The sequence below is a fragment of the Neoarius graeffei genome, chromosome 18 (assembly GCF_027579695.1).
Source record: "Neoarius graeffei isolate fNeoGra1 chromosome 18, fNeoGra1.pri, whole genome shotgun sequence".
In the NCBI taxonomy this organism is placed as follows: Eukaryota; Metazoa; Chordata; class Actinopteri; order Siluriformes; family Ariidae; genus Neoarius; species Neoarius graeffei.
Window position 1 is genome coordinate 62,689,286 of NC_083586.1, and position 144,179 is coordinate 62,833,464.

Genomic DNA, 144,179 nt, shown 5'->3' on the forward strand with positions numbered 1-144,179 from the left:
AAGCTGTCGCCATTCCAGTGCCAATTCGGGTTCCAGCCACCTCTGTTCCCGGACCAGGAGGAGGACGCGGGGGTGCCCTCGGTCAACCAATATGTGAGACGGTGTCGCAAGACCTGGAGCATGGTCAGGAAGACCCTCATACAGACCTCCAGAACCAACCAGACTCAGGCCAACCGCCATAGGAGACCTGCACACGCTTTCCGCCCTGGGCAGCGTGTTTGGCTGTCCACTAAGGACCTTCCACTGCGGGTGGAGAACCGCAAGCTTGCTCCTCGCTACATTGGCCCCTTCAAGGTGGTGCGCAGGGTGAACCCTGTCTCCTACCGGCTCCAGTTGCCCCGGACTCTGAGGATCAACCCCACTTTCCATGTTTCCCTGTTACGGCCCGTACTGACGTCTACGTATGCCCCTGCCCCTAGGAACCCCCCACCCCCCCGCATCTTCCAGGGGCAGACTGTGTTCACTGTGAATCGCCTGCTTGACTCCCGCCGGGTCCGCGGCGGGTTGCAATATCTGGTGGACTGGGAGGGCTATGGTCCTGAGGAGCGCTGCTGGGTTCCTGCTCGGGATGTCCTTGATAAAGAACTATGTCGGGACTTCCATTCGGCCCATCCGGATCGCCCTGGGAACGTCAGGAGACGCTCCTAGAGGGGGGGGTCCTGTTAGGACTAGGACTGTTTTGGCCTCTAGAGGCCGCTGTTATTTCCTTTTCATGTCGTGTTTATTTTGGCCTCTAGAGGCCGCCACTGTTCCTGTGTTTTGTGTTTGTGTTAATTGCCTAATTATCTTCACCTGTGTCCTTAATTAGTTTGTCTATTTATACCCCTGAGTTCAGTCCTCTTGTCACGGAGTCTTTGTGCTGTTATGTTTATCTCCAGTTTCCTTTGTACTGTGTTTTTGATCTTCTTAGCTTTTGAATTTTTGCACTTTGCTTTTCTTTTGGATTTACTCTTTGGTTTTTTTTGTCTTTTGTTTTGCCCTGTATATAGTGTATATAGTTTAAATAAACCATTTGATTCTTTTTCTACTTCCGCCTCACGCCTCTGCATTTGAGTCATCCCCCTGGTGGCCTAGTGGGGGTTTGCTGGATTATCACACCAACGAACCAGGTTCGAATCCCAGCAAAACCCTAACAATGCCCTTATTGTAGGTTATATCTAAAGTTTCTGTACACGCACACATACGCGGTTTCATAGAAAACTCATAGTGACGATCAACCATTGTTATTCAATGTTTATAGCGACGCAAACACCATCTGTTGGTAAAATAATAAGATGCAATGCTGTGATTTGACGCATGCGTTATAGGTCTGTACAAAATGGCGCCACCTGCAAACATCATGCGTTAGCTCATAAGCGATCAGCTTTCGGTAGTTTTAGTGTAGTTTTTTTTTTTAGTTATATATTTATTAATTGTGATGCCTGGAAATTGTTCGTTTACTGATCAATGGCTACAAAAGCCAGAATACGGGAAGTGGCTGCGGCGAGTGCCGGGAGACAGACACAAGGCACAGTGCACATTATGCGTGAAGACATTTGACATATCTAACATGGGCGAGGCTGCTATCACAAGCCACCAAAAGGGAAAGAAACACCAAGAACAGGTGGCCATGATAGCGAACTGCATGGGAATCACGGATATATGCCCGTCGGTAAACACAACCTCATCAGCGTCGCCATCGGTCGTCACTAACTTGACTAAGCCACCTGATGCAGTGCCGCAGCCAAGTACATCTGCCACGAGTACCGACAGTGACAACAGAACATGCAAAGGTAGATTAGACAGTTATTTTTCGCGAAACGACACATTAAAATCAGAGATAATTTGGTGTCTGCATATCGTCACAACTCATTCATCATACAAGTCGTCTGAAGGCACAAATAAGCTTTTTTGTGATATGTTTCCTGATAGTGCCATAGCAAAGTCGTTTGGGTGTGGTGAATCAAAATGTGCTCGTCTTGCTAAATGGGGGAATCGCTCCTCATTTCAAGTCTCTCTTGATAAAAGCAGCGAATAGTCAGGGAAATTGTGCTTATGTTTGATGAGAGTTTGAACTTTGAAAACCAGAAGAAACAGCTTGATGTCATAAGCTATAAATACAGAAGATTAAGTGTTCATAATTATTGTATAATATTGCTTGATATGTTTTCATTTTCCAGTAGACAGTGGGTTGTTGCACATATTTATATTTTATTTTGTTTGTTCAATGATTCATATTCCTTAATTACAGTAGATTATTTTTATGTTTTGTTTGTTTAGTTTGATAATGTTTATGCAGATGTACAACTTTACCATTTATATTTTTATCATTTGATAACATTTATTTTTATGATTTTTTTATTTACAAATCTTATTTGTAGTACATGATATACAGATTGTTGGCTCACACACATGGATGGATATATACGTGTGTATTTTCACAAGAAATAGTATGAATCTTTAATTTCCATAATTCAAAGTTTTAATTGCATTTTGAATGATAATTATTGTTGATACACATGATCATTGTTGTTGATAAAGAAAATAGAAACATTTCTGTGTACATGTTTTTCTTGGCTGAGGTCCTGGAAAAATAAGATTGTAACCTGGAAAAGTCATGGAATTTCATTCCCTCTCAGGGGGAAGAACCCTGAAGCAAGAAGAAAAGATGTTATGTTCTGTATGAAGGAAAGGAAACGCAGGACCAAACTAATAAATATTGGCGCTCAGCGAGCACCTCGGTGTGATCAGCTGTTCGTTTAGCTACAGAATGATGGAACTGTCAGTGCACGCTCAAAGGGAAACCTGTAGATGGCAGTAATGCAACACTGTGGATGCCAGCTGCTGTAAAACCCAAAAGAAGAAGGTAAACTTGCGCATGTGCACACGGACTTCCTCTGTCTGCTTGACTGCGCAAAGCAAGTGATTTCATGCATGTTATTTGCTTTAATCCCCTCAAATTAAATAACTTCCCAGCCACAGAATGGCCTGTTTTTGTTTTTTGCGATATTACAGAAATAAACATATCACAATGGCCAAATTTTAGAGGGAACTAAATTTCACTGATTTTATGAAATCAAAAGGTCGTTGAGCTTTAAGAATTCCAGCATGACAATTCCCCTGTGCACAAAGCACAATAGCTTCCGGAAGACATAGTGTGTTAAGGTTGGAGTAGAAGAACTCGAGTGTCCTGCACAGAGCACTGACTGAACTCAAGCCCACTCAACACCTTTGGGATGAACTGGAACACCGACTGCACCCCAGGCCAACGTGTGACTTTCTTTTTATTATATCGACACGTTCACAAACAAAAAGTCCCCAAATTTATCAAAACATCAACTTCGATTTCCTCACGGGGGACATATAGAGAGAGATTTATGTCAGTTTTGGTTCTCCGTGTCCCGGATGAAGAATACGAGTGGCGTATTTCCCAATAAAACACTCGTGTCCATATAATTATATATAAAACCCACTGCAGAGGTTTCAGAGACTTTTCTTTTATATATTTGCCTGATCATAGAATCTGAATTTCCTAATAATGTGAATAGTGTGGGTGATTGTGTACTACTGTTACAAATTATAAAATAATAATTTAAGATCCAATAAATTCAACAAGCAAAAGATTTATTAAAGAATAAGAATACTTTAAAAAAGATGCAATCAAGTGGATGAAATCTTGCATTCTCTGAGATTTTTCTGAAATCCTCAAATTACATGCATGTAGAAAAAAATTAGTCTTTAAAATTCTTGATTGTGACATTTTAGTGTTTAGGAAATAGACACACAAGACAGTTTAAGAACTGTCTTGTATTTCACTCTAGTCTTAAGTATTTCTCACACACACACACACACTGCTAAAGAAGAAAAATCGACATTAAACCTTATTTTATTTCACACAGCTGATCTGAGGTAAATGGTTGCTTAGCAACAGTAGCTGACCGGCTAGCTAGCGATCGGCTTCGCTAACAACGCAAAAGCCTCAAAAATCACATCTATTTGACGTTAATGTTCCTTGCTAAGACCAATAACATGTCATTACGCTTTATATCAACATTCACAAGTTTTATTCAAAAATAATCTATTTTTCCCCTAAATTCCGAGTTCCTGTTGCTTTCGTCACTCCGCCGTCCGTTGAAACGGATGTAACGAACCAATCAAAAGTCTCAAACAGCATTATTTGAAATTGGCCGACCAATCAAATCACGCCTCAGGTCTCCACGCGGCCTGACAGCGTTGCTACGTGAGTCGAAGCTGTTTATTGAATCACTGGTTCAAAACCCTGGAGCGCCTCACAGGCTCCATCTGCCGGTCACATGCGTGTACTGCAGCTCCAAAACCCCAAAGCAAAACACTTTCAGATGATTCAGAAAGCCATCTTTTAAAGTTAGGCCCACTTTACACGGGGACGGTCTGAAACAAAAACGCAAAAGTCCGTTTTCGTTCTCACTTTTTTCCGCGTCTACACGACCGTTTTCAAGGAGGAAATCTATAAATGTGTGGAATTAAATTGGATGTTGTAATAGAGTGTGCCGAGCGGATGGAGTAGTCAGTCAGAATGATGAGCAAAACGAGGACAATTCTTGTACAAAAATAGTTTTCTTTTTATTCTTAAGCCGACAGTTAACACAAACAGGACAAACAAAACAACAAAAAAACACTGATGACAAAACCAACCAACCAAACAAAAAAATTCTGGGACAAAATGCCCACGCAAGCTAGGCTACTCTGGCATTACTCACACAGAGCTCAAGTCATGCGTCCTCTCCCTGCAGAGGCCATCTCCCCAATGAACAGTGCAGCGCATATTTAAAAGACCACGGCACAGTCTTAACACAATTAAAATCAATCAACACATCTAGACAGATTTTAACAGTTCTAAACATTTCCACTGCATGCATTACACTCCTACAACAATGTGCAGACCTTAAATATTACAACAAACACTTGCGTAAGATTTTTAGACCATTTCTCTCCGCTCTAATGAGCTGCTTTCCCGCGCATCGCGGAAGAAACCTGGAAAAGCGCTTTCAGACCTGCACTCTGGTTTGGTCCCGCCCCCGGAAGACTACAGCAGGTAAATGGCTACAAACATTTCTGGCTGATGTTAGATAAACTCTAGCAGAAAAGGATTCAGATGTTAAACGTGCGCACTTAATGAATCTTTACACGCTATTGTTTATAGTGAAAACTAATAAATGCTTGCGCTGTTTAAACCTGTGTTGCGTCTTTTATTATGAACACATGCACCAAACATTTCAGGTTTACATATCTAAAAGTTGTAACAAATGTACCTGTAACAAAACATACTTGTAAAGCCCCCATTACCAAACCCACAACAGACATACAACACAGATTGTATTTGGAATGTCTTTGCAACTGTGGTTTAGTCCATTGCACTTGACCATTGAAACATGACCAGCGGGAGGAACCGCTGTTTAGTGACAGACACATTGCGCTCTGTCACAGATGTGCATGCCAGGCGGTGCTGTGAAAGACCTCCGCTATGTCTGCACCAGTGATGGGAATAACGGCGTTAGAATAAACGGCGTTACTTTTTTTAGTAACGAGTAATCTAACTAATTACTTTTTACATCGTTATAACGCCGTTCCCGTTACTTACAATAAAATACTATGCGTTACTTTATTAAAGCTGTTCTCATCTGGCACGCTGCTCGTTCAGCCTTTCTTTCCTCTGCTTTAGTGTGGGGCGGGGAGACACGAGACAACGGCACAGTAAGCCAATCAGAGTAGATTTGGACAACATATGTAGGTAGGCTCCGCCTACTGCACTACTGCGTGGTCTTTCAATCGGAAGACCCAGCGATGGCGAGCGGTCAGCCCAGCACTGCGCTTTCACACTGGAAATACAGCCAGGACTTTTCATTACTTTAAATAAAAGGCAAGAGTGTTTACATGCAATGCACATTATGTCGAGGAACAAAGGGTTTGTCCTCGTCAGTGGCCAGTAATTAGTAACAATTTTAATAACTGCAAAAATATATTACATTTGATAGATGTCTTATCTCACATTGTCCCACAAAAATATTAATATAGTGTAGATAACATTACTAATTGGTTCTGTTAAGTGTCCATTTCAGTCATTAAACACATTTAACATTCACTTTTATTATGATTACACTAATTGAATTTGATTTTTTTTGAGGGGGAACAAAATGTAACGGAATAATTACTTTCCCTGGTAATTAGTTACTTTTATGACAAAGTAACTCCGTTACTAACTCAGTTACTTTTTGGTAAAAGTAACTAGTAACTATAACTAATTACTTTTTGAAAGTAACGTGCCCAACACTGGTCTGCACGCATGCGCAACGGCTTCCGTCTTGTCTGATCTGCACATCTGCGCCGCGAAAACTGACTACTCTGACTATGGTAAGTAAGAAAGAAAGAAAGTAAGAGCGTACTATAGACCCTTTTCAGTCACGTGACCTTCGTAAACGCGACCGCCATTTTGGACATGTAGTGGACTTCGGCTCGAATCAGTTTGAATGGGAGGAAGGCGACAAACGAAAAACAAAAGAAAAAGGAGCGAGATGCAGAAAACACCTTCACTATCCAGCGACGTAGGGCATTTACAGGGCAAGCAGAGGGAGAGGTATTTGCAAAAATTGAGGTTAGCAGGCTTAGAGAACGACGTTTACCTGCTTCCACCAGGATTGTTCACTGACGTACGGAAGTACACGAAGCCCTCGTCTTTACCTGATGATCTGTATACCTATGTCATTAAAAACCCATCACCATACACATACACGCCAACGTCCGAGGTTCCGGAGCGCGCTCTGGCTTGCTCCAGGAGTGCTCCGGCCAAGGTTCCGGAGCGCGCTCTGGCTTGCTCCAGGAGTGCTCCGGCCGAGGTTACGGAGCGCGCTCTGGCTTGCTCCAGGAGTGCTCCGGCCGAGGTTACGGAGCGCGCTCCGGCTTGCTCCAGAGCAAGCCGGCGCGCGCTGCTTAATTTGAGGGCAACCTCGGCCGGAGCACTCCGGAGCAAGCCGGCGCGCGCTGCTTAGTTTGAGGGGAACCTCAGCCGGAGCACTCCGGGAGCAAGCCGGCGCGCGCTGCTTAATTTGAGGGCGAGCAAGCCAGCGCGCGCTCCGGAACCTCGGACGTTGGCTCTGGCAGCTATTTACACTGGATCCGGTGTAAATAGCTGCCGGATCATAATTACAGTAAACTAGTAAATCCAGTAAAGGAAAAACTTGAGACTGAAAGGTTTTAACAGTCATCCAAATGACTGAACGTAAACATTGCTACAGTAACATACTAGCTACTATGTTGTTGACATTAGCTAGTCAACAATAGCTACTACAGAAGAACAAAGAGGTTACAATGCATGGGTTATTTTAACCTATTTGGTTACACACTCGCCGCCACAGAATGTTAACAGCAATGTAATGCCTTTTCTGGCTAATTTTATTCGTCTTACCTCCAACAAAGTGGTCACTACACAAGCGTTGGTATGCCGAGGGCTGCCAATCTGTTAATGGCTGCTATCCATCTTCTCCGTCGGGATCCGATAAAATGATAACCCTTGCCTTGTTTGTTGATGGTTACTACATCCAGGTGCACAACAATATAGTGGCATGATGGAAGTCTTGCTGAAAGTAAAAACTTTCTTTGCTGCCGTTCCTCAATGCTGGCTGTGGTAAACTACTGGTAGTACACGTCCAAAATGGCGGCCACATTTGTCGTGACGTCACGTGAAAAGGGTCCATACCCGCCTCTGTTCATTAACGGTATATGTGCAGATTCGGTATAGATGTTCGAAGGACTCCTGGACGTTTATTAAAGCTGCCAGAGCAGCTTGAAGGTCCGTTGGATTGATGTAATCAGACATGCTCTTACTTTTTTACTTACTTTCTTACTTCCCGGGCTGGCATGTACAGTATATGACATATGTATGACGTAAACGCGTACCCGACGTGAGCAGATCCGAGCAGAGTTTCGTGTATTGGGTAGTTTAGACGGATATGCAACGGGGGCTGTTTTTAACTTATCCACTCTGGAAGGCGTTTTCAATTTTTTCAGTTTTTCAGCCTCGGAAACACCGTCCCCGTATAGACGAAAGGCACTTCCGATAAAATATTTAGTCGTTTTAACCCGACAGCGTCCTCGTGTAAACGGGCCCTTAATCTGTAAATGTGGCGCTTTATATGGTCATATTTTAATATTTGTATGATATAAAGTATGTTCTCTACCCAATATAGTTGTGAAATAAACATTTTTTTTGTGATGGCTAAGTTGGGAAAGATTTTGTGATAAAAGTGCTCATTTTATAAATACTGCCAGAAAAGATGGCGTAATGGTTCGCACTGTCGCCTCACAGCAAGAACGTTCTGGGTTCGAGCCCAGTGGCTGACGGGGGCCTTTCTGTGTGGAGTTTGCATGTTCTCCCCATATCTGTGTGGGTTTCCTCTGGGTGCTCTGGTTTCCACCACAGTCGAAAGACATGTAGGTTAGGCTAACTGGCTACTCTAAATTGTCCATAGGTGTGAATGTGTGTGAGTGCACAGAAAGGAATCGGCCACCCAAGTAAACCAAACATGGTTTGCCTCAAGCCTGGATCAGCTTCAGCAGTAACGATGACACCAGAAAAGATAGCAGTTTATAACTCGGGTTCACTAAAGAATATAATAGAATTTAGGTTTGCACCTTCTATCGAGTACAGTGGTGCTTGAAAGTTTGTGAACCCTTTAGAATTTTATGACCTAAAACATCAAATTTTCACACAAGTCCTAAAAGTAGATAAAGAGAACCCAGTTAAACAAATGAGACAAAAATATTATACTTGATCATTTATTTATTGAGGAAAATGATCCAATATTACATATCTGTGAGTGGCAAAAGTATGTGAACCTTTGCTTTCAGTATCTGGTGTGACCCCCTTGGGCATCAGTAACTGCAACTAAACGTTTGCGGTAACTGTTGATCAGTCCTGCACACCGGCTTGGAGGAATTTTAGCCCGTTCCTCCGTACAGAACAGCTTCAACTCTGGGATGTTGGTGGGTTTCCTCCCATGAACTGCTTGCTTCAGGTCCTTCCATAACATTTAGGCTACGTTTACATTAGACCGTATCTGTCTCGTTTTCTTCACGGATGCACTGTCCGTTTACATTAAACCGCCTGGAAACGCCGGGAAACGGGAATCCGCCAGCGTCCACGTATTCAATCCAGATCGTGTCAGCTCCGGTGCTGTGTAAACATTCAGAATACGCAGATACGCTGTGCTGAACTCTAGCTGGCGTCTCATTGGACAACGTCACTGTGACATCCACCTTCCTGATTCGCTGGCGTTGGTCATGTGACGCGACTGCTGAAAAACGGCGCGGACTTCCGCCTTGTATCACCTTTCATTAAAGAGTATAAAAGTATGAAAATACTGCAAATACTGATGCAAATACTGCCCATTGTGTAGTTATGATTGTCTTTAGGCTTGCCATCCTTCCACTTGCAAGTAGTAAGTGATGTGCGCTGGGATCTCACACACACCGGCTCAGTCCCAAATCGTGGCTTGTGTACTTCACTCGCGCACTGTGTGAGCTGCGCAGGGCCGGAGTGCGCACCCTCCAGAGGGCACTCGCTGTTCAGGGCGGAGTGATTTGGAGCGCAGGATGCCTGCGGAGCCGAGCGTATCCGTGTATTGGCGTTGCTATGTGCACGCAAATCGTGTATTGGTGTTGCTGTGTGCACACTAATCGTTTTAAAAACGTTAATCTGATGATCCGCTGATACGGTCTAATGTAAACATGGGCTTAGATTGGATTAAGGTCAGGACTTTGACTTGGCCATTCCAAAACATTCACTTTATTCTTCTTGAACCATTCTTTGGTAGAACGACTTGTGTGCTTAGGGTCGTTGTCTTGCTGCATGACCCACCTTCTCTCAAGATTCAGTTCATGGACAGATGTCCTGATACTTTTCTTTAGAATTTGCTGGTATAATTCAAAATTCATTGTTCCATCAATGATGGCAAGTCGTCCTGGCCCAGATGCAGCAAAACAGGCCATGATACTACCACCACCATGTTTCACAGATGGGATAAGGTTCTTATGCTGGAATGCAGTGTTTTCCTTTCTCCAAACATAGCACTTCTCATTTAAACCAAAAAGTTCTATTTTGGTCTCATCCATCCACAAAACACTTTTCCAATAGCCTTCTGGCTTGTCCATGTGATCTTTAGCAAACTGCAGACGAGCAGCAATGTTCTTTTTGAAGAGCAGTGGCTTTCTCCTTGCAACCCTGCCACGCACACCATTGTTGTTCAGTGTTAGCCTGGGCCCGCCCATCCTAAGTGTGACGCAACATGGGGGGCTGTTGCGAACTTAGTCTGGCAAGGCAAGCTATCTCCAGCTCTTCCAAGCTCCCGACAAATCGGGAGCCAATCAACTTTGAGCATCTCCAATGGCCCTGGGTAGAGGCGTGTTCAAGGCAGTGACGTAGTAGAACTGCAAGCGGAAGCCATAGATTGTTTACAGAATCTATGCCGGAAGTGCTTCATTCACTAGAAACATTACGAACATGGAGCAGCGGCAAGCCTTTGACACAGCGGTAGATGCTGTATTGAAAGCATTCAACGGGAAGTTCTCATTGAAAACGGAGCAAAGAGCAGCTCTGGAGGTATTTATTGAAAGGAAGGATGTTTTCGCCTTGCTCTCGTCCTCTTCCTCTTCAGCTCCTCCTTCTTCTTGCTGTTACTCAAGCAGTTTCCGTTGCGTCACATACGTCAGAGGAAAGAGTGATGTGATTGGTTTAAGCTTCGTCACAGCCTTTTCTGGCTTCGACCAGTAGCAAACTGAGGCATTTCAGGGAGGCAGGTCAACCATGCGCTTTGGGAAACGGTTGGGCTTAATATCTATGCCAGACCAATGCTCGCAGAGCTTTGAAGTTGCGTTAGCCAGACTAGTTCAGTGTTGTCCTGATGGTGGACTCATGAACATTAATATTAGCCAATGTGAGAGAGGCCTTCAGTTGCTTAGAAGTTACCCCAGGGTCCTTTGTGACCTCGCCAATTATTACACGCCTTGCTCTTGGAGTGATCTTTGTTGGTCGACCACTCCTGGGGAGGGTAACAATGGTCTTGAATTTCCTCCATTTGTACACAATCTGTCTGACTGTGGATTGGTGGAGTCCAAACTCTTTAGAGATGGTTTTGCAACCTTTTCCAGCCTGATGCGCATCAACAATGCTTTTTCTGAGGTCCCCAGAAATCTCCTTTGTTCGTGCCATGATACACTTCCACAAACATGTGTTGTGAAGATCAGACTTTGATAGATCCCTGTTCTTTAAATAAAACAGGGTGCCCACTCACACCTGATTGTCATCCCATTGATTGAAAACACCTGACTCTAATTTCACCTTCAAATTAACTGCTAATCCTAGAGGTTCACATACTTTTGCCACTCACAGATATGTAATATTGGATCATTTTCCTCAATAAATAAATGACCAAGTATAATATTTTTGTCTCATTTGTTTAACTGGGTTCTCTTTATCTACTTTTAGGACTTGTGTGAAAAGCTGATGTTGTTTTAGGTCACATTTATGCAGAAATATAGACAATTCTAAAGGGTTCACAAACTTTCAAGCACCACTGTATTCACATATTACAACAGTACAGAGAATTTACCATTATAAATAAAATGAAAATAAACATATATTAAAAAAAGACTACTGCCTAAGAGTGCAGTGTGTTAGTGCAGTGGGGTGTAAACATTTGTACAGACCTGTTTCCAAAAAATCTGGGACACTCTGGGGCTGGCGTAGCTCGAGGTCAAGTATCCTTTCCAAGATTAAGGTGCAGGGTGCTTGAGAAGGAAGAAGCACATGGTCTATGACCTTGGAGCCTTTTGCTAGAAATTTGTGTAAAGTGGTACACTGCAAAAAAACAACAACTGAAAACTGAATTTGAGGAGAAAATTCCTTAATACTAGTGAAATTATCTTGCTCCATGGACAGATAATTTTACTTGAAAAGACATCTTGGAATAAGTTGGCTACAATCTAGAACTAGTTTTAATAATCTCAGAGTTGGTGTCTTGTTTTTTTCTAATAGGAAATACTAGGTCGTTTCAATGATATTCAAGATATTCTAACTTGTTAAGATATCATTTTTGCAGTGTAGAAGAATACAAGACACCAACTCTGAGATTGTTAAAACTACTACTAGATTGTAACCAACTTATTCCAAGATGTCTTGTCAAGTAAAATTATCTGTCCATGGAGCAAGATAATTTCACTAGTATAAAGGAACTTTCTCCTCAAATTCAGTTTTCAGTTTTTTGCAGTGTAATCAGTTCGCGACACTGATCCACATTGCTGGGCCTGGGAGGATCTTGTTCCATGGCAACACAAGAGAGTGAAGACGATGGGACCCTCCACGGGTTGTATCCTGTATGATGGTTTCCCAGGGAGAGGGAAGTGGACTGCCCACTTGCTAGGCATTTGTGAGCCAGGACTGTGTGGGATTTATATAACCGCCAGCCACAGTCCTGTCAGGTGTCAGCCAGCTCCGTGATGTTGCCCAGGTTGCTCCAGCTCCACAGGGTGAAGCCTGGTTGATTCCGTGTAGAGGAGCCTGTACGGAGTTTGCATTGCATACAAGGATCTGTGTCACTTTGGCTCTGCACCTTTCCCCTGTTGAGGCAAGATGCCTGTGTAAACTGTAAATAAAAACATAATGTGATGGGTTGCAAATCATGGAAAAACTATAGTTAATTGATAATAGTACAAAGACAACATATCGAATGTTGAAACTGAGGAATTGTATTGTTTTTTTTTTAAATATATGCTCATTTTGAAGTTGGTCAGCAACACGTTTCAGAAAAGTTGGGACGGGCAAGAAAATACTGGAAAAGTTGTCTCATCTCATCTCATTATCTGTAGCCGCTTTATCCTGTTCTACAGGGTCGCAGGCAAGCTGGAGCCTATCCCAGCTGACTACGGGCGAAAGGCGGGGTACACCCTGGACAAGTCGCCAGGTCATCACAGGGCTGACACATAGACACAGACAACCATTCACACTCACATTCACACCTACGCTCAATTTAGAGTCACCAGTTAACCTAACCTGCATGTCTTTGGACTGTGGGGGAAACCGGAGCACCCGGAGGAAACCCACGCGGACACGGGGAGAACATGCAAACTCCACACAGAAAGGCCCTCGCCGGCCCCGGGGCTCGAACCCAGGACCTTCTTGCTGTGAGGCGACAGCGCTAACCACTACACCACCGTGCCGCCTGGAAAAGTTGTGTAATGCTAAAAACAAACCAACAAACAAATTGGGTTAATTGGCAACAGGTCAGTAACATGACTACCTTTACCATGGGTCATTAATGTTAACGATAGATCTCTAGGCACAATACTAATCTTTATAAATCACTCTCACAGGTTGGTACATTCCAGTTTGTGTATGCGGCTTGCTGATTATTCTGGTTCTGTCTCTGGCACTGCGCTACAATCAAGTAAAAACTTGCCATGTTCTGACAGGTAACACACACACAAATCAGACATCACAGAGGCAGTCACGTTAGGTGTGATCTGATTTAAGCACACAAGCCTTGCATTACTGTTCGTATGCTTTACCTTTATGTACACTTTGGCATTTATTCTTTCAAAAGAAAGCTGCATGTTCGCTAAATGATGCAGAATTTTGAGGAAGCCTTTTGGACGAGAGGTGAAACGTTTTCAAGAATCTTCAAGCAAGTCCAGTTGCCCATTTCTACCACCCACAGTTTACTATGACCTGGATGATTGAGAATCTTCACAGACAACCCCTTCCTATCTTTCTTTGAGGAACATTGTTTTTAAACATTTCAATAATTTTCTCACACATTTGTTGATAAACTGGAGATCCTTAGTCCATCTTTACTCCTCAAAGACTCTGCCTTTCCTGGATACTGATTTTGTACCAAATCATGATTACAGTCACCTGTTGACATCACATCATTTCATTTCTTTACCTCATTACTCACCCCAAATTCCCCCCCCCCGTCATCCCAACTTTTTTGGAATGTGTTGCAGATGGATGGATATTAACAAAGGAAATGAAGTTGACCAACAAAACATGAAATGTCTTGGGTTCATTCTGTCTCAACTTCTTTGGGGTCGTAGATTTTATTTATTTTTTTTATTGTACGTAACGTGTTTACTCTTTACAAATAACTGCATAATAATGCTCAAGTTGGTGAGGTAAATAAAAGGTTCAAACTGCAGATAGTTAACTATAAATGCTCCTGTAAAACACCTCAGAGATGGACATACTACAAAAGGGTTAACTAGAAAAATGATTACATCACTTCTTGTATTTAATCGAAAATCACCTACTAGTTTTGCATATTCTGCTGTTTAACAAAAAAAGTACTCTACTTAGCTTTGTAGTGAATAGATTTCATAAATTGCTTATAATAAACCTCAATAAAAGCACATGAAACTCAGTTACAAATGTTAAAACACCAATTCCTTTATTCCCCCCAACATAAATGAGGCAGTTATACAGCAATGCTCAAGCCAGATTTTGCTTTTGGCGGTGCAGGGCACATTATACAGTTGTGGCAACTTTATACTAAAAGCCAAAGTTCAAGAAAACAAAATGGAAAAAAATAAAAACAGAAATGATCACACTTTTAAAACCAATATACACTGAAATTTACTCAGGAGATTGCATGTCTCTTTTCCTGGTTTTCAGATATCCGAATTCTAGGTATGTTATGAACACAGGTGCTTTTAAACACAAGCTGTGATCATACGGTCATTTAATCATCCAATTCCTTCAAGCAGAGCTGTATTCTCTATAGCACCTAGAGTCACGGACATATTACAAGCATCATTTAAAAAAAAAAAAAAATTCAGTTCAAAGGGTTGATCAAAACAGGAATCTCACACAAAACTCATCCAACAATATTCACTTTCAGGCACTTTTTTTTCTCCTCAATAAAGGGAAATAAACCCTTCCTGAATGAGCACAGATTAGCCCATTGAGAAACATTTTTTTTTTTTTTTTAAACCAAATCAACACTAATCTGGATGATCTTACACACAGCACAACCCGTTTGTGTATCTGGAGTGATAGTGAAGAATTTCACTCAACATTTCAGCTCAAAACTGAATTATAAGTTCATCAAATCTGAATCTGTTAGATTAGTCAAGATAAACAGTATTGAGAAAAATAAGTGTAACACCACTAGCCAAACAAGTTTATACACCCAACAGGTTGAGTAATTTCTCTGACACAATAGATCATTGTGAATCATAAGCATCATGGGTGGATGCATGATAAACCATGCTCAGGTGCTGAGAAGAAAAAAAAAATCCATTATTTTTGCTCGAGCTTCATTATGATCCACTTGGGATGAATCAGACACCCATAGGGTTAATGCTTCATTCACTCACTCGTACAGCAAAAGCTGAAAGATTCAACTGGGTGGAGACTTGCTGAACCTAAAGCTAGTGTTTTAGACCAAACACACTCACAGCTCTCCAATATACAAGTTTATTAAAAAAAAAACCCACACACCTTTGTCCCAACATCTCTGGATATAAAAAAAAAGTCCATAAGCACAAATGGACAAATATTTTCCCCCTATATGGTTTGGTGCCTTCCAAGGCTTGGTGGTGCTGTGGCTCAAACCCTTAACTATCCAATCAGTAACCTAGAGCCTTAACCTGTTGAACCATCACCACTACATTATACCAGAGTTTTAACATACATTAGCTACAGTATAATCAAATCATCCTTGGGAAGACCAATGGTGTGGACCATTACAGAGTGCAAGATGTTCCTCTACACACCTGCACATGTGACTATGACAATCAAATAGAGCATGTTTCAGACTTGGACCTGATATCCACCTGTTTTACCATGTAACCAGATTTGGCATTGAACAGTTTTGCTCAAGAGCACCAGATATACATTGTAAACAAATGCTGCCTTTCATGTCCATTACGTTTTGTGTAACTTGAAGCTCACACTCACTCAGATCGGTCACTATGAGGATCTCTGTGCAAGGTCGAGTGCTGATTTGATACAGCACTAAACAAGAAAATGAGTTCAGGGCATCTGTACTAATCAAAAAAACCTTAAGCTCATCAGCGAATATACAAAAATTATTTACAAACTGCAGAGAACGGGTTCTGTGTGAACCAAGAATCTATAATAATCCTTTCTGCTACTCAACACCAGGAGGTTATTCCACAAAACCTTGACTTGATTAACCAGAGAACTGACTCCAGGTTGAGGGAGTTACATGAACAAAATCCAGGTGAAACATGTAGAGCTTCTTTGGAATGAGTTTAAATATTACAAATCATAGCTACATGTGATACTTGGGCTGCCCTGATCATCTACAAAAATCAGAAATGACAAAAGTGGAAGTTAAAAACAGCAAAGAAAGAGCAACCTTTTCACCCCATACAGCAAAAGATTGTTTATTAAACTCCACATGATCAAGGACATTCCAGAAGCTGCCTGGTAGAAAACAGCCAACAGAATATGCTAATCAAATCGGTTTCGTTAAAAATACCAAAATTCAAGGCAACGTCATCATTCATCAAACTCTGCTAAACGTTCGCCTGAGCAGCCTTATGCAAAAGCACACGCTGCCACAGTAACTGAGTGAATGTTATGGACATGAACTTGAGAGAAACTAGCTGGGGCTGTTGAAATAAGCCCAGCTCCTCAGGCTCACTCAGTTTGTGGAATAACCTCCAGGAGTACATGCAGTTTTACTCACTGAACATTTAAAAGAGAATTTCAAAACAAGCTCATTTACAAAAAACAGTCTTTTCAGTTTAGGAAAAGATGAAAGTGCAGAAAAGAAAGATTTGTCATCCAGAGAGACTCAGCAGATTGCAGTTCAGAGTTACTGAGTTCAGAGTTTCATGTGGCACAGGTTTTAGTCGGTGGACACAACGTTGTCCTGTGCAAACATTACGATGGTAAAACCTGTGCAACAGTGTCCTTGGCGTCCCGACTCAATCTCTCTGGAAATTTCACCTCAAACTCAACGATTAAATCGCCACGGCGATCAGGGCTCTTCGGCAAAGGAAGGCCTTCGCCTGTGATGCGCCGCTTCATTCCAGGGCGGATGATGACGTCCTGAAGCGGTAGGGACACGGTGCGTTTGTCCAACGTAGGGGCCTTTACTGTACAACCACAGAGAGCCTAAGAAAGACACAAAGAAAGTGTTAAACAGCTAGAACACAACACGTACTGACGTCCAGTTTATTTTCTGTTTAAACACTACTTTTGCAATTTATTTTCTGGGAATTGTTTTAAAAGCAGGATTTTAAACTTGGACAAATTAAATCTGATTGGACAGTTTGGTTCAAGTGTAGTCTAAAATACTATGTACACAATTCTAATACAGTAATATTTTGTTAAATTTTGAAGGAAATCCCTTATTTATACTTCAACGTTTTCACATGATTCAACCAAATTGTAATTTAGTTTGTTTGGCAACACTGAGACTTGGTCTCAATTTTTATCTGAATCCAGATTATGCATTCACACTGAAATGAAGCAATAGGCCCTGAAACACCACATTACAGTTTATTAAAAATAAATAAATAAAAACCTTTAACTTGGGTCATATGCACTACAGGCTCCACCCACCTCTTTGAGTGAGATTTTGGCTGGATAGATGATGTCTGATCCGTCCCTCTTAAACACCGGATGCGGTTTGTCCTTCACAATGAATACGATGTCAGCAGGGACGTTATTTGGTGTCTGGTCGCCCTCTTTAGGGAAAGTAATCTTGGTTCCCTCCTTCCAGCCCTTCTTCACCTCCACCATGAGGATCTTTTCCTCTGCGCGTGTGCTGCGGCCATCTGGGTTCAGTCTGCGCCGGGAGATTTTCATTTTCTTGGTGCAACCACTGAACACCTCCTCCAGGCTGACGCGGAGCTCATGGGTCACCGGTGGGTCCTGCTTTTTCTGCATCCTCCCACCAAATTGGTGCCCAGCACCCAGGCCAAAGCTCGCAAATGGCTCGTCCACATCCATATCTTCGTCACCACCCATGCCACGACCAAAGAAGTGTTCAAAGGGGCTCCGCCCACCAAAGAACTCAGCGAACATGGCATGCGGGTCACCCTGGAAGCTGTATGTGAAGCCAGGGCCATTTGGCCCCCCACCGCCTCCACCAGCACCACCCTTCAGTCCTGCAAAGAGAATATTTATTTTCATTTTAGGTCTTCACTGAAATTTATTTAACTCCAGTTGTGAAGTGCTATTAATCAGTTTAAAGCAATGCAGGCGTTGCATTAGAGACCGGTTTTAATAATCTTAAATTCTGCAACATGAAGAATTTACATGAAGATGCACATGAATTACTTAATAACCATTATGTTAGGACTGGTATTTGTAGTCACCGTGTTAATAAACTGTCATGTAATACAATATGAGGTCAGGTCAGCATTGCTTACTTTTAATAGCAATGGATTGCAACTGTTCACCCAGGAATGTTCTGGATCGCATTTCATGACTAGCTTCATTCAGAAAGCCATCTGGCACTGATTTTTTTTTTTTTTTTTTTAAAATCACTGGGTTCACTTATTTCTGGAGGTTTAGAGTCTGGGTTTGTGCAGGTTAATGGTGCATGGTATTGGCAGTTAAGAAAAAAAAAAAAAGGTTTTCTATTGCAGGGTCATGGTTTATTGGGGTCACGGTGTAAAATCAGACTGTTACTTCACTGCTCATTAGATTCTTTTGTTGCCTCAGCGTGCAGCCTCCTCACAGCAACCCATCCATCAAATCATCTGTAGCCTCTTATTCTATACAAGTAAGCTGGAGCCTAGCCCAGCTGACTATAGGCAAGAGGCAGGGTACACCCTGAACAAGTCGCCAGATCATCACAGGGCTGACACATAGACAACCATTCACATGCACACCTACAGTCAATTTAGAGTCACCAGTTAACCTAACCTGCAGGTCTTTGGACTGTGGGGGAAACCGGAGCACCCGGAGGAAACCCACACAGATACAGGGAGAACATGCAAACTCCACACAGAAAGGCTCACATTGGCCACTGGGCTCAAACCCAGAACCTTCTTGCTGTGAGGTGACCGTGCTAACCACTACACCACCCTCACAGCTTATAATGACAATATGATCAATACGTGTTAGGTTTTGATCTGTCTGTACCGAAGAAGGTCAAATTGACAAAGTATGATTGAGGAATGTAGACCCTCTGCCACCTAAGAGATTCTGCCTCACGGATCGATCCGGGAGCAAACAGTCACCTACAGACAGCTGCTCAGAGATGTTTTAGTTTCTTGGTAGGACAAACAATATATTCACATTCAAGAGTGTGTTGGAACTATGCAATTGGATGATGTGATTAACAAAGCCAAGTTATCTATGTATAATGGAAATGGGTGATGAAGCATTACCCCACCCATCGGGATTATAGTCTTTTGAGAGAAGTTGACCAGTAAGGTCTTCCATCACCTTCATTAAGCAGAGAGCAGAATGTGCAAGTACAAGATACATCAAGGCTTTAACCAACCAAAACAAGTAGCAAATCAGGACAGCCTGTTCCAGTTTCAAGCATGCCAAACATGCTTGAAACATGGCGATGTTGTGGTTAGCACAGTCACCTCACAGCAAGAAGGTTCTGGGTTTGAGCCCAGTGGCCGACAGGGCCTTTCTGTGTGGAGTTTGCATGTTCTCCCTCTGGGTGCTCCCCCACAGTTCAAAGACCAGCAGTTAGGCAGCCATATGGGGCAGCCATGGCCTGAAGTTCCCTTGAGCAAAGGCACGTAACCCACCCCAGGTGCTCAGCATCATTGCTCACTTTTCGCGCGTTCTCCCCGTGTCTGCATGGGTTTCCACCAGGTGCTCCAGTTTCCCCCACAGTTCAAAGACACAGTTAGGTTAACATGGGGTGGTCTTGGGCCAAAGTGCCCTTGAGCAAGGTACCGAACCCCTAACTGTGCCGTGGGCGCTGTAGCGTGGCTGCCCACTGCTCTGCCTGTGTGTGTTCACTGCTTCAGATGGGTTACAGTGATGCTTGAAAGTTTGTGAACCCTTTAGAATTTATATTTCTGCATACATATGACCTAAAACATCAGATTTTCACACAAGTCCTAAAAGTAGATAAAGAGAACCCAGTTAAACAAATGAGACAAATATTATACTTGGTCATTTATTTATTGAGGAAAATGATCCAATATTACATATCTTGAGTGGCAAAAGTATGTGAACCTCTAGGATTGGCAGTTACTTTGAAGGTGAAATTAGAGTCAGGTCTTTCCAATCAATGGGATGACAATCAGGTGTGAGTGGGCACCCTGTTTTATTTAAAGAACAGGGATCTATCAAAGTCTGATATTCACACATTTGTGGAAGTGTATCATGGCACGAACAAAGATTTCTGAGGACCTCAGAAAAAGCGTTGTTGCTCATCAGGCTGGAAAAGGCTACAAAACCATCTCTAAAAAGGAGTTTGGACTCCACCCATCCACAGTCAGACAGATTGTGTACAAATGGAGGAAATTCAAGACCATCGTTACCCTCCCCAGGAGTGGTCAACCAACAAGGATCACTCCAAGAGCAAGGCGTGCAATAGTCGGCGAGGTCACAAAGGACTCCAGGGTAACTTCTAAGCAACTGAAGGCCTCTCTCACATTGGCTGATGTTAAAATGTTCAAGAGTCCACCATCAGGAGAACACAGAACAATGGTGTGCATGGCAGGGTTGCAAGGAGAAAGTCACAGCTCTCCAAAAAGAACATTGCTGCTCGTCTGCAGTTTGCTAAAGATCATGTGGACAAGCCAGAAGGCTATTGGAAAAATGTTTTGTGGACGGATGAGACCAAAATACAACTTTTTGGTTTAAATGAGAAGTGTTATGTTTGGAGAAAGGAAACCACTGCATTCCAGCATAAGAACCTTATCCCATCTGTGAAACATGGTGGTGGTAGTATCATGGCTTGGTCCTGTTTTGCTGCATCTGGGCCAGGATGGCTTGCCATCATTGATGGAACAATAAATTCTGAATTATACCAGCAAATTCTAAAGGAAAATGTCAGGACATCTGTCCATATACTGAATCTCAAGAGAAGACAACGACGCAAAGCACACAAGTTGTTCTACCAAAGAATGGTTAAAGAAGAATAAAAAGTTAATGGTCTGGAATGGCCAAGTCAAAGTCCTGACCTTAATCCAATCAAAATGTTGCGGAAGGACCCGAAGCGAGCAGTTCATGTGAGGAAACCCAGCAACATCCCGGAGTTGAAGCTGTTCTGTACGGAGGAACGGGCTAAAATTCCCCCAAGCCGGTGTGCAGGACTGATTAAGTTACCGCAAACGTTTAGTTGCAGTTATTGCTGCACAAGGGGGTCACACCAGATACTGAAAGCAAAGGTTCACATACTTTTGCCACTCACAGATATGTAACATTGGATCATTTTCCTCAATACATAAATGACCAAGTATAATATTTGTCTCATTTGTTTAACTGGGTTCTCTTTATCTACTTTTAGGACTTGTGTGAAAATCTGATGATGTTTTAGGTCATATTTATGCAGAAATATAGAAAATTCTAAAGGGTTCACAAACTTAAGCACCACTGTAGATGCAGAGGATGAATCTCACTGTGCTTGTGTGCATGTGACAAATAAAAGCTTCTTTCTATCAATACTGATGGTGTATATATTTATTTTTTGCATTTTATCTTTGCCTTTTTTGCTATATAGGTGCACAACAATGTGCAAACAAACTTTTGCTTAAAAAAAGTCTAAGAAATTCTCCTCCACTGGTTTGTGTTAAAACCACCAACACCTCCAGAGAAAGTGAAAGGTAAGTAAACAAGACTAACGGCCTGTGTAGTGACTTAAGTTAATTTTTTTTTATTATTTCATTTTAATCTAATCTATGACGCGTGTTGGTGTAAATAATAAACTGGTTTCCGCCTCATGGAAAGAGACAATAGCGCGCGCGCGCTAGAACATTCCAGCAACTTTCCTGAGGAAGGCCAGTGACGTCAAATAACTGCGCCAAACACCAGGATTATTTTATTTACATTAAAACAGTTAGCTGGCGTTTAAACAGTTTTGAAACGACCCTCATTTTACATTCTTATTTAAAAAACAAACAACTTTCGCTTTGAATTCTGTGAGTTTACTTTCGTTTTGATAAGTGATAAAGCTTAGCGTCGAATGCGGCTAACAAATGCTAGCTAGCTAAGTTTAACAGGTTTGGATGTACATTTTTTCGGCTTAAACAAGTGAAGAAGGTCGCGTTTCATTAAAAGAAACACACTAAGCAAGACTCAAATAGTTTTAGAAACTGTTTAAGTGGAACATTTCACAGTTGGTCAGCAAGAAGAATAAATGTTACCGTGTAGTATCGCGAGATTTCAACAGTTTGCGGTTTTTAGTTGTAGAAGGAAAAAAGTAGCTCATGTTCAAGGTTGTGTTTTCTGGAAAGTGTGATTAAGAGCAGATTAGAGAGAGACTAGAGCTTGAGGGATTTCCTTCACTGTCCTGTCAACATGTTGAAGTATAATCCGCGTCACAAATGGTGGTGTTCTTATAGACTAGAGCACTAGGTAGGGTTTAGAGCTCTAGACTAGCCTCACAAAACCAAATTACATCATTGTACGTTTAATAACAGCTTGTCATTGGATCAGTATCCTCTGTGTATCACTTGTATACAGATTGGGAATATACCTTTTTGACCCTAAAAAGGCACACCTTGAAGTCCAAGAATAAACCCTGGAGTGTACATTAGTGTAGTGCAGATGGGGACTGGAATGGACTCCTACTGACAGTCTACATAGGCTTCGAGCTCAAAACAACACACCAACTTTCCATAACAGAAACTATTCCTAAAATAAACCGAGTTACTTAATAACCAAGCTGGAACAACTTCTACAAATAGCTCACCTTCTTCCCCGAACCGGTCATAGATGTCCTTCTTCTTCTCATCACTCAGGACATCATAGGCTTCAGCGATCTCCTTGAATTTCTCCTCAGCATTGGGTGACTTGTTTTTATCCGGATGATACTTTAAAGCTTGTTTGCGGTACGCTTTCTTGATCTCATCCTCAGACGCGCCTTTCTGAATCCCTAAAATACTGTAATAGTCCTTTCCCATGTTGAGATGATGATAAACTCGAGCAGAAGTTTGACAACTCGCCTGAAAACAATGTTAATCAACCCTCCAGGTGTGCTCAGGGTGATAGTGCTGCTCGATCAGATCGCAGTTCTGGAAGTGTAACTGTCCCTCAGGTCCATGGGATCTGCTTTTTTAAAGCATTTCCGAAAGTTCGAGAAAAGTCCAGAAACATCAAGAGCATTCCCGACGGCAACTTCCAGCCTCCATCCCAATCTGCCTTCTACTGAACATGTAGTGCACTAGGAAGTGTGTAGATTTCTACAGTGCCATACCCGACAGAGGGCCCCTGAGTAAGAGCATAGGATGGGGTTTCGAACACAGCCTGGGTGGAAAGAATGACGTCACAAGTCTTACAAAAAATTCGCTCGCTGATTGGATGACATTCAAAGTCATGTACTGTTGAAGTTGCTGAGCTGCCAGAAGGAGTGCCACACCCAATTACAGCCGTGGAGCTGTTAATGACGAATCAGAATAATAATCAGAATAATAATAAGAATAGTTGTTATACTACAGATACATTTTTGCTAAATCTGTGTGAAAAGCAGGGAGAACGATACAATTGTAAAACTTCTTACTAGCCCTTATTAAATAATCACAAACATTTCTATAATAAAAACAATAATAATAGGCAGTTAGGAAAGTATAAACATTCCCTCTAATAAATCATTATTTTGGTCAACAATTCAACATAACTCGGCGGCATGGTGGTGTAGTGGTTAGCACTGTTGCCTCGCAGCAAGAAGGTTCTGGGTTCAAGCCCAGCGCCCGGTGAGGGCCTTTCTGTGTGGAGTTTGCATGTTCTCCCCGTGTCTGTGTGGGTTTCCTCCGGGTACTCCATTTTCCCCCACAGTCCAAAGACATGCAGTTAGATTAGCGTGGGGCGGCCTTGGGCTGAAGTGCCCTTGAGCAAGGTACCGAACCCCTGACTGCTCCCCGGGCGCTCTAGTATGGCTGCCCCACTGCTCTGTGCGTGTGTTCACTGCTTCAGATGGGTTAAATGCAGAGGATGAATTTCACTGTGCTCATAGTTCGAATTACGGGGGGTACTGGGGGGTACTATACCCCCCAATGAAGACCCAGTACCCCCCAAAGAGACAAAAATATAAGTTGGGGGGGGGGGGGATATTTTTTCTGATATTGTGAAAAGGAATATATAATTCAAACCAACTCCCATTCGGACTCTTATTGTAGGAACATTTTAATGTAAATCGATTTCAGACAGACACCCCATTTTTAGTCACCGCAGCGCTAGAAGGCGCTAGAGCAGGGGGTTTCAAAGTGTAGGAGAGTCAGCCCCCTCCCCCCCCGCAGAGAGCAAATAAACAACAGCCCCCCCCCCCCCCCCCCCCCCCACACACACACACACACAATGTGTGTTGTTGCTATACTTAATGTTCCATTCCTATTTAAAAAAAAAAAATGGGTGTTGTACACATTATTTTTTTCTTTTACACATTTTAAACATCTGTGCTTTTTGAAGACATCTTTTTTTTTTTACACATTTAAAACATATGAGCTTTATTAAAATATCTTTTTTTTTTTTACACATTTTAAACATCTGTGCTTTTTTTAAACATCTTGTTTTACACGTTTTAAACATCTCATAGCATCGTTAGCGAGCACCTCTTGGCAGACAACACACTATTGCAGTGGAGCATCTTCAGATCCAGTCCATGAAAATCCAAACTTTAAATAATCGTGGTCATACTTCCTTCTTTTTTTGCTTGACCCAGACTCTGTCTCCTCACTCACTGTAGCTTTAGGTGCCAAAAATCGATCCATTTTGTCTCTGGCAAAGGCTAGCTGAAGTTCGCTAAATGTTCGCAATAGTAACTTATTCTGGTTTATTTTTCCTCACGTTGCGCCCCCCCGAAGAACTCTGGCGCCCCCTAGGGGAGACGCACCCCACACTTTGAAAAGCCCTGCGCTAGAAGCAACGGCTTCTAGTCCACACCGTATTCAGTTGATTCATCAGATACAGTCCATGGGTTTGCAGCAATTTATACAGTCTATGGTTTGCAGCAGAAGACGTGCATTGGTAATGTTAGTTGCTAACCAAGTTTTAGCCTGTTGAAAATGTGTTATTTTACAACTTTCATTTATTAAAGTTATTTGTTCTTTCAGCTCATGTCACGTCTTTATACGTTGAATTACTTACCCACTGAGGCCAGTAGGCTACAGTGGACGGACGTTAACGTTAGTTACCAACGTTAGTTAGCAAGATAAGCTAAGTCTCTATTTAAATCAAGCTTATTACAGTGTGGTATAGAAACGATTCTCATTTCAAAGGAGAAGGACTCCATATGTTTCCATTCTCATTTTATCATGAATAAATTGTGCCCTTCTGAAATTCATTTGGCACATAGGCCCATCCTGTGTGTGTGATTAGGCACAAGAAGTTCTGATGTAGGCCTAGCTAAGCCTATGCAAAATTACAATCAGAACCTCTGGGGGCAACATAAAAAGAGCCAGGTAGTAGGCTAGCCTAGGCAAAATAGCCTAGCACATGGATGTTTTCTATTGTTTTTACTTTCATTCCTTTTGTATTATTTTTAAGATAGTTATAGTTTCATCTGAGTACCCTGTTTGAGTTTATTCACAGAGACAGTAGGCCAAACATGAGGAAAAGAAAAGGGCCAGACATCAGGCATTTTTTTTGGTGCTAAAAGAGTAAGTAGTAAATATTAGCACTAAGATCTACAGACAATTACAGTACAAGTGTAGGTGCAGTTAGGTTTTATACACTGTTCATGTGAATAAAGAAAATGGGTTCCCAGCAGACAGGAGAGGCACAGCAGGACGAGAGAGAGCAAGACATTCAGCAGGACTGTTCTGCATGTGTGAATATACTGTATGTGACTCATTTGTAGTGTTGATACCCAGTTTGTTCTGATAAAGAAGGTTATCAGGTTGTACTGCTGTTTTTCTTCTGTGGTAGTACTGTATGGTTTGTCATGCTTCTTAATGACATTAAAAATTATTGTTCAGAGTTATTGTGTTGAGTTACTGACACCGACTTCCATAGACGAGACGGGACGGGACCGGGGGGGGGATTGATATGATAGTGGACCATGATGGTATGGTGGGGTAATTCGCACTCTGACTGTGCTTGAAGTGTGCATGTGACAAATAAAGGTTTCTTCTTCTTCTAACTGGACATAATGTTGTTTCAAATGGTTAAGACGACATTTTGAGAGTAAAACTCATTACTCTGAGATTTAAAAGAGTCAAGATTTCAAGACACAATTTTGATATCCATCCATCCAGTATCTGTGGCCACTTATCCTGTTCTACAGGGTCGCAGGCGAGCTGGAGCCTATCCCAGCTGACTACAGGCGAAAGGCGGGGTACACCCTGGACAAGTCGCCAGGTCATCACAGGGCTGACACATAGACACAGACAACCATTCACACTCACATTCACACCTACGCTCAATTTAGAGTCACCAGTTAACCTAACCTGCATGTCTTTGGACTATGGGGGAAACCGGAGCACCCGGAGGAAACCCATGCGGACACGGGGAGAACATGCAAACTCCACACAGAAAGGCCCTCGCCGGCCACGGGGCTCGAACCCGGACCTTCTTGCTGTGAGGCAACAGTGCTAACCACTACACCACCGTGCCGCCCAATTTTGACATCCATCTATCCATCCATTATCTGTAGTCGCTTATCCTGTCCTACAGGGTCGCAGGCAAGCTGGATCCTATCCCAGCTGACTATGGGAGAGAGGCGGGGTACACCCTGGACAAGTCACCAGGTCATCACAGGGCTGACACATAGACACAGACAACCATTCACACTCACATTCACACCTACGGTCAATTTAGAGTCACCAGTTAACCTAACCTGCATGTCTTTGGACTGTGGGGGAAACCAGAGCACCCGGAGGAAACCCACGCGGACACGGGGAGAACATGCAAACTCCACACAGAAAGGCCCTCGCCGGCCCCGGGGCTCGAACCTGGACCTTCTCGCTGTGAGGTGACAGCGCTAACCACTATATCACCGTGCCGCCGTATATTGTATTATGAATATTGTATATAATAGTTGTAATAGTTATTGTAGATTGCATATTTATTATATTGTGTAATGTCTATATTGTCCATATTGCACATAACATACACATTCTTTTTTCCTCCCCTTTTCTGTATCGCTCAAGAGACACCAACAGCTGAAATCAAATTCCTTGTGTGTGTCAACATATCTGGCCAATAAACATGATTCTGATTCTAAAAACAAGATAAGTCGTAAATACAGACACTGAATAACCAAGAATCATGAGATAATAAGTAAAAAAAATGTTTGCATGTTACATTGCAATTGGTGTTCAACATTTATTTTGAACTCACTTTAAAAATGTTTATTTCTAATGATTTGTGGTTCTGATTTCTCCACATGCCTTTCACACGGCTCTTATATGGTTCATGAATGGACTCCAAAAATATCCACAATTATTATCCACACAGGTCACTTTTTCAATGGAATAAAAACGTGTTCTATTCCCTTCTCGCAGGTTTCATTCGTTTGGTTTGATAGCATTGCAATATTGTTAGCATATCGCTTATCCTACGTGTATTACGTCACTCTACCCAATGGAGAATGAGTGTTGAATATGGTTTACAATATTGCACGGTTGTCAAGACAACATGACGTCATACATCGGAGACATAAAACTTCCATGCTAGCGAGCGACTGACTGTGATAATTTGTAAACAAACATGGCCGCCAGGCTTGCTTCATTAAATACGGTAGATTTTGAGAGAATTTTGAAAGAGAAAGACGCACTGAACACCTGAAAGGAATGTATAATAATAATAATAATAATGGCTGGCTTTTTTTTGTGGTCTGTCAGATATATTCCATTCAGCTAGCATGATATTGAACTTGTCTTTGACTTGTTATACCACTCAACGCCAGCCAATATTATTTAAGTATTTACAACTTCAAAAAACATCAACTGCATTGTAAATATGGCTGAGTACTTCCTCACACCATGCTGACTAAACCAGGATATATTTTTTTCTCTCCCAAGAAAAAAGACAATGAGGTACAGGAATATCCAAACATAATAAGACATATAATCCATCTATTTTTTTATACTGCTTATCCATTGTGGGTCAGGAGTGAGCTGGAGCCAATCCCAGCTGACTTCAGGTGAGAGGTGGGGTTCACCCTGGACAGGTCACCAATCCATTACAGGGCTACACAGAGACGAACAACCATCACACCTACATTCACACTTACTGGTGTAAGTGGTTAGCACGGTCCCCTCACAGCAAGAAGGTCCGGGTTCGAGCCCCGGGGCCGGCGAGGGCCTTTCTGTGCTGAGTTTGCATGTTCTCCCCGTGTCCGCGTGGGTTTCCTCCGGGTGCTCCGGTTTCCCCCACAGTCCAAAGACATGCAGGTTAGGTTAACTGGTGACTCTAAATTGACCGTAGGTGTGAATGTGAGTGTGAATGGTTGTCTGTGTCTATGTGTCAGCCCTGTGATGACCTGGCGACTTGACCAGGGTGAACCCCGCCTTTCACCCGTAGTCAGCTGGGATAGGCTCCAGCTTGCCTGCGACCCTGTAGAAGGATAAAGCGGCTACAGATAATGAGATGAGATGAGACTTTTAACAACAGACATTGTCACAAAGCAGCTTTACGGAAAATTAAAAACTTTAAACGTGAGCTAATTTTAGGCGGCACGGTGGTGTAGTGGTTAGCGCTGTCGCCTCACAGCAAGAAGGTCCGGGTTCGAGCCCCGTGGCCGGCGAGGGCCTTTCTGTGCGGAGTTTGCATGTTCTCCCCGTGTCCGCGTGGGTTTCCTCCAGGTGCTCCGGTTTCCCCCACAGTCCAAAGACATGCAGGTTAGGTTAACTGGTGACTCTAAATTGAGCGTAGGTGTGAATGTGAGTGTGAATGGTTGTCTGTGTCTATGTGTCAGCCCTGTGATGACCTGGCGACTTGTCCAGGGTGTACCCCGCCTTTCGCCCGTAGTCAGCTGGGATAGGCTCCAGCTCGCCTGCGACCCTGTAGAAGGATAAAGCGGCTACAGATAATGAGATGAGATGAATAATAATAATTTTAAAAACATTAAAGGTTGTCAGTATTGGAATGATTGCCATTTTATATTGCTAACAAACTGGAAAAAAAATACGTGTATTCATGTGATGAACTGGGGGGAATCAATCACATAACCCTTGTGTAGGGACACCAGGCCTGAACAGTGCATTGTGGAATTACAAACAAACAAACAAACAAAAGTAGGCTACACTTGATAAAGTGGAATTTCACTCAGGCAGGAGGATTAGAAGTGGGCGTGTCCAATCGCTTCTTTGTCCAACGGTCGACCTGTCTGTAATCCTACATAACTTCCGGTTTGAACAACCACAATCTCGCCGCTGATTGGACCACGCGTTGTGGGTGGAGTGTTCTGATTGAACGTTGGCTCTGTCAGTTATATCGGATGACAACGAGTTTAAACTGCAGGCAAAATGAAGCATTACGAGGTAAGATTATTCCTGCAGAAGTGATCAAACATTTTGGTTGATTTTTTTTATTATCGAAAAAAATGATGACTGTGTGTTTTGTTAATAGATGTGTTTTATCCTCCCTTTGAGTTAATTGTGCCATTTGGTAACGCAGGGCAGAAGCTGAAGAAGAGATTCGACCCCATGCAATTAATTGGATAACAATCGCACATGAATAAGTTATGATAGAAGGTTTAGAGAAGTCGATTATTCGATTAATCGCAGTGAATCGTGTGTTTCAGCCTCGTTATAATGTAACAGTTTGTTGTGTTGCTGTGAAACACCCACCCTGTGTTTATATAAAGCCCACACTTGTATTCGACTAAACACCATCCTGTTTATTTACAGCCTTAAACACGTGCTCTGGGTTTGGTGCAGGTTAGTAATTATACCATAGAAACCAGTGTCTAAGACCACAACAGCTCCTGAATGTCTGCTTTATGAACTCCTGCACCTAGTGACCATGCTGCTGATGTCACACTCCCGGAAGTTGGGCGTTATTTTTACAGGCATGACCCAAATAAACTTGTCACATCAAGCTAATTTAACGTTAAGCTACTGCTTCATAGACAAGACCTTGTAATCCCAGGAATCCCAGGGACACACATGAGCTAGAGATCAGCCATATTAACCCTTTACAAAAACGACACTTTTCTGAATGAAATGTTTCTATAGATGTTAATGTGAAGTAACCACTTGGTGGCGCCAAAGATTCAAACATACATCAACTGCAGATGAAGCTGAGCACGTTTTGAGCAAACAAACTGGTCTCATTCCTGGAGGGGTGTGGGGTTAATCCTGACCTAAGGGTGATTTTCAAGCACCTGAAACTCAACTCATCTCATCTCATTATCTCTAGCCGCTTTATCCTGTTCTACAGGGTCGCAGGCGAGCTGGATCCTATCCCAGCTGACTATGGGCGAAAGGCGGGGTACACCCTGGACAAGTCGCCAGGTCATCACAGGGCTGACACATAGACACAGACAACCATTCACACTCACATTCACACCTACGCTCAATTTAGAGTCACCAGTTAACCTAACCTGCATGTCTTTGGACTGTGGGGGAAACCGGAGCACCCGGAGGAAACCCACGTGGACACGGGGAGAACATGCAAACTCCACACAGAAAGGCCCTCGCCGGCCACGGGGCTCGAACCCGGACCTTCTTGCTGTGAGGCAACAGCGCTAACCACTACACCACCACCGCCGCCCACCTGAAACTCTAAAAGACAATATTGATGTCTCTAAGTTTACCAATATCACTTAGGTTTATTATTTAAAGAAAGAACAACTTTACTCATCACACACTTGTGAAAATTTCCTCTCTGCATTTAACCCATCTGAAGCAGTGAATACACACATGAGCAATGAGCAGCTATGCTAACAGTGCCCGGGGAGCAGTTGGGAGTTAGATGCCTCGCTCAAGGGCACCTCAGCCCAAGGCCGTCCCATATTAACCTAACCTGCATGTCTTTAGACTGTAGGGGAAACCGGAGCACCCTGAGGAAACCCATGCAGACACGGGGAGAACATGCAAACTCCGCACAGAAATGCTTCCACCGGCTGCTGGGTTCGAACCCAGAACCTTCTTGCTGTGAGGCGATCGTGCTAACCACTACACCACTGTGCCGCCCAAATATTTTTACCAAATATTGTGATCAAGATTAAAATCTGATGAATTGATTCGCCCCAGTTATGAGATCACGTGACCCACAAAATCAGAGATTCAAACTGAGGCTGGTATTTTATTCGAAACAGGTTTGTCTGTGCACTGAATGCTGTGTTTCATACAAATTCAGGGTGCGCATGAACGTTTGCGAATAATACGATACGAAACAAAACAGAAAAGTAGAATCTATAAAACAAATGGTAACTTATTCATGATATTTTTCTTCATTGTCAAAAAGAACTACTTTTAAGAAAAAGAGAAATGAGGAATAACTGGTATACTCAATTAGTGACTTATTCACACACACACGCACACACCAATGATACACACAATACTCTCAGAAAAGGTGTATTTTATTACAATATTCAAGATTCAAGGCAGCTTTACTGTCAATATGTCCATATACTGTACAAGTATACAGAGCATTTATATAATAAATAAAATAGATTACAAAATAAAGTATACACACTCACAGGACACTTTAATAAGAACTTGTTGTTGATTCTAAGATCCCTGTTCTTGGCTGCAGGAGCAGAACCCAAAGTGTTGTTCTGTTCTGCTGTTGCATGCTGAGATGCTTTTCTGCTCACCACAGTTGTAAAGAGTGATTATATGAGTTACTATAGCCTTCCTGGCCAAAAAGATTGAACCACCTCGAATCTGTCCATTTTCCTCTGGCCCTCGCTTAATCAACAAGGCGTTTGTTTCCGCCCACAGAACTGTCACTCACTTATGTTTTTGTTTTTTGCACCATTCTGTATAAACTCTAGAGACTGGTGTATGTGAACCCCAGGAGGAGATCAGCAATTTCTGAAATACTTAAACCACCATCTGCCTCAAACCAACACCCATACCACAGTGAAAGAAAGTCGCACTTCACTGTGAGATCGCAATTTTTCCCATTCTGATATGTGAACATTTAACTGAAGCTCTTGATTTGTATCTGCGTGACGTAATGCGTTGTGCTGCCGTGAAGGGATCAGCTAATTAGAGAACTGCAGAAAACAGCTACAGGTGGATGTACAGTATGGGTGTTCCTAATAAAGTGGCAGATGAGTGCATAGATTGTAAATAACTATCTAAGTGGATATTTAGCTATGTAAGTACAAGAAATAGCATAAATGACGAGATAAAGACGGGTGCAAAGTGACATTTGTGTGCAAATGTTCATCTTTGAGCAAGATGATCATTTTTGTCTTTGATCATTTCGTCAATCTTTCAATATCTATATCACTTCATCACAGGGCGAGCTCTAATCCAGACCCGGAAATGTAGAGCAGCTGATATCAGTGATTAGATGATACCGTGCTCATAATATTGTGGTAATGATTAACAAGCAGTATAACTGTAGAGCCCTGTTTAACACTTATTATGACTAATTTTAAAGCTGATCCCCTGTCTGCACTCTGTGTGTGTGTGTGTGTGTGTGTGTGTGTGTGTGTTTCATTGCCAGTAGGCAGGCTATAATTAGCACTGGTTGCATTTATAAAGGGAGGGGTGGTGGCGGGAGCAAAGGGGGTTTATATGAGCATCAAACACGGTAAACTTGTCTAGTGGAACAGAGCAACAGGCCTTAAACCTTTTGTGGCCAGGGACCCGATCAGTGTAACATTACAAATATCCACAGTGACTGATACGCAGGTTGATTACACGCATCAGATATAATCTGAAATATTCTATCCACATTCACTGGATATGAGCAATCATACGCTCTGATTGGCTACTCTACTACTAGGATATCAGCTCATATACTGTGAGTAGAGAAAAACAAAATGGCGGAGCGTGTTACTGAACCAACCGACGACGAAATAAAAACTACTCGAAAACAAAACCCCCAAAAAATAGCTGAAGTGTGTGTGTACGAGGGTAAGTCAAAAAGTTCTAAGACAGATGTTGTCATTTCAAAAGGTGTGAAGGACGTCCCCCAGAATTCTACAAAGAAGGAATTCTCCGATGGAAACACTGCTTGCAGAAGTGTTTAGACTTAAATGGAAGATGTGTAGAGAAATAGCTTTATTTTCATAAAGATTTTTTTTCAATTTGCCTTAGAACTTTTTAACTTCCCCTTGTATATGTCGTCTGCCCCCAAATATCACCTGTTCCACACTCCAGCCCAGCCAGTGGCGGCAATGCACCTTTAAGTGGGTTTGCCAACCGCCAAAAACCCTAAAGAATGAATATCTATCTATCTATCTATCTATCTATCTATCTATCTATCTATCTATCTATCTATCTATCTATCTATGTGTGTATTTTATTTTTGAAGAATTATCGCATTTTTCACAAATTGCTCGTCATTTCACCGGTTTGTTTACATTCTAAGTGGAAATGATTTTGTCTGATGTTTTGTATAAAGCTTTTTTTTTTTAATCGAATTTGCCAAAAATAAAAATGCTCTGTTTCTCAAAATCCAGTGAATGTGGATAAAGTTATTCCACTCAATCTTGTCGTACATGGATTATAGACAACTCTCAGCTCGTGTACGACTCGATTTCATGGAATAACTGTTAAATATAGTAAAACTAGTGGCTGAACTCCTGCGTTTTACAAAAAAAAAAACCCTGCAAATATGGAATTGATGACTTGCTAACAGACCACAATAAAACAAAGTGGTCTGTTATTGCAAAGACCAGTATGGAGATGTATCAAATCCCCTGAAAAAACCTCTTGGAGAAGCATACTGTGGTGTTATCTTTGGTGAAATTGAGATCATATCTGGGGCGGCATGGTGGTGTAGTGGTTAGCGCTGTCGCCTCACAGCAAGAAGGTCCGGGTTCGAGCCCCGTGGCCGGCGAGGGCCTTTCTGTGCGGAGTTTGCATGTTGTCCGCGTGGGTTTCCTCCGGGTGCTCCGGTTTCCCCCACAGTCCAAAGACATGCAGGTTAGGTTAACTGGTGACTCTAAATTGACCGTAGGTGTGAATGTGAGTGTGAATGGTTGTCTGTGTCTATGTGTCAGCCCTGTGATGACCTGGCGACTTGTCCAGGGTGTACCCCGCCTTTCACCCGTAGTCAGCTGGGATAGGCTCCAGCTCGCCTGCGACCCTGTAGAACAGGATAAAGCGGCTAGAGATAATGAGATGAGATCATATCTTCATATTAACCGGCCCTACTTTGCAGGGTGTGATTGGTTATGGGGTGTGTCCTGGAGGGGTTGGGGTAAAGCCAGTACCCTAATGAGGTCGGGGCAGGGAAAGACAGGAGGGTGGAGTTAGAGACATTTCCCCAACTGGCTGGCTGGCTTTCTTTTTTTGAGGGTAAGAGAGGGCAGGGTGGAGGAGGGATGGCATTGGGGGAGAGACGGAGAGATTTTCCCAACTTTCCTTTTAGAGGGTGTGTGTGAGAGAGAGAGAGAGAGAGGATGGCTGCTGGGGCGAGATAGAGACAGATTTCCTGTGGTAGAGAGATAGAAAACCCAGAGAGAGAATGGACACCTTGGCACTAGAAGCCGCTCAGCCCAAGCGGGCTATGAATGCCCCCATGCTCACGGGGCTCCCAGTGCCCATGCCAGCCAAACGCAAACCCACCAAAAAAACTAAAAAAGCCGTTGTCTTTTTCGAGGTGGAGATTTTGGACGCCAAGACCAAGGACAAGCTCTGCTTCTTGGACAAGGTAAGAGCAAGTTTTTATTTTTTTTAAATTCGAGAACACTAAAATGGTTTATGCTTATTCAGTTGTGCAGTGTTAACTCCGATCCATCGACCAGGCAGCTCTGTGTGCAGCAGTGCATGTTCTCTCAGTTAAATATAACACAGCTACTTTTGGGGCTCGGTGCTATCTATAGCTTGCTAACGCAGATTTTGAGGAACGTCTGGTGCTCTGCCTCATACAGTTCCTGTGGACACCGCAGTGTCCAGGAGACTTGAACGCTGTCAGGGTTAAGAAAGAAAGTTTAATCAAGGGTCATGAAGAGTGTCTGAGGAGTGTCTGAGCTGATGTCTATGATTTAGCCAGGAGAACTTCTCAACAGTGACACCAAACTTCATACTATTAAGCTCAGTCTCAACTCAATAGTCTATTTTTGTGACGCAGTGGGATATTGGGATCAGGTGCTCTTTGTCAGGGATCCCTCCAGGTGAAAGGTCATGTATCACACACAGCTCTAAGTTCAAAAAGGAGCAAGTCATAAATCCTAAACTTTGTTCGGTGCGTGGAGAACTTTGACGCAACAGAAGCTAGTTGCCTTGTTTGCGTCACTGCCGTAGCAGACAGGTGTCTCAGACGGCAGGACTTTCAACTGAAGACATCGTCTAAGGACGTTTCTCTCAAACAACCTTTTAGGATCATGTTTACTGTAACATGTGACAACAACATGTCATGTAACTAAACCAAAGAGTTAGCTAGTTGGCTCACACATGCCTCACAAATCATATCAAACACTTTTATTTGGTTACACCAGCTATTAGAGCTGGGACTGCTTGAGCTCAGCCAAAACTTCACCAGACACCAAAACAGCAACAGGGTAAAGGATTTTGTAAGGGATTAGCGTCAGGCTGCCAGGTCTCGCCGTTGTGTGTAGCTGACGATGTTGATTTTAAAAGTAACTCAGTAAATTACACAGGTAAATGAATCCTTAAGTCTGAGTGAAAAATACTGTAACGAATGTGCAGCGTGGAAGAAGAGTCTGGAGACACAAATCTTAGTTTCTCGGTTGTTAGCCTGTAGCTCTCGATAGCACTGGCTTGACTGCTTTATTAGCATTCGCGAACACTACTGATGAACACTACACTGGCTGGAAGGTGACTTCACTGCTGACTCGCAGTTAAGCTTGCGTTGGCCTTCGAGGAGGCTGAGAGTGATGCATTTTTGGTCCCTCCCACTATAAATCAAAATCTGATTGGTTAATTAATTAAGCTGTCACTTCCTACATAAACATACACTGCCATGACCTTCTATCCCGGCAATGAAGTCTTAACCAATGAGCGATCAGCTCGAAACTCTTCTCAGCCTAGAGACAAATAAAACAATCTCATTGGATAACTCGATTTTAATGTTTTCAGGACCGTAATTTCTGTCCCTTCATTTCTGAAGCACATTTGATAGAAAATGAGGCCGAATTAGAATTAAGAGGATAATTATCATGAAATTATGGAAGAAATTAAAGCATATAAGAAATTAAATCTAACATTTGAAATGCTGATATGTTTGAGCTTCTCTGAACACCTAGAAGGCCCTGATGGTTCTCCTCTGGGTTACTTGCTAACTTTTCACAACATCGACGTGAAAAAACAACGACAAAAAAGCGCCCAGAAACATTTGTATACAAAATCACTTTTCTGTCAAGTTCCATCCACCATCCTTCATTTATTTATTTATTTTTCTGTTGCTTGACGGAGCTGCTGCACAGATTTATGGGTAATAAGCAGCATTGAGGAGACCTCGATGTTGCCTTCAACTGGGGGCATCTGAGAAAACAGGAAATGAGAGTTCATCGGTTTCAAACGGTTCTTGATGCCTCGCTGTCTTGTTAGACAGCCTCCTGAGACAGCACTTTCCCCGATTAGAACGCACCCTTAGTGTAAAATAATAATACTTGGAATTAATCTCTATACCAGGGGTTTTCAAAGTGTGGGAGAGTCGGCCCCCCCCCAGAGAGCAAATAAACAACAGCGCCCCCCCCTTACAATTTTTGTTGTTGCTATACTTAATGTTCCATTTGATTTTTAAAAAATGGTTGGTGTACACATTTTTATTTTTTTCTTTTACATATTTTAAACATCTGTGCTTTTTGAAAACATGTATTTTTTTTACACATTTAAAACATATGCGCTTTTTTTAAAAAACATCTTGTTTTACACATTTTAAACATCTGCGCTTTTTTTAAAACATTTTACACATTTTAAACATCTGTGCTTTTTTAAAAAAACATCTTGTTTTACACATTTTAAACATCTGCTTTTTTAAAACCTCTTTTTTTTTACACATTTTAAACATCTGTGCTTTTTAAAACCTCTTTTGTACACATTTTAAACATCTGTGCTTTTTGAAAACATCTTTTTTTTACACATTTAAAACATCTGTGCTTTTTTTTTTTAACATCTTGTTTTACACATTTTAAACATCTCATAGCATCGTTAGCTAGCACCTCTTGGCAGACAACACACTGTGGCAGTGGAGCATCTTCAGATCCAGTCCATGAAAATCCAAACTTTAAATAATCGTGGTCAGACTTCCTTCTTGTTTTTTGCTTGGCCCAGACTCTGTCTCCTCACTCACTGTAGCTTTAGGTACTAAAAATCGATCCATTTTGTCTCTGGCAAAGGCTAGCTGAAGTTTGCTAAATGTCCACAATGGAGCACTTGCATGTGACGTCACAGCCGATCCAGATTGTGACAGACGCCATCTTGTTGGTCAAACGCCATATTCCGCCTTCTACTTCTGGTTCTACTTCTGCTTTTACTTCTACCTTTTCTTCTGGAAAACCCTACTATATACAATTCTACTACAACAGCTGCGGCTACAAGCTCTCCCTACCTGTGCACGTTTTTTATGTTTTTTGTGTATATTTTTGCGTGTTGTTCATCTGTACCGGACTTCAATATCCACTACAACCGTATGGACTTACTGGACATGGGTTTCCAGCAGAAAATGACGGTTTGTAGCGATTTCCATCGCATGCACAACATTCCGGACGAGATAGCGAGACCAGCGGGGTCTCCGTGGATTGTTATCGGAAGCAAAGTGAAGGAGGCGGCGCCGGGAGCGGAAGCAAAAGCGAGGCTGCAGAGCCGGCCTGTTGACTAAGCTCAGAAAACAGCCACTCAAACCTCCACTGCCAAGCCTCTACCTCTCCAACGCCAGATCCATGGTAAACAAGACAGACGATTTGGAATTACAGCTGGAATTACCTTATTCTATAATCGGCTGGTCAGTGCTATACTCAATACTTAAGTGACTTACCCATCCAATGAGGATTCTTGTTTACAAGATGCCACATCTGAGTCGCTGACAAATCCTGAATTTCTGTAAAGATAACTGTCCAGAGATTTATAGGCACGCAGTGCTTCACGACTGAACAGCGAGGGAAAGTTAATGAGGTAATTATACACGTCCGGGTATTCCGCTGGCAGTTCAAAATCCGGTCGTGAAAACTCCATCCGGTAAGCCATAAGGGTCATTAATCTGTAGATCGTTTATTTTAGACATATATCTAGTTATCTGTTCATTAGAAAAATGAGCCGTGTAGTCCATCGGTTGAAATTGATCCATTCTGTACACGAGTGCAGCAGTATTCAGCGGTGTTTTTGACCGACAAGATGGCGGTTGTGTACTTTCCGGTCACGTGACTGCAAGATCTCTATAGTAACTTATTCTGGTTTATTTTTCCTCACGTTGCGCCCCCCCTGAAGAACTCTGGCTCCCCCTAGGGGAGGCGCGCCCCACACTTTGAAAAGCCCTGCTCTATACTGTGTGTGTGTGTGTGTGTGTGTGTGTGTTTTAGCTGCTGTAGTAACACTATGGTGTCGCTAGCATGTGTTTACAGTGTACTTGAGTGAACAGGATCTATGGGATGGTGTTGATTGCAGCTCGAATGCCGTGATACGGATGTTACACTTTTAGGACATGTGCAGCGCCTGGTGTGTGTTGGGTCTAAGAATGTCAGCTGTTCCAAACACCCACCATCTTGGGAACACTAGGGATCGAGCCTAAATATACTGCTGATTTGTCATATGCGTGTACATACAGCAGACACACACACGCAGGGAGTGTGTAGAGAGTGAAGTGTTTGTGTGTGTTCATGATGAACAGGTGGAGCCGAATGCAACCATTGGAGAGATCAAGTCGATGTTCCACAAGAGCCGTGAGTAAACTATCAGACCTTCAACTTGCTAATAGCTTAATTCTGAGATAACGAACAACTTCGGTGTTGACTTTAGATTAAATAATCACTCAGTGATGACTGTTACAGTTTTATACATGATAGATTTTTTTTCTTTTACATTTTAATATTTAAGTTATTCCATGAAATCGAGTCGTAGACGAGCTCATAGTTGTCTATAATCCGTGTACGACGAGCTTGAGTGGAATAATTTTTATTCTATCCACATTCACTGGATTTTGAGAAACGGAGCATTTTTATTTTTTTGCAAATTCAGTAAATAAAAACTTTATACAAAACGTCCGACAAAATAATTTCCGCTTAGAATGTAAACAAACCAGCGAAATGACGAGCAATTTGTGAAAAATGCGATAATTTTTGAAAAATAAAAAAACATTCGTTCTTACCATCAAATACTTTTATTCCATATTTTGTTGCTTTTGTATTTTTTGGGGTTTTGTTTTCGAGTAGAGTTTTTTATTTCGTCCTTGGTTGGTTCAGCAACACGCTCAGCCATTTTGTTTTTCTCTACTCACGGTATATGAGCTGAAAGTTGTCCAGTCAAATTTTTACTTAAGTTAAAGTACTGAAGTAATTTCTTTTAAAAATACTTAAGTATTAAAAGTACATTTTCTGTCACCGCATTGTTGTATTATTGCCATAAAGCTTACAAAACCTAATGCCGTTACCAAAGACAGAAATGTGAATTCACAAAATGAACGCATGCTGTGCCATCATGGTGGTTTAACGTTAAGCTCGCTAGTCAGTGACGCACCACCTGACATGCTAGCAAACTCTTTTCAAACTCAAAATTATACTGGGTATCTAATGCTACCAGAAAAGAGAGATTTCTACATTCTGTTTATTTGGGAAGATTATGCTAAAACATATTTCTGAAAGCACTTCAGATAAGTTAACGTTATTCATGTTAGTGTAACTCCGTTTTTACATGCTAACGAACAGTGTCTAAATTAACTAGCTATGTGTTAACTAGCTGTGGACAAGGCTACGGCAACTTGGCGGGCAAATCCATAGAAAGTCATTTGACTAACCAGACTGCATAGCTATTGCAATGTTATCGCTAGTTCTAAAAGCACAGACAACTTCACTGCAAGCTTTCTCTTGGAATAAAACGTTTATCTCCCTCAATATGCTTCTGCAGGTCGGACGGCGAGTTTTTGTAGGCCATGGGCCATGAGTGCGTGCGTTCCTCAGAAGAACTGCCTCCTTCCATTCTGCCATTAACTGATCGTGTTCAAATGATGCTGCTGAAAAATCACTGAACTTAATTTTATCCAGTCTATGGATGAGACGTGACCCTAGTGATTACTGATCAGCTGTCTCAGTGTCACCTGCAAAAAAATCTCATCTCATTATCTCTAGCTGCTTTATCCTTCTACAGGGTCGCAGGCGAGCTGGAGCCTATCCCAGCTGACTACGGGCGAAAGGCGGGGTACACCCTGGACAAGTCGCCAGGTCATCACAGGGCTGACACATAGACACAGACAACCATTCACACTCACATTCACACCTACGCTCAATTTAGAGTCACCAGTTAACCTAACCTGCATGTCTTTGGACTGTGGGGGAAACCGGAGCACCCGGAGGAAACCCACGCGGACACGGGGAGAACATGCAAACTCCACACAGAAAGGCCCTCGCCGGCCACGGGGCTCGAACCCAGGACCTTCTTGCTGTGAGGCGACAGCGCTAACCACTACACCGCCTTGATAGAAATGTAGTGGAGTGAAAAGTACGATATTTTTCAAATGTAGTGAAGTTAAAGTCACACGTTTCCAAAAATAATACTCAAGTAAAGTACAGAAACTCAGTGTACTTAAGTACAGAACTCAAGTAAATGTACTTCGTTACTGTCCACCTCTGCTCATATCCAATGAATGTGGAGAGAGTAAATACATATTGCACAGTAAAATGTTAAAATAATAGTTTGAGGGAATCAGTTCGATGCAGTTTGTATCTGTATTTATTTATTTATTTTATTGGGTATTCATGGTACTGATTTGGAATGGTTAAAATCATATCTGGCTGACAGAAGCATGAGTGTAAGCCTTGGAAATTTGGAGTCCAGTTCTGCTCCACTGTTGTATGGGGTCCCACAGGGGTCCATTTTAGGGCCGCTGCTTTTTTCTTTGTATTTATTGCCCCTGGGCTCCATCCTGAGAAAGCATGGCATCTCCTTTCATTGTTACGCAGACGATAGTCAGATATATGTGCCACTGAAGAAAAAAAATGCTTTCTCCCTCACACCACTTCTGTCATGTCTCAAAGACATCAAGGCCTGGATGGCCTTGAGCTTTTTAAATTTTAATGAAAATAAAACAGAAGTGATGGTGTTTGGCCCCAGCGGCTCTTGTGAACCCTTGCCCGTTGATTTGGGCCCTTTGGCAGACTATGTAAAGCCAACAGTCACAAACTTGGGTTTTAAGATGGACAGTGATTTTAAATTGGATCGGCAAATTAGTTCCGTAGTGAAGTCCAGCTTCTTTCAAATTAGGCAGCTGGCAAAGGTGAAGCCTTTCCTTGCACAAACACACTTTGAGACAGTAATCCACGCCTTCATAACATCTCGGCTGGATTACTGTAATGCACTTTATTTTGGAGTTAGCCAGTCCTCCTTCGCACGTCTCCAGCTGGTGCAAAATGCAGCCGCTCGCCTCCTAACTGGAGCACGTAAGAGGGAGCACATAACTCCCATCCTGGCCTCCCTCCACTGGCTGCCTGTGCACTTTAGAGTCCATTTTAAGATTCTTTTTATTTGTTTTTAAGTCTTTAAATGGTCTCGCCCCCCCCCCCCCCTACCTCTCTGAGCTCCTTCAACCCTACGCTCCTGCTCGGTGCCTCAGGTCAGCTGACTTGCTGCTCCTGGAGGTACCGAGGTCCAAACGGAAGCTCAGAGGGGACAGAGCTTTCTCCACTGCTGCTCCAAAATTATGGAACAAACTACCATTGCACATTAGGCAAGCTTCCTCACTGTCCATTGTTAAAACTAGTCTTAAAACCCATTTTTACTCCTTGGCTTTTAACTCCGCATGAGACTCTGCTCTTGTTTTAGTGTTTTTATGGTTTGCTTTTATTTATTGTTTTATTGTTTCTAATTGCTTTTAAAAACAATGAAACAACTGTTTGTCTGTTTTTATTTATTTCATTGCTTTTAATTGTTTTATGTCTTTTATGTACAGCACTTTGTTTTCAACTACGGTTGTTTTAAAGTGCTATATAAATAAAGTTGAGTGAGTTTGAGTTATTCTTTTTTTTTTTTAATAAACTTGACAGTATTTCAAACTGTAGCTAGACTCATGAGATCAGTCTTGGTGCAGTGAAAAGACAGAACTTAACTGCTAAGATATGATAATATCCCAGTCAGTGTGCTTTATGTTTTTGCCTCGTAACTACAGTGTGAATCTAAAGATACAAAAGTTTAACAGCAAACACGTACTGCCTGATCGCTTACTGCATACAGTACTGTACACAAGTCTTAGGTCCATGTAAAGAAATGCTGTAGAGCAAAAATGGCTTAAAAATAAGGAAATTAAATGTTTCAGCATTTAAAAAAAAAAAAAAAAAAACGAACCAAAGTCAGTATTTGGTGTGAGACCAAATTCCCTTTGCTTACAAAAAAAAAAGAAATGTCTGTCTCCGGTCCAGTGAGGTCAGTTTTATGTGGAAATGATCTGTAGGTTTTACTGAACATCTTCCAGAACCAGCCGCAGCTCTTCTGGACACTTTGACTGTTGCACTCGCTTCTTCATTTTACACCAAAACCCAGCAGCCTTCATTATGTTTTTTCCTTTTTAATCTGAAAAGAGCTCTCTTATGGAATATGCTGCTCACGTACAAACTTTTTTTTTTTTATTTTTCTGTAACATTTAATTTTGTGCTAGAACCCCCCCTTCACCCCCCAAAAAAAACGACCGTTTGGAACTCCGTTTGGAAGATGTTTTTGTGATGATGTGACGCGATAATTTTGAAGTCATAAAATCGAAATCTATAACAAAGTTTGGATGGGGGGGGGAATAGGGAGGGGGGCTAAGACTTTTGCACAGCACTGTGTGTTTGGGGAGATTTTGTGTAAATCTGATGGTTAGGTGGTTTGTTTAAAGCAGTGTGTGAAGTTAAAGAAAGACTGGTGATGAGTTAGTGTCAGATCAACTGGTTGGTTGTTGGATATTATTATTATTATTATTATTATTATTATTATTTATTATGTTTGTTTGTTTGTTCCAGACCCACAGTTTTATCCTGCCCGACAGTCCATCCGTCTCGACCCCAGTGAGTACCGTCCTTTTATTACTGTCAGACACAGTTCTGTCCAGATCTCGGCTCTTTCTTCGTCCAGTGTTTTGTGTGGTTATATGAAAATGATCCATTTGGTACAAAGCTACACTTACCGTACAGCACCAGTCAAAAGTTACTCATTCATAGGTTCTTCTGTATTTTGATTGTTTTTTACATTGTAGAACAAGTGTTAAAAAAAAGCAAAGTTTGATATTTTTTTTATTCTTCAGAAGGGGTGTTCACACGGCAACTTTTGCTCCGGTGTAGCACCGGCGCTGCCCCGGTAGAGCGTTCACACGGTACAAAGTTATACCGGTGTCGCCCCTGAAAGCTGCTTAAACCGGTGCAAATCTAACCCTGCTCGGGAGGTGGTTTAAGAAATTTACTCCGGAGTAAATGCTAGTTTGCGGGGCAGCACCGATATAAAATGGGACGTCTGAACGCTACGGGGTAGACTCGCTACGCGTGAGAAGAGTTGATTTACGTACGGGCATTGCATAATTTGCATACTGGTATTTTGCGCTTCCAAAATGGTGAATATCAACAACAACAGAACTGCATGTCTTCCAGTGTTGCCAGATTGGGCGGTTTTAAGTGCATTTTGGCAGATTTGAACATATTTTGGGCTGGAAAACGTCAGCAGTATCTGGCAACACTGGTGTCTTCATCCACGTTGTTTTCCTGGCGCTTGGTGATGCCATGACAACCGGGAAAAGGAAGTACATTTTCACGCATGCGCATATTTCATTTCCGCATTATTACTATCGTATAGCACGGTCACAAAAACTGCCGTGTGAACGCAAGTGGGGCTGCACCGGTGCTAACACGCTTCTCTCTCGTAAGCAGGTTTGTGATGTGTGAACGCTCCACAAAATTTGCACCGGTGTAAGATATATTGCAACAAAATACAATGGTGCTTGAAAGTTTGTGAACCCTTTAGAATTTTCTATATTTCTGCATAAATATGACCTAAAACATCATCGGATTTTCACACAAGTCCTAAAAGTAGATAAAGAGAACCCAGTTAAACAAATGAGACAAAAATATTATACTTGGTCATTTATTTATTGAAGAAAATGATCCAATATTACATATCTGTGAGTGGCAAAAGTATGTGAACCTCTAGGATTAGCAGTTAATTTGAAGGTGAAATTAGTCAGGTGTTTTCAATCAATGGGATGACAATCAGGTGTGAGTGGGCACCCTGTTTTATTTAAAGAACAGGGATCTATCAAAGTCTGATCTTCATAACACATGTTTATGGAAGTGTATCATGGCACGAACAAAAGAGATTTCTGAGGACCTCAGAAAAAGTGTTGCTGATGCTCATCAGGCTGGAAAACATTACAAAACCATCTCTAAAGAGTTTGGACTCCACCAATCCACAGTCAGACAGATTGTGTACAAATGGAGGAAACTCAAGACCATTGTTACCCTCCCCAGGAGTGGGCGACCAACAAAGATCACTCCAAGAGCAAGGCGTGTAATAGTCGGCGAGGTCACAAAGGACCCAGGGTAACTTCTAAGCAACTGAAGGCCTCTCTCACATTGGCTAATGTTCATGTTCATGAGTCCACCATCAGGAAAACACTGAACAACAATGGTGTGCATGGCAGGGCTGCAAGGAGAAAGCCACTGCTCTCCAAAAAGAACATTGCTGCTTGTCTACAGTCTGCTAAAGATCACGTGGACAAGCCAGAAGGCTATTGGACAAATGTTTTGTGGAAGGATGAGACCAAAATAGAACTTTTTGGTTTAAATGAGAAGCGTTATGTTTGGAGAAAGGAAAACACTGCATTCCAGCATAAGAACCTTATCCCATCTGTGAAACATGGTGGTGGTAGGATCATGGTTTGGGCCTGTTTTGCTGCATCTGGGCCAGGATGGCTTGCCATCATTGATGGAACAATGAATTCTGAATTATACCAGCGAATTCTAAAGGAAAATGTCAGGACATCTGTCCATGAACTGAATCTCAAGAGAAGGTGGGCCATGCAGCAAGACAACGACCCTAAGCACACAAGTCGTTCTACCAAAGAATGGCTAAAGAAGAATAAAGTTAATGTTTTGGAATGGCCAAGTCAAAGTCCTGACTTTAATCCAATCAAAATGTTGTGGAAGGACCTGAAGCGAGCAGTTCATGTGAGGAAACCCACCAACATCCCAGAGTTGAAGCTGTTCTGTATGGAGGAACGGGCTAAAATTCCTCCAAGCCGGTGTGCAGGACTGATCAACAGTTACCGCAAACATTTAGTTGCAGTTATCGCTCACAAGGGGGTCACACCAGATACTGAAAGCAAAGGTTCACATACTTTTGCCACTCACAGATATGTAATATTGGATCATTTTCTTCAATAAATAAATGAGCAAGTATAATATTTTTGTCTCATTTGTTTAACTGGGTTCTCTTTCTCTACTTCTAGGACTTGTGTGAAAATCTGATGATGTTTTAGGTCATATTTATGCAGAAATATAGAAAATTCTAAAGGGTTCACAAACTTTCAAGCACCACTGTACATCGGTGCAGCATTGATGCAAATATGTGCCGTGTGAACACCCCTAGATTATCTGGCGTTTCCCTTGATGATGATTTCCATTAGCCTGGGCCCGCCCATCCTAAGCGTGACGCAACACGAGGGCCTGTTGCGAGCTTAGTCTGGCCAGGCAAGCTATCTACAGCTCTTCCAAGCTGCCGAAAAATGGGGAGCCAGTCAACTTTGAGTATCTCCAATGGCCCTGGGTAGAGGCGTGTTCAAGGCAGTGACGTAGTAGAACTGCGACCGGAAGCCATAGATTGTTTACAGAATCTATGCCAGAAGCGCTTCATTCACTAGAAACATTACGAACATGGAGCAAGTTCTCATTGAAAACGGAGCAAAGAGCAGCCCTGGAGGTATTTATTGAAAGGAAGGACGTTTTCGCCTTGCTCCCGACCGGCTTCGGTAAGAGTTTAATTTACCAGTTAGCCCCGTCGCGTCACATACGTCAGAGGAAAGAGTGATGTGATTGGTTTAAGCTTCGTCACAGCCTTTTCTGGCTTCGACCAGTAGCAAACTGAGGCATTTCAGGGAGGCGGGTCAACCACGCACTTTGGGAAACGGTTGGGCTTAATATCTTTGCCAGACCAAATGCTCGCAGAGCTTTGAAGTCGCGTTAGCCAGACTAGATTTCCATACTATTGTCATTATCTTGACCAGCTTCATGAGGGAGTCACCTGGAATACTTTTCAATTAATAGGTGTGTCTCGTTAAAAGGTAATTAGTGGACGAGTTTCTCGCCTTCTTAATGTGTGAGATCAAACAATAAATAGTAAACATACTATAAAAAATAAATGGCCCTATTCCACACAACAGCTGCAGTAATCCATACATATTATATCAAGAACCGAACAACTAAGTAAAGACAAAGACATCCATCATAAGTTTGACATGACGTGACTTTTTTAATTTAAAAAAACGTAAAGAAAAATTTAATTAGAAGGTGTGAACAAACTTCTGACTGCTGCTGTATGTTCATATAACTGCATCGTCGAGAAAGAAGTGTTCTTTCACTTATCACCAAGTCTTTTACCAAAGATTAGTGTTTATCTGCCAAATACCGTAAACGTAATTGATTTAAAGAATAACGCATCCTGTATTTTAGCAGTTTATACGGCAGTTAGATATGTTGTGGAACATCCTCGAGAAAGGTTACGCCCTGTTATGACAGTTTTTCCTCTCGCTATAAACACTGATTAAATCTTTAATTTTGGAAACATGGTACAGGTGAAACTGACCTGAAACTGTTGCTTATTTACTGATAAACTGTCAATGAGACAAATTTATGGTTCTTGATTTATGGAACCCAGATGCGACTGCAGGGTGAAAACAAGCTGCATATAGACAGGATTTAAATTAAAATATTTACAATCAGAGATGGAGAAAATGCGCATGCTTCAAAAAGTTCTCGGCCTCACCCAGAAACAAGGGGCGTAACTCGCATTGTGGGGCGTGACCGTATACGATTAAACAGCTATTCCACAAAATCGAGTCGTACATGAGCTGATGGCTGACGATGTGTGTAGCACTGAGATTGAGTGGAATAACTGTTTTTATTCAATCCACGTTCACTGGATTTTGAGAAATGGGGAATTTTTATTTTTTGCAAATTTGATAAATAAAAACTTTATACAAAACGTCTGAAAAAATAATTTCTGCTTAGAATGTAAACAAACCGGCGAAATGACAGGAGCAATTTGTGAAAAATGCTATGATGATAATTCTTGAAAAAAAACCATACTTTTATTCCAATTTTTTATTTTTTTTTTGGGTGGTCTTCTTTAGGGTTTTTGGCGGTTGGCAAACCCACTTAAAGGTGCATTGCTGCCATTGACTGGGCTGGAGTGTGGAACAGGCGATATTTGGGGGGGGGGACCCAAATCAGTATTCTTTTAGCTATTTCTATTTCTTTTAAAAACTTGCTAACAATTTTTGGGGTTTTGTTTTCAAGTAGAGTTTTTATTTTGTCCTTGGTTGGTTCAGTAACACACTCTGCCATTTTGCTTTTCTCTACTCACGGGATATGAGCTGATATATCCTAGTAGTAGAGTAGCCAATCAGAGCGTGCGATTTCTCATATCCAGTCAATGTGGATAGAATAGAATAAAAAGCCTCATCACGCTCCACAAAAACTCAACTGAAAGAGCAATCAAAGAAGAAAGGAGAGGAAAGAAACCTTCGCGCTGGTGTGCCGTTGCTCCAGGACAATGCGCCCGTCCACACAGAACAGGTGTCAGGGGCAGAAGCAGCCAAATGTGGCTTTGAACTGTTGCCCCATGCACCTTACTCACCTGACCTGGCACCGCCTGACTTCTGCCTGTTCCCCAAACTGAAATCCTACTCGCATGGTCGCCATTTTCAGAGTGATGATGAAGTCATCCGTCATCACCTCCAAAAAGCAGGATCTGGAGGTTCAAGATGTGTGACCATCCGTGAAGGGATCGCGAGGCTTGAACATCGGTGGACCGAGTGCATTGACGTTAAAGGAGACAATGGAGAAAAACAACCCTTGTAAATCTGATTACACCTGCGTTTCATGGATCAGTGATTACAGGCTGGTAATCGGCAGCTGTCAGTTCCTTTTGAAAGACGTGTGAGATATCAGACTTTCATTACTGCATGTAAAGAGGCTCTTTATTTTTGGGAGGAAAAGTAGCTGTTGAGCTTCACGTTCCTTATTTGGCTTTTGTACAACATGAAAGTGCTACAGTATTATTTGAATAAAATTAAAAAGTAATGACATTTAAATGACAACTAATTCTGAAGATTACATTATGAATACCCTGAATAGAGTGTTAGAATGTATTCAGGTAAAAATAGAATCTATTCAGGCAAAAATCCCATGCAAATCAGAAATAAAGTAGACAAAGAACAATTTTACAAACACATTCTTCATCACCTACCGAAAAAGAGAAAGCATCCTGTTCTACACCGTTGGATCTATAGAACTGCGGTGGGTTTCCCAAAAGCCTCTTAATGCTAAGAGCATCTTAACTAGGAGAGAGAGAGAGAGAGAGAGAGAGTGTGAGTGTTCATTGTGCTGCTTGCTCTACCATTTAACAGTTCTCTTGGTGCTGCAATACTTTTGGGAAACTCGGGCCTGGCCAGTCAGAGCTTTCAGACTGTAAAAAGCATTTGGCTCAGATTGCAAATTCGCTACCAACTTGGAGGCAGAAGAAGTCAAATACCCATTGAAGTGGTTGGCTACAGCCAGTGTTGTAGTCGAGTCACTAAACCTCGAGTCTGAGTCCAGTCTCGAGTCCCCAGTGTTCAAGTGTCTGTGAAGATTCTCAATCATCCAGGTCATAGTAAACTGTGGGTGGTAGAAAAGGGCAACTGGACTTGCTTGAAGATTCTTGAAAACGTTTCACCTCTCGTCCAAAAGGCTTCCTCAGTTCTGTCTGACTAATAGGGAGAATCAGATATTTATCCTCTCATGGATCAGAATCAGAATTCTGATGACAAGCTCATCTAAGGTGTTGTTGAGGCATCATGTTGGTGTGGGTCACTGGAGGCTGGGTGTGAACGGCGAGTCATTAGGGTGATCAAAGGATTGCCCGTTAGGGTGATCAATGGAAAGCTAACTCTCTCTGTCCTCCTGTGAGTCACCGAAAACAGCTGGGTCCTGGCGTACACCCAGCCATCTGGGAAGAGTGCCCAAGACCACATTGTAGATGGTTGATAAACAATGTCTTAGGCCAAGTTTACATTAGACCGTATCTGTCTCGTTTTCTTCGCGGATGCACTGTCCGTTTACATTAAAACGCCTGGAAACGCCGGGAAACGGGAATCCGCCAGGGTCCACGTATTCAATCCAGATCGTGTCAGCTCCGGTGCTGTGTAAACATTGAGAATACGCGGATACGCTGTGCTGAGCTCTAGCTGGCGTCGTCATTGGACAACGTCACTGTGACATCCACCTTCCTGATTCGCTGGCGTTGGTCATGTGACGCGACTGCTGAAAAACGGCGCGGACTTCCGCCTTGTATCACCTTTCATTAAAGAGTATAAAAGTATGAAAATACTGCAAATACTGATGCAAATACTGCCCATTGTGTAGTTATGATTGTCTTTAGGCTTGCCATCCTTCCACTTGCAAGTGGTAAGTGATATGCACTGGGATCACACACACAGCGGCTCAGTCCCGAATCAGTGCTCGTGCGCTTCACTCGCGCGCTCTGTGAGCTGCGCAGGGCCGGAGTGCGCACCCTCCAGAGGGCACTCGCTGTTCAGGGCGGAGTGATTTGGAGCGCAGGATGCCTGCGGAGCCGAGCGTATCCGTGTATTGGCATTGCTGTGTGCACGCTAATTGTTTTAAAAACGTTAATCTGATGATCCGCTGATACGGTCTAATGTAAACCCCACCTTAGACCCCCACCTCTGTTCAGTGATTGCCGTTCCAGGTTGACAAAAATGGCTTCTTTAACTCCTTGCTCATACCAACGATCCTCTCTGGCTAAAATGTGTACGTTACAATCCTGAAATGAGTGTCCTTTGTTGTTAAGATGAATGTAGACAGCCATTTTTGTCAACCTGGAACGGCCATCGCTGAACAGAGGTGGGGGTCTAAGACATCATTTATCAACCATCTACAATGCGGTCTTGGGCACTCTTCCCAGACGGCTGGGTGTACGCCAGGACCCAGCTGTTTTCGGTGACTCACAGGAGGACAGAGAGAGTTAGCTTTCCATTGATCACCCTAACGGGCAATCCTTTGATCACCCTAATGACTCGCCGTTTCACACCCAGCCTCCAGCGACCCACACCAACATGATGCCTCAACGACACCTTAGATGAGCTTGTCATCAGAATTCTGATTCTGATTCATGAGAGGATAAATATCTGATACTCCCTATTAGTCAGACAGAACTGAGGAAGCCTTTCAGATGAGAGGTGAAACGTTTTCAAGAATCTTCAAGCAAGTCCAGTTGCCCTTTTCTACCACCCAGTGTTCAAGTCCAAGTCATTGAAAGAAAAGTTAAATTCAAGTCAGAGTTGAGTCCGAGAACAAGACTCCAACTGTGTCATTTGACGGTGGCTGTTGCTGCCTTTATGTGAAAGCGTCTCTGCTACGGTGTTGGACTAACGTCACTGCTCGACTGCCCCATTTTAGTTAATAGGCTACAGATAAAAAGCTTGTTCATCACTCGGCCTACTATCAACAGGGCAATGAACATCGTGTCACTTCCTTCTCTGGGTGGAGTCTTACCAAATGACGATTGAAGTTCGAGGTTGTCCCTGTCGTCTCCTCGATAGTTCTTCTACATATGGAACACATAGCGGGGCATTTTTTTTTTTTCCCCACTCCACGAGAAGTCTGTAGAAGCAAAGTGGACAATCCTAGCGGCGTCTCTCCAGGCATTTTAGCGCCATTAACGTTAATTTGTTCCTGAACATGACGTATGAACAGGTGAATGTGCATTCTCTTGCACAAAATTAGTATAAAAATCAATGTAGATATAAATATCTTGTCAAATTATGGCATGTTACAAAAAATAAAGAAAAAATCCGAGTCCTCGTCTCCAATTTACAAGTCCGAATGCGGTTAATGCTCGAGTCCAGGTCCGAGTCATCAGTGCTCGAGTCCAAGCCAAGTCATGAGTCCTTAAAATTAGGGCACAAGTCGGACTCGAGTGCTACAAGCCTGGCTACAGCATCGTCATAAAAACAGATTTAATCTCCAATCTGCAAGCTAACAGTGTCGGATCATTTTTTTATTTGATTCAGCTCCAAGAGTTTTGAGAGTGTCCCATAATTCCTTTGGTGCGCTCTTGGTTTCTTCTATCTTGTCTTTGAAAAATGATTGTTTAGCCTTTGTCACCATTGACTGGACTTTGTTTCTCAATGAGCAAAAAGTCCTGTCGTTTTGTGGCTCTTTGAGTTTTCTATACCTGTAGAGTGACTGATCCTGTTCTCTAGTACAGTCCAAGAGTGTCTGATTTTTCATTCTGACAAAAAGTGGAAAATATGTGATTTATTCCTACGGTATGTTCTTGGATGCATCAATAGACACAATCATGCTAGGCTTTGAGGTGCACATTGTGTGTGTGTGTGTGTGTGTGTGTGTGTGTGTGTGTGAGACCGTGTACTGATGCATTGTGGGATTGTTGATGCAGAGGGAAAGTCTCTGAAGGATGAAGACGTGCTGCAGCACTTACCTGTGGGAACCACGGCAACCTTCTACTTTCGAGACCTGGGAGCCCAGATCAGCTGGGTCACGGTAACACACACACACACACTATCTCACCATACACGTATACTCTCATGAGGTAGATATGTAGAACTTTCTCCAGAGACTCTGCTACTTTTCTTCCCTCTTGATGTGACCAAGACCCGCCTACTTTTACAGGAAGAGACGGTTTGATTGACAACCAATCATGTTTACTCACTCCATCTTGCTCTGGAAAATTCATCGTGTCATTGTTCAGAAGTTTGGGTTTGCGTTCTATAGAAGTGCAGAATAGAAACTGCACCACAAATATCAAGATTCTGACTTGTGGGACCAGCCACGCGTCCAAAAACGCATTTACCAACACACACGATGCTCCATCGCTGAGAGAGTGTGAGGATTAGGTGGTGCTATATTGAGGGTGTTTATTAATACCAGTTCAAGACAGCTATGATGACACACTGACTCCTAATGAGTGTGTGTGGTGATTATTACTGACACACTCACACAACAGGCCATTTGCACATCCTGACTTCACTGAGTGACAGATGTCCATGCGGCAGTAAAGACGGAGCTTAAGTTGCATCTCCCATGCAGAAGTTTGCACAGTTTTGTGTTGAGTTTAGTTTCTATTGTTAAACGATTCACTCATATTTGACTTTTTTTTTATGCGATCACACGTTGTCCGTCCACAATTTACAAAAATCGCTGCTACTCCTACAGGATTGATCGGATTTCTATCAAACTCGCATACAATGTTCCCCAGGTGGGTGTGTATAAAAGTTGTCCAGATGGTGGCGCCACTGGTCATATTTACGCTTTTATGGGTGTCTGAAATTTTTAGGTGACTTGTCACATTAAACGCTACTCTTCGTAAACTGCTGGGATGTTTTCACTGAAACTCACCCAGAAGACTCTAAAGACATTCCAGCAAGAATTGTTGACCAGGTGACACCACGTGCCATGGATGTGGCTACACAGGGGTAACGTGCAATTTCTTAAAAATCGCTACTCCTCCTACAGGATTGATCAGATTTCAAACTCGCACACAACAACAGTGGCTGCTATGAGCTCCAGCCTCACTCAGGCTACTTTTTTATTTTTAACTTTTGGAATCCTGCAATTTTTTTTAGAGAAATTGTACAGTTTATTATTTCTTTCCAAACTATAGTGGATATGGACTCGGCTTTTGCACTCAACCGTTCCAGCCTGTTTCTTAAGTTAAAAGTCAGAAATACAGTCATTTAATAGGCTGATTTTACCTGTCTATCTCGCTAAACCTAGCACTGTGCTAATATTAGTCAGCTACCTAGTTAGTGACACTAACTATGCTAACGTGACCTACAGTTGCTATCTGAGGTTTAGTTCTTAGTTGCACATGTTATAGTAAATATTCTACAGTATAATTATTACCAATAGGCATGTATGCTATCAGGTTAGCTAACGTTAGGTGAAATATTATAGTGATTGTGACATGATTGGTTGATCAAACTGAACATAAGCTCCGCCCTTGTTCATTCAGGACTTAAAAAAAACCTTCAATTTTGTATTAATGTACTGAAAAGTACAATGTGCTATGTATCCATATGGACAACAGAGCAACTGGAAATTATTCTATCCACATTCACTGGATATGAGCAATGGCGCTCTCTGGCTACCCTACTACTAGGATATCAGCTCATATACCGTGAGTAGAGAGAAACAAAATGGCAGAGTGTGTTACTGAACCAACCGAGGACGAAATAAAAACTCTACTCGAAAACGAAATCCCAAAAAATACAAAAAAAGCAACAAAATATGGAATGAAAGTATTTGATGGTAAGAACATATCTTTTTTTTTCAAGAACTATTATCACATTTTTCACAAACTGCTCCTGTCATTTTACTTACTTCTACTGTGTTTACATTCTAAGTGGAAATGATTGTCAGATGTTTTGTATAAAGTTTTTATTTATCGAATTTGCAAAAAATTAAAATGCTCTGTTTCTCAAAATCCAGTGAATGTGGAGAGAATAAAACTGTTATTCCACTCAATCTCATCGTACATGGATTATAGCCAACTTGGTGCTACGTGCCTCCTTGGCTATCAGCTCATATACAGTGCCTTGCAAAAGTATTCTTGGTGTTTGTCCTGTTTTGTTGCATTACAAGCTGGAATTAAAGTGGATTTTTGGAGGGTTAGCACCATTTGATTTACACAACATACCGACCACTTTAAAAGGTGAAAATTGTTGTTTTATTGTGACACAAACAATAATTAAGATGAAAAACCAGAAAGCTGGAGTGTGCATAGGTATTCACCCCCCAAAGTCAATACTTTGTAGAGCCACCTTTTGCTGTAATTCCAGCTGCAAGTCTCTTGGGGTGTGTCTCTATTAGCTTAGCACATCTAGCCACTGGGATTTTTGCCCATTCCTCAAGGCAAAACTGCTCCAACTCCTTCAAGTTAGATGGGTTGTGTTGGTGTACAGCAATCTTCAAGTTATGCCACAGATTCTCAATTGGATTGAAGTCTGGGCTTTGATTAGGCCATTCCAAGACATTTAAATGTTTCCCTTTAAACCACTCCAGTGTAGCTTTAGCAGTATGTTTAGGGTCGTTGTCCTGCTGGAACGTGAACCTTCATCCCAGTCTCAAACCTCTGGCCGACTCAAACAGGTTTTCCTCCAGAATTGCCCTGTATTTAGTGCCATCCATCTTTCATTCAGTCCTGACCAGCTTTCCTGTCCCTGCAGATGAAAAACATCCCCACAGCATGATGCTGCCACCACCATGCTTCACTGTAGGAATGGTGTTCTCAGGATGTTTGGTTTACACCACACATGGCATTTCCCATGATGGCCAAAAAGATAACTTTTAGTCTCCTCTGACCAGGGAATCTTCTTCTTTGTGTTTAGGGAGTCTGCCACATGCTGTTGGGCAAACTCCAAAGGGTGTTTTGTTTTGTTTTTTTTTCCCCCTTTTTTCTGGGCACTCTTCCATAAAGCCCTGCCCACTCTGTGGAGTGTATGGCTTAAAATGGTCCTATGGACAGATACTCCCATCTCCACTCTGGATCTTTGCAGCTCCTTCAGTGTTATCTTTGGTGTCTTTGTTGCATCTCTGATTAATGCCCTCCTTGCCCGGTCTGTGAGTTTTGGTGGGCGGGGCCTTCTCTTGTCAGGTTTGTAGTGGTGCCATATTCTTTCCAGTTTGCTATAATGGATTTAATGGTGCTCCGTGGGATATTCAAAGTTTGGGATATTTTTTATAACCCAACCCTGATCTATACTTCTCCACAACTTTGTCTCTGACCTGTTTGGAGGCTCCTTGGTTTTCATGTTGCTTGCTTAGTAGTGTTGCAGAATCCGGGTCCTTCCAGAACAGGTTGATTTATACAGACATCATGTGACTCTTTGATTGCACACAGGTGGATCTTAATCAACTAATTGTGACTTATGAAGTGAATTGGTTGGGCCAGCTCTTATTTAGAGGTCTCATACTAAAGGGGGTGAATACTTATAAACACTCTCGATTTTCTGGGGGATTTTTTTCCCCCCTCTATCTTATTGTTTTGTGTCACAATAAAACAACAATTTTCCCTTTTAAAGTGGTCGGCATGTTGTGTAAATCAAATGGTGCTAACCCTCCAAAAATCCATTTTAATTCCAGCTTCTAATGCAACAAAACAGGACAAACACCAAGGGGGATGAATACTTTTGCAAGACATCGTATGACTCGATTTTGTGGAATAACTGTCGAATATTCCTGTAAAATATCGTCTCTACCAAACGTCATTTCCACAATGTCTGCTTTTCTTTATTTGTTTATTCCTCAGGTGTTTTTGACTGAATACGCTGGCCCACTGATCATCTACCTGATGTTTTACTTCCGTGTGCCGTTTATTTACCCGCCCAAATATGACTTCACCACGAGCAAGCACTGGGTCGTACAGTGAGTGAGACTTTTATAGATATTCTCTTAAACCCAGGGTTCCACAGAATCCTGATTCCCAGGCCACGGACGTTTTATTATAATAAGCATTCACATCTAATTAGCAGGATTATTATCCCGGAGTTTCAGTGACCTTGTATTGAAGAAAGCAGGTTTTAAACACTTTCATGTGTCTGCTTAAAGGCTACAGAGTTCACTCACTGGGTGTACTCCTTTAATATAGGATTCCCACACGCACGCGCGCGCACATGCGGCGTGTCGCCACAAAATGAGTCCAGTGTACCAAACCCCATTCTGAGAGATAAAGCGATTTCAAAAGATGATCTACAGAAAGGTTTTCTAATTACAACCCTGATTCCAAAAAAGTTGGGACAAAGTTCAAACTGTAAATAAAAACGGAATGCAATAATTTACAAATCTCAAAAACTGATATTGTATTCACAATAGAACATAGACAACATATCAAATGTCGAAAGTGAGACATTTTTGAAATTTCATGCCAAATATTGGCTCATTTGAAATTTCATGGCAGCAACACATCTCAAAAAAGTTGGGACAGGGGCAATAAGAGGCTGGAAAAGTTAAAGGTACAAAAAAGGAACAGCTGGAGGACCAAATTGCAGCTCATTAGGTCAATTGGCAATAGGTCATTAACATGACTGGGTATAAAAAGAGCATCTTGGAGTGGCAGCAGCTCTCGGAAGTAAAGATGGGAAGAGGATCACCAATCCCCCTAATTCTGCGCCGACAAATAGTGGAGCAATATCAGAAAGGAGTTCGACAGTGTAAAATTGCAAAGAGTTTGAACAGATCATCATCTACAGTGCATAATATCATCAAAAGATTCAGAGAATCTGGAAGAATCTCTGTGCGTAAGGGTCAAGGCCAGAAAACCATACTGGGTGCCCGTGATCTTCGGGCCCTTAGACGGCACTGCATCACACACAGGCATGCTTCTGTATTGGAAATCACAAAATGGGCTCAGGAATATTTCCAGAGAACATTATCTGTGAACACAATTCACCGTGCCATCCGCCGTTGTCAGCTAAAACTCTATAATTCAAAGAAGAAGCCGTATCTAAACATGATCCAGAAGTGCAGACGTCTTCTCTGGGCCAAGGCTCATTTAAAATGGACTGTGGCAAAGTGGAAAACTGTTCTGTGGTCAGACGAATCAAAATTTGAAGTTCTTTATGGAAATCAGGGACGCCGTGTCATTCGGACTAAAGAGGAGAAGGACGACCCAAGTTGTTATCAGCGCTCAGTTCAGAAGCCTGCATCTCTGATGGTATGGGGTTGCATTAGTGCGTGTGGCATGGGCAGCTTACACATCTGGAAAGACACCATCAATGCTGAAAGGTATATCCAGGTTCTAGAGCAACATATGCTCCCATCCAGACGACGTCTCTTTCAGGGAAGACCTTGCATTTTCCAACATGACAATGCCAAACCACATACTGCATCAATTACAGCATCATGGCTGCGTAGAAGAAGGGTCCGGGTACTGAACTGGCCAGCCTGCAGTCCAGATCTTTCACCCATAGAAAACATTTGGCGCATCATAAAACGGAAGATACGACAAAAAAGACCTAAGACGGTTGAGCAACTAGAATCCTACATTAGACAAGAATGGGTTAACATTCCTATCCCTAAACTTGAGCAACTTGTCTCCTCAGTCCCCAGACGTTTACAGACTGTTGTAAAGAGAAAAGGGGATGTCTCACAGTGGGAAACATGACCTTGTCCCAACTTTTTTGAGATGTGTTGTTGTCATGAAATTTAAAATCACCTAATTTTTCTCTTTAAATGATACATTTTCTCAGTTTAAACATTTGATATGTCATCTATGTTCTATTCTGAATAAAATATGGAATTTTGAAACTTCCATATCATTGCATTCCGTTTTTATTTACAATTTGTACTTTGTCCCAACTTTTTTGGAATTGGGGTTGTATGCACAAAAATATGTTCCTTAATCTGTAATATATATATATATATATATATATATATATATATAAGTATGTATGTGTGTGTGTATATGTATGTGTGTCAACAAAATATTATAGTGTAAAACGACCAGTAATTATGAGCTAGTAGGCCAAATAAATGTTAGTGTTCTGCATTAATTTCAGTTCACATGTCATAAAGTTTATAGCTGATTTTCTCCAAACTTGATTTTCTGATGATACTTTAAATATTTTCACTAATTTCTCTGGAGGGGCGGCACGGTGGTGTAGTGGTTAGCGCTGTCGCCTCACAGCAAGAAGGTCCGTGTTCGAGCCCCGTGGCCGGCGAGGGTCTTTCTGTGCGGAGTTTGCATGTTCTCCCTGTGTCCGCGTGGGTTTCCTCCGGGTGCTCCGGTTTCCCCCACAGTCCAAAGACATGCAGGTTAGGTTAACTGGTGACTCTAAATTGAGCGTAGGTGTGAATGTGAGTGTGAATGGTTGTCTGTGTCTATGTGTCAGCCCTGTGATGACCTGGCGACTTGTCCAGGGTGTACCCTGCCTTTCGCCCGTAGTCAGCTGGGATAGGCTCCAGCTCGCCTGCGACCCTGTAGAACAGGATAAAGCGGCTAGAGATGATGAGATGAGATGCACTCACTGGCCAGTTTATTCGGAACACACATCCATCCACCTGCTGTCCTGTTCTCTGAAGTTCTCTAATCAGCCGATTCCTCGATGCATCAAATCATACAGATACAAATCAAGAGCTTCAGTTAATGTTCACAATGTTTAAACATCAGAACGGGTAAAATTGTGATCTCAAAGTGTGACTGACTTTCACTGTGCCATGGGTGTTGGTTTGAGCCAGATGAGGGTGAGGTTTGAGTATTTCAGAAACTGCTGATCTCCTGGGGTTTTCACACACAACAGTTGCTAGAGTTTACACAGAATGGTGCGGAAAACAAAAAACAAACAGTGAGTAAGCGACAGTTCTGTGGGTGGAAACAAACGCCTTGTTGATAAGAGAGAGGGTCAGAGGGAAATGGACAGATTCAAGGTGGTTTGGGCTTTTTTGCCAGGAAGGATATAGTAACTCATATAATCACTCTTTACAACCGTGGTGAGCAGAAAAGCATCTCAGCATGCAACAGCAGGAAGAACAACACATTCAGTTCCACTCCTGCAGCCAAGAACGGGGATCTTAGAATCAGCAAGAAGTTCCTAATAAAGTGGCTGGGGAGTGTGTATAGATAATTAGAATATCCAATAAAACAACTTTTTTTTTTTTTTAAATTTATATATAGCCTAAAAATGCCTGCATTCACGTACTGTGTTCTACATTTTTAAATTTCATTTACGAAGTTCCACACTTAAGAGTATATGGAGATGCATCGATCTGATTTTTGATGGCGTTTGCGACTGTACGAATGGTGTACGTGTACCGCCACAGGGAACCTGATCATCAGGGTAGGGCAACGTGTATATGTTCAAAGTATATGGCCTAATGGTTAGAGAAGCAGCTTTTGGGACCAAAAGGTTGCCAGTTTGATTCCCTGGATCAGCAGGAAAAGCTGAAGTGCCCTTGAGCAAAACACCGAACCCCCAACTGCTCCTCAGGCTGCTCTGGGTGTGTTGTACGTCGCTCATAATATCGGTCTGTAGAATGAACCTCGTTGTCGTTGAAGGTAAAATGAAGTGACGTGACGTGATTCTTCTGCTTAGTGTTATTTTCTTTCCCCACTCGCACATCTATTAGAAATTTTGTGAGAAGATTAATGAAAGGAACAAGAAGTTTGCTTTGTAAACAGTCTATATTAAAGTGTAATTTTTTTTTTTTTTTACTGCGTCCAGATTGTGTAATAGCGACACCTTGTGTTCAAACTAGGAACTTCCTTTTCTAAACTTTATTTAACCCTGTTTAAAGGTAGACTGCCTTTCAGATTTTTCAAGTGTAGGTCATAAGAATTTTCCCTACACCCAGTTATTTTTGTTTAGTGACCGAAAGCTACTGAATTCGAATTACAGACTTCCAATTGTATTAGTTTTTTTTTTTGTTTGTTTGTTTTTAAAGCAGAACAATTAATGAATTTTGGGCCGCATGGCTCTAAATTCTCTATTTTTTCCTGCTTCACCATGACCCAATTCAAGATACTACGTCATGCATCACATGGTGGGCTTTCCCCGTTCGTGCAAGGCATTGTGGGATACAAATTTGAAACAGGAGAGAAAATGGAGGATGTGAGTGTGCGAATGAAACGTGAAAGAGCGACTACAGTAACGGGAAGAAAGTGAGAAGAAAAGACGTTATGTTCTATACGAAGGAAAGGAAACGCAGGACCAAACTAATAAATATGGGCGCTCAGCGAGCACCTCGGTGTGATCAGCTGTTCGTTTAGCGACAGAATGATGGAACTGTCAGTGCACGCTCAAAGGGAAACCTGTAGATGGCAGTAATGCAACACTGTGGATGCCAGCTGCCGTAAAACCCAAAAGAAGAAGAAGGTAAACCTGCACATGCGCACACGGACTTCCTCTCTCTGCTTGACTGTGGGAAGCGAGCGATTTCATGCACATTATTTGCTTTAATCCCCTCAAATTAAATAACTTCCCAGCCACAGAATGGCCTGATATTTTGTGAGATATTACAGAAATAAACAGATATCACAATCACCACATTTCAGACGGAACTAAATTTCACCGATTTTATGAAATCAAAAGGCCATCTCGCTTTAACCCTTATTTTTAGTTTAGGACTTTTTTGAGATTTTGTGTGTGTGTGTGCACTAAATTAGCCTTTTACTGTATTAAAAAAGTGAGAGGGCTGATGGGTAACGCAATTCTCCTGTGCTGTAGCTTGGCGTGTATGTGTCACTCCTTCCACTACGTCAAGAGACTCCTGGAGACACTGTTCGTCCACCGCTTTTCTCATGGAACCATGCCTCTACGCAATATCTTCAAGGTGAACACACACACACACACACACACACACAGAGAGAAAACAAAGCAATTAAAAGTCAATTAGTAACATTTTATTTCTATCCAACTAACTAACTTTACCATGATGATTATTTCCACCACAGCACTGTTGTTGTCTTGAATCTGGTTGCTCAGGTGGTGCTGAGGTGGCTTTTTTTTTTTTTTCTTTTTTCCCCCTGTGACAAATCATGATTGATTGATTGATTGATTATTAAAATTATTAACCAGTCCCTTTAAACTTGTTGCTGTTTTGTACAGAAAATGTATAATGATCGTTGAAAGTTTATTGTAAGATGATACGGTATTTTTTTTTAAAAATTATTATTTTATGTAAGGAGTCTCCAGTGTCAGGACTTTTGTAATAATGTTCACAGGATTTTTGACAAACTTCAGGAGTTTAATTTGGTAAGCTGTGTCTTTGACACTATGAATGGATAAAATGTATGACGTGCTCCAGTTTTCAGCTAACAGTTTATTTTTGAAATATTTTCAACACAAGAAGATAAACTTCATATCGTATCTTCGCGCCACCATGTAATATTCTTCATATTATATGGACACATCCACACCAAAAAAAAGCGTTAATGAAAAGAATTTTAATTTTGAACCGGTTCGCCGTTTTGACAACGCAGCGGGAAAACACTGGGAGTGACGTCATCGGAGTGAAATAACCGGAGATGATATCCATACAGGACACTTTTTCGATGGAATAAAAACGTGTTCTATTCCCTTCTAGCGGGTTTCATTCGTTTGGTTTGATGGCATGCAATATTGTTAGCATATCGCTTATCCTATGTGTATTACGACACTCTACCCAATGGAGAATGAGCGTTGAATATGGTTTACGATATTGCATGGTTGTCAAGACATGATGCCACACATCGGAGACGTAAAACATAGCGAGCTAGCGAGCGAGCGACTGGGACAATTTTGCCGCTTTTCCACTACCAGCGCGGCTGAGTCGGGCTGAGCCGTGCCGTGCTGAGTTGGGCTGAGTTGAGCTGAGTTGGGCTGTTGGAGTTGCATTTCGACTACAACCGCGCTGGCTGGAAGTGGGTGGACACATTGGGTGGAGTTAGCAAAAGTGGGTGGACGTCACGTAATGTCGTTAGGCGGCACAAACAGTGACATCAGTGATCTTTTAAGCGGTAGTCTCACAACCCGGATAGTAAACAATAAACATGGAGTCATTAGTGTTGCTGGTCTTGGTGCTGTGGCTTGTTGTCACCGACAACGCCAACAGACACTGGTAAGAGCTTATAGATGAGGCGAGGCGCATAAGGCTTCAGAAATTCTCGTAATTCGTAATTATTATTCTTCCGAGTTTACAGTGTTTACAGATCCCAGCGTGCTCGCGGGGCGTGTGTGGGCATGTGAGGACACTCCTCCTCACCAATCAGTGCACAGGGGAGTGTCTCCTCACGCCCCCAGCCTCACTCGGCTCGGTTTGGCTCGCTTCAGCCCCACTCCAAAACCGTGCAAGTTTTGGGTGCTAAGCAGGGCTGAAGCAAGCCGAGTCGTGCTGCTCTAAGGTAGTCGAAACGCGAGCCGTGTCGGGATGAAGCGAGCTGAAGTGAGCTGAAAAAGGGTAGTGGAAAAGGGCCATTTGTAAACCAACATGGCTGCCAGCTTTGCTTCGTTACAAAATACAGAAGATTTTGAGAGAATTTTGGAAGATGTGTTGAACACCTGAAAGGAATGTGTATTATAATAATAATATTGTCTGGCTTTTTTTCGTGGTCGATCAGATATATTCCATTCAGCTACTATTCTTCGACTCGTTCAGTATCGTTCTAGCTGAATGGAATATATCTGATATACCACTCAATATTATCCGGCCAATATTATTTAAATGTCCCTCAGATCCGCGATGTGTTTCGTATGAAAAATGCAAGTTTTTCAACACGAGATGATAAACTTCATCTCTTCAACCCAATGTGTGATTTTATTATATCGACACATTCACAGACAAAAAGCACCCAAATTTATCAAAACATCAATTTATTATCGATTTCCTCACGAGTGACCGAGATCGAGGTCACGGTTTTGGTTCTCCATGTCCCGGATGGAGCTCAGGTGAAAAATAAATGAGTGGTGTATTTCCCAATAAAACACTCGTCTCCATGTCCGTGAGCAGTTACTGGGGTTGTGTGATTTTTAGAGGAAACATTGTGCTAATATGATCGAGCTTATAACCTCAGTACAGTGGCCAGAACGCACATCTGGTGCAGCTGTTACTGACGACGAATGGAAAGTTATTTATTTATTATATCCTTCAGAAAAACACAGCATTTTTTCCCCCCTGTTAATCGACTGTTAATCACGTCATCTTTTTGTTCATGGGATTTTGTCTATCTGTACAAACTTAATTTTAATTGCTTCAGAAGGTAATTAATGTAATTTCTTCTTGTTGAGGATCTTTTCCTCTTCAGTAGAATGGGTTAGCCAAGTTTTGAAACTTTAACTTCAGATATATCATGTCATTGTAAAAAATAATAATAATAATAATAATGATAAATGGGTGTTTAATAACCTTCCTGAAGCTTGTCAGCATTATCAGTTACTTTTCTAATTTCACTTGCTCCCATTTTGATTATCAAGCATAAAAGGCAAGTTTTATCTCCCTGACGTTACCTTAAAGCAGTTTTTATCTATTTAGTTTAAAGAACAGCTTGTGTCTCTTTGTCCCTGGATCAGTGGAATGATTTACATTAAACTGCGTGTGTGTGTGTGTGTGTGTGTGTTTCTAGAACTGTACGTACTACTGGGGATTTGCAGCATGGATGGCTTACTACATCAACCACCCACTATACACACCACCTAGTGAGTACATGCTAACCACACACGCGCACACTTTACATTCTGAACAGCTTGTGTTTCCAAATGAAAATCCCAAGAGTTGGGTTTTGAGCTCTGATTTCCTTTGGTTCAGACAGGAAGTCTGTGGGTTGTAATCGGGCCGCCCACTAAATATTTCTCACTCTGATATTGTGTTCATGTTTCAGCCTACGGAGAGCAGCAGGTGAAAGTGGCCCTCATTATTTTCCTGGTAAGTCCCAGGATTTCTGAAACTCTCGCCGGATAATTAACAGGAAGTTATAAGTCGTATGTTACACTACTAGATGAAGGGAACCTAAATCACTCGCTGTGACCTACAGGAGTTCTGAGAGGAGTTACTCTGTGTTCATGAGCTAATCATCACCCAGTTAAAGAGCATGAGCGAACCTGCTGAGTGTTCTGACTCGTCTTTCACCTCGGCCTCTGTTTGTTAGTTAAACGCGAGGCTAATCTGAGGACCTGCACAGACCGCGCACGGATTTAACACTCATTGTTAAACGGAACTGGAGTCTGGACACCACCCTGATATTACTGACGTTTAAAAAAATATATATATAAACACTCTTCTTGTCTGTCTGTTCAGTTCTGCCAGATCGGAAACTTCTCGATCCATATCGCACTGAGAAATCTACGACCACCAGGTGAGGCTTCATTCACTCGAGGACACAAACGAGATCTGAGGTAACTTTTACTTTCTCTTTACTTCTGGGGTTTTATAATAAATAAATGCTGCATTTCTCAGGATCTAAAACGAGGAAGATCCCGTATCCGACAAAGAACCCCTTCACCTGGATCTTTCTGCTCGTTTCCTGCCCTAATTACACATATGAGGTCAGTGCTCTCTCTCTCTCTCTCTCTCTCTCTCTCTCCTTCTCTCGCCCCTTTATCTATCTCTTTATCTCTGTCTTGCCCCTTATCTGTTTTTCTCTCCCTTTATCTCACTCTGTCTATCTGACTCACTCTTGCCCCTCCTATCTATCTATCTATCTATCTATCTATCTATCTATCTATCTATCTATCTATCTATCTATCTATCTTTTTTCTCTCTCCCCCTTTATATCTGTCTCTTGCACCTTTAGCTACATCTCTCTCTCTCTCTCTCTCTCTCTCTCTCTCTCGCTCGCTCGCTCCTTTATCTCTCTCTCCCCTTTATATCTCTCTTGCAACTTTAGCTATATCTCTCGCTCCTTTATCTATCTCTTTATCTCTCTCCCCCTTTATATCTGTCTCTTGCACCTTTAGCTACATCTCTCTCGCTCCTTTATCCATTTCTTTATCTCACCCTTTATATCCATCTCTTGCCCCTTTATCTCTATCTATCTATCTATCTATCTATCTATCTATCTATCTATCTATCTATCTATCTATCTATCTATCTATCTTTTTCTCTCCCCCTTTATATCTATCTCTTGCACCTTTAGCTATCTCTCTCTCGCTCCTTTATCCATCTCTTTTTTCTCTCTCCCCCTTTATATCTATCTCTTGCACTTTTAGCTACACTATATATAATATATATATATCACCCTTTTATCTAATCGCTTAGTTTTTCTCTCCCTTTATTTCTCTCTCTGTCTATATCTGACTCTCCCTCTTTCTCTCTCACACTAAGTCCAGTGTGTATAGAGTTAATGTCCATGTGGAAGAAACGACCCCCATAAATCGCCAAGCATTTCAGAGCAGTAACACAGATCAGTGTTCGGTGTCTAAACCTGAGACCATAATTTCACAAAAACGGAAGAAATTCGATCCTCGTACAGCTGAACTGCGTTTACTCCATCGACTCTAAAAGGCATTAGCTCCATTTACACCCGGCGTAATAAGTCAGGAATAACAGACCTGGTGTGGTGGTGTGGAATTAGTTGCCACACTGAAGTTAATTTCCTCTAACACCATAACGGTACGATCCAAAGTGTTTTATTCCTCTTATTCCTGCACTCATTTGCTAACATTACATTTAAAAAAATTATTACTCAATGACACTTTTTAAATCCATTTGTAGCACGGGCGATTGCTCTAAGACAGCGAGGGAGGCTCAGCCTCCTCTAAAAATGACGAACATCATGTAGGATGAATTGCGCTAGGCTTATGTTATAGCCGACCTTATAACATTGCTATTTCAGATCCAGAATCATAGAAATATATGTGCTCAACTCACTACAGTGCGAAATCATTCCGTTATAACTTTCCCCAGTTCGCCTAATGTGTGCGTGAGTTTTTCCCCCTCGTGACAGCGCGATGCAGCCCAGCCTCAGTGCACTTCAATGGCATTTGGGAGCTATGCGCTTTTCAATCTCAAAATGCAAGATGATTATTGGACAAATACTGCGAAAATGCCCGCCCACGGACTCCCAGCCTCACAGTGGGAGGGACATGGCAGTTTCCGCGAGGAGACTGGTGATTGGTGAAAGCGGCCGGATATTTTCTTTGATTGACAGCTCGTTTCAACTATAGACAGGCAGCGGTGAATTTCAGTTCAGTCCCATGCGGCTTCGCAAGTGCTGTGGTGTATTGTAAGAGATCAGCTTACATTTCGATTTCATTCATTACATACGGTTTCTACCAGCTTTTTTAGTTTGTATATATTTTCATTGTAAATAAAGTGTAAATATAGTGTTGTCAAGTTTGCTATCTTAGTTCCAGAAATTTCGTTTATTTGAGTGACTGAACTTGAGGGGGCTAGTCAGCTAGCAAGAAAGCTGCACACGGATGCCAAGCATTGCTGATTTAATTTTGGCGAAGCCATTTGCCAGTCTTCCTTTCGAGGAAAAAATTAAAGAGCAGGGTAGAGCAACGCCTCAAATTGACTTGGTGAAAAAGGTAGGGAATAATACTCGTTCCTTTCAGCTCTCCTGGTACGAGAAAGTGAATTGGCTACGTAACAGCAAGTGACCCACATCAACAACAGTAAATGGGCTACTTTAGTAATATGTCATGGATGGGCCAAAAATATAGAATCTATTTAAAATGTTTATGCTGAGTATATTATATTGGAATATATATTTCTCTGGATATGAATTAAACACAGCTACAATTTGGAAAACATTTTTAAACAAAAACACAGCCGAGAACATTTCACACTACAGACCTGGATTAAAAGTGAAGGGTTATCAAAATTGTCAATAAAACATTTCTCAGTCAAAATAAGTAAAATATAGGGAAAGTGTCATTGAATGAAATGTGTGGCCCCCAGCTCTATGTTTGGCTCCCCAAGGTCAGTGCTTGTGCCTATTCCAGAACACTCTGCTGTTACTGCTGAGGTTCCTGACAAAGAGCTGCTTTCAATAATGATCAATTTTTAAACAACATGCCACAATTTTAAAATATAAAATGTTAAAATATACCCCTCCCCCCAACACCACCATCATGTATATTGGACAGTAGGCTAATGGGCCAAAAGAACCTGTTATTTCACAGTTTGTGACGCTGCCAACAATCAGCCAGATCAGAGGCAAGAGTATGGGCAAAATTGATGTTTTTTCTTTTAAAATCTGGAAATATCGTAACCGACCAGCCTCCCCTGTTTGAAAGACTACCAGCCGCCACTGATTTATAGTCACATTTAATGTCCTTAATGTTTATATTTTTTTTCCTGTTCTACAGTAAGTTGTATTATAGCTGTGACAGTCACTCCCTCTCGGTAATGAGATTAAACTACACACACAGTTTGTCTTGTTACCAAGAAACCCTAAAAGCGTAAACCCCTCTTTCCTGAAGCGGTCAGAAATCTTAGTTCCTCTGACTGATGCACATCACTGACACTGGAGACTCCTTCCAGGAACATCCCATAAACACATTTCTGCTTATAGAAAACTTCACCAAAGCAATAGTTCTCAGTGAGTGTGCCTTTTACTGTGTGTATTAGATGTTGCTTATTCACTGTACAATTCTGTGTTACGTTACCATAGAAATAACGTATCAGAACTCGTACACCGGTGATTCACTGTTACTGCGCTTGTTTGACACATTTGTGCTCATATTAAGTAAAATACATTTGATTTAATATTATAGATTTTTAAATATATCATGACTATCTGATTATTTATATATATATATATATATATATATAAAATGTGTGTGTGTGCGCGCGCAGTTGGGCTCATGGCTGGGCTTCACCCTGATGACTCAGTGTCTGCCGGTGGCCTTCTTCACACTGGTGGGCTTCATCCAGATGACCGTGTGGGCAAAAGGGAAACACCGCAGCTACCTGAAAGAGTTCCGTGACTACCCACCTCTGCGTTCTCCAATCCTGCCCTTCATCCTGTAAAAACCACACCCACTACCTGACATCACCTACAGAAGACCCTATGCCCTTCCTGGTTCCGTTCCATCTCGCCACGCTCCCTAAAGCCTTCACCAAGGGCTGCTTTCACAGCAATGACAATTTTATTAGCTTGATCTGATAACTGAATAAACGTGTCCAGGGGGTGGACGAGGGACGAGGTAAAGGGCTGCTGGTGAGATTCTGGACTTGACTGTTCCTAAACCACTGTTGTGTTTAACACCTGTAAACTAAAACATGCGTTGTGTGTGTTTTTTTTTTTTTTTTTCCCAGCTCAAATTATTCATGCAGTATTCATGGACGTGTAGTCTAATAAAGATTAATAAAACAAAACATTTTATGACATGGCCCAGATTTTGAATAGTGCCACTCTCGATGTTGATTTGTGTAAAAATTAGTCACGGTAAACAAACACCAAAGCAGAATTACGTAACATGCATTTTGAATGTAATTATTTATTTTAAAAGGTGCTTAAATCAGCGCTTGATCAGGCAAGAGACGTTTAGTGTCTTTAGTTTCACACTGGAGCGACGACTTACATTATCAAGCACTTTCTTTTTCAATAGAGATCTTGCAGTCACATGACCGGAAAGTACACAACCGCCATCTTGTCGGTAAAAAACACCGCTGAATACTGCTGCATTCGTGTACAGAATGGATCAATTTCAACTGACGGACTACACGGCTCATTTTTCTAATGAACAAATAACTAGATATGTCTAAAATAAACGATCTACAGATTTGTGACCCTTATGGCTTTCCGGACGGAATTTTCACGACCGGATTTTGAACTGCCAGCGGAATACCCGGACGTGTATAATGACCTCATTAACTTTCCCTCGCTGTTCAGTGGTGAAGCACTGCGTGCTTATAAATCTCTGGACAGTTATCTCTACAGAAATTCAGGATTTGTCAGCGACTCAGATGTGGCATCTTGTAAACAAGAATCCTCACTGGATGGGTAAGTCACTTAAGTATTGAGTATAGCACTGACCAGCCGATGAGAGAATAGAATAAGGTAATTCCAGTTGTAATTCCAAATCGTCCGTGGTGTTTACCATGGATCTGGCGTTGGAGAGGTAGAGGCTTAGCAGTGGAGATTTGAGTGGTTGTTTTCTGAGCTTAGTCAACAGGCCGGCTCTGCAGCCTCGCTTTTGCTTCCTCGCCCGGTGCCGCCTCCTTCGCTTTGCTTCTGATAACAATCCACGGAGACCCCGCTGTGCATGCGATGGAAATCGCTACAAACCATCATTTTCTGCTGGAAACCAATGTCCAGTAAGTCCATACGGTTGTAGTGGATGTTGAAGTCCGGTACAGACGAACAACACGCAAAAATACACACAAAAAACAAACGTGCACAGGTAGGGAGAGCTTGTAGCCGCAGCCATTGTAGTAGAATTGTATGTAGTAGAATTGTATATAGTAGGGTTTTCCAGAAGAAAAGGTAGAAGTAGAAGGTGGAAATATGGCGTTTGACCGACAAGATGGCGTCTGTCACAATCTGGATCGGCTGTGACGTCACATGCAAGTGCTCCATACCTAGTTTAAAGTTGGTCTGCATCAGCAGGATAAAGGAGGCATGGCCTAAAGATTTAAGGCGGAGCTTTATCTGATTAATTTCTAATGTAATCATTGTAGTTTGATTTATTCTGCAATTTAATGGAACTGTGAGGGGAGAGAGAGAAATGTAAATGTACAGGCTACAAGCTTCTTTTACTTTTAGCTAATTAGCATCATAACTCTGGGCTGCTTGATGTTTTGAATGTTTCAGTATAATATGATAAACTGGACCCACAGAGTACGAGAGTGGAGGCAGGATAAAGGTGCTCTTTATTATCGAGAGCAGTTTGGTATTTACAGACAGAGACCATGAACAAGAGGACAGTGGGACAGATGGGTGATCGGGACGACTATGCTGCCTGGGCTTCGATCCTCTTCTTCCTCAGGTTCAGCCGTCTCTCTCGCTCGTACTCCTTCATTCGCATCACGTAACTGCAGGCGGAGAGGAAAAGAGAGTCGAAGAAAATCAGTAAGCAGAGAAAGATAAATGGATTTTAAAAAAACCAAAACCACCACAGGTTACAGCAGGGCCTTGAGCTAGACTATAACTGGAATTTCCACTAATACATTTATCGACACTGGCAGGTTTAATAAAGACGCTCTGTAACCGCTTCCTGTTTGTACACAAGTCAGGGTTCTCGGGGATATTTTCAGATTAAAGCCCTGATAGGAGTACAGCAAGAAAAGCAGACTTCCCTGTGAAGCGCACTATACGGCTTTATTTCTAAATATTACTCAGTTTTAAAGAACAGGAATCCTGCAGTTAGACTTCTAAATCAGTGTTTAGCGTTGGGAAAGAATATTCAAATGTTCAGCTCATATTTGTACCACGGCATATGAAGGTTATTTTAGGTTTAAAAAAAAAAATTGAACTAGATAGACACTGAGACTAAAGTCACAGTAATTTGCACTAGCTGTTACAAACTGGGACATCTGGTCACCGTACGCTATAGATCCGGAACAGTGAGAGATAGAGAATGACGCTTGGTGAGGAAAAGTTGTGCCCTGCTGCCCCCCCCAAAAAAAAATCATTTTTCATGGATCATTCCAGATCAGTGATCCAGATCAGCACCAAAAGTCATAGGAATATAATTCAGCCCAGAGCTATTCTTCATGTGAAATTTGGTGATTGGTTGAAAACCGAGGGAGAAACAGCGTCCTAAAAACATTAGGATAATAATAAGAAAAAGTAGAAAGATCCTGAGTCAGAGTAACAATTTGCACCAGCACTGCTAGCACAAATAAAAATAAATAAATAAATAAAAACCCAGATCAGGTGGAGGCTGTAGTCTGAGAACAAAACTCAGAATTTGAGATTAAAGTTGTATATTTATGAGGAAAAATACCCCTAACATATCAGTGCTTGAAAAACCGCATGTCCGATTGTCTGAGACGACTAAAGTCTGTGCAAGGACGAGTAATCGGTCGAGAAAAGTTAGTGCTGGCAACCGCTCCGTGGTGCAGATCTGAACTGTCAGTCCAGCAGTAGCATATTTCAATTATTATTATTCTGCAAAGTGAATCACGCATTGTGACCTCTGACTCCTCATCAAAACAAAGTTCACCTGTGTCTATTGAAAATCTTGTTTTCCTGGACTGGTTCCTGAATAAAATTAATCCTACCAAGCGTCAGAGACATTGACTGTATGCTCACTCTGCGCCAAGAGAGCAGGGAACCGGTCTAAAGTAGCTCGTTTAGTTTCACGGGAAATGCATTAAAGTTTTATTCATCAACACAATATATAAAAGTACAAAAAAATATTTTGAGGAAATCAGTCAAAATTTCCTTGTTTTTGGTTATAATTCATCGAAGTATGCGTGTGTTCGAGTGTACTAGAAAAGCTCGGCTCAGAGACGTCCATGTAATGACGTAATTATACCAACTGGCTAAGGGCGACGAGGGTCAAGGACATCGTGTGCCAGCAGCGGGCAGGTCTCAAACTTTATCACGACTGGAATTAATAATAAACGATATCACTGAATAATGTTCCTTACCTCTAACCTGTGTGTGTGTGTATAAATAAGATTTTTTTAAATTGTTTTTGATAGTTTCATAGCCTAATAAACTAGACCCACCCGCCTAGCGGCCAAAAATATTTTTGCCTAGCGAGTGGGTCTAGCCTCGCAACATATAAACAAAAACACCCCGGGCATCAAATCGTGCCCGCCAATCACAACGCAAGGTTTTTGTTTGGATTCTTTGGGCGGGCTTTTGCAGGAGTGACGACAAAGCTGCGCGACGCTGGAGAAAGCACAGCAGGAAAGATGGCTACGGCTAGTGAACAGCGTGCGTTTGACTCCGCTTTGGAATCAGTTTTAGAAGAATTAGACTTGGAGTTTTCGTTGAAACATGAGCAGGAAGAGGCTCTCCACTCATTCCTTTTCAAGAAGGACGTTTTCGCTGTTTTGCCGACCGGCTATGGCAAAAGTCTGATCTACCAGCTGGCTCCGCTCGTAGCCAAAAGGATGGGGCTAGTTTGTGCAGTACGAAGAATTAATAAACAGCTTTGAAACATTACTTTTTGATTGTTTCTTATTTTCCCGTTATTTTAAATTTAAGGGAAATTATTTCACCAAACACCACTAAATAAAAACTCTCAAAAACAGTTTAAGCAAACCCTTGAAAAACACTTGAAAAAAATAAGTGTATGTTAAGTATGTGGTACAGACTCCAAACTTGTGGTCATTATCTCCAAACTTCTTAATATCTAGAACCTGTTTATTAATTAATACGCATTTTAAAAATTATTTATTTCAAGGCCTCCCCCACTGCTTTCTGTCGCTCTGACTACGTCACAGTCACTGTTGCGCTGATTGGTCAGAGCGTTGGCCTATACGCACAGAGACAGTTTGAAAGACAGCGGGTTGTTCCTTCCACACCCTTCGGAAATGTCTACGAGCGAGGCCAGACTAAATATTCACATTTAGTCTGGCTTGCCAGGCTAATAGTTTCATATATTTCGTAATATTTTTATTTTCTAAATATTTATCAACATACCGCCATTGTGACACGGGAGCCTGTGATTGGTGGACAGCTGACAAAGGGTGTCTCCTATTGGTTGTAAATTGTGACCTAAAAAAATCAAACACATACGGGACCCACTGATTGGCTGTTCACATACTGAAGCCAAGCGGAGACGTCCGGCATCTGTTGCTGTTGTCCGAATAAAACTACAGCTAAAAAAAGCTCTACTACTGGATTACTTGGACAGTCTTAGTCAGGAAGAAACGAAGAAGGGGGAGGAAAACCTGCATTCTGTCCTCTCCAAAATAAAATAAAAGTTCTGGGCAAGTGGAATTGTTCTTCGGGCAAGTACATTTTGGGTGCTGCTCGCCCATTGGGCAAGTAAAGCTGGGAGATTTTTTTTGAGGACTGTATATTCAAGATTATAAAGTCAGAAATTTGTGAAAGGGGGATAAAAAAACAACCCCAAAACATCAGAAATTTACAAGAAATCCTCTCGTGCTTCCTGGCTGCAGTGCATTCAGAGAAATGTAGTTGAAAATCTCTTCGTGCTTTATTCTTATATGACACAGTGTTTTACTGGGAAATACACCACTCGTATTTATTTTTCATCCGAGCTCCATCTGGGACACGGAGAACCAAAACCGGGACATGAATCTCTATCGGTCACTCGTGAGGAAATTGATGAATCGTTTTGATAAATTTGGGGACTTTTTTTGTTGATATAATAAAAAGAAAAATCACACACTGGCTTAAAGATATGAAGTTTATCTTCTCGTGTTGAAAATATTTTTTACTCGTTCACTTTGCTCACTCGTCATATATACGTTCACCACTCAAAGATCAACTTCGTATCTTTGCACAACTGTGTAATATCCTCTATATATTACACGTCTGTGGTATGATGACGATTCGACCCTGCAAAGTGAAGCGATCCGGTTCCTTGACAAAAAGCTTTTTTTCCCTCAAATTTGTGACTTTATAATCTATGAGAATATCTGAGTTTTCCTCTTGTAACTACCGTATTTTCTGGACTATAGAGCACACCTGTATATAAGCCGCATCCGCTCTATTTTTAAAAAAAAAAAAAAAAGATATACAAGCCGCACCGGGCTATAAGCCGCAGATATCTATGTTGAAAAATTAGATATTTACTGCATGTACAGAACGATTTTGTACTGTAAATGTACATGTATGTACCTGAACAGATTCTTTCCGAACAGTGCCTTTTAACACGGCAGCAACTTTGCTGATTAAAACGGAACAGAACCAAGAGAAAATAACCGGTATTTATTTACCTTCATTTCTCCTGTGTTTGAAATCACAAGTCACTTTAATCATCTTCGCTGGATTTGAAAATAATTACCAGTTAGTAATTTGTCGTGCGTGTTCTATCTGCTAAAGATCTGCTAATTCTTCTTTGCATTGATTTTTCGTCTATCTTATTTTTGATTCTACTTCCGGTTAGAGCGCCCCTAGCGGTAGAAGAAAAATCCACAGAATAGCCGCACCTTTGTATAAGCCGCATGGTTCAAAACCTAGGAAAAAAGTAGCGGCTTATAGTCCAGAAAATACGGTATATGGACTTATTTTCTAAACAGGTTCCCCCCCTCAGAATACTACCCCCCACCTCAACCTCCATATTTAAAAAAAAAAAAAAAAATTTAAACTACAAATAGCCCTAATACACTGTCGTATATCGGTCTCCTTTTATCAAACATAACATTTAGATAAATTTAAAAAATCCTCAGAACACGCATGACTGCAGTACGGAAAGCGACAGAGATATCAAAGGAGGTATGAAGAACAAGTTTTCCTGCAAATCTACTCGGAGATCTACCGCTCCGAGCAACGATGTACTGTAAGCCAGCGTGTAATGTGATACCTGAGCCAATCACATCCAGCGGGAGGTCTCTGAAGAAATGTCATACTGTCACTATTGTGCTCAGAAGTTGATTGAAGTACGCTGCTGTCTCAAGAGAGACGAGGATAGTTTTGAATCTCCGTCTGAAATATCATGCACCTTCACTTTCATCAGTCATGACATAAGGGGTGTTCACACGGCAACTTTTACTCCGGTGTAGCACCGGGGCTGCCCCAGTAGAGCGTTCACACGGTACAAAGTTATAGCGGTGTAGCCCCTGAAAGCTGCTTAAACCGGTGCAAATCTAACCCTGCTCGGGAGGTGGTTTAAGAAATTTACTCCGGAGTAAATGCTAGTTTGCGGGGCAGCACCGATATAAAATGGGACGTCTGAACGCTACAGGGGTAGACTCGCTACGCGTGAGGAGAGTTGATTACATACGGGCATTGCATAATTTGCATCCTGGTATTTTGCGCTTCCAAAATGGTGAATATCAACAACAGAACTGCGTGTCTTCCAGTGTTGCCAGATTTGGCGGTTTTAAGTGCATTTTGGCGGATTTGAACATATTTTGGGATGGACGTCAGCAATATCTGGCAACACTGGTGTCTTCATCCACGTTGTTTTCCCGGCGCTTGGTGATGCCATGACAACCGGGAAAAAGAAGTACATTTTCACGCATGCGCATATTTCATTTCCGCATTATTACTATCGGAAATGATAGTAATAATGATAGGAAATGATAGTAATAAAAGGAAATATCAAAACTTTATTACTATCAAAGGAAATGATAGTAATAAAGTTTTTGCTACTATAACACGGTTGCAGAAACTGCCGTGTGACCGCAAGTGGGGCTGCACCGGTGCTGACACGCTTCTCTCTAGTAAGCAGGGTTGTGACGTGTGAACGCTGCGCAAAATTTACACCAGTGTAAGATATATCGCAACAAAATACATCGGTGCAGCATCGATGCAAATATGTGCCGTGTGAACACCCTATTAGTATTCCGATTGTTCCACCCCCCTGCTGAGAGGCTTTATGGAAGGAATAAACCACTGTGTCATGCAGTTCTAGGAAAATAATCAACCAAACTCCAGTACTCACTCAGAATGATTTTTTTCCTTGAAGTGCTTGTTCCTGTTCTCATTCACAACTCACTGTTATAGCAGCTATAAACGGTCACTCCTTCACCAGCCTGCCCGCCCGCCCCCCCCCGCGTCAGCAAAACATTACGAAGAAACCTCAGAGAAGGATTTCAGTAGCAGCCACTGAGAGCTGTACAGAAGTAACGAATGATTTTTTTTTAAAAATAAATAAAAATACAGGTCTTACTCCTGGTGTTCGCAGTAATCCCAGTCGTGTCTCTCGTGCTTGCAGGCCAGGAAGTTGGGGAAGTTGTCTCTCTTACACTTCATCAGTTTCATCAGGTAGTGAGCGCAGTAATCACGCTGCTCCAGCGGCAACATGGCCAAGTTCATGTGCTCCTGAGTGGCCACGGGCTCTAAAAACCACAACACACATCCGGGGTTATATACAGAGTGGAGAAGGTGGTGTGTGACGGCCAGCATTGTTCCTCTGCTCCAACACACACACACACACACACACACACACACACACACGTAAAGAAATACTTAAAAATAAAATGAAATGTTTCAACATTAAAAAAAATAAATTAATACTATAATCAGTAAGCCATAATAAATGACAGTCACTATTGGGTGTGAGACAAAATTCCCTTTGCTTTAAAAAATAAATAAATGAAATGGTAGTCTGAGGTCCAGTGAGGTCAGTTTTATGCAGAAATGAGCTGTAGGTTTTCCTGAGCATCTTCCAGAACCAGCCCCAGTTCTTCTGGACACTTTGTCACACTCGCTTCTTCATTTTACACCAAAACCCAGCAGCCTTCTCTATGCTTTCTTTTTTAATCTGAAAAGTGCTCTCTTATGGAAAATGCTGCTCAGACATACCACAAATTTTTTTTCCTTTAACATTTAATTTAGGCAGCACGGTGGTGTAGTGGTTAGCGCTGTCGCCTCACAGCAAGAAGGTCCGGGTTCGAGCCCCGTGGCCGGCGAGGGCCTTTCTGTGCGGAGTTTGCATGTTCTCCCCATGTCCGCGTGGGTTTCCTCCGGGTGCTCCGGTTTCCCCCACAGTCCAAAGACATGCAGGTTAGGTTAACTGGCGACTCTAAATTGAGCGTAGGTGTGAATGTGAGTGTGAATGGTTGTCTGTGTCTATGTGTCAGCCCTGTGATGACCTGGCGACTTGTCCAGGGTGTACCCCGCCTTTCGCCCGTAGTCAGCTGGGATAGGCTCCAGCTTGCCTGCGACCCTGTAGAACAGGATAAAGCGGCTACAGATAATGAGATGAGATGTTTAATTTTGTGCTGGAAACAAACAAACAAAAGTTTGGAACTCAAATGTTTTTGTAATGTTGAGACTCGATAATGTAGAACTCATAAAATAGGAATCTATAACAAAGTTTGTATGGGGGGGGAAATAGGGTGTCTATGACTTTTGCACAGTACTGTGTGCGCGCACGCGCGTGTAGATATATAAAAACACACACGAAGGCAAGTCAAAAAGTTTGAAGACAAATTGAAAAAAAATCTTTATTTATGGAAATAAAGCTATTTCTCTACATATCCTCCATTTAAGTCTAAACACTTCTGCAAGTGGTGTTTCCATCAGAGATTTCCTTCCTTGTAGAATTCTGGAGGAAGTCTTTCAAACCTTTTGAAATTACAACATCTGTCTTCGAACTTATTGACTTACCCTCGTGTGTGGTTTGTTTATATATAATATTTCTATCCACATTCACTGGATATGAGCAATCGTGCGCTCTGATTGGCTACTCTACTACTAGGATATCAGCTCATACACGTACCGTGAGTAGAGAAAAACAATGGCGGAGCGTTACTGAACCAACCGAGGACGAAATAAAAACTCTACTCAAAAACAAAACCTCAAAAAAAAAAAAAAAAAACACAACAAAATAAGGAATGAAAGTATTTGGTGGTAAGAATGGAAATGATTTTGTCGGACATTTTGTATAAAAAGTTTTTATTGATCAAATTTGCAAAAAAATAAAAATGCTCTGTTTCTCAAAAGCCAGTGAATGTGGATAGAATAAAACCGTTATTCCACTCAATCTCGTCATACACGGATTATAGACAACTACGAGCTCACGTACGACTCAATTTAATGGAACAGCTTTAATATATAAGACTTTTATCTAAAATTATCTGTTTTGTCTGGAAATTTTTTTTGTAATGCCACACCCCTCCCTTCCCTTATGCTCGTCAAACGTTTTTGAGCATCCTATAGTTTCCAGGTTTTGGATAAAGAGGTCACTGGCTCACTTTTAATCTTCAAACCTGCTCTCTAAATCCTTTAAACCATAATCTATGGCGTATATCCAGGAGGCCCAGATTACAGATTATTATCTGTTTCTATTGTTCCTGTTTAACTGCCCGGTCACTTGAATCAGATTTAAAATGCTGTCAGTCTGAAAAATTGACAGTGACTTTAATAAAACTGCAAAGAAAGGCTGTTAATATAATTATGAAAGATTACAGTTTCACAGTGTGGTTTTGGGTTTCTGTGGTTCAGTGAAAAAAAGCTCATGGTGTTTATAAATATATAAAAAAAAACGGTACATATCTGGTTCAGTGTAACTAATACTTGAATAGCTAGATTATAATAAACATTTCTTCCCCTTCTCATTATTCTTTCTCCACAGTGGATAATGTCCCTCCATTTCCCCGTCCTCTGTATCTTCTTCTGTCCCACCAACCGTCCTCATGTCCTCCTTCACCAAATCCATCAATCTCATCTTAGCTCTTCTTTTCCTTCTACCCAGCAACTCCATCTCCAGCGTTCTTTTCCCAGTATTCCCAGGATCTCTCCTCTGCATGTGTCCAATCCAAACCATCTCAATCTCACCTCTCTCAGTTTGTCTCCAAGCTGTCCCTTGAATACAGTGGTGCTTGAAAGTTTGTGAACCCTTTAGAATTTTCTATATTTCTGCATAAATATGACCTAAAACACCATCAGATTTTCACACAAGTCCTAAGAGTAGATAAAGAGAAACCAGTTAAACAAATGAGACGAAATTATTATACTTGGTTATTTATTTATTGAGGAAAATGATCCAATATTACATATCTGTGAGTGGCAAAAGTATGTGAACCTTTGCTTTCAGTATCTGGTGTGACCCCCTTGTCCAGCGATAACTGCAACTAAATGTTTACGGTAACTGTTGATCAGTCCTGCACACCGGTTTGGAGGAATTTTAGCCCGTTCCTCCGTACAGAACAGCTTCAACTCTGGGATGTTGGTGGGTTTCCTCACATGAACTGCTCGCTTCAGGTCCTTCCACAACATTTCCATTGGATTAAGGTCAGGACTTTGACTTGGCCATTCCAAAACATTCACTTTATTCTTCTTTAACCATTCTTTGGTAGAACGACTTGTGTGCTTAGGGTCGTTGTCTTGCTGCATGACTCACCTTCTCTTGAGATTCAGTTCATGGACAGATATTCTGACATTTTCCTTTAGAATTCGCTGGTATAATTCAGAATTCATTGTTCCATCAATGATGGCAAGCCGTCCTGGCCCAGATGCAGCAAAACAGGCCCAAACCATGATACTACCACCACCATGTTTCACAGATGGGATAAGGTTCTTATGCTGCAATGCAGTGTTTTCCTTTCTCCAAACAACACTTCTCATTTAAACCAAAAAGTTCTATTTTGGCCTCATCCGTCCACAAAACATTTTTCCAATAGCCTTCTAGCTTGCCCACGTGACCTTTAGCAAACTGTAGATGAGCAGCAATGTTCTTTTTGGAGAGCAATTGCTTTCTCCTTGCAACTCTGCCATGCACACCATTGTTGTTCAGTGTTCTCCTGATGGTGGACTCATGAACATTAACATTAGCCAATGTGAGAGAGGCCTTCAGTTACCCTGGGGTTCTTTGTTACCTCACCGACTATTACATGCCTTACTCTTGGAGTGATCTTTGTTGGTCGACCACTCCTGGGGAGGGTAACAATGGCCTTGAATTTCCTCCATTTGTACACAATCTGTCTGACTGTGGATTGGTGGAGTCCAAACTCTTTAGAGCTGGTTTTGTAACCTTTTCCAGCCTGATGAGCATCAACAACGCTTTTTCTGAGGTCCTCAGAAATCTCCTTTGTTCGTGCCATGATACACTTCCACAAACATGTGTTGTGAAGATCAGACTTTGATAGATCCCTGTTCTTTAAATAAAACAGGGTGCCCACTCACACCTGATTGTCATCCCATTGATTGAAAACACCTGACTCTAATTTCACCTTCAAATTAACTGCTAATCCTAGAGGTTCACATACTTTTGCCACTCACAGATATGTAATATTGGATCATTTTCCTCAATAAATAAATGATCAAGTAGAATATTTGTGTCTCATTTGTTTAACTGGGTTCTCTTTATCTACTTTTAGGACTTGTGTGAAAATCTGATGATGTTTTAGGTCATATTTATGCAGAAATATAGAAAATTCTAAAGGGTTCACAAACTTTCAAGCACCACTGTATACTCCTCAATTCTAATCCTGTCCAGCTTTGTCACTCCTAATGAACATTTCAGCATCTTCAGCTCTACTAGCTCCAGTTCAGTTCAGCCTCCTGTCTCCAAAACAAACCAGAATCACAAAGTTCGAAAATAAAAGTGAATTTAAAAAAAACCTTGAGACTGCAAACATTTACGCTGGCTAAACGTTGGACTTCGACATTTCATAGCTCGTGGAGAATATTCAGTGTACTAATGTAATCCCACAGTGCGCCGCAAAAAGTTAACATTTGGGGTCTGTGTCTTACAGGTGCATTTACTTTTAATAATAAAGCAGCAAATGATTAAGGAATTAAATACGCATTCTGTATTTGGAGCTCGTGTTTGAACTATTTTTTAAAACTGTAATTTCGTAAGTTGCTTTTATTATTAATTTTGGTAGCGTAAATAAAAATATTCACAGAAATAAAGCATTTATGAGTCCAAAATTCAGCTACACGATATGACCAAAAGTATGTGTGCCCCTGACCATCACACCCATGTGTCCTTGTTGAACATCTCATTCCAGATTTATTCTCCTTTACTGTTATAATAAACTCCACTCTTTTCTTCTGGGAAGGCTTTCCACTAGATTTCGGGGTGTGGCTGTGGGGATGTGTTCATTCAGTCCAGCTATAACATTATATTACATTAATGGCATTTAGCAGATGCTCTTATCCAAAGCAATGTACAACCCCTGGCAAAAAGTATGGAGTCACCAGTCTTGAATGAGCACTCATTCACACATTTTATTCTGTCGAACAAACTCAGATCACAAACATGATACAATAATAAAGTCATTCCAAAGTGCAACTTCTTGGCCTTCAGAAACACTAAAAGAAATGAAGAAAAAGCATTGTGGAAGTCAGTAAATGTTACTTTTATAGACCAAGCACAGGGGAAAAAAAATATGGAATCACTCAATTCTGAGGAAAAAAAAAATGGAATCATGAAAAACAGACAAACAAAAGAACATTCAAAACACATCATTAGTACTTAGTTGCACCACCTCTGGCTTTTATAACGGCTTGCAGTCTCTTAGGCATGGACTTGATGAGTGACAAACAGTATTCTTCATCAATCTGGTGCCAACTCTCTTTGACTGCAGTTGCCAGATCAGCTTTGCAGGCCGGAGCCTTGTCGTCGACCATTTTTTTCAATTTCCACCACAAGTTTTCTATTGGGTTGAGATCTGGACTTGGCCTGGGCCCGCCCATCCTAAGCGTGACGCAACATGAGGGCCTGCTGCGAGCTTAGTCTGGCCAGGCAAGCTATCTACAGCTCCTCCAAGCTCCCGAAAAATTGGGAACCAATCAACTTTGAGCATCTCCAACGGCCCTGGGTAGAGGCGTGTTCAAGGCAGTGACGTAGTAGAACTGGGACCGGAAGCCATAGATTGTTTACAGAATCTATGCCGGAAGCGCTTCATTCACTAGAAACATTACGAACATGGAGCAAGTTCTCACTGAAAACGGAGCAAAGAGCAGCCCTGGAGGTATTTATTGAAAGGAAGGACGTTTTCGCCTTGCTCCCGACCGGCTTCGGTAAGAGTTTAATCTACCAGTTAGCCCCGTCGCGTCACATACGTCAGAGGAAAGAGTGATGTGATTGGTTTAAGCTTCGTCACAGCCTTTTCTGGCTTCGACCAGTAGCAAACAGGCATTTCAGGGAGGCGGGTCAACCACGGGCTCTGGGAAACGGTTGGGCTTAATATCTTGGCCAGACCAATAGCTCGTAGAGCTTTGCAGTCGCGTTAGCCAGACTAATCTGGACTATTTGCAGGCCATGACATTGACTGGATGTGTCTTTCACCAAGGAATGCTTTCACAGTTTTTGCTCTATGGCACGATGCATTGTCATCTTGGAAAATTATTTCATCATCCCCAAATAACTTTTCAATTGAAGGGATAAGAAAACTGTCCAAAATGTCAATGTAAGACTGTGCATTTATTGAAGAAGTAACCACAGCCGTCTCCCCAGTGCCTTTGCCTGACATGCAGCCCCATATCATCAAGGATTGTGGAAATTTGGATGTTTTCTTCAGGCAGTCCTCTTCATAAATCTCACTGGAACGGCACCAAACAAAAGTTCCAGCATCATCACCTTGTCCAATGCAGATTCGTGATTCATCACTGAAGATAACTTTCATCCAGTCATCCACAGTCCATGATTGCTTCTCCTTAGCCCATTGTAGTCTTGTTCTTTTCTGTTTAGGTGTCAATGATGGTTTTCTTTTAGCTTTCCTAGATGAAAATCCCATTTCCTTTAGGCGATTTCTCATGGTTCGGTCACATACTTGTACATCGACTCCAGCTTCCTCCCATTTATGCTTCATTTGTTTTGTTGTACTTTTTCAGTTTTCAAGACATATGGCCTTAAGTTTTTTGTCTTGACACTTTGATGTCTTCCTTGGTCTACCAGTACGCTTGGCTTTAAAAACCTTCCCATGCTGTTTGTACTTGGTCCATATCTTAGATACAGCTGACTGTGAACAGCCCACATCTTTGGCAACCATGCGTGAAGAGTTACCTTCTTTAAGAAGTTTGACGATCCTCTCTTTTGTTTCAAGAGACATCTCTCTTGTTGGAGCCATGATTCTTGCCAATCCACTTGGTCCAGCAGCCCTCCAAGGTGTGATAACTGAGACAGGCGTCAATTTAGGGAAAGGAAATTGACTGGGTGAGTCCTTATTTTCTACCTGAAAATTGAGTGATTCCATATTTTTTTCCTCAGAATTGAGTGATTCCATATTTTTTTTCCCTGTGCTTGGTCTATAAAAGTAACATTTGCTGACTATCACAATGTATTTTCTTCGTTTATTTTAGTGTTTCTGAAGGCCAAGAAGTTGCACTTTGGAATGACTTTATTATTGTATCATGTTTGTGATCTCAGTTTGTTCTACAGAATAAAACGTCTGAATGAGTGCTCATCCAAGACTGGTGATTCCATACTTTTTGCCAGGGGTTGTACAACATTCCCAGAGCAGCTGGAGGGGGCAGTTTGAGGTGAGGTGCCTTGCTCAAGGGCACTTCAGCCATTCCTGCTGATCCAGGAAATTGAACCAGAGATCTTTTGGTCCCAAAGTTGCTTTTCTAACCATTAGGCCAGTTAACAGCATTACTGAGATCAGACCCTGATGGTCAGATGTTTTTTTTTTTTTTTTTTATTTATTTCACCTTTATTTTACCAGGGATAAAATCACATTGAGATTAAAATCTCTTTTACAAGTAAGCCCTGGCCAAGAAGGCAGCACACAAAAACAGAAAATTTAAAAACAAGAACAGACTGACTGATACACTCGGTTAAGACAAGCTTTGAAGTCAACAAGTGAAATAAAAACCTCAAGTTTTAGTCGTCTCTGTAGCTCATTCCATGCTGTTGGAGCACTACAAGCAAAGGCAGTCTTACCAAACTCAGATTTTGCCTGCACAACATCATACAAGATATAGCTACTTGACCGTAGATTGTACTGAGACGTACTAGGTGTTAAAAGAACAGATATATAAGAAGGAAGTTGGCCAATTATTGCTTTGTACACAAAAATTAACCAATGTTTATGTCTTCTCATAAAGAGTGAGGACCAACCAACCATTTCATACAAGGCACAATGATGGGTGGAGTAACTTGCTTGAGTGATAAATCTTAATGCAGAATGATACACGGAGTCTAAGGACTGTAGCAGAGCTTTAAAGGTACGTCTATAAAATACGTCCCCATAATCCAAGACTGGCAGAAAAGTAGATTCAACCAATCTTTTCCTTGCTTGTTGAGTAAAGCAAGATTTGTTTCTAAAGAAAAAACCCAGCTTTAATTTCAGTCTACAAAGTAAATTCTCAACATGCAATTTAAAGGCTAGATCTTCCTCCAACATAAAACCCAGATATCTATATGAGGAGACGAGTTCAATCGATTTACCCTGCAAAGTGCATAGTTGAGGCAGGGAGGATCCCAGCTTATGGGTTCTAGAAAAGAACATGAACTTTGTTTTCTTCATCTCATCTCATTGTCTCTAGTCGCTTTATCCTGTTCTACAGGGTCGCAGGCGAGCTGGAGCCTATCCCAGCTGACTACGGGCGAAAGGCGGGGTACACCCTGGACAAGTCGCCAGGTCATCACAGGGCTGACACTATGGCTACGTTTACATTATGTCGAATCAGCGGATCATCAGATTAACATTCTTAAAACGATTCGCGTTTACACTAAAACCGTTAGCCGTGCACACAGCAACGCCAATACGCGGATACGCTCGGCTCCGCAGGCATCCTGCGCTCCAAATCACTCCGCCCTGAACAGCGAGTGCCCTCTGGAGGGTGCGCACTCTGGCCCTGCGCAGCTCACACAGCGCGCGAGTGAAGTGCGCAAGCCACGATTCGGGACTGAGCCGCTGTGTGTGAGATCCCAGCGCACATCACTTACTACTTGCAAGTGGAAGGATGGCAAGCCTAAAGACAATCATAACTACACAACGGGCAGTATTTGCATCAGTATTTGCAGTATTTTCATACTTTTATACTCTTTAATGAAAGGTGATACACGGCGGAAGTCCGAGCCGTTTTTCAGCATTCGCGTCACATGACCAACGCCAGCGAATCAGGAAGGTGGATGTCACAGTGACGTTGTCCAATGAGACGCCAGCTAGAGCTCAACACAGCGTATCCGCGTATTTTGAATGCTTACACAGCACCGGAGCTGACACGATCTGGATTGAATACGTGGACGCTGGCGGATTCCCGTTTCCAGGCGGTTTAATGTAAACGGACAGTGCATCCGCGAAGAAAACGAGACAAATACGGTCTAGTGTAAATGTAGCCATAGATACAGACAACCATTCACACTCACATTCACACCTACGGTCAATTTAGAGTCACCAGTTAACCTAACCTGCATGTCTTTGGATTGTGGGGGAAACCGGAGCACCCGGAGGAAACCCACACGGACACGGGGAGAACATGCAAACTCCGCACAGAAAGGCCCTCGCCGGCCACGGGGCTCGAACCCGGACCTTCTTGCTGTGAGGCGACAGCGCTAACCACTACACCACCGTGCCGCCCCGAATTGTTTATTCAATTATTCTATTATTTATTGCATTGCCTGTTTGCACCGTGGGTCAGAGAGGACTGTAATTTCATCTGTGCTGTATGTCGAGCATGTATAGCATATTTGACAATAAAGTTGACTTGACTTGATACAGATGCATATTTACATCCGTAAGATCTTTACTGAGACTGTTTTATATATATATATTGTGAACAACAATAATGTTGAGGTTGAGGAGGCTCCAGTTCATCCCAGAGGGGTTCAGTGGGGTTGAGTTCAGTCTGTGCAGGACACTCAAGTTCTTCACTCCAACCTTCACACACCGTGAGGTTTTGGGGTCTCAGTTCCACTGAAGGAAAAAAAAAAAGTGTGCTTCTGAATTTGGAGGAACAGCTTGGCAAAAAAACACTTTGGGTGTTCTGGTCGGGGTGCACAAACTTTTGGTCATAACGTGCAGGTAAGTAACACGACCTGCGTCTCAAACAGCAGCTTGCTGAGTGCACCAGGCAGGGTGGAGAACACTTCACTCCACACTCGGACACGGAACAGGGTGACATCTGGGTTTAGAACAGCAGCCTTCTTTCTGTCAACACTAAACATTCACACTGATTTATACACATGCTGCTGCTGTTTATCTAAAACCCACCTCTCTCCTTCCTCTCCTCGGGGAAGCCGAACTGCGGGTCGTGCTGTAACGGGCCTCTCGGGTCCGGTGTCGTGTCCCGCTCCGTGATGTAGCTCCGCACCAGATGAGAGCCCATTTCACCGCTGAACCGGAACCGCACGCCTGATCAAAACTCCAAACGCTTCTCGATCCTTTTCTTTATAAAGAAAACAGTGCCAGTCGGTCACCTCCAGGTCCGCTCCTCGGCTTACTTCCGGTCTGTGCAGGAAGCAAGCAAGTCGGCTCGCACGACGTGTAACACCTTCCGGAGTGAACGCGGGGCGTAAACATTAGTTCCGGACCGAGCGTTTAAACGCAAACTCCATCTCGCCCTTGTGCCATAATAATCTGTCATACACGAGATCTTCTCTCAGAATTATCACTTCTCATCATGATGGTTGTCAATTTATTGATAATGACAGTAGAAAGAAAGCACAAATTTATTCATCACACACTTGTGAAATTCCTCTCTGCATTTAACCCATCTGAAGCAGTGAACACACACACACACACACCCAGAGCAGTGGGCAGCCATGCTAACAGCGCCCGGGGAGCAGTTGGGAGTTCGGTGCCTCGCTCAAAGGCATCTCAGCCCAAGGCCGTCCCATATTAACCTAACCGCATGTCTTTGGACTGTGGGGGAAACCGGAGCACCCGGAGGAAACCCGGGAGAACATGCAAACTCCATACAGAAAGGCCCCCAGCGGCCGTGAACCCAGAACCTTCTTGCTGTGAGGCGACCGTGCTAACCACTTACACCACCGTGCCGCCCAAAAAAGTACAAAGTCATAATTCTAACATTAGTAGTAGACTGCTACACCCACGGTGTAAGAAGGAGAGATACCGCAGGTCATTCATACCGGCTGCTGTCAGACTGTATAACACCCACAACTTGTAACGTAGCAGCAATAACCTGTTTGTCGTTTAATTTGCACTACTTCACCACTACTGCCTCTGCCATCTCTCATCGATGCAATTATTATGTGCAATAATATAGGCCTTAAACTATTTTTATGCATACTGATACTCATCTCCTCTCATTATCTCTAGCCGCTTTATCCTTCTACAGGGTCGCAGGCAACCTGGAGCCTATCCCAGCTGACTATGGGCGAAAGGCGGGGTACACCCTGGACAAGTCGCCAGGTCATCACAGGGCTGACACATAGACACAGACAACCATTCACACTCACATTCACACCTACGGTCAATTTAGAGTCACCAGTTAACCTAACCTGCATGTCTTTGGACTGTGGGGGAAACCGGAGCACCCGGACTGGACTGGACTCCAACTCGAGGTTGAGTGACTCGACTACAACACTGGCTGTGGCCAATCACTTCAATGGGTATTTGACTCCCTTCCAAGTTGGTCGCGAATTTGCAATTGGAGCCAAATGCTTTTGACAGTCTGAATTACAGCCACCATCAGATGATGCAGTTGGAGTCTTGTTCTCGGACTCAACTCGGACTCTCCTCAAAATTTCCTTTAATGGCTTGGACTTGAACACTGGGGACTTGAGACTGGACTTGGACTCAAGGTTTAGTGATTCAACTACAACACTGGGTTACTCTGAGTAGCAACATCTAACTTCTGATGGGATCTAAAACTTGACTGGTTGAAATGAATTTATGGGAATCCAAACTGTCCCAAGTCTCCCCTATCATTATCTGTACCTAACACACACACACACACACACACACACACACACACACACACACAGAGAAATAAAATAAATTAATCCATCCATGATCTGTAGCCGCTTATCCTGTTCTACAGGGTCGCAGGCGAGCTGGAGCCTATCCCAGCTGACTATGGGTGAGAGGCGGGGTACAGCCTGGACAAGTCACCAGATCATCGCAGAGCTGACACATAGAGACAAATAACCATTCACACCTACAGTCAATTTAGAGCCACCAATTATCCTAATCTGCGTGCCTTTGGACTGTGGGGGAAACCGGAGCACCCGGAGGAAAACCACACAGACACAGGGAGAACATGCAAACTCCACACAGAAAGGCCCTCGCCGGCTGCTGGGCTCGAACCCAGAGCCTTCTTGCTGTGAGGCGACAGTGCTAACCACTACACCACCATGCCACCCATAATTATAACATATGTTCTCATTATTATGGCACACTGTGTTCATTTTTTTCCAAGTCTTTTTCTTTCTCTTTTTCTTTCTTTCTTCGCATCTCCTAATTATGTCTTCAGTTTCATAAAAATGACTGTCATAATGAGACATTAAATCATAATTGTGAGAAAATGTTATTATTATGAAATTGTAAGCGTTTATGACATATGTTTTATATCCCTCATCATCAGTCAAATCAATCAATCAATCAATCAATCAATCAATCAATCAATCAATCCTGTGCAGGGATTGGTCAAGGATGGCTCACGTAAAATAGTTCCACCATTGATTAAACAATGTATATCATGACATAAGGGGCGGCACGGTGGTGTAGTGGTTAGCGCTGTCGCCTCACAGCAAGAAGGTCCGGGTTCGAGCCCCGTGGCCGGCGAGGGCCTTTCTGTGCAAAGTTTGCATGTTCTCCCCGTGTCCACATGGGTTTCCTCCGGGTGCTCCGGTTTCCCCCACAGTCCAAAGACATGCAGGTTAGGTTAATTGGTGACTCTAAATTGACCGTAGGTGTGAATGTGAGTGTGAATGGTTGTCTGTGTCTATGTGTCAGCCCTGTGATGACCTGGCGACTTGTCCAGGGTGTACCCCGCCTTTCACCCGTAGTCAGCTGGGATAGGCTCCAGCTTGCCTGCGACCCTGTAGAACAGGATAAAGCGGCTACAGATAATGAGATGAGATGAGATCGTGACATAAAAAAAATGGATGTAGTGTGAGTCAGTCATGGTATATCCAGGATATACCATAAACTGACATTACAATTTTAAGCTATACGGCCTACTCGATTCACAGCTGAGGCCCCACAGGCATTTCTGTATGTGTAGATCTACGTATCATGATCATGCCTAGCGGGGCAGGCAATAACATGGTACATTGCATATATGTAGGTTGAAGGTCATTCCAACGTAAACAATAAACAGGGCTGCCTTCAGTGTGTTTATGCCGAGATTCAATCTTAACACTTTTAGTTTGAAATTTTTTGATGAGGGATATTAATCAAATATACCATGCACTGAGAGGCTCTGGTAATTATGGATTATCTTTGGTGACTGGCACAGTACTACATAATTTCAACCGGAGCCTCTCAGTGCATGGTACATTTGATTATTATTCTATCCATATTCACTGGATATGAGCAATCGCACGCTCTGATTCGCTACTCTACTACTAGGATATCAGCTCATATACAACCCCGATTCCAAAAAAGTTGGGACAAAGTACAAATTGTAAATAAAAACGGAATGCAATAATTTACAAATCTCAAAAACTGATATTGTATTCACAATAGAACATAGACAACATATCAAATGTCGAAAGTGAGACATTTTGAAATTTCATGCCAAATATTGGCTCATTTGAAATTTCATAACAGCAACACATCTCAAAAAAGTTGGGACAGGGGCAATAAGAGGCTGGAAAAGTTAAAGGTACAAAAAAGGAACAGCTGGAGGACCAAATTGCAACTCATTAGGTCAATTGGCAATAGGTCATTAACATGACTGGGTATAAAAAGAGCATCTTGGAGTGGCAGCGGCTCTCAGAAGTAAAGATGGGAAGAGGATCACCAATCCCCCTAATTCTGCACCGACAAATAGTGGAGCAATATCAGAAAGGAGTTCGACAGTGTAAAATTGCAAAGAGTTTGAACATATCATCATCTACAGTGCATAATATCATCAAAAGATTCAGAGAATCTGGAAGAATCTCTGTGTGTAAGGGTCAAGGCCGGAAAACCATACTGGGTGCCCATGATCTTCGGGCCCTTAGACGGCACTGCATCACATACAGGCATGCTTCTGTATTGGAAATCACAAAATGGGCTCAGGAATATTTCCAGAGAACATTATCTGTGAACACAATTCACCGTGCCATCCGCCGTTGCCAGCTAAAACTCTATAGTTCAAAGAAGCAGCCGTATCTAAACATGATCCAGAAGCGCAGACGTCTTCTCTGGGCCAAGGCTCATTTAAAATGGACTGTGGCAAAGTGGAAAACTGTTCTGTGGTCAGATGAATCAAAATTTGAAGTTCTTTATGGAAATCAGGGACGCCGTGTCATTTGGACTAAAGAGGAGAAGGACGACCCAAGTTGTTATCAGCGCTCAGTTCAGAAGCTGCATCTCTGATGGTATGAGGTTGCATTAGTGCGTGTGGCATGGGCAGCTTACACATCTGGAAAGACACCATCAATGCTGAAAGGTATATCCAGGTTCTAGAGCAACATATGCTCCCATCCAGACGACGTCTCTTTCAGGGAAGACCTTGCATTTTCCAACATGACAATGCCAAACCACATACTGCATCAATTACAGCATCATGGCTGCGTAGAAGAAGGGTCCGGGTACTGAACTGGTCAGCCTGCAGTCCAGGGGCCTCATGTACAAAGACCTGCGTGGATTTCCCACTAAATATGTGCGCACGTCAAAATCGGGAAATTTGCGTACCTGTACGACCAAAAAAATCCGGATGTATCAATCAGTGCGTACGAAGGTTTCCACGCACTCTCCTGTTGTACATCCCAATCAACGTGGAATTCGGCGCACATGCACGAGCCCCGTTCCCCGCCCCTTCTCCTCCCTCAATTATTCCACACTGAATATGTTAATTAGTATAAATAGACCTGCAGTAAGGCCCGCGTTAGGTAAAAGACATGGCAACTTTTACTAACGCGTTAATGTTAATTAAATGTTAGAAATCTCGTGTTAATCAAATTAACATTTAACATTTATTATTAACATTTAACATTAACATTTATTCGCGTTAATCCCTGCCTTTAGCACAGTGTAATAGAATTCACATACCAGGTACATCACTTAATTGTTCTGTCACCTCCAATTAAAGTGATGTTCAAAGTGTATGCTATGAGACATGCAACGGTCACTGATTGTATGCCACTGAATGTGAATGTAGCCTATACCAAGATAACGGTATGATTCGTATCGTCCACAGTGCCTGCGCCACAATGAGTGTCTATTTGAGTTACATGGGTTTTGAAAACAAAAAAACACCTTTAGTGCTCTAATGTGTACATTTTTTCGGGGACACCCTGTATTTGAGGAAATGTCTTCCTCTCTTAGTAGGCCCAATATTCCTAGCCACATGTAACCAGAAATAAAACATGTGCACATATTTTCCACAATAGGATTTTAATGACAAATGTATTCTAGCAGGGGGCCAGGGAACAACAGGAGGCCCCCAGTCCATCCCACCCGAGCAGGAAGAGGACCCCCAGCCGAGCGGATCCAGGGTCACTGTCACCTGCCCCCCTTCTCCACCGCCTGCCCCTGTCGCCAGGTCCACAGGCCGGGTGCTGACGTGCGCGGTCCTTGAGTCGCAGGGGGAAATTTTAAAGGGGATAGAGGCGATTAACGACAACCTCGAGGGAATCCGTGAGGAATTGAAGGAACTGAATAACACATTAAAAGAATATCTTAAAAAATGAATGGTGTCCTGTGTCCCGTCTGTCCTTACCTTTTCACATTGTGGCTATTAAGCGCTGCCGGGTTTGTATGCCATGTCGCTGTGGCACCTCGTTGTGAGGCCCAGGGTCTGGGTCCTCCAGCAGGTCTCGCTCCATTATTGGCACGCCGTGCCGCTGCGCCACATTGTGTAACACGCCACACACCGCGGTTGTGTCTGATTTGTACGCACTTGGAAATCGTTTCATATATTGATCTTGGTAATTATGTGATAAGGCTACCCCACGCAACATCAACTAATAATATTTCAGTCTGACACCTCGAGGCAAATGCGTGAGGAAGATCTATTAAGCTAGCTGCAATGCATGGTCCTGCATGTGCATTCTTTAATTTAATTAATTAACCAATAGTCAATGGGAATAATATCGAAATGATATTGCTCGGGTTTCTCATTTCCCGTAATTACAATATGGAAGGGATGGTTGATGGATCTGTTGGCATTTACCCAACAGTCTCGCATTATGTGTCTCGACAATGTCGTATGACTGACATACATTTCAATTCACGCATCCTGATGTTCCAATGCATTTTTGGATGCTTCTTATCGCCATGTCATGACTCTTGACCGAGTAGGCCTAAATGTAGTTGCGTTGCTCTGCCTCTAAGTGTCGCCAAGTACCAAGATGCACCAGAAATGTGCGTACGCCAGCCATGAGGTTTGCGTAGAGTACCGCACTTTTCCACGCCAAGTCAATCTTTGTACATACGAATGTTTGCGCAGAAAGTGACGTACGTAGCTTTTTTGTGCGTATGCAAGCTTTGTACATGAGGCCCCAGATCTTTCACCCATAGAAAACATTTGGCGCATCATAAAACGGAAGATATGACAAAAAAGACCTAAGACAGTTGAGCAACTAGAATCCTACATTAGACAAGAATGGGTTAACATTCCTATCCCTAAACTTGAGCAACTTGTCTCCTCAGTCCCCAGACGTTTACAGACTGTTGTAAAGAGAAAAGGGGATGTCTCACAGTGGTAAACATGGCCTTGTCCCAACTTTTTTGAGATGTGTTGTTGTCATGAAGTTTAAAATCACCTAATTTTTCTCTTTAAATTATACATTTTCTCAGTTTAAACATTTGATATGTCATCTATGTTCTATTCTGAATAAAATATGGAATTTTGAAACTTCCACATCATTGCATTCCGTTTTTATTTACAATTTGTACTTTGTCCCAACTTTTTTGGAATCGGGGTTGTACTGTGAGTAGAGAAAAACAAAATGGCGGCGTGTTACTGAACCAACCGAGGACAAACTAAAAACTCTACTTGAAAACAAAAACCCCCAAAATACAAAAAAGCAATACAATATGGAATGAAAATATTTGATGGTAAGAACATATCTTTTTTATTTTTCATGAATTATTATCGCATTTTTTACAAATTTACATTCTCAGCAGAAATGATTTTGTTGGAAGTTTTGTACAAAGATTTTATTTATTGTATTTGCAAAAAATAAAAATGCTCTGTTTCTCAATATCCAATGACTGTGGATAGAATAAAACAGTTATTCCACTCAATCTCGTCGTATATGGCTTATAGACAACTCGGTGCTATGCGCCTCATCAGCTATCAGCTCAAGTATGACTCGATTTTGTGGAATAACTTAATTATTTTTTTCGCGGTCCAAATCCTGCACTCTGATTGGCTGGCGAGCAGGTCCGTATCCTATGATACGGACCCCAGTTACGGACCCCGGTTATGGACCTCTGGCGACTCGCTCGTTCACAACAACAAACATAGTAGCATTTATTGTCAACATTTATCTTTTTTTTAAAAATAAGACTTATTTATAAGATTATCAAAAATCTTGTACATTTTTGCCAGCATTTCTCAGGAGAATAGCATTAATTTTACATCATGGATAGTGATAATGACAGTCTTCACAGCGAAAGCGAGTTTTACTACCCTGAGGTAGACAAAATAAAAGAAAACATTTCAGGAGAAAGCTAAAAACCTGTAACTTGCTAACGCCGAGCAAAAACATGGCTGAATCCTGAATGACTCAATTTTGTAGGGAACTACATAGACGGCAAAATGTAGTTTTTTTCCTGCCATGGAAGTGCACTTGTATACCGAGGAGGAAGCAATTTGCATTACAGCCGTGAATGAGGATTCAAAATGGCGGCTTGGCTCGGCTCGGTTTTCCCTTTTGGGCGCTCTCGTTTTCTGTTAGAATTTGGTAAAGAAAAAAAAAATTATTTACCAGCTTAAGGTCGGTCCGTATGGTGAAATACCGTGACCTCGACCTTGAATACTGATATCGGCCCAGAGGGCCTCGCTCAGTACTTTCAAGACCTCGGTCACGGTATTTCACCATACGGACCTCCCAGCTGGTGAATAACATTATATATATATATATATTATATATACACACACAAATGTTTTACTGGAAAATACGCCACTCATACTTTTCATACGAACTACATCCGAGACACTGAGTGATATATTTTTCAATATGTCACTCGTGAGGAAATCGATGAATTGTTTTGATAAATTTGAGGCCTATTTGTTTGTGTCGCTATAATAAAAAGAAAATCACACATTGGCTTGAAGATATGAAGTTTATCTGCTTGTGCTGAAAAACTTACATTTTTCATATGAAATACATTGCAGATCTGAATGACATATTTCCTGATATTTCACTCCGATGATGTCACTCCCAGTGTTTTCCCACTGACTAGACGTGTGTTGTCAAAATGGCAAACCGGTTCAAATTTAAAATTCTTTTGAAGAACTTGCGTTTTTTTTTGTGTGTGTGTGTCCATATAATATAAAATACATTACACGATGGCATGATGATATGAAGTTTATCTTCTTGAGTTGGAAAATATATTCGCTTTGCCCACTCATGAATATGTTCACCACTCAAAGATAAACTTCATATCTTCGCGCCACCATGTAATATCCTCGATATAATTATGAGATACAAAGGAATAATTGAGATATTGTGTGACTTCTGTTTTTCCTGTTTTTTTCTTTTTTCAATCTCATAATAATTACATAGTATTTCATAATAATGAGATATTAAGTCATAATTTTGAGAAAATGGTCTCATTATTATGAATGAGTAAGCTTTATTGTAAGTTATGAAATACATTCTCTTATCTGTACAGCTAAAAGTTACCACAGGAGGTTATCTGTACAGCTAAATTTACCACAGAAGTTTATCTCTGCCCTGTGATGACCTGGCGACTTGTCCAGGGTGTACCCTGCCTTTCGCCCGTAGTCAGCTGGGATAGGCTCCAGCTTGCCTGCGACCCTGTAGAACAGGATAAAGCGGCTACAGATAATGAGAAGTTTATCTCTATCAATAGAGTTATCACAGAAGATTATCTCTATAGCAAAATTTACCACAGGAGGTTATCTCTATAGATAGAGTTATCACAGAAGCTTATCTCTACAAATAAAGTTACCACAGGAGGTTGTCTCGAAAGATAAATTTACCACAGTAAACACAGGAGGTTATCTTCATAACTAAAGATACCACAGAGATTATCTCTAAAGCTAATTTTCCCACAGAAGATTATCCCTATCGCCAAATTTACCACTGGAGGTTATCTATATAGCTAAAGCTACCACAGAAGGTTATCTCTATAGCTAGAGTTAACAAAGAAGGTTATCTCTAACGCTAGATTTACCACAGAAGGTTATTTCTATAGCTAAATTTTCCACAGATTATCTATATAGCTAAATTATAATAGGGTAAAGATAACTTTGTGGTAAATTTATCTCTAGAGACAAATTTACCACAGGAGGTTCTCTCAAAAGCTAGAGTTACCACAGAAAGTTATCTCTATCACTAAAAAGTTACCACAGATGGTTATGTCTATAGATAAATTTACCACAGTATTATCTCTAAAGCTAAATTTACCACAGAAGGTTATCTCTATCGATAAATTTATCACAAGAGGTTAAACCTATTGCTAGACTTACCACAGGAGGTTATCTCTAAAGATAAATTTACCACAGAAAGTTATCTCTAGAGAAAAAATTTACCACAGGAGGTTATCTCCATAACTAAAGATACCACGGAGATTATCTCTATAGCTAATTTTACCACAGAAGGTTATCTCTATCGCTGAAGTTGTCACAGAAGTTTATCTCTATAGCTAAAATTACCACAGTAGCTTATCTCTACAACTAAATTTACCACAGACGGTTATCTCTATAAGTAGTTGTCACAGAAGTTCATCTCTGTAGCTAAATTTACCACAGAAGGTTATCTCTAGCTAAAGTTACCACAGAAGGTTATTGCTAAAGTTACCACAGAAGGTGATATCTGTCGCCAAAATTACCACAGGAGGTTATCTCTGTCACTAAAATTACCACAGAAGGTTATTTCTATAGCTAAATTTTCCACAGATTATCTATATAGCTAAATTATAATAGATAAAGATAACTTTCTGTGGTAAATTTATCTCTAGAGACACATTTATCACAGGAGGTTCTCTCAAAAGCTAGAGTTACCACAGAAGGTTCTCTCAAAAGCTAGAGTTACCACAGGAGGTTCTCTCAAAAGCTAGAGTTACCACAGAAGGTTCTCTCAAAAGCTAGAGTTACCACAGGAGTTTCTCTCAAAAGCTAGAGTTACCACAGGAGGTTCTCTCAAAAGCTAGAGTTACCACAGGAGGTTCTCTCAAAAGCTAGAGTTACCACAGAAGGTTCTCTCAAAAGCTAGAGTTACCACAGGAGGTTCTCTCAAAAGCTAGAGTTACCACAGGAGGTTCTCTCAAAAGCTAGAGTTACCACAGAAGGTTCTCTCAAAAGCTAGAGTTACCACAGGAGGTTCTCTCAAAAGCTAGAGTTACCACAGGAGGTTCTCTCAAAAGCTAGAGTTACCACAGAAGGTTATCTCTATCACTAAAGTTGTCACAGTAGCTTATCTCTACAACTAAATTTACCACAGATGGTTCTCTCTATAAGTAGTTGTCACAGAAGTTCATGTCTGTAGCTAAAGTTGCCGCAGGAGGTTATCTATCACTAAATTTACCACAGAAGGTTATCGCTAGCTAAAGTTACCACAGAAGGTTATTGCTATTGCTAAAGTTACCACAGAAGGTGATATCTGTCGCCAAATTTACCACAGGTTATCTCTGTCACTAAAATTACCACAGGAGGTTATCTCTGTCGCTAAAATTACCACAGGAGGTTATCTCTGTCGCTAAAATTACCACAGGAGGTTATCTCTGTCGCTAAAATTACCACAGGAGGTTATCTCCACAGCTAAAGTTACCAGAGAAGTTAATCTCTATAGCTAAAGTTCCCACAGGTTATCCCTACAGTTAATGTTACTTCAGAAAGTTCTCTATCACTAAACTTACCACAGGTTATTATTCAAACTAATGTTACTCCAGGAGATTATTATTCACCTATTATTATAGATGAAGTTACCAGAGAAGGTCTATATTAAAGTTACCACAGGATATTGTTATAGATAAAGTTACCATTGAATGTCACTGCTAGTTAACTCAAGTTACCACAGGGGGGCACTACTAGCCAAATTTACCTCAAGAGATTATGTTCAGCTGGTTTAAGTTACCATAGAAGGCTATTGCTAGCTAAAGTTACCACAAGTGTTTATTGCTATCGGGCTAACGGTGTTAATCAGAACCCCTCTTCGATGAAGTTCAGAGCATCTCATATCAGTCGTGGTTTAACAAAAACATCCAACACACAGGTGCATTTTTGCTTTTAATTAAAATGGATTTTCCTCCTTAGCAAAAGTAACAACAGATGATTTATAAGCCATGAAACATTGCACAGATGAGGTATAAACCTACAGACACAACAAACCCAAACACAGTACAGAGCAGCATGAGAACAAATAAGGCCTCAGTCACACGAAGCCTTGATGCATAGAAATGTGGGACCTACTTTGGACATGTGATCAAACTAATGTGCACATTCATCACTGTCCTGTTCCTGGGACAAGTTAATGAGAACATCTTACACACCCTACCACAAACACACAGCACTGAAGAGCATTTATAGTGCAAAAAAAAAAAAAAAAAAGATAAGATTAACAGTCATGAGCTGCGTTAACATAAAAGGGTTGACATAAGGTGTGTATGATAATACATACAAAACAATGGATATTTTAGTATTTATCTTACAAACCTTCAATGAGACCATTCATTTGTTGTTGTTTTTATTATTACACTCACTGGCCACTTTATTAGGAACCTCCATACACCTGCTGTTTTATGCAGTTCTCTAATCAGCCGATCCCTTGACAGCAGCACGATGCATAAAATCAAGAGCTTCAGTTAATGTTCACTTCAAACATCAGAACGGGTAAAATTGCGATCACAAAGTGTGACTTTCTTTCACTGTGGTATGGGTGTTGGTTTGAGCCAGATGGACTGGTTTGAGTATTTCAGAAACTGCTGATCTCCTGGGGTTTTCACACACAAACGACAGTCTCTAAAGTTTACACAGAATGGTGCCAAAAACAAAAAAACGTTAAGCGAATGAGCGACGATTCTGTGGGTGGAAACAAATGCCTTGTTGATAAGAGAGAGGGTCAGAGGAAAATGGACAGACTGGTTTGAGCTGGATATAGGAAGGATATAGTAACTCATATAATCACTCTTTACAACCATGGTCAGCAGAAAAGCATCTCAGCATGCAACAGCAGAAGAACACATTGGGTTCCACTCTTGCAGCCAAGAACAGGAATCTTTGAATCAACAAGAAGTTCCTTTTAAAGTGGCCGGTGAGTGTATTTGTCTCATTATCTCAAGGTCATGTTTTTAAGTCATTATTGAGATAACAAACCAAAAAATTAGACTTGTACTTGCATCATGGATTTTACAGCGCACATCTAAAGATGTGACAACAATTAAACCACTGTTAAAACAACCCACATTTCATAAATTTCTCTCAGCAGTCACCTAGCTGTGGAATAAACCACCTAAAAACAATGCAAGCTAAAGTAGTTGACTGTACTTTAACTCTTACAAATCTAACCAATACATATTAACATCACAAGACGTCAAGCAGAAAACAAATGCATGGTATCTCTGGGGAGCTGTGGTTCAGAATTGCTAAACCGATCTGTAATGAGCCTCATTAACACACAGTCAAGTCTTAAAACAACAAGAATTATTCACTGTTTGTAAATGATGCTTATTCAAGTCCAATTTTTGACTTGAATATCCACTTAATTTATCGAAGATGGCATATACATTTAATTCAGTATCGCATGTACACTCTTAACACACAGTGTTCAATTTGGTCTCTTAACAAGGACTTCCCTTCATGCATCATACGTCGTTCCTGCTGTCTATAAAAACACTATGTGTAGAATTTCTAGTAACAAAGAGTGATGGATTTATACCGTATGACTTTGCATCAAACAACGAAATAGTGGACCTTATACCTGTATATCACATACACACAGAAGGCATGTTAAAGACTATAAGCATCGTGGTATATTCAACACGACAAGAACACACAAAAGGAAGCTTTATAAAAATATGAAGTAATAAATAACAGTTACTGTTGAAACAGTTACACACAGCAGTCAGGGCCTCTTTACAAAAAATCAGAAAACAAAAGATGGTCAACATTTTTCCCTTTGAATCATTACGTCAAATTGTATCTGAGTTTGAGGTGGACGATATGACAACATGGTATTGTTATTGCGAAAAATTAGCAGATCCTAATTTTGTCAAGCAACCAGCCAATCATGAGCCTCATCATGCAGAATGCATTCCTTTCACTTTGGCGTAACATAGCGCTTAGCATGAAATTACACAATGCAATATTTTAGCGACATTATTTAAACTGCCAAGCTACCTAAATGTAACACTGCACTAATATCAGCCAGCTAAGTACTTGTAACTATTTTTGCTAACTTTAACATTATCTCTAGGAATAGCTAAAGCAAGCTAGCTGATCTATAATTAAAACCATTGGTAGAAAACCATATTTATGATACACGGACCTAGCTAGCATTAGCCCAGCTGTTTATTTTGTAATAATTGTGTAAATAAAATCTGCATTTCATGCTAAGCGATAAGCTAAGTCAATCCTAGTTCCTTTCTCTAAACATTGAAAGGAAGAATTAAATTTGGATTTTTTTTTTCACGGAATTTTTCAATGCTTTGCACATCGTTTCCTTTTCTTGACTTTTTTTTTTTTAGAAAGTTTTTCCTTCAGAAGAGGGAAATATATGCACACGATATCAATTATTGTGCTATTACCATGTTTGCCATGTTGCCCACCCTTAATCTGAGGATGTTATTGCATTTCTTCATCAACATTTTATTCATAGAGCACTTCATAAGTGACTTGCGATACCCTCATTTACAACTAATAACACTGTAACATCATGATCGGCTATCTACATCAAGATTACAAAGGCTAATATTGCTTGATGGTAAACAATTAACTACAATATTAACAATAGTATTATTGTCATGAATAGTATTTATTATTCACTCATATTACAATTTTGGGTTTCGAAGCAAGATGTTTATGAAATGCCCCATCAATAAAATATAACAGCCATTTTATCAGAAAAGTGTCTTAAATGGAATCTCAAATAAAATCTGACCCATAGGTTTTGTTAAAAAAAAAAAACAACAACAAAAAACAAACCCCAGATTGTTGGTGCATCAACCAAACTGACCAATGTGTCCACCTCTGGTCCAGCACTATTCACTCCAAACACTACAAATCAGATGAATCTGATGTGTGTCAGATCACCAACACACCCCATCTTCAGGCCCAAACCTGGTGTAGACTCAAAATAAATGCTCAGAGTAAAATTGCAGTTATGTTCAGCTGTAACAAACATGTTGCGATTACTTGTAGCTCATAAAAACGAGTGGAGAACTTTTGTCAACTGGAATTTGTCCATACATGTCTCGAGTGAACATGAAATAAAATTGCCTGGCCAAAAAGCCAGTTGACTTGAATGGAAAAGGATGCAAGTTGCACGTTAATCCAAGTATAAATCCGAAGTTACTTGCTAACCCACAAATCCAGTTGTTGGTTGGACGTCTCGATTCTTTAGCTTGTTTGCGTGACCTCCGTGACAGAAAATGCACCATAGATCAGCACTCCAGATACAAAACACTTTCTGAACACCATCCATGGTGAGAGCTTTTGTGAGGGATGGAACTGCTGGTGAGAAGCTTGTCGTTAATTCGTTATTTTTAACAGGTTGGTTTCATGTCACATTTATATATATACAGAGCACAGCCATCTGCAGTGATGATTTCAGTCCATGTGATTCCCCCTGGTGGACTTCGGATCTGAATGGAAACATATACAGTGGGGCAAAAAAGTATTTAGTCAGCCACCAATTGTGCAAGTTGTCCCACTTAAAAAGATGAGAGAGGCCTGTAATTTTCATCATAGGTACACTTCAACTATGAGAGACAGAATGGGGGGAAAGAATCCAGGAAATCACATTGTAGGATTTTTAATGAATTAATTGGTAAATTCCTCGGTAAAATAAGTATTTGGTCACCTACAAATAAGCAAGATTTCTGGCTCTCACAGACCTGTAACAACTTCTTTAAGAGGCTCCTCTGTCCTCCACTCGTTACCTGTATTAATGGCACCTGTTTGAACTCGTTATCAGTATAAAAGACACCTGTCCACAACCTCAAACAGTCACACTCCAAACTCCACTATGGCCAAGACCAAAGAGCTGTCAAAGGACACCAGAAACAAAATTGTAGACCTGCACCAGGCTGGGAAGACTGAATCTGCAATAGGTAAGCAGCTTGGTGTGAAGAAATCAACTGTGGGAGCAATTATTAGAAAATGGAAGACATACAAGACCACTGATAATCTCCCTCGATCTGGGGCTCCACGCAAGATCTCACCCCGTGGGGTCAAAATGATCACAAGAACGGTGAGCAAAAATCCCAGAACCACACGGGGGGACCTAGTGAATGACCTGCAGAGAGCTGGGACCAAAGTAACAAAGGCTACCATCAGTAACACACTACGCCGCCAGGGACTCAAATCCTGCAGTGCCAGACGTGTCCCCCTGCTTAAGCCAGTACATGTCCAGGCCCGTCTGAAGTTTGCTAGAGAGCATTTGGATGATCCAGAAGAAGATTAGGAGAATGTCATATGGTCAGATGAAACCAAAATAGAACTTTTTGGTAAAAACTCAACTTGTCGTGTTTGGAGGAGAAAGAATGCTGAGTTGCATCCAAAGAACACCATACCTACTGTGAAGCATGGGGGTGGAAACATCATGCTTTGGGGCTGTTTTTCTGCAAAGGGACCAGGACGACTGATCCGTGTAAAGGAAAGAATGAATGGGGCCGTGTATCGTGAGATTTTGAGTGAAAACCTCCTTCCATCAGCAAGGGCATTGAAGATGAAACGTGGTTGGGTCTTTCAGCATGACAATGATCCCAAACACACCGCCCAGGCAATGAAGGAGTGGCTTCGTAAGAAGCATTTCAAGGTCCTGGAGTGGCCTAGCCAGTCTCCAGATCTCAACCCCATAGAAAATCTTTGGAGGGAGTTGAAAGTCCGTGTTGCCCAGCGACAGTCCCAAAACATCACTGCTCTAGAGGAGATCTGCATGGAGGAATGGGCCAAAATACCAGCAACAGTGTGTGAAAACCTTGTGAAGACTTACAGAAAACATTTGACCTCTGTCATTGCCAACAAAGGGTATATAACAAAGTATTGAGATGAACTTTTGTTATTGACCAAATACTTATTTTCCACCATAATTTGCAAATAAATTCTCTAAAAATCAGACAATGTGATTTTCTGGATTTTTTTTCTCATTTTGTCTCTCATAGTTGAAGTGTACCTATGATGAAAATTACAAGCCTCTCTCATCTTTTTAAGTGGGAGAACTTGCACAGTTGGTGACTGACTAAATACTTTTTTGCCCCACTGTAGCACACTAAGCATTATAGTACTGCTTAGTGTTTTTAAAGGGAGTCCCGTTTTTTTTTTTTGCAAGCGACACTATATGGCCAAAAGTATGTGCACCCCTGACCATCACACCCATATGTGGTTCTTCCACAAACACAATTGTATCGAATTTCTTTAGCATGACAATTTCCCTTCACTGGAACTAAGAGACCCAATCCTTTTCCATCACGATGATGCCCCTGTGCATAAACCGAGCTCCATGAAGACATGGTGTGTTAAGGTTGGAGTGGAAGAACTCGCGTGTCCTGCGCAGAACCCTGACTGAAGTCAATCTCACTGAACACCTTTGGGATGAACTGAAACTGGAGCCTTCTCAACCTCAACACTGGTACCTGATCTCACTAAAGCTCTTGTAACTGAACTGAATGAACACACATCCAAAATCTAGTGGAAAGCCCTCCCTGAAGGGAAGGGAAGGGAAGGGAAGGGAAGGGAAGGGAAGAGAAAAGAAGAGTGGAGCTTATTGCAACAGTACAGGGGAATAAATCTGAAATGAGACGTTCAACAAGAACATATGGGTGTGATCGTCAGAGGTGCACAAACTTTTAGGCATATAATGTACACTTCATATGAGTTCAGCAAGAAGAGCTGTCAAGTCCTTCTTCCACAGAATCCAGAATATAGGATGCTCTTGGGAACTTTGGGAGGTTACACAACCTGTTCAAGAACCTGACAAGTTCGACAGATCATTTTCAATTTCTGATACAGAATCCAGAACTTCCTAATGCTCTTTGGGAGGATTTTAGAACCCGTTCTAGAATCTGACCGATTCCAATAACAATTTTCATTTTCTGGAACTTATTCTAGAACTTGCTATGAGACCTCAGAGGGTACTAGAATGTGTTCTAGAATCTTTGCACGAACCACGTGGCCAGAAGCAACAGGGAAGACTGGGATGCAGTGCCGCAGCCAGGTAGGTCAAAAACTGTGACTCAGAAACACGTTGGAAAAGATCTCCGTGACCTCTTGGTAAAAAAAACCCAAACCAAAACAAAAAACAAAATAAAGAAAACGTTGTTCAGTTGACTAAGCATGTCCAATGTTGGCGTGAAATCCTGCACACGTACGAAATCTGATTTCAGACCATGATGAAGTCCTCAAATGTGCCATCAAGCAGACTTCCATGTTTTGGGGTGGTTTTCCAGGCATACGCTGCCCCCTAATGGACAGCACCCATGTCTGCAGCATCGAGTGTTGCATTTGGTCCCAGGTCAAAGTTCACGAGCCGAGGAATCACAACCGTGTCAGCTGCACGCACAAGATCAGTCCGTCTTTAAAGAAATGACACCTTTGTTTTTGTAGTGTGCAGTGACACCTCAGGGGCGTCTTCATGCCTCGCTGGATGTTCTTCAGCCTCATAGGAATGGAAAGAGATAATAACATGTGAGTGTGCGATTGTGACAAATATCTGGAATGTTCTGCCGTTAACAGGGAAGTCAAAGTCCGGTACAGGGTGCAACAGGAGTGTGCACGTGAGTTGCTTGTGTCTCTGTAGAAAGCTCCATTGGGTGTGAGTGCGTGCACGCTATAGATCCGAAAGTGTGTGTGTTTCAGCAGAAAGCTTCGTCATCCTGGAAGTGGGTCTTCTGCAAAACCTTCACATGGCGCTCGTAGATCTTCAGGGCGGGGCCAAGTCTGATTGACAGGCCAGTCAGGACGTCGTTGCGCTGCATCAGGAGGAGTGATTTCCCATCGATTTCCTGTTACATAACAGCCGTGAAAGTTAATTAAACCTGAACTTCTCCAAACACGTATACAGGTAATGAAGCGTAAAGTGGATACCTGCATCCTGAAGGCGAGAGCCTGCTCTGGAAATCCTGCTGCTGTGAAGTAACTGGCGACGTCTGCCACCGTCCAGTCGACCGGATTTGTGATGCTGGACTCCGATTTGACAAAACTACCACACACCAGAAACCAGGAGGAGTTAATCAGTGGGTCTGTCAATAAATCCTGAGTAAAATCCCTATAATAAACCCCGATAAAATTCTGTATTCAGAGTTAGTCAGTATATAGACTGGAAAAGTTATGTGCATTCAGAGTCAAGATACACAACTACTTTATGCCGATTTTCTAACCGTACGATACACTTAATTATAATACATACAGGACACTTTTTTTCCATGGAATAAAAACGTGTTCTATTCCCTTCTCGCAGGTTTCATTCGTTTGGTTTGATAGCATGCAATATTGTTAGCATATTGCTTATCCTATGTGTATTATGTCATTCTACCCAATGGAGATTGAGCATTGAATACGGTTTACAATATTGCATGCTTGTCAAGACAACATGACGTCACATGTCAGAGACGTAAAACTTCTGTGCTAGCGAGAGACTGGGACAATTTGTAAACAAACATGGCCGCCAGGTTTGCTTCATTAAATACGGAAAAGTTTGAGAGAATTTTGGCTGCCAGGTTGCTCCATTGTGTGTAGCTGTCGATGTTGATTTTAAAAGTAACTAAGTAAATTACACAGGGAAAATAATAATAATAATAATAATAACAACAACAACAATAATATTCAGCTTGACTGCGCTAGCATTGGCCTTCGCTAACATTACAGCGGCTGGAAGGTAACTGGACTGCCGCTCTAACAGCACCAAGTCGCAGGTAAGCTAGCGTTGACCTTTGAGAATGCTGATATAATAATAATAATAATAATAATGGATTTTTTCGTGGTCTATCAGATATATTCCATTCAGCTACTCATCTTCGATTCATTCAGTATCATGCTAGCTGAATGAAATATATCTGATATACCACTCAACACCAGCCAATATTATTTAAACATCATTAAAATAGTTTGTGTCTCTGAAAAATAGTTTGGGTTTTCTGAGAAGACAGCAAGCACTGAAACCAAGTAAGAGTTTAAAATAAAATACGAGTCTTGCACATTGCTGCCATATTGCTGCATGTGGGTGTAATTATCACATTAAAGTGCATATTCTAGACCAATTTCGTTTTTTTTTATATGAAAGTATGTCCCTTTACACACTCATCCAGAAGGGTAATTTTGCACAAGGCCATCTGTCTACAGCAGAAAAAAATAAAATAACAAAACGCGTCTGGAAAAATCCCAACAGAGTCTGGAGCCAGATTTGTGACATCACCTGCGGAAGCGCCAGCAGGCTGCGAGAGCTTGCACGGTTTCAGTGCACAGCCTGTGTAGACCAAGTTTAGCAGCTAGCGATTTTGCATTGAAATATGGAATTGTCACCTTCAGCTTCTAAACCCATGGATTCATGTATCAATGCTCATCTATCTATTGTTACATAAATCATATTTTTTCTAATTACTATTATGTATTTTTATATTTCTTAATTTAAAAGTGTACTGGCTATTGTAGGAGAAAGATTTCATAAGCGACAAACATGGAATCGGCTAAGCAGGGTTGTATATACATTTAATGTGTTTGACAGGTCCCAAGATCTCAAGCCCTGACACGCCGTATATCCCTTGATACATGTGAAGTAAGTGTATTGTCGCCCAGGGCTTTCGTGGTGTTTACTTTTGCGTGTCAATAAATAACATTATCCGTGTACCACACAAACACAGGAACACCTAATTTAGAGTATAGTCTCTCTTATTTCTTACCCTGGCAACAGTCAACTTGTGAATTGCCGATTTTCTTGGTCTTTTTCTCGGCTCTGCTTGGTCCTCGGCTTTTTCCGGGTGCCTCGCACGAAGTGCTCCCATTTATCTCTCATTGTCCGGTCTTTTGGAAAACGATGAGTACTAATCCCATCAAGATCGGTGTTGCTACACCCTCCTACGATACATCTGTTAAGCCTAGGTCACAACCGGACGTACGATTTTTTGGCCGTGCGATTTTTGGCATTTCCCAAGTCACTGCGGTTTTTTTTTGTTCGTGGAGAAAGACACACATTGGCCGTAAGTTTGTCTTGCAACCTGAAAAAAACGTAAGCGCCCGTAGAGTTTGTTTGACATGACAAAGAACCTCTGCGGCCGGTCTGCGGCCAATCTACGGCTCGAAAATCAGCACGTCACACGCGTGCCCTCCATGCGTTTCATGCACGTAGACCGGCTGTAGGAGCATGTACGGCCGGTTGTGACCGAGGCTTTAACCATTTTAATAATTACGTGATAACGTTAAAGAAATTTGCAGAAAACCACCAGGTCGTTTTCTCATAAACAAACCAGCACTGACGTAGGATTCAAAGGGAGGCGTCCCACACGCGACGTCACGAAAATCAATGTTTCCCGGGAAATCCAAATGCCAAGTTTTTTCAGAGGCGGACCAATTCGCCTCAAATGGCTTGATTTCAACTGAATTTTTCTGGTATTGCGCAAGGTAAAAAAATTGCACAAAATGCAAAATGTTACAGATATTTGACCAAAGTTTAATATAAAATAGGAGAATTACATTGATCTTGCTCCTGAATTTACCCATGATATGCACTTTAATCACTGCAAGTTGGGTTTAAATGTAACAAAACAGCCTCCAGACTCATTATTCAGCAACAAAATAGTACTTGATCCAGCCCATCCTGCTATTTTGCATATTTCCAGTTCACAACTTAATGAAGTCATGAGATACAAAATCAAGGCATGAAATCCTTCTGTGTACGAGGGACTATTTTATTCATCACAGCCTAATTGTATTGCATGTAGCAGTGAAACAAAATAAAAATAAATAAATAAATGTGTTGTCAGGCAAAACAAACCTCGCCCGGTCGCACTTATGATGAATATGAAGGAAGATATCGCAAAAAAAATCATTCCCCTAAGGGTCCATGTGGCTGCTGCTTATAAATAAAATAGTTTTCTGATCCCATGTCCATACAGTAAATATAGCATATATATATATATATTTACTCTATGAGTCAGTAGCCACAAAAATGAAGCGTAATCCAAAAATGAACAATTTAAAAATCACAGAAGTAAAATATACCAAGTGTCTGTACTTTACAGTATTCTACTCTTACCGCTTACAGTTTTCGAAACTGAAACCTCAAAACCGAGGCTGACATACACACGCTGTCACCATGACCAAAACCCTTATTTCCTGGAAATGGCCCGGCGCTAGAGCTCAGTGGAACACACTTTCCCTCTGTAATAAGCATTGAAAGCGATTTCTTTAGTCTCGTGCATTTATTTTGAATGGTGAACCGAATTGTATACACACACCGGCCATTTTAATCGGTACACGTCTATGCACATGTGCAGTGCGCGACTGAAACACTTACATTCTTACAGCATGATGATGTAGTGGCTCGCGCCTCTATATGAGGCAGTAGACATAACAAAAACGATTTTGACCTTTTTGGTGACCTTGACCGGATGACTTTCAAAATGTTGGAGGTTCTATTTGAGACCAATGCCCATCTATCCTGAAAGCTTCATGAAGATTGATCCAGCCGTTTTCCCGTAATATAGTTTACAAAAAACACAAAGAAACCCGACCGAAAACAATACCTCGCCCCCTGGTGGATTCCGTCCCGGGCGAGGTAATAAATAAACCACAAAGAGTGTGGGCCATTCTCAGAAACTGTGACAAATTCAGTTTTAAACATGAAGTTGTTTTTTTTCCCTCTAAAGCCATTAATCCTGGTGCTCTATTATACATTTATTTTAAGAAATAATTTAACAGAGCAGGCGGCACAGTGGTGTAGTGGTTAGCGCTGTCGCCTCACAGCAAGAAGGTCCGGGTTTGAGCCCCGTGGCCGGCGAGGGCCTTTCTGTGTGGAGTTTGCATGTTCTCCCCGTGTCCGCGTGGGTTTCCTCCGGGTGCTCCGGTTTCCCCCACAGTCCAAAGACATGCAGGTTAGGTTAACTGGTGACTCTAAATTGAGCGTAGGTGTGAATGTGAGTGTGAATGGTTGTCTGTGTCTATGTGTCAGCCCTGTGATGACCTGGCGACTTGTCCAGGGTGTACCCCGCCTTTCACCCGTAGTCAGCTGGGATAGGCTCCAGCTTGCCTGCGACCCTGTAGAACAGGATAAAGCGGCTAGAGATAATGAGATGAGAATTTAACAGAGCAGTAAAAAAAAATTATTGAGACAACTTGTCTGCATTTGCAAAAATTTTATTTAGCCTAAATATACCAAAATGTCATTACCGCCATGTGTCAGAATGAGGATTATTGAAATTTGAATTTAAAAATTCCTTTGTTTTTAATTTTATTTTCACTTTTCTTTCTGAAATATTACCACTATACCTTCACTTTTTATTGTGGAAAATATCATGATCTCTGCTTCAATGGTTTTTGGTGTATATGCACAAGAATGTGTACTTTCTTGATGTCTTTACCGTTACCCAAATGGTAAAATCATGCTGTAACTCAGAGCTTTGACAATAGAGGGCAGTGCAGCGACATGAGGAAGGACCAGGATGTTGAGCAGCCATTTTGAAAAAAAAAAATCACTGGTGCATGAATGCTGGAATCCAGGATACTGATCAGGTGAATATGAAATTTCGAGATGTCAGAGAAATTAACTGTCATTGCCGTTACCCCGAAATGACAAAGATAATGATGCTGCATGTTGAAAAAGTTTAGTTTGCCAAGTAGCAAGTTAGGATGGGATCATAAATGCATAATTTATCTTTTTTTCTGCACTCAGTGACCCAAAAATGCCATGAGATGTCTTTACCGTTACTCTATAGGGTAATGGTGAAGACATTATGGGTAACGGTTAAGACAAAGACAACAACTGGGCATTAGTTTTTCGTAATAATATCACTTACTTTGGAATTCATTAAATATGTTTTTCCCCTCTATTAAATATATTTACACGGATTAACTAAAATTAGTATATACAAAATTTTTTAAAATGTCTTTACCGTTACTCGTCACATTATTCATCACATCACTCATTACTGTCATGTGGTATACTCACACTCCTCCGTTCATCCCTCGTTCCTCGGCTGCTCCTGGAGAGGCAGATGGAGTCAGCAGACAGGAGGACACACCCACCTCAGCCTTACAAACTGAATCTACACACGCAACAACACATTATAAACAAAACAAAATCTTGCTAGATAACAAGATACACCTGATCATGCTCGGGTTTGACACACAGACGTGTTCATGCTCACTTGCAAGGCTTTAGAGATTTATACTTACAATTTTTCATGGGAATCGACGGTGGAATCGTGACACCGTCTGAGACGACAACCGCTTCATCCTGAAAATGGGGAGATGGTGAACGTGTGCAGGACCAAACGAAGTTGTAATGTAGTGTGTGTGGATACCTGTGTGAGTGTGTGTGTGTGTGTGTGGTTACCTGTGTGAGTGTGTGCACGTGGTCAGGTATGGGTTCTCTTTGATCTTGTGTTACACTTTCTGTGTGAATCGACTCTCCCTGCATCACCATTTCAACTACAGGGAAAAAGATAAACGGACAGGTCACAAACAGTTCTCTCTCTCTCTCTCTCTCTCTCTCACACACACACACACACACACACACACACCTTCAGCGACACACTCTTCAGCTTCCTGATGAACCGGGCTCGGTTTTGATGGTGATGATGCTGGTGAGGGCTGGAGTTCCTCCTCCACGGTCACTGGTGTGTGAGTAACGCCACACACCTTCACCTCCTCACCGGCTGAAAATGGAGCATGTGTGTGAACTTGGACATCTGCTTCTGCTTCAGGTTTGGTGCTCTGGGGCTCGAGCTGTGTCGGAGATGTGGTGTTTTTGTCCATCTTGCCATCCTCCTCGCTTTCCACCTCCATTGACTCCTCCTCCTCCTTTACTTCCTCCTGTATGCAGAATACATCATTTACCTAACAGACTAATCTGATCTCGAGACTAATTTTCTTCACCATGACTAATTCAGTACACACTCATCACTGCCATGATAATCAGTTTATTAAGAAAAACAGACCACGGCAAAAAACAAAACAAAAAAACAAACACAAAACACTGCTTTGTTCTTTTAACCCAACACAGACTGGGGTAGTTCGGTTCAGTTATTTGTTTCATTATTGTATTTTTTTTTTTAAAGTTGGTTTTGGTAATCCAGCTTTTAACAGCCAGAACCTGCTGAGGTAAAGCTGATATCCAGCCTGCTGCTTTCCTGAAAGCTCGACGGCCATTTGATTTCAGAAAATCAGTGAAATTTAGTTCGCTCTGAAATGTGGTGATTGTGATATCTGTTTATTTCTGTAATATCTCACAAAATATCAGGCCATTCTGTGGCTGGGAAGTTATTTAATTTGAGGGGATTAAAGCAAATAATGTGCATGATATCGCTCGCTTCGTGCAGTCAAGCAGACAGAGGAAGTCCGTGTGCGCATGCGCAGGTTTACCTTCTTCTTCTTCTTTTGGGTTTTACGGCAGCTGGCATCCACAGTGTTGCATTACTGCCATCTACAGGTTTCCCTTTGAGTGTGCACTGACAGTTCCATCATTCTGTCGCTAAACGAACAGCTGATCACACCGAGGTGCTCGCTGAGCGCCCATATTTATTAGTTTGGTCCTGCGTTTCCTTTCCTTCGTATGTAACATAACGTCTTTTCTTCTCGCTTTCTTTCCGTTACTGTAGTCGCTCTTTCACGCTTCATTCGCACACTCACGTCCTCCATTTTTCTCTCCTGTTTCAAATTTGTAGCCCACAATGCCTTGCGCGAATGGGGAAAGCCCACCATGTGATGCATGACATAGTATCTTTAATTGGGTCATGGTGAAGCAGGAAAAAATAGGAAAAAAAATTGAGGGCCATGTAGAAATTAAGTCGGGCGGCACGGTGGTGTAGTGGTTAGCGCTGTCGCCTCACAGCAAGAAGGTCCGGGTTCGAGCCCCGTGGCCGGCGAGGGCCTTTCTGTGTGGAGTTTGCATGTTCTCCCCGTGTCCGCGTGGGTTTCCTCCAGGTGCTCCGGTTTCCCCCACAGTCCAAAGACATGCAGGTTAGGTTAACTGGTGACTCTAAATTGACCGTAGGTGTGAGTGTGAGTGTGAATGGTTGTCTGTGTCTATTGGCCCTTTTCCACTACCCTTTTTCAGCTCACTTCAGCTCACTTCAGCTCACTTCAGCCCGACACGGCTCGCGTTTCGACTACCAAAAACCAGCACGACTCAGCTCGCTTCAGCCCTGCTTAGCCCCTAAAACTCGCACCGTTTTGGAGTGGGGCTGAAGCGAGCCAAACCGTGCCGAGTGAGGTTGGGGGCGTGAGGAGACACTCCCCTGTGCACTGATTGGTGAGGAGGAGTGTCCTCACATGCCCACACACGCCCCGCGAGCACGCTGGGATCTGTAAACACCGCAAACCCGGAAGAAGAATAATTACGAATTACGAGAATTTCTGAAGCCTTATGCGCCTCGCCTCATCTATACGCTCTTGCCAGTATCTGTTGGCCACAGCACCAAGACCAGCAACACTAACGACTCCATGTCCTCCATGTTTATTGTTTACTATTCGGGTCGTGAGACTACTGCTTAAAAGATCACTGAATCAGTGACATACAGAGCATCGTGGACGAGTTCGCAGAGCGCAAGGCTCGTCGTATGCCCTTCAAATAATGCGCGCAGTAGGCTATTGATGTTTTATTATGAGCCATGTACAGTATGTCGCCGAATGTTTTTTTGTTTCTGAGTTACATGTTCGTTTGAAGGACTTAATGTACAAAATAACATAGTTGCACCCCGTAGTGTTGAAATTGGTAAACACAGTGCATTCAGTGAGGTTTGCACCGCCCTCCTTTTATTTCTGACTCTTCCTGTCACCGTTGCAACCTCTGAGTGCTCATTCGTATGCCCTTCAAATAATGTGCGCAGTATAGGCTACTGATGTTTTATTATGAGCCATGTACAGTATCCTAATGTTTTTTGTTTCTGAGTTACATGTTCGTTTGAAGGACTTGATGTACTAAATAACATAGTTGCACCCGGTAGTGTTGAAATTGGTAAACACCGCAGTTGCGGACATTTTGTAGCCTAAAATGATGTTATGATAAGCTTTAATAAAGGGCCCGGTCATTTGCCCCGCCCCCGGCCTGGCTCTGACTTGTTCCGCCACTGTCACTGATGTCACTGTTTGCGCTGCTTAACGACATCACGTGACGTCCACCCACTTTCGCTAACTCCACCCAATGTGTCCACCCACTTTCGCTAACTCCACCCAATGTGTCCACCCACTTCCAGCCAGCACGGTTCAGCGCGGTTGTAGTCGAAATGCAACTCCAACAGCCCCGCTCAGCCCGACTCGGCACGGCACGACTCAGCCGCGTTTGTAGTGGAAAAGCGGCATATGTGTCAGCCCTGTGATGACCTGGCGACTTGTCCAGGGTGTACCCCGCCTTTCGCCCGTAGTCAGCTGGGATAGGCTCCAGCTTGCCTGCGACCCTGTAGAAGGATAAAGCGGCTAGAGATAATGAGATGAGATGTAGTCCCCTATTTATACAAATAGGAGTCATTCAGGATTCAGCCATGTTTTTGCTCGGCGTTAGCAAGTTACAGGTTTTTAGCTTTCTCCTGAAATGTTTTCTTTTATTTCTTCTTCCTCAGGGTAGTAAAACTCGCTTTCGCTGTGAACACTGTCGTTATCGCTATCCATGCTGTAAAATTAATGCTATTCTCCTGAGAAATGCGAAAATAAATGACAAAAATTGCTAAGATGTTTGTTGTTGTGAACGAGCAAGTCACCAGAGGTCCGTAACTGGGGTCCGTAACCGGGGTCTGTATCGTACGATACGGACCCGCTCGCCAGCCAATCAGAGCGCAGGATTTGATGGAAACTGGACTGCGAAAAAAATAAAACCATTTATTTTCCTTTTCATCATCATCTTAAATATTTCTTTTGTTAAATAAAAACACTTTTGCTTCATTTTCTTAATAACCAACAGTAATTATTTACCCACATTTGTAAAGGTTGGAGTAAAATATAATGGTCTATTAACTAAAATATTCCTTTTATTAAAACATTTAAAAAAGTTAATAACAACTACTTTTCCTTTTCTTAATAAACCTTTATGAACATTTGTTCTGCCTCCATTTGCTTCTCTTCTCTTTATCTTTCAGCAGTCTGGAAAAAGAGAGAGAGCTCCGATTTCTTGTTAAGTCTATTTGTACACAATCACACAGCAGCTCTTTCACGTTTTACATCTGTTTTTTTTTTTTTTAGTGTTTTTGCATCATTAAAGCTGTGTTACTTCCACCTACGGTGAAGTCACGAGTATTCCCGCTATTGTACATTATTACTGTCTATTAACGTAATTATGGCTAGGAAAAATGAAGTGATGACGCAGCCTAGAATAATCGTGATTCGTTTTTTATTTCATCGATTTGAATTGTCACAAATTTGTTTTGTGATTTATCATTGCAGGGTGGCACGGTGGTGTAGTGGTTAGCGCTGTCGCCTCACAGCAAGAAGGTCCAGGTTCGAGCCCCGTGGCCGGCGAGGGCCTTTCTGTGTGGAGTTTGCATGTTCTCCCCGTGTCTGCGTGGGTTTCCTCCGGGTGCTCCAGTTTCCTCCCACAGTCCAAAGACATGCAGGTTAGGTTAACTGGTGACTCTAAATTGAGCGTAGGTGTGAATGTGAGTGTGAATGGTTGTCTGTGTCTATGTGTCAGCCCTGTGATGACCTGGCGACTTGTCCAGGGTGTACCCCGCCTTTCGCCCGTAGTCAGCTGGGATAGGCTCCAGCTTGCCTGCGACCCTGTAGAAGGATAAAGCGGCTAGAGATAATGAGATGAGATGTAGTCCCCTATTTATACAAATAGGAGTCATTCAGGATTCAGCCATGTTTTTGCTCGGCGTTAGCAAGTTACAGGTTTTTAGCTTTCTCCTGAAATGTTTTCTTTTATTTCTTCTTCCTCAGGGTAGTAAAACTCGCTTTCGCTGTGAACACTGTCGTTATCGCTATCCATGCTGTAAAATTAATGCTATTCTCCTGAGAAATGCGAAAATAAATGACAAAAATTGCTAAGATGTTTGTTGTTGTGAACGAGCAAGTCACCAGAGGTCCGTAACTGGGGTCCGTAACCGGGGTCTGTATCGTACGATACGGACCCGCTCGCCAGCCAATCAGAGCGCAGGATTTGATGGAAACTGGACTGCGAAAAAAATAAAACCATTTATTTTCCTTTTCATCATCATCTTAAATATTTCTTTTGTTAAATAAAAACACTTTTGCTTCATTTTCTTAATAACCAACAGTAATTATTTACCCACATTTGTAAAGGTTGGAGTAAAATATAATGGTCTATTAACTAAAATATTCCTTTTATTAAAACATTTAAAAAAGTTAATAACAACTACTTTTCCTTTTCTTAATAAACCTTTATGAACATTTGTTCTGCCTCCATTTGCTTCTCTTCTCTTTATCTTTCAGCAGTCTGGAAAAAGAGAGAGAGCTCCGATTTCTTGTTAAGTCTATTTGTACACAATCACACAGCAGCTCTTTCACGTTTTACATCTGTTTTTTTTTTTTTTAGTGTTTTTGCATCATTAAAGCTGTGTTACTTCCACCTACGGTGAAGTCACGAGTATTCCCGCTATTGTACATTATTACTGTCTATTAACGTAATTATGGCTAGGAAAAATGAAGTGATGACGCAGCCTAGAATAATCGTGATTCGTTTTTTATTTCATCGATTTGAATTGTCACAAATTTGTTTTGTGATTTATCATTGCAGGGTGGCACGGTGGTGTAGTGGTTAGCGCTGTCGCCTCACAGCAAGAAGGTCCAGGTTCGAGCCCCGTGGCCGGCGAGGGCCTTTCTGTGTGGAGTTTGCATGTTCTCCCCGTGTCTGCGTGGGTTTCCTCCGGGTGCTCCAGTTTCCTCCCACAGTCCAAAGACATGCAGGTTAGGTTAACTGGTGACTCTAAATTGAGCGTAGGTGTGAATGTGAGTGTGAATGGTTGTCTGTGTCTATGTGTCAGCCCTGTGATGACCTGGCGACTTGTCCAGGGTGTACCCCGCCTTTCACCCGTAGTCAGCTGGGATAGGCTCCAGCTTGCCTGCGATCCTGTAGAACAGGATAAAGCGGCTAGAGATAATGAGATGAGATATTTTGTTTTATTCTATCCACATTCACTGAATATGAGCAATCATGCGCTCTGACTGGCTACTCTACTACTAGAATATCAGCTCATATACTGTGAGTAGAGAAAGACAAAATGACAGCACGTGTTGTTGAACCAACCAAGGACAAAATAAAAACTCTACTCGAAAACCCCCCCAAAAAGCAACAAAATATGGAATGAAAGTATTTGATGGTAAGAACGTATCTTTTTTATTTTTCAAGAATTATTATCGCATTTTTCACAAATTGCTCCTGTCATTTCGCCGGATATGATTTTGTCTAATGTTTTGTATAAAGTTTTTATTTATTGAATTTGCAAAAAATAAAAATAAAAAGACTCTGTTTCTCAAAATCCAGTGAATGTGGAGAGAATAAAACAGTTATTCCACTCAATCTCGGTGCTACGCGCCTCGTCGGCTATCAGTTTGCGTACGACTCGATTTCGTGGAATAACTGTTAAATATACCTAGTCACAACTGTTGAGTTGCCTTGTATATTATTATTATCATCATCATCATCATCATCATCATCAGTAGTAGTAGTAATTTGCTATAACATTATGTCTGTGTGAATAACCAAAAATATGTTATGTGTGAAAAACACTTATTAAAAACTGATTTAATTGTCTTAATTAAGCAATGCCTCTGGGGTTATTTCAAAACATGACTGCACATTATACCTACAGTAACTGAACTGGCAATAATAAAGTTTCAGTAATATTATATAACAGACTTGGATGAGTTTTATTGGTTACAGTAGTAAAAACGTGGACATTACCAAGCTGAAAGTAGCTAACAACATGGGAGATATCATGCTAATTTTACATTAAAGCTGTACTGCCTGTCAGATTTTTCAAGTGTAGGTCATAAACAGAATTTTCCCGACACCCAATTATTTTTGTTTAGTGACCGAAAGCTACTGAATTCGAATCACAGACTTCCAATATTATTAGTTTGTTTTTTTAAAATAGAACAATTAATTTCAGGCCACGTGGCCCTAAATTCTCCGCTATTTTTTCCTGCTTTACCATGACCCAATTCAAGATACTACATCATGCATCACGTGATGCACCGAAGTAAAACCGGTTATTACAGCATCCTAGAGGTGTCTCTAACGGTGCATAAGTATCAGGAATAATTGAAACATTTCCGTAGTTGCATAAATAATTTTAAAAAGGCTGCTGAGGCTGCTCTCTAATAACTTTCCATCAGAATTCCCAACGTATGCAGCAATCTACACCTCAGACACTCCCACTTTAATCAGCAGCCAGTTGGTATTGTTTATGTGGTTTTTTGCTCGAATGTGATTGGACAAGTCCTGATGCTGTCTTTCAAGTTCACAACCACCAGTAATATAATTACAGATGTTCGTCTGTTGCTACTGTCATGGAGACAAACGGAATTGGGGCAAGATGCAAGTCGGCCAATGCCTTTTCATTGCTTTCCCCGTTTAAACGAGGCTAATACTTTTTTGCAGGCTTCTCTATTTACTGCAGGTTTTATCTGCATGCCCAAATCAAAAGAAGCTGGGATGGTATGAAGAATGCAAACAAATAAATAATAAAACAAATGTACTTTGACTTGTATTTCATTACAGACAGTACTATGAACCCAAGATATTTCATGGTTTGTTGGTCAACTTCATTTCATTTTCTAATATACATCCATTCCTGCGTTTCAGTTCTGCAACACATTCGAAAAAATGTTGGGACGGGGGAAATTCAAGGCTAGTAATGAGGTACAACAATTAAATAATGATGTGATGTCAACAGGTGACTGTAATCATGATTTGGTACAAAATCAGTATCCAGGAAAGGCCGAGTCTTTGAGGAGTAAAGATGGGCCGAGGATCTCCAGTTTGTCAACAAATGTGTGAGAAAATTATTGAAATGTTTAAAAACAATGTTCCTCAAAGAAAGACAGGAACAGATTTGGATATTTCACCCTCTATGGTGCATAATATCATTAAACGATTCAAGGAACCTGGAGGAATTTCAGTGTGTAAAGGGCAAAGGGCTCAAGCCTAATCTGAACCCCCGTGATCTCTGATCCCTCACTGCATCAAGAACCATCATTCATCTACAGCTGATAGAACCACATGGGCTCGGGATTACTTTACCAAACCTTTATCAAGCTACAATAAGGAGTTACATCCACAAACATCAGTTAAAACTTTACTGTGCAGAAAGGAAGCCTTATGTTAACTGTGTCTAGAAGCTCCGTCGACTTCTCTGGGCTCTGAGGTGTCTGGGATGGACCATCACACAGTGGAAATGTGTATTGTGGTCAGATGAATCAGTATTCCAGGTCTTTTTTGGAAGAAATGGATGCCGTGTGCTCTGAAGACGAAAAGGACCATCCAGACTGTTAGCAGGAACAAGTCCAAAAGTCAGGGTGTGTCATGGTATGGGGTTGGGTCAGTGCCCTTGGTGAAGGTAACTTATGGCCCTTTTCCACTACCCTTTTTCAGCTCACTTCAGCTCGCTTCAGCTCGACACAGCTCGCGTTTCGACTATCTAAGAACAGCACGACTCAGCTCGCTTCAGCCCTGCTCAGCCCCCAAAACTCGCACGGTTTTGGAGTAGGGCTGAAGCGAGCCAAACCGAGCTGAGTGAGGCTGGGGGCGTGAGCAGACACTCCCCTGTGCACTGATTGGTGAGGAGGAGTGTCCTCACACGCCCACACACGCCCCGCGAGCACGCTGGGATCTGTAAACACCGTAAACCCGGAAGAAGGAGAATTACGAATTACGAGAATTATGAAGCCTTATGCACCTCGCCTCATCTATACGCTCTTGCCAGTATCTGTTGGCGTGGTCGGTGACAACAAGCCACAGCACCAAGACCAGCAACACTAACGACTCCATGTCCTCCATGTTTATTGTTTACTATCCGGGTTGTGAGACTACCGCTTAAAAGATCACTGATGTCACTGTTTGCGCCGCCTAACGACATCACCTGACGTCCACCCACTTTCACTAACTCCACCCAATGTGTCCACCCACTTCCAGCCAGCACGGTTCAGCGCGATTGTAGTCGAAATGCAACGCCAACAGCCCCACTCAGCTCAACTCAGCCCGACTCAGCACGGCACGGCTCAGCCCAACTCAGCCGCATTGGTAGTGGAAAAGCGGCATTACACTTCTGTGATGGAGCGTCAGGGGCGGTCCTGGGGGCGGTCCGACCGGGCAGCCACCCGGGGCGGCATCGCGGGGGAGGCGGCACGAGCGCGGGCGCAAAAAAAAAAAAAAACGGTCCCCAAAAAAAAGGTCCCCCCCCCAAAAAAAAAAAAAAAAAACAAGACGGGCGGGGTGTGTGTGTGTGTGAACATTTTGGATGGGGAAGCCCAATACCAAAGTTGCGCAGGTGACGTCATCAGTGTGTGTGTGTGTGTGCGCCTAACTTGTCGTAGCCCCATAATATGCACATTCCCGCCAGCGGAACGTTGTACTAGTCATCAAAAAGACTTTACTACCATAGTACTACACTACTATGACATTACACAGAATCTTAAGTAATACATTACGACTTGATCATTGCCATTCTGGTAACAGCAAATTTATAACGGGCCGTGTCCGCGACGTACAACACACGACGAGAAATGTTTAAACGACCAAATTAAAGCTGTTAACATTCTGTTGGCTAATACAGAGCCCAACGCAGGGGGGGGACGGCACGAGCGTGGGTGCGAAAAAAAAACGGTCCCCCCCCCCCCAAAAAAAGGTCCCCCCCCAAAAAAAAAACCCGAAAAAAAAAAAACAAGACGGGGTGGGGGGGCGGCACCGGCAGGGGGTTTCGCCCGGGGAGTAAATTCTAGGATCGCCACTGTGGAGCATTAATGCAGAAAAGTACACTGAGATTTTGGAGCAGCATCTGCTGCCTTCAAGGGAGATTTCAACAAGACAATGCAAAACCACATTCTGCTTGTATTACAAAGGCGTGGCTGTGGAAGAAGAGGGCGTGTCCCCTCTGTCCCCAGTAGAGAATGTGCGGAGAATTTAGAAATGAAAAATATGACAGTGACGACCCCGAACTGTTACACACCTTAAGATCTGTTTACAGGAAGAACGGGACAAAAATAACACCTGAAACACTTGGAGTCTTCAGTCCATAAACATCTTTTAAGTGTTGGGAGAAGGAACTGGAACATTATAAAATGGAAAATGGTTTACTCTAACAACTTTTTTTTTTATTTTAGGTCATATATACATGTTCAAGTTCAGGAACGTGCAAGAGTCACTTATTACCCCTTTTCCACCAAATCAGTTCCAGGGCTGGTTCGGGGCCAGTGCTGGTGCTGGTTCACAACTCGTTCAACTTGCGAGCCAGCTGAGAACCAGTTTGCTTTTCCATAGCTCGCAGTGCTAAGCGGAGCCATGTCATTACGTCGCTGTATACATCAGTTACGTCGCTGTATACGTCAGTTACATCGCTACGTTTACATAAACCTTGGTGCGAATATCAAAGCAAAAACAACACGGAAGAAGCAGCAGCAGCAACAACAGTAATAATAATGGATGACTTCGCGTTTGTACAGCTGCTGCTTCTCGTCGCTTAAAAATGGCGATCTTTCGCGGTCTTATTGTTGTTGGTCTTAACAACTCCGCCCCCCCGCTGACGTAAGCGGTTCTTTCCTCTGGCCCAGCAGAGAGTTGGTGCTAGCCTGGAACCGGTTTTTCTGGCCCCAGGGCCAGTTCCTTGTCAGTGGAAACAGAAAATCCGGTTCCAAACTAAGCACTGGCCCCGAACCAGCCCTGGAACTGCTTTGGTGGAAAAGGGGCATGTATGTCACTCTTCCAGTGAGTAAATGTCACTGTCCACTGGAGACCTTTTACAACTTTAGTAGCATTTTAAGGTGGACATGAATTTTCCAGTAAGAAAATCGGGAAAGCCATGACCTAATAGTTAGAGAAGCAGCTTTGGAACCAAAAGGTTGCCGGTTCGATTTCCTGGACAAGCAGGAATGGCTGAAGTACCCTTGAGTGAGGCACCCAACCCCCAACTCCCCCCTGGGTGTGTCACTCAACCCCCAACTGCCCCCTGGGTGTGTCAGGATCCTGTTGTACGTCACTCTGGATAAGCGTGTCTGCTAAATGCCATTAACCCCTTGGCTGCCACTCATAATTAATTGTAATGTGCCGGGCTTATAGGACAAAAATAGGTCAAATTGGGATATTTTGATAATCTTTCTCTAACTTGTTCAGAACTTTATATTTGTAATATTTGTATAGAAAAATCACAAAAAAACCACTGTTGTAGAGTAAAAATAACTTTAGTAATCAAAAACAACTTCAAAAACATCCAAAAAACAAGATAACGGGTCTTGTCAATGAGAACCTGTACATAAACATGAATTACTAGTACTTGAAAACACAATGTATGCCAAGGGTCCATGTATTCCAAGTAACTGGGTACCGTTTTTATGATGGTCTTTGGTATGACATGACCGTGAATAGAACTCGCGATCAAGAGGCGGACACGCTAACCACTAGGCCAACTCGCGGTAATGTGCCATGTAAGGTACATAAAAGGAGGTGTTTATGACGAGTAGTGTACGTCATAAGGCACAGCGGTAAGATTTCATGACGTACATGACTCGTCCAAGGGCATTGAAGGGGTTAATGTAAAAACGCTTACATATGTGAACAAATATCTGTCCAATCTTATTAATATAATCAGTAATATGTTCTTTAAAAGGTTCATATATGATGTGTGGAAGTTAAATAGTTAAATATAACCCCCCCCCAAAAAAAACCCAACAACTGGAAGTAATAGAGTTAATGAAGTTTCATGGCATTCTTATATTTGTGTTGTGCTTCAAAGACAAAACATTTCCCCAAACAGGGGCGTAGCTAGGATTTTTCATTGGGGGGGGGGGTCAGACACTGACTGGCAGCCTGAGTACATACCCGCACGTTTGTAAATAAAAAAAAATACATTGAATACATTTGAGAAAATAACGCGGTCTTTGCATCATTCTTTCATCTCATGTTGTGAGCTGTTGAGATGTCGGACAATGATTAGACTAAATCAGCTTTATCCGGCAGTGTATGGATAGCGTGGAAGAATACACTATGGCACTATGTTTGCATCATTCTTTCATCTAAACAGTTATAAACTAGTGCAATTATAAATCTTACCCGAGTCAACTGATTCAGATCTCTCTATTCTTGTTGTCTTACTGCTCACTGGCCAAAACGTTCCTAAGTAAAAGGCGTCGTGGATGACGGAATGGCAGACGTCAACGATTTTGTCAATGTCGATCGCTCTGCCAAAGTGTATTCTTCAATGGTTCTAGAAATGGTGCTAAAACTTAGCTTCGAAGCCACAAAATGCAACTTTGATGGAAAAAAATATATATGTAATGAATTGCTGATCTCTCTTCACGTTGAAAGGAGGAAAAAGTTTTGCTTGTTTTGACATGGTGAATTATTAACACAAAAGGAAATACTTGTAATTTGTAACTAAAAAGACTGCAGCTACACTGGCAGCTTGACCATGCTTTCTAGTGCAATCGTGTTGCGCTTGCACAGAACTGGGTTTTCGTGCCCAAACCACAGGAAGTCTGTACAACCCTAATGAGGCTGGGGTGACAATCTAGTAAAAAAAAAAAAATGTTAGAAAAATTACAAAGGGGTGGTCACAGGTCCAAGCTACGCCCCTGCCAAACTCCAGGCCTGGTTTAGTCAAGTCAAGTCAAGTCAAGTTCATTTGTATAGCGCTTTTAACAATAAACATTGTCGCAAAGCAGCTTTACAGAATTTGAACGACTGAAAACACGAGCTAATTTTATCCCTAATCTATCTTCAATGATGAAGCCTGTGGCGACGGTGGCAAGGAGAAACTCCCTCAGACGACACGAGGAAGAAACCTCGAGAGGAACCAGACTCAAAAGGGAACCCATCCTCATTTGGGCAACGACAGACAGCATGACTATGACATTAACAGGTTTAACAAGAAGTCAGCAAGTCAACCGCAGTCCTAAAACGTTTAGTGTGAACTCAACACCCAAGGTTTCCAGGAAAGAGCTTCATGAGCGTTATTATCGGTGTGTGAAGAGTAATAACACATTTATAAATCATTTATTAAAGACAAAGTCCTTGCTTGGGGCCTTGTTATTTTTGTGAGCTTTGCTGACGCGGTTCAGGTGGTCGTTCACCTTGCTGAGCTGAAAAACACGGGACCGGATGTGGATGTGCGGACCAATCACTGCAGTCGGTGCACAGATGCTAACGTGAAAGAAGAGCGCGCGCTCAAAAAAAAAAAAAAAAAACTGAGACAGTGTATAAAGGCGCTCTTTTGCGCCACAGCGTTAACCGGAACACGGAGAGAAGCGGAGTCTCGCGAGCCCCCCCTCCTCTCTAACAATAGCTCGGTAACGCGCGAGACCGTCCGTTAGAGAGATTGCGGGACTGTGGGCCGCGACCCAAATCACACACTCCAACCAGAAAGGAGGAAAAAACAGCCCAAACATCATCCTGTTTAGCGGAGATGGCGTAATGTTTTGAAATAGTGTTTGGGATGTCGCTATTGTGTGTGATCTAAAGAGTAAACCGCTGCTGCCGCTGCGAGGAGGAAAAAAAGCGCAGTGAAACTCGCGAGCTCGGCGGAACTGAGAAAGGAAAGACAGAAAGAGGGGGAAAAAAAAAAAAAAGCTCGTGCTGCGCTGAAATTTCCGCCATCGCGAGACTCGGGTCAAGTTCGACCGCGCACGCTCGCGCTCTGTCCATTTCTCTCACTTATTACACACACACACACCCGCCCCTCCCCTCCCCTCCCCTCCCCTCCCCTGACCCCTCCCTCCTGTTTTCCGAGCGCGTGGAACTTAACAGACCCCGCCCAGTGAAAAACACCCAGCACAACTTTCACGTGAACAAAACCTGCGTGTGCGCGCGCGCTGTGAAAGAAAACCGCGCGTAGGGTTTTTCGACGCGAAACTGCAGCGCGCGCGCTGTTTCACTGAAGAGGCGCGCGCAGAACAACGAGAAAGCTCGCACGAGCTCGCCGCACCTTGTGTGTGTGTGTGCGCGTGTTGAAGTGAAACAGCATGCGCACGCAGACAGTTTGTGCGCGCGCGCGCCTCGAGAGAGGTGTCGGGGTTTTTTTTGTTGTTGTTTTTTTTTTCCCCCCCCCCACCACCACCACCTTTTCCACCCCGCGCTTGCTTTGCTTTGCTTGTGCGCGCGCACACACACACACAGAGCGTCACGTTCGCAAAAAACACACATGACGCAAACACACACGCGCAAGATTGCACCGGGGTCTTTTGTGAAGCGGACTGCGCGTGCTTCCTAAAACAAATCGGCCACTTGTGATGACATTAAAAAGAAAGACAGAAAAGCGGAAATGAGTGGTTGCGGATGTGTCTGTCGCGCGCCTTCCCCCAATTTTCTTTCTTTCTTTCTTTCTTTCTTCTACCATTTAATTATTTATTTTACATGATCTGATTTGATGAATTTTAATTGCTCCGTGAGCGCGCGCTCGAGGTGTAAACAGAGAGAGAGAGTTACCTGCTCGGACACGCGCCCGTCCTGCGGCGCGCTGTTCGTGCTCGCCGGGAGTCGCGCGGACGCCTTGGCCGCCCCCGGGCTCGGGCCGCATCTCCTGGCGGGCACGGTGATGTGACCGAGGCGCGTCCTGCGCAGGCGCCCTTTCTCGATCTCGCGCTCCAGCACCACTTTGATGCGGTGGCGGGTCAGTTTCTCACCGTCCGCGTGCGCGGCCTGCGTGCCGAGGTAGCCCAGGATCTCTTTGAGCCCGAGCGGCGCGTGACCCCGGCTGCTCCGCTCGCTCAGACTGCACACGGCGGCCACGAGCCGGTCTCCCAGATCCGCCGCTCTCACTTGGGGCGCGTGCTGCTTATTGTTTCGAGCGCTCGTGCAAGTTCGCTGCTCGGGCTCGGGCGGGTCGGTGCTCGCGTGGCCGAGAACACAGCGCGTCTCCTCCTCCCCTCCTCCTCCTCCCTCTCCCTCGACCCGTCCAGCGGCGGGACTGGAAGTGTCACCGGAGCCGTCGCAACTCGTGAAACTGCAGATTCCGCCTGGCGCAGGAGACAAAACCTTTTCTTCTGCTGCTTCTTCTTCCCGTTTCTCCTCAGCGGAGCGCGAGCAGCTGCTGGGTGACGGTGACGGATCTCTACACGGAGTCAGCTCGCGCTCCTCCCGGTCCGCGGCAGTGCGCGCGCTGATGTTGTCGTGGTTCTTGGCGGTACTGGTACTGGTACTGCCCCTGGGCTCCGGCGCGGTGTGTTTGGTGCGCGCGCCCGCCTGCTCGACCTTCCGCCGGCATTTCCGTTGCACTTTGGCGGCGTTCCGGTAGGACACGGAGCCCTTGTAGTTAACTTTGAGCACAGTTTGCTCCTGGATGAGCTTCTCCAGCTCCGCCCGCGTGCGGTCCGGGTCCGATCCGTGTCTCCTGCGCACCATCCGGCAGATCCGCTCCAGGTCCGGCCGCGCTTTCCTCGAGCGCAGCGAGTCGATCGTCTCCAGGATCCACTCTCGGTACCGCGGTTCGGACATGGCTGATAATACCGGTTTGTTTGATTCTGTTTTGTTTGTTTGTTTGTTTGTTTGCGCTCTGTGCACGCGGCTGCAGCGGGACGGGTTCTGCGCGAATTCGTGGCCTCGTTGCGCCGCTCCGCTTCTCTCCAGATGAAGCGGCGGTGAAAAGGAGGAGAGGAAAAGCAGAAGGAAAAGAAGCGCTCGGCTCCTCCGCTCCGCTCCGCTCGAGCCCGGCCGCGCTGAAGCGGAAGCCCCGCTGTACGCCTGCGTTAGCGCTTAAGGTGGAGCGGGGACACTGCGCGCGCGCTACAGGATGGAGATTATTTAAGGTGGAATGGCGGAGTTGTCTATCAGAGAGGCGCTCTTTCTTTCTTTCTTTCTTTCTTTCTTTCTTTCTTTCTCTTCCTTCCTTTTCTTTCTTCCTTCCTTTCTTTCTTTTCCTTCCTTCCTCTTCTTTCTTTCTTTCTTTCTTTCTTTCTTTCTTTCTTTCTCTCTTCCTTCCTTTTCTTTCTTTCTTTCTTTCTTTCTTACTTTCTTTCTCTCTTCCTTCCTTTTCTTTCTTTCTTTCTTTCTTTCTTTCTTTCTTTCTTTCTTTCTTTCTTCCTTCCTTTTCTTTCTTTCTTTCTTTCTTTCTTTCTTTCTTTCTTTCTTTCTCTTCCTTCCTTCCTTTCTTTCTTTTCCTTTCTTTCTTTCTTTCTTTCTTTCTTTCTTTCTTTCTTTCTCTCTTCCTTCCTTTTCTTTCTTTCTTTCTTTCTTTCTCTTCCTTCCTTCCTTTCTTTTCCTTCCTTCCTCTTCTTTCTTTCTTTCTTTCTTTCTTTCTTTCTTTCTTTCTTTCTTTCTTTCTTTCTTCCTTCCTTTTCTTTCTTTCTTTCTTTCTTTCTTTCTTTCTTTCTTTCTCTTCCTTCCTTCCTTTCTTTCTTTTCCTTCCTTCCTCTTCTTTCTTTCTTTCTTTCTTTCTTTCTTTCTTTCTTTCTTTCTTTCTTTCTTTCTTTCTTTCTCTTCCTTTTCTTTCTTTCTTTCTGCTTCTCTCCATCACTTCATTCCTGCAGGCGTGGGCACGAGCTCACTGTGAGTTAGTTAGTTGTTTTTACATTTAAATAATAATTAGCACCACTCGGTATCATCACCACTTCACCCTCAGCCCCCCATCTCTCACATCTCTTCATGTAATTTCATCCAATTTAAAGGAGAACTGAAGGCAAATTTTTTTATTATCAAAATTCTATTTCTCATTTTATTAAATATATGAATGCATTTTTGATCGCTATTTTGTCACTGGGGCGGTACGGTGGTGTAGTGGTTAGCGCTGTCACCTCACAGCAAGAAGGTCCGGGTTCGAGCCCCGTGGCCGGCGAGGGCCTTTCTGTGTGGAGTTTGCATGTTCTCCCCGTGGCCGTGTGGGTTTCCTCCGGGTGCTCCGGTTTCCCCCACAGTCCAAAGACATGCAGGTTAGGTTAACTGGTGACTCTAAATTGAGCGTAGGTGTGAATGTGAGTGTGAATGGTTGTCTGTGTCTATGTGTCAGCCCTGTGATGACCTGGCGACTTGTCCAGGGTGTACCCCGCCTTTCACCCGTAGTCAGCTGGGATAGGCTCCAGCTTGCCTGCGACCCTGTAGAACAGGATAAAGCGGCTACAGATAATGAGATTATATATATATATATATATATATATATATATATATATATATATATATATATATATATATATACAGTGCTCAGCATAAATGAGTGCACCCCCTTTGAAAAGTAACATTTTAAACAATATCTCAATGAACACAAACAATTTCCGAAATGTTGACAAGACAAAGTTTAATATAACATCTGTTTAACTTAGAACGTGAAAGTAAGGCTAATAATATAACGTAGATTACACATTTTTTCAGTTTTACTCAAATTAGGGTGGTGCAAAAATGAGTACACCCCCCAACAAAATTACTACATCTAGTACTTTGTATGGCCTCCATGATTTTTAATGACAGCAGCAAGTCTTCTAGGCATGGAATGAACAAGTTGCCGACATTTTGCAACATCAATCTTTTTCCATTCTTCAACAATGACCTCTTTTAGTGACTGGATGCTGGATGGAGAGTGATGCTCAACTTGTCTCTTCAGAATTCCCCAAAGAAAATAATTTCTTTCCACCACAAAGGTGAAGGCTACAAGAAGATCAGCAAATCTTTATTTATCAGTCAGAATACTGTAGCAAAAGTGGTACAGAAATTTAAGAAAGATGGAACTGCAACCATCTCACAGAGACGTCCAGGTCGTCCACGGAAGTTAACACCTCGACAGGAGCATCTTCTGATGAGAAGGGTTGAAGAAAATTGGCATGCAAGTTCACTGCAGTTATCTAAAGAAGTAGAAAGCCAAACTGGGGTGACTATTTCCCATGATACAATACGGCGTACACTGCAGAGGAATGGCATGCATGGATGCCGTCCACAAAAGAAGCCTCTCCTAAAGCCCAGGCATAAAAAAGCCCACCTAGAGTTTGCCAGGGCCCATGCTGACAAAGATGAAGACTACTGGGACTCTATACTCTGGAGTGATGAGACCAAGATAAATGTTTTTGGAACTGATGGCTTCAAAATTGTATGGCGTCACAAAGGTGAGGAATACAAAGAAAAATGCATGGTGCCTACAGTGAAACATGGTGGTGGTAGCGTCCTTATGTGGGGCTCCATGAGTGCTGCTGGTGTCGGGGAGCTGCATTTCATCGATGGCATCATGAATTCACAGATGTATTGCTCTATACTGAAAGAGAAGATGCTACCATCACTCCGTGCCCTTGGTTGTCGTGCACTTTTCCAATATGGCAATGATCCTAAACACACATCTAAGGCCACTGTTGGATTTCTGAAGACGAACAGGGTGAAAGTGATTCAGTGGCCAAGTATGTCTCCTGATCTGAACCCAATCGAACACCTATGGGGAATTCTGAAGAGACAAGTTGAGCATTGCTCTCCATCCAGCATCCAGTCACTAAAAGAGGTCATTGTTGAAGAATGGAAAAAAATTGATGTTGTAAAATGCTGCCAACTTGTTCATTCCATGCCTAGAAGACTTGCTGCTGTCATTAAAAATCATGGAGGCCATACAAAGTACTAGATGTAGTAATTTTGTTGTGGGGTGTACTCATTTTTGCACCACCCTAATTTGAGTAAAACTGAAAAAATGTGTAATCTACGTTATATTATTAACCTTACTTTCACGTTATAAATTAAACAGATGTTATATTAAATTTTGTCTTGTCAACATTTTGGAAATTGTTTGTGTTCACTGAGATATTGTTTAAAATGTTACTTTTCAAAGGGGGTGCACTCATTTATGCTGAGCACTGTATATATATATATATATATATATATATATATATATAGGGAATTACTATATAGAGGACTATACAGTGAGCTCATTGGTAAAATGAGAAAACGTTTTCGGACACTAGTCCACCGTGCTGGTATTTACGTCATTACTGTCACACAATTAAAATGTGCCAGATCAGTCGGCTGGTGGGTTTCAAAATAATACATTTGTGATAAATCCATATTATACTGAGCGCATTTCCCACATTAATCAATACAAAGTACCTGCAGCTTTCAGTTCTTTAAAATCAAGGCTGAACACTTTCTTCTTCGCCGCTGCCTTTTATTAAATCACATTTGAGACTTTTAATTTGATTTCTTTCAGCGTGACCGCAATGCATGATGGGATATATTGCTTTGGTTAGTGACCATCGTTGTACACTACTTTTCATGATGCATTGTGGGATACTTTGAGTGCGCTATATAGGGTGTAAATAATCCTCACTAAAGTTTCGGACAGCACTACAAAATGGCGTCCTCACTATACAGTGCCCTATATAGTGAGTAGGGAGCGATTTCGGACACAGGGGTTGTCAAAAGACGCGCGCGCCCTCTTTCGAATGCTGATGTAATCAAGCCGGAAGTTTTGTTTGTTTTGATAGCAATCAGGAAAGTTTGAAAAAAGTCGACAGTAATCGTCATTTAAACTCGTTTTTGTGCAATATTTCGTTAGGAAAACAGTTTTCAAGATGGCGGCACTGACACCTGGCTGACACTTCACGTTTCGAAGTCTCGTACGAGTCTCGTGAAGATCGCGCGGATAAGCGACGCCTGCCGTGGACCAAACGAACTAAATTCAACACGGCTAAAAACGGAATAGGCCGATAAGTATAATATTTAATTGCAATTAGTTGCCAATACGAGTCACGATATAAGGTTACTAAAACCGAAAATGTAATTGAATAACACGTTAATTAAGAAATAAAGCAAGTTTAAAAATGACTTCAGTTCCCCTTTAACTACAGTGCAATATACATTTAAATACTCATTACAATATATTTCTTGTGTGCAATGTGGTTATACACATTTCTCTTGTGCAACCCAATTTTAGTGCAATAGATGACTTACAACCATGTGATCAAAATGTGCTATGTCATGAGCGTCCGTCGTGATAGTGGATAAACAAAGCAACTCGGATGGCAGCTGCTGAAAGCGTGTCTGTAAACAATGCTGAATTTTCTCAGTATTACCACAATTTGAACGCTTGAGCGAAGATTCAGTACAAAGAGAAGATAGATATGTGTGGTTTTGATACATATTTTAAAAAGTCAGACTTTTCTGAAGATAAGACGCTTCTACCGACCATCGAGTACCCAGATATCGTGTCCGACAGTATCTGGTTTGGCTGCTGAAGAATCGAGTCTGACCTTGGACGAAACATAGCCCATGTTCTGAGCAGGTGCCCAGTCTGGATTGTTTCTATTGTATAATTTTGCTGGCGCTCCTAGAAGCGAAATGGTAATACACGTGGTAAAATTATAACAACGACCGAGTGAACCACGACAAGAGAGAACGCTCATTTTATAGCAAAATTCTAGCAACACGAAATAAAATTCTACCATGATATTATCGAGAAAGTTTTTGAATCTCACTGGAGATAAAATGATTACCGCAAACATGAGCTGTTTTGGTTTTAGTCTCGGTTAGATCAGCCCTGCCGATGTTGTTCTGCCGCACTCGTCTCCTCTCCATACTAAGCCTCAAAGTTTGCTCACCCTCTTTACGAATCACGGATGGAATTCTAAAAAATCGGAACTTGCCACAGTCACGAGTACTGTTGTGACCACAACCTTATACAGCACAGAGATATGGGCGAGCTAAAAGAATGCTTAAAGCAGTGGAAAAACAAAGAGAGTTGCGCACATGTGACTATGTTTTGTATGGAATGTCACTTGACCCCACATTTGTATCTCCACCAACATGGCTGACATCCGGGTTTCTATTTTGCTTTGATGTCACTTGCAAGTCAAGGATGCACATTAACACACAGGTGGTGTAGTGGTTATCACTGTCGCCTCACAGCAAGAAGGTCCGGGTTCGAGCCCCGTGGCCGGCGAGGGCCTTTCTGTGCAGAGTTTGCATGTTCTCCCCGTGTCCGTGTGGGTTTCCTCCGGGTGCTCCGGTTTCCCCCACAGTCCAAAGACATGCAGGTTAGGTTAACTGGTGACTCTAAATTGACCGTAGGTGTGAATGTGAGTGTGAATGGTTGTCTGTGTCTATGTGTCAGCCCTGTGATGACCTGGCGACTTGTCCAGGGTGTACCCCGCCTTTCACCCGTAGTCAGCTGGGATAGGCTCCAGCTTGCCTGCGACCCTGTAGGACAGGATAAAGTGGCTACAGATAATGAGATGAGATTTGTAAATAATTTTTTTGACCTGTATTGCACTCAAAACAATAAAAAAACCAGCACATTATTTGATGTTTTACTTCTTGAACTTTAGAAATCACTGCTTTCTTTTTTTTTTTAATTTGCATTTTCCTTACCTTCTCAATTTTTTCTGATTTGGGGTTGGACAAATTTGGATCAGATGAGATGAGATGAGATGAGGGGCGGCACGGTGGTGTAGTAGTTTGCACTGTCACCTCACAGCAAGAAGGTTCTGGGTTCGAAGCTCATGGCTGATGGGGGTCTTTCTGTGTGGAGTTTGCATGTTCTCCCCGTGTCTGCGTGGGTTTCCTCCGGGTGCTCCGGTTTTCTCTGACAGTATAAAAGACGTGGATTTGGTAAAACACCCAGCCACTGGGGTTGCACAAACCAGTGCATACTTAGATTGGGGAGGGTTGCATCAGGAAGGGCATCAGGTCTGTGGAACAAAAAAACAAAACCCTATGCCAAATCAAACATGCGTAACGGATCTGCTGTGGTGAACAGGAGCAGCCGAAAGAAAAAGATGAGATTAGATTAAAGTTTCCTGCCATTGTGCAGAGAGTATAACTAATCAATTTATTTGTTTTTGAGTGATAAGATGATTTGTGCGAAGACTTTTACCAAAGTGAAGAAGAGTTGCGCAACATCAACCTCACTCTCTCATCCAAGACCTTCTGAATGCAGTGGCAAGACAGGGCCAAGATGGCTGGAGATGGAGACGGATGCAGTGGATATTCATGATGTTCTCCTTGTGCTCTCAGAGCTCCACAACACTCTGCTGGATCTGTCATCCTGCCCGCTGAGTCATATGGTGGTTTCCTCTGCGTTGTCTGCCGGGTCAAGCACAAGCTTAGGTAGACAAGCCCTAACTCACTGAGGGTTTGAGGCCTGTTGGCTACCCTGACCTGGTTCAGCCTGCCAGTTGAAGGGGTTTCCAGGGTGTGGCCGCTGTCACATGTTAACTGCTTGGAGCCACAGGTGATGGCTGAATGACAAGTATGGACCAAGGTGGATGAATGACTCCTAGCAGCATAACTGTTACCCTGACGGAAGTGCGACCCCAACCTGCCACCCCATACACCTCAAAGTATAAGTAGAAATCCAGTGAAATACAGTTACCATCTCAGGAAAAGTGCAAGTAAAGTCACAAATGACAGGATGGCAGTAAATAAATGTGATAAACCAGTGCAAAAGGCATGATATACAGTGGGGCAAAAAAGTATTTAGTCAGCCACCAATTGTGCAAGTTCTCCCACTTAAAAAGATGAGAGAGGCCTGTAATTTTCATCATAGGTACACTTCAACTATGAGAGACAGAATGGGGGGAAAGAATCCAGGAAATCACTTTGTAGGATTTTTAATGAATTTATTGGTAAATACCTCGGTAAAATAAGTATTTGGTCACCTACAAACAAGCAATATTTCTGGCTCTCACAGACCTGTAACTTCTTCTTTAAGAGGCTCCTCTGTCCTCCACTCGTTACCTGTATTAATGGCACCTGTTTGAACTCGTTATCAGTATAAAAGACACCTGTCCACAACCTCAAACAGTCACACTCCAAACTCCACTATGGCCAAGACCAAAGAGCTGTCAAAGGACACCAGAAACAAAATTGTAGACCTGCACCAGGCTGGGAAGACTGAATCTGCAATAGGTAAGCAGCTTGGTGTGAAGAAATCAACTGTGGGAGCAATTATTAGAAAATGGAAGACATACAAGACCACTGATAATCTCCCTTGATCTGGGGCTCCACGCAAGATCTCACCCCGTGGGGTCAAAATGATCACAAGAACGGTGAGCAAAAATCCCAGAACCACACGGGGGGACCTAGTGAATGACCTGCAGAGAGCTGGGACCAAAGTAACAAAGGCTGCCATCAGTAACACACTACGCCGCCAGGGACTCAAATCCTGCAGTGCCAGACGTGTCCCCCTGCTTAAGCCAGTACATGTCCAGGCCCATCTGAAGTTTGCTAGAGAGCATTTGGATGATCCAGAAGAGGATTGGGAGAATGTCATATGGTCAGATGAAACCAAAATAGAACTTTTTGGTAAAAACTCAACTTGTCGTGTTTGGAAGAGAAAGAATGCTGAGTTGCATCCAAAGAACACCATACCTACTGTGAAGCATGGGGGTGGAAACATCATGCTTTGGGGCTGTTTTTCTGCAAAGGGACCAGGACGACTGATCCGTGTAAAGGAAAGAATGAATGGGGCCATGTATCGTGAGATTTTGAGTGAAAACCTCCTTCCATCAGCAAGGGCATTGAAGATGAAACGTGGCTGGGTCTTTCAGCATGACAATGATCCCAAATGAAGGGCAATGAAGGAGTGGCTTCGTAAGAAGCATTTCAAGGTCCTGGAGTGGCTTAGCCAGTCTCCAGATCTCAACCCCATAGAAAATCTTTGGAGGGAGATGAAAGTCCGTGTTGCCCAGCGACAGCCCCAAAACATCACTGCTCTAGAGGAGATCTGCATGGAGGAATGGGCCAAAATACCAGCAACAGTGTGTGAAAACCTTGTGAAGACTTACAGAAAACGTTTGACCTCTGTCATTGCCAACAAAGGGTATAGAGCAAAGTATTGAGATGAACTTTTGTTATTGACCAAATACTTATTTTCCACCATAATTTGCAAATAAATTCTTTAAAAATCAGACAGACAATGTGATTTTCTGGATTTTTTTTCTCATTTTGTCTCACATAGTTGAGGTATACCTATGATGAAAATTACAGGCCTCTCTCTCATCTTTTTAAGTGGGAGAACTTGCACAATTGGTGACTGACTAAATACTTTTTTGCCCCACTGTATGAATAAGGGGGTTGTTATAAATATTCAGTTGTGTGTGTGTGTGTGTGTGTGTGTGTGTGTGTGTGTTATACAATATAGGAAATACCTTAAAATTCTAGAATGCATACACGTTGAAAAAACCCAACCTCTTTCATGGTATCACTATTTTCACACATTTTGCAGCATATTGTATTCAATATATATTCCATACAAGTCAAAAATTTGCACACACATTCTGATTCAGTGTTTTTTTTTAAATTATTCATTAAAAGTCACTTCATTTCTTAAAGTAATGATGGATGTTATTTCTCTTAGTTGTTTGGTTCTTGATATAATACTGTATGGATTAGTACAGTTGTGGTGTGGAATAGGGGTGTTTATTTACTGTATGTTTATTATTTAATATTTACTGTTTAATCTCAAACGCATTAAAGCGAGACGGCCTTTTGATTTCATAAAATCAGTGAAATTTAGTTCGCTCTGAAATGTGGTGATTGTGATATCTGTTTATTTCTGTAATATCTCACAAAATATCAGGCCATTCTGTGGCTGGGAAGTTATTTAATTTGAGGGGATTAAAGCAAATAATGTGCATGAAATCGCTTGCTTCATGCAGTCAAGCAGACAGAGGAAGTCTGTGTGTGCATGCGCAGGTTTATCTTCTTCTTTTGGGTTTTACGGCAGCTGGCATCCACAGTGTTGCATTACTGCCATCTACAGGTTTCCCTTTGAGCGTGCACTGACAGTTCCATCATTCTGTCGCTAAACGAACAGCTGATCACACCGAGGTGCTCGCTGAGCGTCGATATTTATTAGTTTGGTCCTGCATTTCCTTTCCTTCGTATATAACATAACGTCTTTTCTTCTCGCTTTCTTTCCGTTACTGTAGTCGGTCTTTCACTTTTCATTCGCACTCTCACGTCCTCCATTTTTCTGTCCTGTTTCAAATTTGTATCCCACAATGCCTTGCGTCCATGGGGAAAGCCCACCATGTGATGTGATGCATGACGTAGTATCTTGAATTGGGTCATGGTGAAGCAGGAAAAAATAGAGAATTTAGGGTCACGTGGAGATAAATTCATTAATTGTTCTATTTTTAAAAAACTAATAAAATTGGAAGTCTGTGATTCGAATTCAGTAGTTTTCAGTCACTAAACAAAAAATAATTGGGTGTTGGGGAAAATTCTTTTTATGACCTACACTTGAAAAATCTGAAAGGCAGTAACAGCTTTAAGAAGCAAGAAACTCATCCACTAATTAATTACCTTTTGACGAGATACAACTGTTAATTTAAAAGTATTCCAGGTGACTACCTTGTGAAGCTGGTAAAGATAATGCCAGTAGTGTGCAAAGCTTCATCAACGTAAACACTGGATACTATCAGGAATATAAAATATGAAAAATATATATTTTGAACGGGGCGGCACGGTGGTGTAGTGGTTAGCGCTGTCGCCTCACAGCAAGAAGGTCCTGGGTTCGAGCCCCGTGGCCGGCGAGGGCCTTTCTGTGCGGAGTTTGCATGTTCTCCCCGTGTCCGCGTGGGTTTCCTCCGGGTGCTCCGGTTTCCCCCACAGTCCAAAGACATGCAGGTTAGGTTAACTGGTGACTCTAAATTGACCGTAGGTGTGAATGTGAGTGTGAATGGTTGTCTGTGTCTATGTGTCAGCCCTGTGATGACCTGGCGACTTGTCCAGGGTGTACCCCGCCTTTCGCCCGTAGTCAGCTGGGATAGGCTCCAGCTTGCCTGCGACCCTGTAGAAGGATAAAGCGGCTAGAGATAATGTGAATGTGTGAAATAGAGAAAATAAAGAAAAACCTATGAATCAGTGGAGTGGGGGTGTACAAAGTTTTGACTGGTACTGATAAGTTTACATACACAGATATGACTGTTGTCATGGACATAGATTTCATTGGACTTTGAACTGTTCCTTTTCAGTGGCAGAATGACTGGAGAACATACATCCTGAATGTATGCTGATTTCAGAAAACCCAAAATAAATTTAAACTTGTGCACCAAATTCTTTTGTTCTGTTAAAGATGAATGTTGCACACTGAAAGACAAACAGTGAACCAGTGACAGGGTCATGGATGCCCAAGGCTCCGTGGTGTGTGGGGGGGAGTGAAGGCGAAGGCGAGCCCGATTTATCTGATCCTACTGAAGAGCTTCTGTAGCACAAATTGCTGAAAATGTTCATGCTGGTTCTGATAGAAAGGAGTCAGAACACACAGTGTATCACAGCTTGGTGTGTATGGAGCTGTGTATCTGCAGATTGGTCAGAGAGCCCATACTGACTCCTGTCCATCACCGAAAGATCTACAGTGGGCACGTGAGCATCAGAAGTGGTCCATGGAGTAGTGGAAGAAGGAAGCCTGGTCTGATGAATCACGTTTTCTTTTACAACCCCGATTCCAAAAAAAGTTGGGACAAAGTACAAATTGTAAATAAAAATGGAATGCAATAATTTACAAATCTCAAAAACTGATATTGTATTAGACAACATATCAAATGTTGAAAGTGAGACATTTTGAAATTTCATGCCAAATATTGGCTCATTTGAAATTTCATGACAGCAACACATCTCAAAAAAGTTGGGACAGGGGCAATAAGAGGCTGGAAAAGTTAAAGGTACAAAAAAGGAACAGCTGGAGGACCAAATTGCAACTCATTAGGTCAATTGGCAATAGGTCATTAACATGACTGGGTATAAAAAGAGCATCTTGGAGTGGCAGCGGCTCTCAGAAGTAAAGATGGGAAGAGGATCACCAATCCCCCTAATTCTGCGCCCACAAATAGTGGAGCAATATCAGAAAGGAGTTCAACAGTGTAAAATTGCAAAGAGTTTGAACATATCATCATCTACAGTGCATAATATCATCAAAAGATTCAGAGAATCTGGAAGAATCTCTGTGCGTAAGGGTCAAGGCCGGAAAACCATACTGGGTGCCCGTGATCTTCGGGCCCTTAGACGGCACTGCATCACATACTGTACAGGCATGCTTCTGTATTGGAAATCACAAAATGGGCTCAGGAATATTTCCAGAGAACATTATCTGTGAACACAATTCACCGTGCCATCCGCCGTTGCCAGCTAAAACTCTATAGTTCAAAGAAGAAGCCGTATCTAAACATGATCCAGAAGCGCAGACGTCTTCTCTGGGCCAAAGCTCATTTAAAATGGACTGTGGCAAAGTGGAAAACTGTTCTGTGGTCAGACGACTCAAAATTTGAAGTTCTTTATGGAAATCAGGGACGCCGTGTCATTCGGACTAAAGAGGAGAAGGACGACCCAAGTTGTTATCAGCGCTCAGTTCAGAAGCCTACATCTCTGATGGTATGGGGTTGCATTAGTGTGTGTGGCATGGGCAGCTTACACATCTGGAAAGACACCATCAATGCTGAAAGGTATGTCCAGGTTCTAGAGCAACATATGCTCCCATCCAGACGATGTCTCTTTCAGGGAAGACCTTGCATTTTCCAACATGACAATGCCAAACCACATACTGCATCAATTACAGCATCATGGCTGCGTAGAAGAAGGGTCCGGGTACTGAACTGGCCAGCCTGCAGTCCAGATCTTTCACCCATAGAAAACATTTGGCGCATCATAAAACGGAAGATACGACAAAAAAGACCTAAGACAGTTGAGCAACTAGAATCCTACATTAGACAAGAATGGGTTAACATTCCTATCCCTAAACTTGAGCAACTTGTCTCCTCAGTCCCCAGACGTTTACAGACTGTTGTAAAGAGAAAAGGGGATGTCTCACAGTGGTAAACATGGCCTTGTCCCAACTTTTTTGAGATGTGTTGTTGTCATGAAATTTAAAATCACCTAATTTTTCTCTTTAAATGATACATTTTCTCAGTTTAAACATTTGATATGTCATCTATGTTCTATTCTGAATAAAATATGGAATTTTGAAACTTCCACATCATTGCATTCCGTTTTTATTTACAATTTGTACTTTTTCCCAACTTTTTTGGAATCGGGGTTGTACATCATGTAGACAGCCGGGTGTGTGAGTCACTTACCTGAGGAAGTTCTGGCACCAGGATGCACTATGGGAAGAAGGCAAGCTTGTGGATGCAGTGTGATGCTCTGGTCAAAATTCTGCTGAAAAACCTTGGGTCCTGGTGTTCCTAAACATTGTTGCAGACCAAGTTCACACCTTCATGGCAATGTTATTCTCTCATAGCAGTGCCACACTGCAAACACTGTTCAGGAATGGCTTAACGACCATGACAAAGTGTTGTGGGATATTTATATACAGCTACGGAAAAATTAAGAGACCACTTTTAACAGTGACCACAATTAAAATTGGTCTCTTTTTTTCCATAATGTATTCAGTATGTATGTATTGAGCATCCATCCCTTGTTCCTGTGTTTATTTTTTTGTCTTATTAAAGCTAGACTGCCCTTTCAGATTTTTCAAGTGTACATCATAAAAATAATTTTCCCCGACAGCTTATTATTTTTGTTTAGTTACCAAAAGCTACTGAATTTGAATCACAGACTTCCAATTTTATTAGTTTTTTTTTTAAATAGAACAATTAATGAATTTAGAGCCACATGGCCCTAAATTCTCTGCTATTTTTTCCTGCTTCACCATGACCCAATTCAAGATACTGTCATGCATCACATCACATGGTGGACCTTCCCCGTTTGTGCAAGGCATTGTGGGATACAAATTTGAAACAGGAGAGAAAAATGGAGGACGTGAGTGTGCGAATGAAATGTGAAAGATCGACTACAGTAATGGAAAGAAAGCGAGAAGAAAAGACGTTATGTTATATATGAAGGAAAGGAAACGCAGGACCAAACTAATAAATATGGGCGCTCAGCGAGCACCTCGGTGTGATCAGCTGTTCGTTTAGCGACAGAATGATGGAACTGTCAGTGCACGCTCAAAGGGAAACCTGTAGATGGCAGTAATGCAACACTGTGGATGCCAGCTGCCGTAAAACCCAAAAGAAGAAGGTAAACCTGCGCATGTGCACACGGACTTCCTCTGTCTGCTTGACTGCGCCAAGCGAATGATTTCATGCACATTATTTGCTTCAATCCTCTCAAATTAAATAACTTCCCAGCCACAGAATGGCCTGATATTTTGTGAGATATTACAGAAATAAACAGATATCACAATCACCACATTTCAGAGGGAACTAAATTTCACCGGTTTCATGAAATCAAAAGGCCGTCTAGCTTTATTGTCAAGAAACAGAAAAAAAAATGCATAATGTATACGTTATATTCATACATAACTAGAACAGTTGGAGTTTATCAATGGCCGTTATGTGACTAATTGGCTGAATGAACTAAAGCAATACTTTACAAAAATGAGATGGAAGAAAGTTGTACATTTCAGTAGGGTGTGTTTAAAAAATTTACAGCGTACTATAGCTAGCTAGTTAAGACCTCAAATAAAAATGAGGATTCTTAAGATTCCACTTGAGACTATTAAATATGATTGTGACAAAATAACATTACATTTATCATATGACCCGTATGGACCCATGCACGCGCTCTTAATAAAACCGTTGGGAAAAGTCATGTGACTGAATCTGGTCCGGAAAACGCCGTATGCGGCCCAGGACCCATTTCCTTCACTTCCTTCCGCCATTTTCATTTTGCTCTGAATTGTTACTTTGAAAAATGAGTGACACAACTGAGCACAGTGAAAGTGAATTTTATTATCCAGGTGATTTATCAGACACAGACCGAATTTACAGAACAAGCTGAAATTGTCGAAGAAAATGAAAAAAAAGGTACTTTCAAGTGAAGAAATTCACATGTTTATACGAGGACAACGAGAAGAAAACACCGTAAAAAAACCAAGTATGACATGAATGTTTTCCAGAGATTTCTTGCTGAAGTTAAGGAGGAAAGGGACCTGTAACAGTCGTCCCCTCTGAGGAGCGAGACAGCTCACTGTGTAGTTTCTATATACAAGCGAAGAAAAAAGGAAATTTAGACGACGAACCTGACACTTTGTCTTCCTTTTCGCGAAGTATTTATCGCTACCTTGACAACAACAACAACAACAACAACAAAAACAGCAACAACAACGTAAGATACACTGTTGTTCATTGTTCACTGACTGTGTATGTTAGTTAAAAAGGCCATATGATAAAATGCTTATTGACTGAGTTAGGTCGGGTTATTTGTATGGCATGACCTTGAGCCAAATATTTTCCGGTCCGACCCGACCTAAGTTAGTCAATAAGTACATAATACAAATGATAACGATTAAACAAAAATATAACAGTCGTACGTATTTTTTATTTGTAATTTTGGGAATGCTTACAATAGTTTGCCTGTGGATTTAGCCATGGGACTTCACTATTAAAGCAGTTATACTGCGAATTGGTTAGCGTGTCCGCCTCTCGGTCGTGAGTTCTACTTGTGGTTGGGTCATACCAAAAACCATCATAAAAATGGTACCTACTGCTGTCTGGCAAGATATGCTGCAATACAGATGTGAGTGGGGAGTCAAACTCTCGCAGTTACCAGACGGCCCGCCCACTGTAACCCTAGCTGTATAGGCGAGAGGCTGAGGGTTATCGAAACGGAGATCGGTGCCACCTGAGGCACGGGAAGGACTTCCGCAGGATCCTGTCCCTGAAGATGCATGGGAAAGCAATGGAGAGATAGTGTGACATTAGGGACAGACACCAAATTCAGACAAATTAACATTTTCTAAAATTGTTTATTAACCTGTTTACAGCTTTGAACATTTTATCCAGAGAATACCTTGTTTGTGATTTACTGCTGCAGCTGAGGAAGGATGAAAGGCTGTCCTACAAGCCCCACCCCCATTAACTCCACCCACGACTTGATGTAACTATAAACAAATAAAAGGTGCAATATGTTTAATTAATAAATAAAAAATTCCACTTCTTAGCAAATACTTGTACTTTGTACTTGGTAAGGTCTTCACATTTAGTCTGCCTGCTTGCAATCTAGTTTTAATGAACTTAGGAGGCGTCTCCAAGAACTCCTGTCCATAGCAGCACGAATGGCTGTGGAGATGTCACAGCAGTCACCAAACAGTTGCCTGACGTCAGCAGCAATAGTTTGCAGAATGCTAAGACGTGGGCGGCCAACACTGCGGTGACCATGGTAGGGAGTCCAGCCCAGTAGATATTTAGGGAGTTAGGCAGTCTCCATCCGAGCAATGTGCCTGAAGTAGCGCAATCTGTTCACCTGGATAAGCGTACCAAGCTTACAACAGGCAGTCCGAGCACGAAGTTCCCTATTAGTGATGCGATCTTGCCAATGTACTTTAAGGATTCTCTGCAAACAGGAATGCGGAAACTTTCAAGGCAATGTACATGCCGGTTTTTCAGAGCCCAAGTGGGGGATCTGTACAACAGCAGCATACCACTCTCAAGGATCTTTACCTTTGTGTTAAGGGTAATCCTGCAGTTTCTCCAGATGTTATTTAGAGAGTTGAATGCGCCCAACGCTTTGCCGATCCTAACATTGATTTCCTTGTCAAGCGAGCCGTCACTGGAGATAATAGAGCCAAGGTATCTGAAATGATTCACCTGCTCCAGAGGTTCGTTATCCACTGTGAGGTCAAGGACTTCGTCCTGCTGAAAGGGACGTTGATTGTGGAATTTGCCTATCAGCATGCAGTTGGTCTTTTTGGCATTGATCTTTAGGCCAACTTCTTTACCAATGTCAGAGATGTTGGATGTCGCTTCTTGAAGACTATCTATACCGCTGTCAAGGACAGCAATGTCATCTGCATAGTCGAGATCACCGATGTATACTGCCGGGTGTCGAGAGCTGCAGCAATTCTGGAGCAGAAATCCATGCGAGAAGGTTCCCTCAGACAGGGCACACTCCAGAACCCAGTTGAGGACAATGTTGAAGAGCAGAGGGGCCTGCATGTCACCTTGTCCTATGCTCAACTTAACTTCAAACCATTCGGTTAGCTTGTCCCCAATGCGTATAGCACTAACAGTGTTTGAATAGAAGGCTTTAAATATATTTATATATTTGGTCTGGTACACCATAATGTTCGAGAGCAGCCCAGATGTAGTCTCAGTTGACAGAGTCAAGCAAATGTGTTTGGTATAAGAGGAACAAAACACACACAATTTCTGGTAAATCCTTACCTTCAGGATGATAGCTTTCACTCAGGAACACCTCATCACAATCATACCACCGTGTCGCTGATTATTTTACCGCAACAGCACCATTGAATTTTTGTTTCTGACATAAAATATGTTTATGTAATGAAAAACCACGACTAATGAGAAAGAGCTTACTATTTTTGCGAGACTGTGGAAGGTTAAACTCCATTTTTCTTGCCTCCTGTAATTTTTTTTTGTCTGATTTCCCTGATCAAAGTGGCCATTTCACATTTCATATCGTGGCAATCTAAATTGATATGCACTAAATAATTAATTGTCATGATCTGAAAGAGGATTTTGATCAACTTTGGTGGAAAAAAACAGACAACTCACTTTTTTTGTTGCAAAAGCAGACAAATCTGAATTTAGTATACGAGACCATCGATGAAGGTGTAGCTCACTCTGGCCCCGTCGAGTCCAGAAGGAACGATCTAAAGTGGGTCACCTTGCACAATAAATGTTGCGAGCCATATACACTATATACAGTGGCATGCAAAAGTTTGAGCACCCTTACTGAAAATGTCTGTTACTGTGAATAGTTAAGTGAGCAGAAGATGAACTGATAACTAAAAGGCATAAAGGTAAAGAGGACACATTTATTTTCAGCATTTTCTGCAAGATTTGTGTAGTATTTTTGTTTTGTACAACTGGAGAGTGAAAACAGAAAAGGAACACCATGTGAAAGTTTGGGCACCCCAATACATTTGAGTTCTCAGGTAACTTTGACCAAGGTTCCAGACCTTAATCAGCTTATTGAGCTGTGGCTTGTTCAAATTCTTCATTAGGAAAGGTCAGATGATGCAGATTTCAAAGCTGTATAAATTCTCTGACTCCTCAAACTTGTCCCTAAAATCAACAGCCATGGGCTCCTCTAAGCAACTCCCTCGCATTCTGAATAATAAAATAATTGATGCTCACAAAACAGGAGAAGGCTACAAGAACGTAGCAAAGTGTTTACAGGTAGCTGTTTCCTCAGACTGTAATGTTAAGAAATAGCAGTTAACAGAAACAGTGATCAAGGTGAGGTCTGGAAGATGAAGAAAACTTTCTGAAAGAACTGCTCGTTGGATTGCTAGAAAAGCAAATAACAACCCGTTTGACTGCAAAAGACCTTCAGAAAGATTTAGCAGACCCTGGAGTGGTGGTGCACTGTTCTACTATGCAGTGACACCTGAACAAATATGACCTTCATGGGAGAGTCATCAGAAGAAAACCTTTCCTGCGTCCTAGCCACAAAATTCAGCGTCTGAAGTTTGCAAATGAACATCTAAGCAAGCCTGATGCATTTTGGAAACAAGTCCTGTGGACTGATGAAATCAAAATAGAACTTTTTGGCCACAATGTGCAAAGGTATGTTTGGAGAAAAAAGGGTGCCAAATTCCAGGAAAAGAACACCTCTCCAACTCTGAAGCATGGGTGTGGATCGATCATGCTTTGGGGTTGTGTTGCAGCCAGTGGCATGGGGCACATTTCATTGGTCGAGGGAAGCATGGATTCGAATAAATACCAGCAAATTCTAGAAGTAAACATCACACCATCTGTAAAAAAGTTGAAGTTAAAAAGAGGACGGGTCCTACAATAAGATGATGATCCAAAACACACCTCAAAATCTACAATGGAATACCTCAAGAGGCCCAAGCTGAAGGTTTTGCCCGGGCCCTCACAGTCCCCTGACCTAAACATCATTGAAAATCTGTGGATAGATCTCAAAAGAGCAGTGCATGCAAGACAGCACAGGAAACTTGTAGAACTGGAAGCCTTTTGCAAGGACGAATGTGTGAAAATCCCCCAGGTAAGAACTGAAAGATTATTAGCTGGCTACAAAAAGTGTTTACAAGCTGTGATACTTGCCAAAGGGGGTGTTACTAGGTACTAACCATGCAGGGTGCCCAAACTTTTGCTTCGGGCCCTTTTCCTTTTTTGTAATTTTGAAAATGTAAAAGATGAATATAAAAAAATTGTTTTTACTTAAAATATAAAGGGAATGAGTCATCTTTAACTTTATGCCTTTTGGAGATCATTTCATCTTCAACTTGCTTAACTGTTCACAGTAACAGCAATTTTGACCAGGGGTGCCCAAACTTTTGCATACCACTGTACAAGCTATATGAAGAGTTTGGTTCCAAAACATTATATATCCAATTCCACTGTTTTGAGAAAAATCACTTTTTCTGATTACGGGAAGTGATAAAAGGAAAACCACTGTATCCTGTTTTAAAATTTATTGACTAACTCCTTAATTATAATAAACTTCAAAAATGAAATCCAGAACTAATTAACAACTTTTAACTGAACCAAGTAATTATTTTTTTGTCAAGTTGCTACATATCCACGCCACGGCATTTTCCCCCAAAATGCTACATATCTCTTTCTATGTAAAGTGCATTTAACTGTGTTCTTTCATGACAGATTATTTTATTTTATAGATTTTTTTTAGATTATTTTATCGAAATTATTCATAATTCAGCATGAAATTGTCCAATAAATGTGAGAAGTGACGAAGCGATTTCCTACTTCATGGGCGCAGCCATCTTAGACGATTTCACGCCAATGGCAGCCTCTGATTGGCCAAATGGATATGTCTGGTTTTGAGAAAAATCGGTGATGGTGCTTGTTGCGTTTTGGAATGGAAGGCCGTAATGCAGTGTGTAAATCAATGGCAGATATCGTGTTTTGGCGAAAACTGAATATGGTACGAGTTAGATATGATAATTGCTGACATTGGT

General features: G+C 42.1%; 4 protein-coding genes across 5 annotated transcripts; 1 reads left to right on the forward strand and 3 right to left on the reverse strand.

Moving 5' to 3' along the window:
* Window positions 1-14,427: 14,427 nt before the first annotated feature.
* On the reverse strand, window positions 14,428-23,322 carry LOC132866430 (dnaJ homolog subfamily B member 1-like). Its single transcript, XM_060899190.1, has 3 exons — window positions 22,878-23,322; window positions 17,603-18,150; window positions 14,428-17,152 (listed from the first exon to the last, which is right to left on the reverse strand). Exons 1-3 carry the CDS (start codon window positions 23,086-23,088, stop codon window positions 16,919-16,921), a joined length of 993 nt encoding a protein of 330 aa, XP_060755173.1. The 5' UTR covers window positions 23,089-23,322; the 3' UTR covers window positions 14,428-16,918.
* A 6,195-nt stretch (window positions 23,323-29,517) lies between these two features.
* On the forward strand, window positions 29,518-68,427 carry tecrb (trans-2,3-enoyl-CoA reductase b). Of its 2 annotated transcripts, XM_060899192.1 has the most exons (12): window positions 29,518-29,604; window positions 34,856-34,906; window positions 39,044-39,095; window positions 43,359-43,403; window positions 52,063-52,166; window positions 55,933-56,048; window positions 60,845-60,950; window positions 63,718-63,790; window positions 63,973-64,016; window positions 64,389-64,446; window positions 64,548-64,636; window positions 67,896-68,427. In XM_060899192.1, exons 1-12 carry the CDS (start codon window positions 29,590-29,592, stop codon window positions 68,067-68,069), a joined length of 927 nt encoding a protein of 308 aa, XP_060755175.1. In that variant the 5' UTR covers window positions 29,518-29,589; the 3' UTR covers window positions 68,070-68,427. The 2 variants fall into 2 exon arrangements, with proteins under 2 accessions (XP_060755175.1, XP_060755174.1); XM_060899191.1 differs by lacking the exon at window positions 29,518-29,604 and having other exon boundaries at window positions 34,580-34,906.
* Window positions 68,428-69,891: 1,464 nt separating this feature from the next.
* ndufb7 (NADH:ubiquinone oxidoreductase subunit B7) lies at window positions 69,892-86,007 on the reverse strand. The gene is made up of 3 exons (XM_060899193.1): window positions 85,749-86,007; window positions 75,806-75,974; window positions 69,892-70,076 (listed from the first exon to the last, which is right to left on the reverse strand). The coding sequence occupies exons 1-3, from the start codon at window positions 85,861-85,863 to the stop codon at window positions 69,995-69,997; spliced, it is 366 nt and encodes a 121-aa protein (XP_060755176.1). The 5' UTR covers window positions 85,864-86,007; the 3' UTR covers window positions 69,892-69,994.
* A 16,226-nt stretch (window positions 86,008-102,233) lies between these two features.
* samd1b (sterile alpha motif domain containing 1b) lies at window positions 102,234-125,035 on the reverse strand. Its single transcript, XM_060899194.1, has 7 exons — window positions 123,800-125,035; window positions 109,737-110,028; window positions 109,550-109,644; window positions 109,390-109,450; window positions 109,163-109,259; window positions 104,089-104,203; window positions 102,234-104,006 (listed from the first exon to the last, which is right to left on the reverse strand). Exons 1-7 carry the CDS (start codon window positions 124,805-124,807, stop codon window positions 103,857-103,859), a joined length of 1,818 nt encoding a protein of 605 aa, XP_060755177.1. The 5' UTR covers window positions 124,808-125,035; the 3' UTR covers window positions 102,234-103,856.
* Between the last annotated feature and the right edge of the window lie 19,144 nt (window positions 125,036-144,179).

Bases quoted from the DNA above. Each gene is read 5' to 3' on its own strand.
- LOC132866430 (XM_060899190.1), bottom strand. From the start codon at position 23,088: ATGGGAAAGGACTATTACAGTATTTTAGGGATTCAGAAAGGCGCGTCT. The intron at 18,151-22,877 runs GTGAGCTATTTG...TTCTCTTTGCAG, and splicing joins TGACCGGTTCGGGGAAGAAG to GACTGAAGGGTGGTGCTGGT. The intron at 17,153-17,602 runs GTGGGTGGAGCC...TGTCTTTCTTAG, and splicing joins CCAAAATCTCACTCAAAGAG to GCTCTCTGTGGTTGTACAGT.
- tecrb (XM_060899191.1), top strand. From the start codon at position 34,721: ATGGACACCTTGGCACTAGAAGCCGCTCAGCCCAAGCGGGCTATGAAT. The intron at 43,404-52,062 runs GTGAGTACCGTC...TTGTTGATGCAG, and splicing joins GTCCATCCGTCTCGACCCCA to AGGGAAAGTCTCTGAAGGAT. The intron at 64,637-67,895 runs GTCAGTGCTCTC...GTGCGCGCGCAG, and splicing joins GCCCTAATTACACATATGAG to TTGGGCTCATGGCTGGGCTT.
- ndufb7 (XM_060899193.1), bottom strand. From the start codon at position 85,863: ATGGGCTCTCATCTGGTGCGGAGCTACATCACGGAGCGGGACACGACA. The intron at 75,975-85,748 runs GTGGGTTTTAGA...TGTGGTTTTTAG, and splicing joins CGAGGAGAGGAAGGAGAGAG to AGCCCGTGGCCACTCAGGAG. The intron at 70,077-75,805 runs GTAAGACCTGTA...CTCCGCCTGCAG, and splicing joins GATTACTGCGAACACCAGGA to TTACGTGATGCGAATGAAGG.
- samd1b (XM_060899194.1), bottom strand. From the start codon at position 124,807: ATGTCCGAACCGCGGTACCGAGAGTGGATCCTGGAGACGATCGACTCG. The intron at 110,029-123,799 runs GTAACTCTCTCT...TTCTGCATACAG, and splicing joins ACGGGCGCGTGTCCGAGCAG to GAGGAAGTAAAGGAGGAGGA. The intron at 109,645-109,736 runs GTGTGTGTGTGT...TTTTCCCTGTAG, and splicing joins TGAAGAGTGTGTCGCTGAAG to TTGAAATGGTGATGCAGGGA.